This window comes from Mytilus galloprovincialis, chromosome 6 (genome assembly GCF_965363235.1).
Source record: "Mytilus galloprovincialis chromosome 6, xbMytGall1.hap1.1, whole genome shotgun sequence".
Lineage (NCBI taxonomy): Eukaryota > Metazoa > Mollusca > Bivalvia > Mytilida > Mytilidae > Mytilus > Mytilus galloprovincialis.
The window spans coordinates 31,041,125-31,185,303 of NC_134843.1; the positions used below are offsets into that span (position 1 = coordinate 31,041,125).

At 32.2% G+C, this 144,179-nt stretch overlaps 2 protein-coding genes and 1 long non-coding RNA gene across 5 annotated transcripts; 1 reads left to right on the top strand and 2 right to left on the bottom strand.

Moving 5' to 3' along the window:
• Positions 1–11,071: 11,071 nt before the first annotated feature.
• Positions 11,072–13,284, bottom strand: LOC143079359 (uncharacterized). The gene is made up of 2 exons (XR_012979399.1): positions 13,040–13,284; positions 11,072–12,361 (listed from the first exon to the last, which is right to left on the bottom strand). It is a non-coding gene; the product is annotated as an uncharacterized LOC143079359 (long non-coding RNA).
• Positions 13,285–31,185: 17,901 nt separating this feature from the next.
• On the bottom strand, positions 31,186–66,324 carry LOC143079360 (uncharacterized). Its single transcript, XM_076254633.1, has 14 exons — positions 66,283–66,324; positions 59,357–59,441; positions 58,556–58,773; positions 57,161–57,362; positions 53,556–53,705; positions 52,598–52,740; positions 47,242–47,473; positions 40,493–40,639; positions 39,818–39,964; positions 38,341–38,450; positions 34,329–34,524; positions 33,435–33,560; positions 33,100–33,270; positions 31,186–32,764 (listed from the first exon to the last, which is right to left on the bottom strand). The coding sequence occupies exons 1-14, from the start codon at positions 66,301–66,303 to the stop codon at positions 32,505–32,507; spliced, it is 2,208 nt and encodes a 735-aa protein (XP_076110748.1). The 5' UTR covers positions 66,304–66,324; the 3' UTR covers positions 31,186–32,504.
• Positions 66,325–66,499: 175 nt separating this feature from the next.
• LOC143079362 (eukaryotic translation initiation factor 2-alpha kinase 1-like) lies at positions 66,500–93,579 on the top strand. Of its 3 annotated transcripts, none has more exons than XM_076254635.1 (19): positions 66,500–66,648; positions 66,801–66,945; positions 69,763–69,856; positions 70,662–70,838; positions 71,648–71,781; positions 72,154–72,203; positions 73,976–74,099; positions 75,133–75,213; positions 76,753–76,849; positions 77,691–77,748; positions 78,781–79,222; positions 79,437–79,484; positions 84,446–84,539; positions 85,225–85,325; positions 86,349–86,478; positions 87,413–87,504; positions 91,533–91,670; positions 92,430–92,525; positions 93,176–93,579. In XM_076254635.1, the coding sequence occupies exons 2-19, from the start codon at positions 66,943–66,945 to the stop codon at positions 93,341–93,343; spliced, it is 2,127 nt and encodes a 708-aa protein (XP_076110750.1). In that variant the 5' UTR covers positions 66,500–66,648; positions 66,801–66,942; the 3' UTR covers positions 93,344–93,579. The 3 variants fall into 3 exon arrangements, with proteins under 3 accessions (XP_076110750.1, XP_076110752.1, XP_076110751.1); XM_076254637.1 differs by having other exon boundaries at positions 66,801–66,933; XM_076254636.1 differs by lacking the exon at positions 79,437–79,484 and having other exon boundaries at positions 78,781–79,270.
• The last annotated feature ends 50,600 nt before the right edge of the window (positions 93,580–144,179 follow it).

Consider the following 144,179-nt stretch of genomic DNA (forward strand, 5'->3'; position numbering starts at 1 on the left):
GGGTACATAAACCTTAAACATTTCGGAGTTATTGGTTTCTGTTATACTTCTTGTTTTCTCATAATACATTGAGGAGTTACAGAACTTTTAATATTTTGAAAATCCGACGAACGGTATCATGCGCAGACAGATATTTTTTATGATTATCATTATGAACCATGGATTGACAATGCAGACCTTTAGAATTGATTACTTTTAGTCATATTTCGTTGGATAAATAATTTTATGAAGTCAATGAGTTTCTGATTGGTGAAGGACAAAAGCGTATATAATTTGCAGGCATTTTCTAAATTTCGGCATTTTTTAGAATGCTCGAAAACTTAGGCGTTTTCTAAAATGCCTCCAATATTCAGTCATTTTACAAAATCCTGGAAAAATTGAAAGGCATTTTCATAAAATGACTGAATTTATTAATTAGAATGAAATGTAAAAAAGTTAAAGATTTGAACATCGGATCAGATTTATTTATGATAATTACTGAATTAAAGAAAAAAAACTGAAATAATCAAGAATAAATTTTACTGAACTATTTCAAATTTACACAAGCACAGAACTCGATAATCATTTATGATTTCTCAAAATGTTTGGATGACAAAACTGTTTCACAAAATTTGTCCTGAATTTTTGCAAATACAGTGTCTGGCTTAAAATCTGGTTTTAGCACTTCGACCATATTTGGAGAAACCTGAATCATGACAAGTTTAACTATTTTATTACCTATACTGATAAAAACTTAACGTCCCGCAACATTGGATTTCGTGATGAGCACACACGTCACACATGGATGTTTTCTTTTTTATATTTACTTTAAAAAATCAAAGTACATTATCATGATTAGTTTGACTTTTGACTTAAAGCTTTAACGGACTGAAGCAGATATGCCCATGACGGGTGATGCATCTTTAGCAGGTGAAGCTTATCCTGTCAACGCACTGTTATTTGTCTTTTCGTGGTTGATTTTTCAAGATTTAAACCAGTCAACTACTGTCTTATTCATTCATCAGATTGCAGAGACAAAGGAATTCCTGATGTCAGACACGCAAAGCAGTGAGTGTGTTTTTGATTTGATGGATGCTTTTGTGCTTTCTTGTAAAATTGTTTGTTTTTTTTTGGATTGTGGCGCAGTGATGGTTGCTGTACTCGTATTTTGATTGTTTTATTTATTGTGTCATTTATGGGATTGTCGTACGGGTGCGAGGTTTGGCGCTGTGAGACCAGGTTCGGTCCGCCGTTTTCAGCATTTGGAGGTGCATGTGCCGGGTCAGGAGTCTGACAGTTGTTGTCCATTCGTTTGATGTGTTTTGTCATTTGATTTTGCCATGCAATTAGGGACTTTCTGATTGAATTTTCCTCGGAGTTCAGTGTTTTAGTGATTTTACTTTTTAAGACGGCAAAGATTAACATACTCATATCAAAACCAAACACGGTCTTGTATGGCGAAAGTCATGCTATAGAAGGAATTTGTTTGGATGTTGATTTATAAATAATCATTATTTCTGAATTGGAACATTAAATAGATATTGCCACATGTTAGTAAAGTGAAACACTCTCTACACGGTATGAACTCTATGGCTGTTCTGCAGTCGGAATTTTCTGTCCCTATTCAAAATTATACCTTCATTTCAATTACAAGCGGCAGTCGAAATGTCTGTCCTTTTTAAATACATATATAAGTATTGTATGTGGTTGATAAATTTTATTTATCCTGCAAATGGGTGTTCTACTATACAGATACAGTCCTACAGATATCGCTATGCTGTATCTGTATACTATACAGATATCGCTTTAAAGCTCCGCCCACTGCCGGACTGAGTTTTGTATGAACCTGCGTGACCTCAGAATGTGTATTGGAGTCGCATTCCTGCGAATTAACGATTACTTTTATACGTTCTGTTTGTTTTTAAACATTTCTTTAGAGCAATAAGAATCACACCAATTTTCTGATAACATACACACATGAACAGCAGTCTTTTCTACGATGACAACTATCGATTTCATAACTTGAATGTGTATGATTGTGTAACAAAAACAACCATGTCAATTTCAGCATGCACTGGCATGTTTAGTGAATGTCGAGTCTGAAGCGTAGGACAACTCGTACACTCCTGTTTCAAATTGGACAATGTTTTGTTATTTGTTTTTACTGTTGAAATTAGTTGTTATGTTAAAATTGATAATTATTCACCTTGAGCGATTATTGTTGACCATTCGAGATTCTTTTTTTGCGAAACCCGTCTTCAGCTGAATGTGTGAACACTGAAGCGTATGACTACACGGGCCTCAAGGGATTTCAAATCGAAAATAAATGCAAAACATGTGTTTTTGTTTCTTTCAAAACACAAATAATATACAAAATTAATTGCAGGATAAAGACAATAACTGTATAGTGTCTTTAAATATCAGCTGTATTTGTACTCGGCTCGAAACAGGTGTAGTAGCTCGTTAAAAGCTCGCATACACCTTGTTTCCTAGCCTCGTATAAATACAGCTGATATTTAAAGACACTAAACAGTTATTGTCTATATATCCTTTTTTGTGCTTTTTTGTTAAATTTTTGTATGTTTTTGTTCTGATTGAGATTGATTGTGTCACGGTGGTGATTGTTGTATCCCTATTTTGACAATTTTACCTATTATGTCTGTTTTGTTCACCCATCGTTATAAATATAATAAAATTTGATGCGACTGTCAAACAAGTGGGAGGTTTAGCGCTATAAAACCAGGTTCAATCCACCATTTTCTACATTTGAACATGCCTGTACCAAGTCAGTAATATGACAGTTGGTGTGTTTTATCATTTGATTTTGCCATTTGATTAGGGACTTTTCGTTTAGAATTTTCGTCGGAGTTCAGTATTTTTGTGATTTTACTTTTTACACAGGTCAATCCACTGCAGAAAAAAACCATACGAAGTATAAACAAAAATGCATGACATATTTGCGACTAAAAGCAACAAACGGCAATCAGTCATTCTCTGATTCATATGTTTCAATTTACTGTTTCAAATCTAGATTTTCTAAAATTTCATTTTAAAATTTTGTTCTATTGACAGAACTATTTGTCCTTCTACCAATTTGACAAAATAATCACAAATTTACTACTAGCATGTAGAGAAAGTACATTCTTAGTGTAGTTTCACTAAAAATGACATTTCATATTATGACACACAATCCTTCCCAGATGGTTTTTGGAGAATAAAATAACTCTACCAAACGTTTAGTTATTTTCTTGGCAAGATGTTTTGTTTTTGTCCACTTTTGTCAGGTATATGCATCACAATAATCAATCTCCGGCGCATAGTTAATATCCGTTCCATACATCCTCCGCAATACTACCTTACGGTAGCACGGTAGTATTTGCATTTCAGAATTTAGGTTACTCTTTTGTGTCAATGTTTCTGAACAATGTGATTGTACTAAACATACAGTATCAACTGAACATACTTTCCTAAACTGAGAGATGAATAAGGTGTAGAAAAATATGAATAAATTTACATACAGGTGAAAATGATTTTTTGAGAATTTTTGAGAATTTGGTATTCACTGCTTGATAAAAGACATAAAGGTACTAGTGGCCTTAGATTTTTAAAAATAGCAAAAAAAGTAAACGGTCATGATACATATTCCACTTTATTTCTGATTAGTATAATGAAAGTACTTCAGTTAACTGTGTATGTAGAATTTTTCGCAGTGCTAGAAAGAGGTGAAAATCCTAAAAAGGCAATCATTATCCCTTATAGGCCAGGAAATACTACCGTGTCACCTTAATATTGAGTGTAGTGTTACGAACGGATATGATCTCTGCGCCGGAGATTGCTCAATGATATCCTTCTTCAACAATTATTAATTATCTGAAACTGACAAGGCAATTAGCTAAATTTTTGTAGTTTTTAATGCCTCCAGAGAAATTAACCAGTCATTATAACGTTGATAAGGTTTTATTATAACATCAGGTTAGATTACAGGAAAACTCACTTCTAGCAAAGCATAATCAATTATTAAATACAAATGAATGTAGATGTGAAAGTGCTTATATTGGCGTCTGTCACACACAATTTTTCCTGATATCGATAATGAACTTATTAGAGTTTTCATATAATTTATGTTTCAAAACTCTATGAAAAGTAAAACTAAAAGCTCTAAAGAGTTGGTCTATGTGCATATTAAACAAAGGACACACATGGATTCATGACTAAATTGTGTTTTGGTGATGGTGATGTGTTTTTAAATCTTATTTTACTGAACATTCTTGCTGCTTACAATTATCTTGCTGCTTACAATTATATTGTAAAAATTTACAAAAATTTACAAAATTTACGAAAATTTGTTAAAAAATTGACTTTGAAGGTCAATAACTACTTAAGAGATCAATTGATCATTTTGGTCATTTGACTTATTTGAAGATCTTACTTTTCTGTACACTAAACTGTTAACAGTTTATATATATCTAAAATAATAATGAAAATAATAACCAAAAACTGTTAAATTTTCTTAAGCAGGTGAGCTTAAAAGTTGATCGGCGCTGATTGTTTAAATCGTCCGAGACATTGCTGACATTAACCTGTGACATTTTAATACATATCTGGCAAAAATTATACGCTAAAGACCGCTTATAAGCCAGGTACTTTTGATAACTAATTACATCACTTGGTCGATGCCACAGTTGGTGGACGTTTCGTCCCGGCGGGTGTCACCAGACCAGTAGTCGGCACTTCGGTGTTGACATGAATATCCATTATATCGTCATTTTTTTTTAATTTCCTGTTTGTAAAAGTATGGATTATTTGAAATAATGAGGATTTTCTTTACTCAGCCTAAGCTATATTTGGCACAACTTTTTGTGTCATCAATGCTATTCACCTATGTACTTGTTTGGCTTTCTAGCTATTTTGACATGAACGTCACTGATGAGTCTTATATAGACGAAACGCGCGTCTGGAGTATTAAATTATAAACCTGGTACCTTTAATAACTATAATGCACTGTTCATGTTCTTTGCTTTTCAAAGAGACATAACTCCTGGGAAAAAAATCATCAGCGCTGATTTTCGAATTTGTCTTAGAAATCTCAGATATAAACTTTCGATTAAAACTTGAAGATGATTTTTTTAACTTTCTTAAGGAACTTCATCCATTTCTTCATGAATTGAAAAACCGTGATAATGTGTGAAGAAACAATGCCACTCGTATCTTTATTCTGATAAAGCTTTTAGTCTTTACTTAAAAATAGAATAAAATACATATACTCTTTTATTTATTGGTTATTGCTTTTTTATTCCCTACCACCAGACTATCTATTGTCACATAAAATTTATATTATTCAAACTTATTAAAGCTTTAGTTTTACTATGAAATTCAGGAATTTTTTTAAAACATGCAAAATTTCCGTTGCAGTTTTAAAATATGTCTGTTTTCGACAGCTTTTATTTGTCATCTTTCCATGTAAAGAAGCACATGTAGTAAACCCCCGTTATATATCAAAATATATACTTACACCAGTAGGTTCCAGCTTTTCATTCAGGGGTCAAGGAGTTTTAAAATCACATAAAAAGTGAGATTGACCTATAAGACGGTATTGTCCCAAATCGTATTTGCTGCATTTATAAACTCATGAACTGGTAAATCATTAGCACATATTAAATAAATACGATAGGTATAATATTAGTGAGTAAATTTACAAAATATTAAACTTAAATAATGAACTCCGTTTTAAAAACATCTGTGATACAAATGGTCAGCCAAAATAAAAAGTTAATAAACCAAATAAAAGGTTACTTGTGTTTTAAATATGTGCTAAATGGATAGTCTATGAAAAGGTATATACTATGACATTAAGTGTTCGGTGCAAGCTCTACGCTCTTAATTTCATAGTATTTACATTTTTATAGACGTACCTTTACCTTATGTAGAAAATGGTGAATTAAAAAAAAAGATAAAAATGTAAAAAAAATTGGGGTACAGCAGTGAACATTGTTAATAATCCTAATCACTATAAAACAAATAACTATATCAACAAAGAAAATGGCATGTAGACACTCTATATACAAAGCAAACAGGCAAAAATGAAAGACAAGAATACAAAAAGTAGCCATAGTGCAATAACACAATGGCGTGATTGAAATTCTGAGCCAAGCCAAGCCAAAAGAATATTACTAAAATTGGACAAAAAATCAAAGGTTAAGAATATACAAAGTCTATTAAAAAGAACACTATAACACGTAATTAAGATGATAAACAATTCAGTACCTATAATATATTCTTCAAGACTATCATGTATGATTTGTGCAGTTGATACAGAATATTTATCAAAAAGGTTTGCGCACTCGTAATCAATTTTCTGTATGTGTCTGTCCCAAATCATTTTATTTGTATTTATTAGGCAGTTGTCTGTTACAATATAATTAAGCCGCCAAAATTGATCATTTCTATGTCACTTGGTCTCTGTTTGAGAGGTGTATCATTGGCAATCATACCACATTTCTAATGTATGTAAGAAATTATTAAGAAACGTAGGTTATAACTCCTTTTGCAAACTTTACCTTATTTGAGTTTTAAAATGTTTGGTCCCTTTTTTTCATATAGCTCTTCACATGTTTAGATCGTTTCCAGCCTTTGCTTCCAAATGTTTGGGTTCAAGCGTACATGCTGAAGGTAAATCCAGAAAAGCGTTTCGGACACACGAAACTGATAAAGTGTTACATGTTTATTTCACTTATCAAAACTAAAAGAATACCAAGAAGAGACCTACAATGAAGAATTTATACCCTGTCACTGTCCTTTTTCAAAGACACAAGCTCATTATCTGTAAATAAAAATGCAATTTGTGATTTGGGAAAATATTTTCATTCATCATTTCATGTTTACCTGGTGCATTTCGTAAATGGTTGCGAGGAAGCATGGGGTCTTTTCTCGGGGAGGGGGGAGGGACTTACAATGAATGAGGAATGAGCCGCTGGAATAGGTCACTATTTCATGATCCATGATATATGACAAGTGTGAGAAATTCAGATGAAAAATATTTTAGGGTGGAATTATCTCGTGCTTGATTACATCATAGGTATCTGATCAGATGTCCGTATTTATTTTTAATGCGGTAAAATATAACCAGTCGTAAGTGTATCAGCTATTTGTCAAACCCATTAAACTTTATTTATTCCATTGTGGTACATCTACTGATGTTAATTATAGATGCAATAAATCTGATCATTTTGACATTTACAACTAATTAACATTCAAAGGTTTATATATACATAAAACATTCTGTCAATTATTTAAAGAAATGCCATAGTGTCAGCGTCCGGGAACAGCAATGTAACTTTTTGGCAGTTATTTATTTGTATTAAATTAAGTTAAAGTGTAACTCTGTAGGGTGTCACTACACTTATCTGGCCAAACATGTTTTAGTGTCTTTTGAAATTATAAATTTCTACACAATGAAAGATATAAAAGTGGCAAATATAATTATGTAAAAATTTGTTCGAAAATCAAAGTGTGATTATTGCGACTGCGTTGCTTCTAAACAAGAACGTGATAAGGAGCGGTACCCCAAAAAATTATTTATGCTTCTGTACCAGAAGATGAAAAAAATATTAAAATATATCTATAGGTCTGTTTCTTTTGTTAATAGATGTATGACAAGGTATATATTTTTGATAAACAAAATATATGAAAAGGGTGGGGTACTTGAATCCTCAGCTGCTTACCCCTACCAAGTCAAGTTTCAAATCCCCCCTGGTCTATTGGGAAACCCAGTTTTATGTTTAGATTGAAAGAAACAATAGACATTACTATTTGCTTCATAACACAAATGAAAGACAAAAATATTCTCTCCATTAAACATTCAGTTTTCGCAAGTACTAATCGGAATAATCTGACCGTTTGAATATATGCTTCCGTTAAATAATTTCTTTCTTTTTTATTTCATTAAAAACATTCAGAACAACTTTTCAGGATTAGATACTCTTCATCTACATGATCTATAAAATTGGATTTTTTTATGGGTTACAAATAGTTATCAAAGGTACCAGGCTTATAATTTTCTTATGTAGACGAAACGCGCGTCTGGCGTACTAAATTATAATCCTGGTATCTTTGACTATATATATACGCCAGACGCGCGTTTCGTCTACATAAGACTCATCAGTGACTCTCAGATCAAAATAGTTTGAAAGCCAAAACAATTACAAAATTGAAGAGCATTGAGGACCCAAAATTTCAAAAACATTGTGCCTAATACGGCTTAGGTAATCTATGACATGGATAAGAAAATCCTTAGTATTTCGAATAATTTATAGTTTTGCATCCAGTTAATTTATAAAAATGACTAAATAATTGATATTCATGTCAACACCGAAGTGCTGACTACTGGGCTGGTGATACCCTCGCGGACGAAACGTCCACCAGCAGTGAGTTTATTTATAATCACTTGGATGATGGCACTGCTGATGATGGATTTCTCCCGGATGGTATGTTATGGTCAAAAGTGTAAATTAACTGTTTACAAAACTTTGAATTTTTCGAAAAACTAATGATTTTTTACCCCAGAAATTAATAACCCTAGCTGTATATAGCTTCACTGTTGAGTATTTTGTAGATGTTACGCGCGTCTGGCGTACAAAAGTCCAATCCTGATATATATGATGAGTAAATTTGCTATGCTAAATATTTGCTTTTAAATCTTGTAAATGGTTTTATTTTCTTTCTTTCTTTTAAATGAAAAGCTGAGTCACACACAGTCTTTATTTTAATTTTTTTCACATTTGTCGACTTCAGTTTTGGCTGCCCTATTTTGGACAAAAGAAACACATTGATGTTGGATTAATTGACAAACATTATTCAGTGTTTGGTATTGACACAGGTTTTTCTTAAATTTTACAAGCAATCAAAACACAGATTTAATTAGTCAAATAAAACATAATTATTGGGATTTTTTTATGAAACTTCTTTAAAAGCTTTAAGAGGTATTTTCAAGGTAGATACCCTATATTTCTATATGATACAAAATTTTACTAAAAATACATCAAGACTTAAGTTCCAATATATAAAACGAAAACACAAAATATTTCATATTTATTGAGCATTTTATTTCACATCCAATTTACAACTGTATGTATACAAAATTCACATTGACTGCAATAAGGGCTATATAAAGTACAAACTTCTGACAATGTTTATAAATTTAGCATTTATAAATCCTGCCTTTATTGGAACTTGATGTTGACATTGGTTACATCACATAATCAATACAAAACAAAACAAAGATATGCTTAAAAATAGCTCGAATAGAATACCGATGATTACAGCAGTAAAATAATATCAATAGGGAAAACACGCATATAAGTTGGAAGCCTTACAAACTCGTCGTGGTAAACAAGTTATAAATAGCACAATGGGAGTTTTTAGGTCAATGGTTCAAGGTCGAATACCTTCAATGTTGTTTATAAACATTTAAAGTGGGTCATACGATCGATAGACACATTTACTCAGCACATTTAGTTATACGAGCACCTTATATTTCAATATTTCAGTTTTTCTCTTAGTTTTTGCGTTTGTCATATTTGTATTAAGTATTATTTGTTTAGTTTTCTCTTAGATAAAAAAATCTTTTGATCATTGTGTGTATAAAAAAGGAAAGCAAACAAATAACATTAGTGAACTGAAAAAAACTAAGAAAAACACGCATATATTGTAATGAACAAGTGTTCATACATTTTTTTATGTTTTAAACACAATCAAACGGTGATTAGATTGCAGTCTCATATTTCAAGATATATTAACAATTTTGCATCTTCATTCATAACTAATCCAAGATTCCCATTGGTAAACACATATAGCACAGGGGCGGATCCAGCAATTTTCAAAAGGGGGGATTCCCAACCCAGGTTAAAACGGGGATGTTCCAATAATATGTCCTCATTCAAATGCATTGATCAGTTATAACCCCCGGACCCCCTCCTGGATCAGCCACTGTAGCACTAATGAGAGAGCTATCTATAAATTACAGATTTCATCAATTTTTTTGAGAAAAGATGACAAGCGTTTTCCTCTATTGACAGGAGATTTTCAACTTGCATAATCCAGAAGTTCCTTGACAAAAAGGGCATTTTATTATTGTGCAAACCAAAGTAACTTTATTTCTTTGTACAGTAACTAATCTTTCCTGTCTATAAGTTATGTATTCTGGTTGTTTTTTTTCCGCATTGTCCAATTTACAATGCGCATGTGTTTATATATTATTTTCTATGTTTGTTCTGGTAGAATTGCCGTTTTATATCGACTGTTGTTGTTGTTACCAATTATGTAAATCAATTGTATCTGATTTTATGCCCTTTATGGGCCCTGTAATTTGGGAAATAAAAATATTCTATTCTATATTCTATTCTATTCTATACAAAACTTCGAATTGTTCGAAACACAAAAGATTTTCTACCCAATGCATATATTACTTCAGCTGTATTTTGGAAATTCTTTGGGAATCCTGGGTCCACAATGCTCTTAAACTTCATATTTTTTTTTTTGGCCTTTTAATGTTTTTTTAAATTCGAGCATCAATGATGCATCTTTTTAACGACAAAACGCCCGTTTGTCATAATTATAAACCTGGTACACTTGATGAGTATATTAATAACCTTTTATGCTGCCATGACTATCTGTTTTGAACAACGGTTAATATGCAAGAGGTGCACATGATATGGAACATTAGATCATGATGGAAATATCATGTGTCAGTGCTGTGAAATATCATGCTATCTAACATTAAAACAGCTACATATCTGTTTAGACCATTGGTTGATATGCAAGAGATACACATGATATACAATATTAGATGGAAATAGCCTGTGAAATTTTTATAAATCTTACACTCAAAACAAGTGAAGATTTGTTTGTATGAATCGTTATCTTGCATCGTTGATCTCTTTCTAGTTATTTTTTTTTTTTATGTCAAAGTTGTGTATCATTGCTATTGTTGACTAGTAGAGTTAATTTTATTCAATTTAATCATGCATAATTTATTTTATGTCGAGTAAGTTATTATGAATCCACACGAGTAATGGAGAAAGTAAAACATATAACGTTTGAAATGCAGATATGTATTCACAATCATCTAAAAATAATAAAATAACATACATATAAATACATTTTTCGTTTTAACAATAACATCAATTATTTATCTTTCTATTTTTAGTTATTCACAATTATTTATTTTTTTTATTTTTTTTCACAAAATTTATTATATTTTGTCATAAATCATTTAAGAAGTTTACATATTTTACATTGTGCAGATGAACATATATACACTGATTCGGGAAAACATTCATACTGATTCAGTTATGTCAATTGTTCACAATTTATTTTGTTTTTGTTCACGCATAGTTAAATATATTTTGTAACAAGCAATTCAAGTTTTCTTTTTCATGAAGTAACACTTGAATATTTGCCAGAGTACCAATCGTGAATATTCACAATAATTTAGTTTTCACTGACTAGTGGTACTGTTTATTTAGTCACAACTAATTCGATGATTTAAAAAATACTTATAATACTGGAGAATTCACTACAATTTCCGTCGCGAAGATGGATATAGACACTGATAAAGGAAAACGTTTACACCGCAGTTTTGGTTATTTAATATTCAGAATTTCTTTGTTTTGTCGCTGACCTATGACATTGCATATTTTCTCAACTGATTCGGTGATTTAAACACTGGGAAACTGGACAGAGTGTACTCCATGAAGATGAACAAAGACGCGTTTGATTCTGGAAAACATTAACACTGCAGTTTTAGGTTATTAAATTTCACATTTTTGTTGCCTTCTTTGAGTAATAATATTATATTTTTAATCACAACTAGTTCGGTGACTTAAGAGGTAGCAGTGATAACTCGAATACAGTTCGAGTCGGTGAGACGGACATAGAGACTGATTCATGAAAACATTCACACTTGAGAATTGTAAGCACCGTCTAGGAACATGAATCTTTCAAAGTATTTTCCATTATTATATTTCACTGGTTATAATCATTTGAAGTCAAATTCACGGAAAATCTTTTTGGTATCTTGAATGACTTGAGGTGTAGTTCTGGCTTGAAATTGTCCCTGTAGAACTGATGACATGATCGGCGAACCTATAGGTGCGTCCTCGACACTACTAACGCTTGCTCGTCTATCCCGAGTGTCACCGTCGATACTGGCTCGTCGATCATTACCGACACTGTCAACACTCGTCCTACGTCCAATGAACCAAGAACGCTTCTGTTTCTTAGGATCGTCTGGTACTTTGTTCATTTCCGGAGCATAATGCTTTTCTTTTACCAAAAATGAAGATCTCCATTCCTTATTATCCATGGCTTGCAATTGATTCTGGTCCTTTAAAAATAAAAATGTAACTTTACATTACAAGTATATATAGGCTTCCATCAATAACTAAATACAGATTTTTAAAGGGGATCCGACTTTAAATAAAGTTTCAAATATATACATCTACTATGTTTCTTTACAAACGCATGCATTTCATTTCAGTGTGTGGTTATGATCATGAAACCACTAGCTAATTTTTGCACATAGAAACTACTTAGTATAATCACTAACGAAAGTTGCGTATATATAATGGTTCGCCAATAAAACAATTTTTACAATAGTTTTCAGGTTCATTATCAGCTGCTGTAGGAACAAAATTCTGATATATCATGGCTTAAATCATAGCTGTAAAAATGTTTATTAGACAAGAAAACATAATCAAAATATTTCTTAATAGTATAACTTTAAAAATCTAATATACATGAGCATCTTTCGATACATTTCTGAAAATAGTTCGACAATAAAGCAATTTAAAAATAGTTTTCAGGTTATTTATCAACTGTATAATAAACAAAATTCTGTTATTCACAACTTTTAACTATACTTCAAAAATCTTTAAATTAAAGTAAAATTAAATTTAAAAAATAGATCAACTTCAAATAACTGAAATACATGAAGCATTTACAAATACATTAATGCCGAAATATGCAATTAAAAGAAAAATCAAACCAAAACTGACATACTTACAGTTGTAAGATGCTATAGGATCCGCAACAAGATAACTTAGCGGCCAAATCAATAAACATCTCTTTTATATGAATAAACATTGGCTTTTTGCCAGCTACTACGGAGACAACCTTCAGTTTAAAATCGATCATATCTAGATCTCTAGATATAACGGTTCACAAAGTCTACATAATATAAAATCTATTTTTAACATCTGCATATAAAGTAAGTCAATGAGCCAAGTTTAAATTTAACTTCTTAATTCGTTTATCCATATACTGTTTACTGTTATCTATTGGTGTAAGCAAATTAAAAATATATGATGAATAATTTATCAAAATGATTAATCTTGATAACCGCATATAAACAATGACCAATGTACAATCCCTTGTAATTTGTTTAAAAATAACTAAATTTAAATTTAAATGTTTGGCAGACTAAATGTTAAATCAAAACAATGCATTGATATTATTGTAAATTTTGTTCTGATCAAGGCTGTTGGTTTTCTTATTTGCATGACTAGTATTTCCAATTTTGTCATGTCGGGTCTAATTATAGCCAACTATATAAAGTACAATAAAAGTTCAATTAGGAAAACATTGACGCACGTGAAAGTATTAGGAAACTAAGTTTTAAACTCCGTAAAGACACCAAGTGATGGCAATATATCCCATGGGACATGGGACAAGGTGAAATGACGCCAAGTGATGATAATATATCACATGGGACATAGGACAAGGTGAGATGACGCCAAGTGATGATAATATATCACATGGGGCATAGTACAAGATCAGATGACGTCAAGTGATGATAATATATCACATGGGACATAGGACAAGGTCAGATGACGCCAAGTGATGATAATATATCACATGGGACATAGTATAAGGTCAGATGACGTCAAGTGATGATAATATATCACATGGGACATAGGGCAAAGTGAGATGACGCCAAGTGATGATAATTTATCACATGGGACATAGGACCAGGTGAGATGACGCCAAGTGATGATAATATATCACATGAGACATAGGACAAGGTGAGAGGACGCCAAGTGATGATAATATATCGCAAGGGACATAGGACAAAGTGAGATGACGCTAAGTGATGATAATATATCACAGGGTACATAGGGCCAGATAAAATAACGCCAAGTGATGGCCATATATCACACGGGACATAAGGCCAGGTGAGATTAAAAAGTCGAAAATGTTTGACCTCATACAGAGATAAGACAACATGCGTTGTCATATCAAAGACCTTCCCCCGATATCCCGTGTTGACCTTTTGCAGAGTCTTAAATTCAATCTCTTAACTTGAGACTTGCTAGTCAGCTACTAGTATTCTTTTGGGATGATATACACTATATATTTATACAGCCTAGTTTGTCGAGAGGTCTAGGGCGCTGGATATAGTGCAGGCAGTGATGTCACGATGACAGGGAAGCAGCGGTTCGAATCCTGTATTAGGGTTTATGACCCCTTCTGTAGCCATTTTTGTACAATTTTTTCAAACTTTCATTGTATCAGAACTACAGATATAACGAATAATAGGGATAGGCCATTGTGTACATACACCAAGAGGAAACTTGATGCAAGGTGTAATAATTTTCTGCTTTATTTCATTTAATAGAAAAAGAGTACTTTGAGGCAAATAAACTGTTGATATGGAACTCGATGTTGACGTTATTACAGATAACGTAGTAAGATCGCGGTATGAACGTACAATAATAGCAGTAAAAGCGTGGTAAGAACGTACAATAATCGCAGTAAAGGCGTGATAAGAACGTACAATAATCGATGTAAAAGCGTTGCAAGATCGTGTTACAATCGGATAACTCGTGGTATGGTCGTAGTGAGAACGTGATGAGCGTAGAAAGATCTTGATAAGCGTAGAGATCGCAGAATAAGCGCGGTGAGAACGTGGCCTAATCGTAGCGGGATCGTTGTAGAAGCGTATTAATGAGGACGTAGAAGCATCGTGAAAACAACGAAAATTTACATGTTCATGCCGCTCATACCGCGCCCTTACCACGATCTGAATTTATTTTAGATCGCGATGAGCATAGAGCGATCGTGGTCTAGTAGGACTAGGGCTTAAACAATTGTGAACAAACGAAATAAATCTTTGATCCGTTCTCAAGTTTTCATCTGGATACCACCATGAGACAGATGGAAGTATGGAAGGATATCCAACCATCATGCCACGTAAAACTTCTCTACTGCGTGTAGTGGGCTATAATACAGTAGACAAAATTGTGACTGAAATGGCCGGAAAAACAGTATGGCTGACCATGGTCAGCAGTTTATGTTTAATAACAGACATGTGATTTGGGCATTTTATTTCATCAGATCGGTCCGATGACGCCAGCCGATTGTTCATCCCGATCTAGTTCTACCAGTAGGAAGAACGTACAGTTATGGGGGAAGGGGGAAATAGTCTGAGACAGAGAACCAGTAACCGCGCGCCGTTTTGCCGATCTGTCAGATAACCGAAGTGGCGACAAAAGACCACAAAGGAAAACATCGCGCCAAAAATGGCGAGGTCGTTTTTAGTGTGGTGAAATCGGAGGTCGTTTTTTCCAAATTTTACAGGTCGCAGGTCGTTTTTAGAAGGCCCTCAGGTCGGAAGTCGCCTCTAAAAAGCCCGGAGGTCGCAAGTCGTTTTTGACCCTGCGGGGGCCTCAATACTTTTATAGAAAATCCACAGCCTTTAAAACAGAGATTTTTGTTATAGAATTTGAAACATAGATTACTCACTTGATTTTCTATGATTTGCTAGTGTTTATTTTTTACAAAAAGTTCTAACAAACCTGTAAATTCAAAAATAACTCGTGCTGAGTCACTAAAGTCGAGCGCACCCTAAAAGGTGTACTTGATTTGGTCCATATTTTTATTTGTTTTAACTAATAACTACATTAATAAACTTGATTTAAGGAAATCAATGCTAGCACTGCATGTAATAATCCTATATCTGTCAGTCATCATATTGTCAAATATGAGAGTACAAGGATAAATGCTGTGGCTTTTCTTTAAAATTTCCATACGTTTAGCATTGAATCAACACCATGGTACATAATCCTTAATGATCTAATTTGATACGAATTATATTTATAAATTATGGTATATTATGAATAACAACCGGTTATCCGACGGAAAAGTATGTCGGAAAGTTGTTACACATTGAGACGCATATAACAAAAACTTGAAATCTGCAGTGACAGCAAAGTAAGTTAAATGGTAATCCTTTTCGACAGACAAAATGAAGCTGATCTACAAGGTTCACTGCTACTTGCCAATATACAGTATGTACTGTATAAACTACTATTACAACCCTAGATAAAGCCGACGAGGAAAGGTTTAATAGATATAACGAATAATAGGAATAGGCCATTGTGTATATACACCAAGGGGAAACTTGATGCAAGGTGTAATAATTTTCTGCTTTATTTCATTTAATAGAAAAAGAGTACTTTGTGGCAAATAAACCAATATTTTTATAGAAAATCCACAGCCTTTAAAACAGAGATTTTTGTTGATTTGATCCGTATTTTTATTTGTTTTAACCAATAACTACATTAATAAACTTGATTTTTAAGAAATCAATGTTTGCACTGCATGTAATAATCCTATATCTATCAGTCATTAAATTGTCAAATATGAGAGTACAATATGTATTTTATCAATGATAGGTACTTAGCAGCTGTAGTTTTTGGCCAAGGGTCTTGATCCCAGTGAGGTCCCAAGGGAATCAGTCTCTGTATTTTAACAATGATAGGTACTTAGCAGCTGTAGTTTCTGGCCAAGGGTCTTGATCCAGGTGAGGTCCCCGGGGAATCAGTCTATGTATTTTAACAATGATAGGTACTTAGCAGCTGTAGTTTTTGGTCAAGGGTCTTGATCCCAGTGAGGTCCCCAGGGAATCAGTCTCTGTATTTTATCAATGATAGGTACTTAGCAGCTGTAGTTTTTGGCCAAGGGTCTTGATCCCAGTGAGGTCCCCAGGGAATCAGTCTATGTATTTTAACTATGATAGGTACTTAGCAGCTGTAGTTTTTGGCCAAGGGTCTTGATCCCAGTGAGGTCCCCAGGGAATCAGTCTATGTATTTTAACTATGATAGTTACTTAGCAGCTGTAGTTTTCTGCCAAGGGTCTTGATCCAAGTGAGGTCCCCAGTGAAGAGTTGACATCATACGCTGTATTCCAATTTCTCCGAAGTGTTTGTTACCTTTAAATATATTCAAATAAAACTATACAGGTTGATTATATACAGTGTAAATGAAATTTTGCAAGTTCGACAAAACAATAAGTATTCGTCTAAGGAGGTTATTTTTTCTGTGTTGTGTATATCCCAACTTAATTTGGTATTTTAGATAGAAAATTGAGTTTTACACGTCCCATTTTAAACAACAAAGGTAGCACTAGAGGGTTTCAATAATGTAATAAGACTTTATGGTTTGATAGCTACATTTTTAGTATTTGGTCAAAAGCACAATTATGGCTTTCTGGACTTCTGAGAGTTCTTGGTGAACATGAATGCTTAAAGGTCAATTAGGTAGGTTTCACTGATTTTTTCTAACATTACAATTTGGTTAGATTTTTTATCATTCGTGTCAAATAAATGTGTCGCTGTGCAAATAAATATTTTTCATTGCATAATTTTAGTGTTTACTATTTATTATTTTTTGTTTTGATGTATCATGTCTACCAATCATAATATAAGTCAAAGACAAACAACAATAAACAAAAAAAAAAAAAGATGTGGCACGATTGCAAATGAGACAACAATCCATCGGAGTCCAAGCGACATAAGTATGGGCAACCATAGGTCAATGAAACGCCTTCAACGATGTTCAAAATACATACCATATAGTCGCCTAAAACCGATCGTGACATGACACAATGTAAACACCACTGTTATTAGAAAAAAAGTTGGAAAGGCAAGCAACCCTGAACAGTTCTCAACAAAACATACTGCAGAAATCAAAGATTGAACAACATGAATCCCATCCAACTCATATGCACAGAAAGAGTAAACAATTCCTACAAACTCGTTGCATGAGTTGTTGGTGAGGGCACTTCGGATTTGTTGATTGCACGATCGGAGATAATATGTTGTTACTGAGGTTACAATATGTGAAATATACAAGTATCCGCGACAAAGATGTTCCATAACGCTTAACCTCATCACAATGGCGTCAATCACACATTTAAAGGGTTGATTTTAATTGTACCATTTAGAACCATTGGTTCAATAACTTCATTGTAAGCAGCAACTGTCTAACAAAAAAGTCAAGATAGGAAACACAAACCGTGGAATATCGTATAGCTAAATACCAGCTGATCCTCATTGTAAAATATCTAGATGTTAGTCTTGATATGAATCAGAATTAACTATGTCTTAAATCTCAGTTCATTTGTATGAACGCCTTACCCCTGACTCTGACGACCATGTAATGTTGCTTTTCGTTCGTTATATTCTTCTGGAAATCAATGAGGAATATCTACACATATTCAACATGTTCAATTCGAAATAATTACTGATACTCACACCTCGTTTCCACCATATCTTAGACTATTTCACCAGACATTGGCCATCTTCCATAATGCTGTTCTTTTGGCATCAACCAAATAGCTTATATATAAAGATTACTCTATAATAAACTTTTTTAAGTAATATTTAAGCAAAGTCAACGAACTATGATTGCACGAACAAATCCATGAAATATGAATGATAAAACAAAAATGTCATTAGAAAGTCACGGGTGTCATTTGGTTTAACGAGAGAAATGATCGTGAAAGAATTTCTAACGGTGGTCAAGTATTGCGAGACGATCGTGAAAGCTCTGGTACCGGATCGTGATAGAAAATTAATCGAGAAGACATATGAAAGATCACCAAATATTCTTATTTGATTAATTACACAGACAAATTTACAACAAAATACAACTGTCTGTCAAAATGGTTCAACAATATGATCAGTATGTAAGAAAATCCAGTTTCAAAAGTCAATAGTTTTTACAAAACAACAGAAGGCAGATTGCTTCTCGACATTTCAATTGCATAAAAAAATGTAAACAAACATGATTTTTTTCACAAATTCGAATAAAATAAACTACTTTTTTCCGAATAAGGGCATTCTATCAGAATGAATCAAATTGTTCTCATAGTTATTTTGTATAAACATAACCTGAAACTTGGTAAAAAAGGAAATATTTACACAAAATTGATTTTTCGGATCGTGATAGATCACCTACCACTTTTTTTAAGATCGTGAAAAGGATCGTGGAAGATCTAATGCTACGAAGACGTTCAAACTATTTTTTGTATTGTAGTCCTGTATTATTATGTTGTCATTTTAATGTATATTTAACAATGCCATCAAAGTGCGAGGTTTGGCATTCCACAAAACCAGGTCCAACCCACCATTTTTTTCTTTTAAAATGTCCTGTACCAAGTCAGGAAAATGGCCATTGTTATATCATAGTTCGTTTCTGTGTGTGTAACATTTTTACGTTGTGTTTCCGTTGTGTCGTTTGTTTTCTCCTATTTTTGAGTGTGAATTCACATTACTATAAGACGTGTCACGGTATTTTTCTATCCCAAATTCATGTATTTGGTTTTGATGTTATATTGGTTATTCTCATCGGATTTTGTCTAATGCTTAGTCCGTTGCTTTGTGTGTTACATTTTAATGTGGTGTCGTTGTTCTCCTCTAATATTTAATGCGTTTCCTTCAGTTTTAGTTTGTTACCCCGATTTTGTTTTTTGTCCATAGATTTATGAGTTTTGAACAGCGGTATACTACTGTTGCCTTTATTTTTCAAATGTATGATTATTAATATTTCATGGAGGAGAGTTTAGTTCTGATGTCAAGTTCGTATCGCGGATTCTTTAAGCTATATATGATAACTGTCTGTCTTTTTTTTTTAACTTCTGCAAGGTTTCGAATAACATTGACCTCATTATCATGCATCATTTGGCAATGTTCTTTTTATGTTGTTTAGTCTATCGCTTATAGCTGTATATACCTGTATATATGGTATAGCGGCACAGTATTTGATGCATGGTGTACTTGTCTGTCTGCATGTTTCATATATGACGTCAATTGAATTTGATATATTGAATGATAGTTAGATGTCTGTGTCTAGCTGTCGGCCAGGTTTCATATACTGTCGACCTTGCGTTCCGAATTAATTGGCCAACCATAACTTTTACATTTGTCAGTTTCTAAGCCGTACGGGAACACATATATTTGGTGTATGGGATGTTTGTAGAGATATGTATGACATAGTTCATCTGACGATCTCTTTTTATGAACCATTGACAATCTTAAGCGTATTTGACACTTCTAGTAAAACCTTTGATATTACAGACGTTCAGCAAATATACTATCTGGTATTCTTTATTCTGTAGTATATAGTTACCTCATTGGAAATCAATCCACATCTGCTACGTTAACGTTGTATATAAAGATACATAGAACTTTAAGAAAGTACCGGTGCACAACATTTTGGTTACCGTTCGCTCTCTCAAATTGTTCATAAAAGATGCTGTTTCTTTTTGCTATAAGTTTTTGGTTGATGGTTATTAATGTGGTTTAAACGTTGCATACCCATATTATTGACTAAATAGCGGCGGTCTGTCTGACTTGTACTAGACCGATTGTCAGAGCTGAATTTTTCACACTGATTTAGACACGTATTTAGTTGTGTGCTTTTTTAACTTTCGAGGTAAAGTGTTGAATTTGAAAAAAAAAATGATAGCTTTAATGTTCATTCTTATCAAAATAGTTACAGGCTTTTATCAGTTGCAGCTCTATCAAGTGGTAAAAGAAATATTGATTTCTGATTACTAATATTAAGTCTGGTCACGCATTATCTTTCACTATCAAAATAATGCGTTGCCTGATCTTTCACGATCAAATTTGATGAAAATTCAACAAAATTAAAGGTTTCATAAACAAATTAACAGCTTTAAGGGAAGAAAATACTTTTATTTTACTATAATATCAGATACATCAAAGATTAAATTAAAAAAAAATATCATGATATATTGAAATACGACCATTATAGATAAAAAATCATGCAAATAGACATGCATTGCGCCTTTTGTGTTTTTTCATAAAGTACTGTATATTTTCTTTATCTTATTGCACAGTAATGTTACATAAGTTGAACCATTTTGACAGACATATTTTTTTTGTTCGGATTCGTTTCGCGTTTTGAAAATTCAGCGATTTTTTCACAGAATCTGAACTAGAATTTACATTAAATGTCTTTCACGATCCGGTACTAGAGCTTTCACGATCGTCTCGCAATACTTGACCACTGTTAGATATTCTTTCACGATCAATTCTCTCGTTAAACCGAATGACACCCGTGAAAGTTGTTCTAGCAGCTAAAATATTAATTTTCTTGAACCCAATTCTTGTAAGGATTTTAAATAATCGAAACGCATTTAATTTAGTCTTTTTAATAGAATTATGCAATGACCAAGTTGAATGCGTCAGAATGGTTTTGACTGCTGGGCTGACAGACGTTAATTATATTATAACTAGTATCAATTCAAGACCTTCTTACTGCCATTTAGTATCTGATAGATATGTAAAACGTACATTTATTCTTGAATGTATAAAAAGAATACCTATATTTTTTAACGAATTACTAATAGATCGAAATATACATGAGATATTAACAACAAGGATGTGTCCATAGTACACAGATGGCCCACTCACACTATCATTTTCCATGCTCAGTGGACCGTAACATTGGGGCCCAAAACTCAAAATTGGCTTTAAAACCAGAAATTCATATTATTAGGACCACGTGTATGACGTTTTAAGTTGATTGGACTTCAACTTCATCAAAAACTACAAACTTTCACCTGAAGCGGAACAGACGAAAGAACAAACAAACGAACGATTAATCAAACAGACGAATGGACGAACGGACGCACAGACCGAAACATATAATGCCCATAAGTGGGGTATACTAAATGGGGCATACTAAATGGGGCAAACAAATGGAAAAATTACTGAGGATAATGCTATGTTTTTACAAATTGAAAAAGTTGAAAATGTTTTATCTTTACCACATGAAATGTTAAAACATTGATATAACAATAACTGAATCGAAACATGTCAATCTATACATATTTTTTCCTGGCCATATCCAATCTCCGATCGGCCTCTGAGCTACGACTTCAACTTGTCTATATTTGAAACCAACTTTTGATACAACCTTGGAAGACATAATTGGTGGTATCATTGCATCTTTAGAGTTTCTAAGGCACCCATAAAATTCAGATTTGGTGCAATATCCCCACTCTCCTACAATAGAAATGTAATCAAGAAATAAAAGATATGATCATGAAAAGTGTGCAGATTCGTTTACCTTTACAATTTCTATTTACTTTTATTTGGTACCTTATTTTACAGTGTGGGAACGGAACTGTACGGTTTTATAATAGTTAGGTCATTCGGGAGACTGTCAAGCGGGGCTCCAACATTCGAAAAATAACAAGTTCCTTAATGAAAACTTTAATGACCTCTTATGTTACAATATAACGTTTCTGCTTCAAGTTTTGGTAGCTAAAACATTCTTTATGTAAATATAAACCAATGAAATAATAATAAAGATATGCATCCAAACGTTTACCTAAGAATGGTGGAGCTCCGTGTAAAATGATCAAAATTGTCATACAACAGCGATCAAAAATGTCAAATAAACATCGAAAATCAATGGTTACTACCAGAATTTACACATGTACTTTTTCTGATATATAGTCTTACCTGTCTGAAGGTTTCAAAGCCATTGTCCAACTAGAAATCCTATACGCTTTGCACACAGCCATCATATATTCTCTCTCGCAAAATCAATATTGTTAATTAAAGTTATATATTAGCTTATAAAGGGCTTATTTTTGTTTTGTAAAATGTATCACATTTAAAATAATCGAAACATAAAAGCATCAAACGGAAAAGAGATGGGTTTCTACACTATAATTCTTTACCCGGTTTAAGATGAAGTACACCACTTCTTACAAATGTGTTCGTTGGTTCTGGGGAAAAAATTTCCAGTTCTGAAGAGTAATAAAAAACCGACAATTATTTTTACAATGGAAACTGATTATTTTCTTGTATTCTAAACAATACGTCATTTGTTTGTTTTTATAGTGATTAAGATTATTAAACAATGTTGACTGCTGTACCCCTATTTTGACATTTTTACCTATTATGTCTGTTTGTTTTATTCACACATCGTTGTCAATATAATGGAATATGTTGCGACTCTCATACAAGTGATAGGTGTATCTAACTTTAAAACCAGGTTTAATCAACGAAATTCTACATAAAAAAATGCCTGTGCCAAGTCAGGAATATGACAATAGTTATCCATTCATTTGATGTGTATGAGCGTATGATTTTGCATTTGATTAGGGACTTTCCTTTTTGAATTTTCCTCAGAGTTCAGTATTTTTGTGATTTTACTACTATTTTTATTCATACGTTGCAGAATACAATTCTCTTTTGCTGCATTGAAGACCCATTGGTGGCCTTCGGCTGTTGTTTGCTCTATGATCGGGTTGTTGTCTTTTTGACACATTCTCCATTTCCATTCTCAATTTTATCTTTATATACAACAAAAGAAAGTAGTATGCATGTATGTCCAAACCTTACACAATAGTGAATATACTTTTGTAATGACACACGTTTAGATTTGATACCATCTTGACAAGAAAATGTCGAGTCTCGAGCACTCTTTCGGTCTATTGTTCAAACATTTTGCTTTCAAATTTTAAACAAGTGGAATGACCATTGATATATTCAAACAGTTCTGATCAATTTAATTATTTTTATAGTTAGTATTTTTCAAAATATAGTTTTTTTTATCAAATTAAGTATATCAAAATAACAGAATAAGTTATTTTTTTAAACGCATTGTATTGCCAATTGATTGAGGTCCATATGAATAGACAAAACAATATAACAATCACCATACCCCACCACCAAAAGCTGAGATTTCATTCTTCCATTTGTTTTTCTATCTTCAAATATTGGCTGAAGTCCTGTCAGTGGTGACTTGGATGTTAGCCCAACTGAATTTTTTTTTTAAATGTGCATTAGTAGTAGGCTACTTGTGACGTGTTCTGTACTGGAGCTTCCACATTCTACATGTCAAAAGTTGAATTACAGCATTTTCATAATGCTAGCAAAACAAAGGTTTGATTGACTTGCTTGCTTTGTATAATTTGTATACATGTTTGCTCAAGCATTTATATGTCAAAAGGTGAATGAATTGAATTTTCATAAATAAACAAAACAAAATGAAAATAAAAATAACGGGTGGGTCTAAAATGTATATACAATATTGTATTATTTCTATCAACTATGAAATGATTCAAAAGTTAACTCATTTTGGAAAACATGTATGCATTGTGAGGTCACTTAACACTTAAAGCTTAATTCAACAATATTTACCTTGACAAAAGTTACAATACTTCTGACAGTTTTTGTTGATCCATACTCTGTAAGCTGTACATACCTCGGCTCCAAAAACTGCACAGTCTGAGATCTTGTTTTCACATGTTCCTGTTGACTGGGCTAAAGTTGTTGTATGTAGAGTTTCTGTTCAAGAAAAACAAATTGTTTCTTTTTCCATGTGTCGTTATTATGATTGAATGTCTATGTAGTTTAATATCAAAATGGCAAAATTAAAACTTGATTTTTTTTTTAAAACGTACTGTATTTCATTTTGAGTGTGAGGGTTACATGAATTGAAAAAAAATATAACAAACATCATACCCCTCTTCCAAAAGATGAGATTTCATTCGTCCATTTGCTTTTGTCAAAATCATTAGTATCGAAAGTATCTTCAAATATAAGCTGAAGTTCTCCTGTTATTGGTGGCTTGAGTGTTAGCCCGGCTGAATAGAGAAAATTTACAATAGTAATAGTTTGCTTGTTACATGTTCTGTCTACTGGCTTCCCCTTTCTGCATGTCAAAAGTTGAATTGGTGCATTTTAGGTTTGTGTATACGAAAAAACACAAAATTAAAATAATGGGAGGGGCTTCTATATGTTTATGATATTGAGTTATTTCTATCATCTATGAATTTATTCAGATAACTGATTTTAGAAAACTTCTGTGCATTGTGATGTGACTAAACACTTGCTATTAAACATCAATCTTAATCTCTGTACAGTATGAGACCTTGTTTCACATGTTCTGTTGACTGAGCTAAAGTTATATGCAACATTTAGTAGGTGCAATTGTTAAACTTACCCAAAAGGTAGGACTCATCCGTCTTAACTCGTCTAATATCACTATATACACTTGCCCAAATGAAAGGACATATCAGTCTTGACTCATCCCATGCCATTATATAAACTTAAGCAAAAGGTAGGACATACCAGTCTTGACTCATCCCATGCCATTATATAAACTTAAGCAAAAGGTAGGACATATCGGACTTGACTCTTCCCATGCCATTATATAAACTTAAGCAAAATGTAGGACATATCAGACTTGACTCTTCCCATGCCATTATATAAACTTACGCAAAAGGTAGGACATCTCAGACTTGACTCTTTCCATGCCATTTAATAAACTTACCTAAATGGAAGGACACATCAGTTTTGACTCTTCCAATGTCATTTGTTTTGTAATATAACCAGTAGTACACCGTGTCGCCAGAGCAATATTCCAGAAGCACCTGTATACGGGGTATATATCTCCCGATTGATACGATATTCCCGTGCTTGCATTTCCATTCATGATTTTCTTGATAGAGGGTTGCTGCTCACAAGGAAGCTGTTAAACCAAGAGTTCCAAATGGTGAAGTTGAAATCATCCCTTCGTAAATTTTACGGACGCCATCACGAGTTGGTTGACCGTTATGGAATAACCGTTTCACAAATGATATCGGATATGTTCCTTACGTCGTAACTACAATCCCCTTCCATTTCATGAATGTGACCTACCGTATTAGACTATTTACCGGATTTGTTATCACATAAGCAACACGACGGGTGCCACATGTGGAGCAGGACATGCTTACCCTGCCGGAGCACCTGAGATCACCCCTAGTTTTTGGTGGGGTTCGTGTAGTTTATTCCTTAGTTTTCTATATTGTGTCATATGTACTATTGTTTGTCTTTTTCATTTTTAGCCATGGCGTTGTCAGTTTATTTTCGATTTATGAGTTTGACTGTCCCTTTGGTATCTTTCGTCCCTCTTTTACTTGTGCGTTGCTCAATATCATGTATTTGAGCGCATTCTTAAACATGTTGTTTGAAATTTTCTTACAAGTACAACGGTCGATATTAGAGTGTAATAAAGCATGTTATCAAAGTAGCATTTTAAGCAGTATCCACATGTCCCTTTCGGAGCACCTAAGATCACGTCAGATTTGGTTTGGGTTTGTGTTGTTTAGTGTTTCGTTTTCTATGTTGTGTTTTGCAGTGTATTGCAGTTTGTCTTTTTTGTCCTTTCCTTTTCTTTCCATGGCATTATCAGTGTTTGTTTTCAACTAATGAGTTTAGTACTCTCTTTTGTATAGCTTTCGCCACTCTTTTAGAAATTGATATCGTACAGAAGAAAATAGAACCTTAACAGATGGACAAGAGCATCTTTTATATTATTATTCAAAACATCAAATATATTTGACTTTTTGTTTATAGTATCAGAGAAACAGACTTACCTATATTATCATAGAAGCAGAATAGACCACGAAAACTTATCTGTGATCACTGATCAATGAGGTAAAGGTCATATTAACCTTGCCAGGAGAACATGTACAGCTGGCAATCATTCCATACATCATAGTTGACTTACTTCTTATGGTAGAAGCAAAAATAAACCAGGAACTCAATCAACCATGAAAATAACCACAAGGTCAAATGACCTGTACTATAAAAATATGGAGATGTGGTATGATTGTCAAGAAGACTATTATTCAACAGAGTTCAAATAAGAGGATATAGGCAATTAAAAGTCGCTGTCCAGACTTTAACGATGAGAAAAATCCATACTGTAAGTTGGTAGTAACAGTACCAGACTGTCTATATTAAGCATCAAACATACAATTGGTATCGATAGTTCAGTACCGAGTGTAATCAGTGTTATTACAGGTATCCGATTAGCAAGGTCAATATGCTAGGTTGATCTAAACTGATAAACATACATACATGCATCTTGACCTATAATGGTTTACTTTTATAAATTGTGACTTGGATAGAGAGTTGTCGCATTGGCACTCATACCACATCTTCCTATATCTATCTACTATCTGTTCATCAACATTGTCAACAAATATTCTCTGATGTTACAATTTTCTATAACTAGATCAGAGATGTTAATTAATTATGTTAGTCCTGATAATGGTTATTTGCTCGGTAAAGACTGACAAAACAAGGATGAGTTCCAAATTAAAATTCCATATCTTTTTGAAGGTTTGTTGAGTTTGACAAATGTCAATCTTAATTGTATTTTACCACTGATAGCAAGCAAATTGTTGAAACTAGTGACATAGATTACATAATTGAATACTTACAGCTCTTAAGATAAAACCCAATATGTTACACATTTATCATTAGAATAGAAAATAAATAGGGGAATATGTCAAGACAACAAACAGGCCTTAAAGCAGAAGACAGGACGAGGCCACCAATGGGTTTTCAAAGCAGCGAGAAATCTCTGCATTCCGAGTCTATCTTTAGCTGGCCCTTATAAAAAATATATATACTAATTCTGCGAATTGGACATCATACTATTCTCCAGAAACATACAAATGAACCTAAATAAAAAAAAGACCTAACAAAGGCTAGAGGCCAATGTAGAATAAACAAACACACAGCAAAATACACCTGTAATAAAGCTCAGATCAAAAGAATTTGAGTCTGATATTAGAATATGTAACAGAAGATACACGCATTCTGCAAGTTGCTGGACTGATGGATGGACAGACAGAAGGATTGACAGAGTGTAAACAAAAGTACCTTTTACTTCCTTGGTAGGGAACTGATTAAGCAAAATGACAATGATTATCATAATTCACAAAGAACTACTAGCAGTTACTGACATACCATCTACAGACTTTAAACTGATTGAAAGATTATGTCTTCATTATAAGAAATCAACCACTTATTAGGGGTTAAGTATCATGCCATCATAAATTATATGAGAAGAACATAACCTTGTATCATGCCAACATTTGTTTTTTTTAACAACTTGAGATGTATACACACCATAAGATGGTGCCACAAAAGTCAACATCTAAAATCAGATAATTAACAATAGGAAATAAAAAAAAGTACCTCTTTAATTGTTTCTGCATATAGATACATCTATTTAGATTGGTAAATTAGGGTTCATCTTAATTTGTGAATTGATACCATAAGAAATAATTGAAACATTCTATAAAAGATAATTGGAATGTTTCTTTATTCTTTAAATTACTTTTTTCCACAAAAAGAATAAAAAATGATGAACACCTACATTTAGAACCTTAATAAAGATTTGTCATGTTCTGAATACTTTTTAACAATTTTCTGATTTTTATATGGAGCAACAATAAATACTTATTCAGCTTAGCATGTTATTTGACATTACAGGTAGTCACTATCTGAAAGACTAAATAAAATGTTTCCGCAGTCATTTGACTTAATAAACATGATGGATGTTTTTTTTTCTTCCATTTTATCTTTAGTAAAAAAATGATGGTAGAAAAACTGGGTATTAATTTTCCATATTTTTTTTCAGCCTAAATTATTTGTTATGCATTGACTTCTTTACCCAAAAAGACAATAAAAAATATATATTTCCAGATCTGCAGTACAAATATTATAAAGATATTTTTCATCAAGCAAAGATTCATAATTTTTTTAACAATTCAAAGAATCAGGCTCTCACCTCTTATCAGAAGGTAAACTGATAAAAGTCATAATCTTATAAAAATATAAAATAGAATATACATATAAGTGATTTTGCAAATTTTGATTTTTAGCACACATATGCATAGCCTTCAACTTTCAAAAAAGTTTCCATTTCTTATTTCCCTTTTCAAAACTCTAAAATATTCTACATATATCATTTATATACATTTATTTTTGAAATACTTACTTCTTTACAAAAAGTAAAATTATGAATTTCATTATTCATCAGATTTAAAATAACAAATATGGTTAAAAGCTTTCCTACAGTGGGCAACCACCATTGTTAGGTGTATGTGTACTTTTATGATAACATGTGTACTTTAGATGGATACATGTGTACTTTAGATGGATCCACGTGTACTTTAGATGGATCCATGTATACTTAGATAAATACATGTGTACTTTAGATGGATACATGTGTACTTTAGATGGATACATGTGTACTTTATAAAACAGATACATGTACATTAACAACTTTGTTGTTAAAAACAAAAATCATCAAACTTAACTACAAAATAGTGAATAATGAATAATATCTAAGTTAATAAAAAGTCTTTGAAAAAAACAAAATCACAAAAATACTGAACTTAGATGAAAATCAATTCTGAAAGTCCATAATCACATGGCAAAATCAAATAACAAAACGCATCAAAAACAAATGGACAAGAACTGTCATATTCCTGACTTGGTACAGGCATTTTCAAATGTAGAAAATGGTGGATTAAACCTGGTTTTATAGCGCTAACCCTCTCACTTTGATGACAATCTCATCGAATTCCGTTATATTTACATTGATGCGTTAACTAAACAGACACAATAAATAAAATAGTCAAAATATGGGTACATCAGTCATCATCGTATAACAATTTTAAAAGGAGCAATTAAACAGAACACAAAAACGTCTATCTACAAACACATTCATTAAGTACCAATAATCATTACATTAAGTGAAACAAGTTAGCTTTAACTATTCAATAGTGGTGACAGTGGTGTTAAACACCAAATAATCAATCAATCATATTATCATGAGGAAGTACAAAGCACAAAAATAATGTTATGTAATATTTGGAATGTTTAAACATTGAAAACAAATAAACATAAGTTTAAACATATAACTAACATTTGAAAAAATGACATATGGCTTGAACAAGAGTGCACACACTGAAATGTCTCGCCTTCTTTACTAATCATTGATATTATGTTGATAGTCCTAAGTATAAAGCTTTATTACAACTGTCACATAAACGTTACATTAACCAAGATAACTAAACAATGACCAATGAACCATGAAAATGAGGTCAAGGTCAGATGAACCATGCCAGGCTGACATGTACAGCTAACAATGCTTCCATAAAACAAATATAGTTGACCTAATACTTATAGTTTAAGAAAAATAGACCAAAACACAAAAACTTAACACTGAGCAATGAACCGTGAAAATGAGGTCAAGGTCAAATAAAACCTGCGCGGCTAATATATAAATTATAAAATATTTCCATACACTAAATATAGTTGACCTATGGCGTATAGTATCAGATAAAAAGACCAAAACTGAAAAACTTAACTTTGACCACTGAACCATGAAAATGAGGTCAAGGTCAGATGACATCTGTCCGCTAGACATGTTCACCTTACAATCATTCCATACAACAAATATAGTAGACCTATTGCATAAAGTATGAGAAAAACAGACCAAAACACAAAAACTTAACTATAACCACTGAACCATGAAAATGAGGTCAAGGTCAGATGACACCTGCCAGTTGGACATGTACACCTTACAGTCCTTCCATACACCAAATATACTAGCCCTATTGCTTATAGTATCTGAGATATGGACTTGACCACCAAAACTTAACCTTGTTCACTGAGCCATGAAATGAGGTTGAGGTCAAGTGAAAACTGTCTGACGGGCACGAGGACCTTGCAAGGTACGCACATATCAAATATAGTTATCCTATTACTTATAATAAGAGAGAATTCAACATTACAAAAAATCTGAACTTTTTTTTCAAGTGGTCACTGAACCATGAAAATGAGGTCAAGGACATTGGACATGTGACTGACGGAAACTTCGTAACATGAGGCATCTATATACAAAGTATGAAGCATCCAGGTCTTCCACCTTCTAAAATATAAAGCTTTTAAGAAGTGAGCTAACACCGCCGCCGCCGCCTCCGCCGTAGCCGCCACCGCCGGATCACTATGCCCTATGTCGAGCTTTCTGCAACAAAACTTGCAGGCTCGACAAAAATGAAATGCTTAATTCATATTTCAGGTGAGTCAAAATGTAGATGACTTAAAAAATAAACAGGTCAAAGCCAGAGGAGGGGCTCCCCATTGATCCACCACTGATAACATACATAAGTTTTGAAACATTCAAAACAAACATTACATATTCAAACACATACTATAATACATTAATATTTGTACAAACATACTTTTTTATTTGAATAAACAAAAACAAAAATAAACAACAGTACAATTAAAAATCATGTTTATGGATTTCATGGTGTTTGTGAAAAGTGGTAAAAAGAAAATAGAAAATAATGACATGTTTTATTACAAATTTTTAAATATGTATACTGTCTGTAGATGCCATTATTGAGAGATTGTTATCTATGTGTACTGTCTGTAGATGACATTATTGAGAGATTGTTATCTATGTGTACTGTCTGTAGATGACATTATTGAGAGATTGTTATCTATGTATACTGTCTGTAGATGACATTATTGAGAGATTGTTATCTATGTGTACTGTCTGTAGATGACACTGTCTGTAGATGACATTATTGAGAGATTGTTATCTATGTATACTGTCTGTAGATGACATTATTGAGAGATTGTTATCTATGTGTACTGTCTGTAGATGACATTATTGAGAGATTGTTATCTATGTATACTGTCTGTAGATGACATTATTGAGAGATTGTTATCTATGTATACTGTCTGTAGATGACATTATTGAGAGATTGTTATCTATGTATACTGTCTGTAGATGACATTATTGAGAGATTGTTATCTATGTGTACTGTCTGTAAATGACATTATTGAGAGATTGTTATCTATGTGTACTGTCTGTAGATGACATTATTGAGAGATTGTTATCTATGTGTACTGTCTGTAGATGACATTATTGAGAGATTGTTATATATGTTTACTGTCTGTAGATGACATTATTGAGAGATTGTTATCTATGTATACTGTCTGTAGATGACATTATTGAGAGATTGTTATCTATGTATACTGTCTGTAGATGACATTATTGAGAGATTGTTATCTATGTGTACTGTCTGTAAATGACATTATTGAGAGATTGTTATCTATGTGTACTGTCTGTAGATGACATTATTGAGAGATTGTTATATATGTTTACTGTCTGTAGATGACATTATTGAGAGATTGTTATATATGGAAGTCTCAAACTCTCCTTAACAGATCTAGAGATTTACAAATTTAATAAACAGAAAAAATATTATATAGGAATATAAAAAGATGTAAAAAAAACACAGAATTGCTTAAAAAAATAATTTAACAATTAACATCAATCTAGGAAATATTAATTCTAAATCTAAATTTTTGGTCAAGATCTCTCATTTCAAATGGGTACCAGAAGATCCAATTAACATCCCATATATTGTTATACAAGTTAAAGGCCATTCCATTGACCTCCTTTATTGGTTTTAATGGTAGTGGAATAGGACTAACATAATGTTGTGGAGTCAGTACATTTACTAGTGCTACATCATAAGATAAAATCTCTAGTCCTTTACAATTACTGTCTGTGTAGTATACTCCTTTGTCTACAGCTGAAAAAGGAAAATAATATAACATGAAACGCTTAATTTATAGTCTCAGTGTATGTGAAAAATTAAATGACATACAAATGTTACACACACATTTTGAATACTGTAAAATTAAGAAAATTTTTCAATGTTTAGGTTTTATTTGCGTCTGAAAATCTGAGTATAATGGCAAAGGTGTCAGAAAAATAAAAACTTAATTCACAGTTATTAAAATAAATATTTACATTAAAGATTTATATCTTTTGAAGGTAACAATTCATCATTATCTCAACCACAAAATTCATGAAAATAAGTATGTAACTTTCTAAATAAATTCATAGTAAATTTATCAATTTTACCATGCTGCCTTTGACTGCCATTGAGTATAACATTCAAAGGGTCAATCATCTGTCCCAGTTTGTGAAGTTTCCATGACATGTCTGTATTCTGTACTGGTTGGAATACAAAGTAAATGGATTCTGGTAACCTGGTTGGTGCTTTCTTAAACCACTGTAAGGTAACGTCTACGCCTGAAAATTGAATAAGGGGTAATTTTTTTAATATTATTTTTTTTTAGAATTAGTTTATTTCTCAAATCACACTAAATGTACTGCAGTTCTGCAAACTTTTAATGAAGCAAATAAGTAAAAGGACAAGGTACAATAAGGGCTATTTGACCGTTATATATACTCACCACCTAAGCCAATATTTTGATTGATTTCAGCATTATATTCTACAGTTATAGATACAGGACAGCCATACTCAGACATACAGGAATGGTCCACAAACGTTGCCATCATTACAAAGTTACATTTTGAACCTGAAAATAAGTAACTCCATTAGTTATTGCATACAATGCACATAATAAATCTATATTAAACCGACCTGCTATGTGGTCTTGTGGTAGTAGCCTGCCTTGAAAGAGGGAGGTCATGGGTTTAATCCTTGCCCATGTCAAGACAAAGAAAGCTTGACTTTAGTTAGAATAATGTATGATGATAGGATTATACATGCCTTCTTTTTATTTGTTTCCACATGAATTAGCACCTTTTAAATCTGGCTCAGGGTATAAATCTAGTACAAAGCAGGGTTCATAAAAATGTCCCAATAACATATTTCAATCCTAATATGCATGAAATATTTGTCAGTGGATGCTAAACATAAAGGATGCTTTAAACATGTTTAACTTTCATTGTAATAAACTTGAACCAGAGATTGAAAGATAATATTGCTTTTTCAAACTTTACTATACTGTGGATTCATTAATAGTTTTGGACACCAGAGCATGATTTTGTGGGTCAAGGTGAACTATGAAAAGTTCTAAGAAATACAAATTTTCTATAGGATAATATGCAGATTTTGGTAAAATTTCAAAATCAAATATCCACGAAATTACTAGTTTTCCTCAATTCACAAAATTGGAACTCAAAAAATAAATGAATCCACATTAATTTTTATTGTTTTATAAAGCCAAAGTACATGATTGACAAATTCTTATGTAAAATATCAAGTTATTGTCATACTTTATTTAGTATCAAAACAACTTCCATGGGCCTTACTCTGTGTGTTTAATAGAAGAGACTCTTACCTCTGAAGAGATCTGTCATTTTCATCTTCCATATTTTACTCTCTGGTTTTGCATTAGCTGACATATTAGGTTTTCCTATTCCCAATTGGAAATGTTTAGAATATGGATAGCTGCCATTAAAGTAGTCAAAATCTGATTGGTTTAAAGACTGGTATGCAAATCTGCCTATTGGATTTGATGCAGATGCCCAATCTCTCTGTAAAAATAACAGATATATTGATAAAGAATTTTTTTTATCAAAACTGTCAACCTTTTTTAATCTTTAAATTACAAAATACTGTCAATACCTTGAACATCCTTAATGTGCATCCTAAAAATGTATAAGAACTTAAAAATATGAAAATACAAATAGTTTTATCAGAAAATTCTTGTTTATTTTACATTTTGTACAAACATATGGAATTGATTAACTGTTATCAAATTTCTTGTAATCACTTTATTTTGTAAACTGTAGGTTTGCATTAAGAAGGTTGTGACCTCTTTGTGACATTGATTATTAGCAGAATTCTTAATCTGTAAAGGAAAAGGTCCGGTAAGGGCTGATTTTGGCCTCAAATTTCAAGTTCATCTGACGATAGATTTTAGACACTTTTTAAACACTTTATAAGTGTCTTTTTTAGTTGATTCAATAAGTATATGTAAAAGATTTAATCTGATTTACTTATTAGAAACGCCCGATTCTAGCTTAAATATGAAAAATCTATCAAATATGTCAAAAATTGTCACTTTTCAAATGGTTTTTGTCAGAATGAAAGTGGCTGCATCCGTGTTCATCCTCAACCTTTATATATGTTATGTATTATCATCAAATACAACTTACATTTCAATATTAAGAATGAACACGAATGCGGCCTCTTTCATTTCAGACGAAAAACGTCTAAAATGTTACTAAAATGCTAAAATTGTGAAGATTTCAGTAATTAAGCATGACTTAATGATGCTAGTACCTGATATATGTGCATTGTATTGTCAAACACAGTTTATATTTATTTAACAGAAGCATTCTACTGTCCAATAAATAACTAAAAGTATACATTTTAACATTTTGTAAAACTGCTATAATTTGGGGCCAAAAAGGGGTTTTACTGAACCTACTCCTTTTATTGTGATGCAATTATTTTTTTTTTTTGGATAAAAAAGACTAGAGTGCACACACTGAAATGTCTCGCCTTCTTTACTAATCATTGATATTATGTTAATAGTCCTAAATATAAAGCTTTATTACGACTGTCACATAAACTTAACATTAACCAAGAAAACTAAACATTGATCAAAGAACCATGAAAATGAGGTCAAGGTCAGATGAACCATATGCCAGGCAGACATGTACAGCTAACAATGCTTCCATACAACAAATATAGTTGACCTATTGCTTATAGTTTAAGAAAATAGACCAAAACACAAAAACTTAACACTGAGCAATAAACCGTGAAAACCAGGTCAAGGTAAAATAAAACCTGCACGACTGACATATAGATTATAAAATATTTCCATGCACCAAATATAGTTGACCTATGACATATAGTATTAGATAAAAAGACAAAAACTCAAAAAGTTAACTTTGACCACTGAACCATGAAAATGAGGTCAAGGTCAGATGACATCTGCCCACTAGACATGTACACCTTACAATCATTTCATACACCAAATATAGTAAAACTATTGCATAAAGTATGAGAAAAACAGACCAAAACACAAAAACTTAACTATAACCACTGAACCATGAAAATGAGGTCAAGGTCAGATGACACCTGCCAGTTGGATATGTACACCTTACAGTCCTTCCATACACTGAATATACTAGACCTATTGCTTATAGTATCTGAGATATGGACTTGACCACCAAAACTTAACCTTGTTCACTGATCCATGAAATGAGATAGAGGTCAAGTGAAAACTGTCTGACGGGCATGAGGACCTTGCAAGGTACGCACATACTAAATATAGTTATCCTATTACTTATAGTAAGAGAGAATTTAACACTACAAACTAGAGGCTCCAAAGAGCCTGTGTCGCTCACCTTGGTCTATGTGAATATTAAACAAAGGACGCAGATGGATTCATGACAAAATTGTGTTTTGGTGATGGTGATGTGTTTGTAAATCTTACTTTACTGAACATTCTTGCTGCTTACAATTATCTCTATCTATAATGAACTTGGCCCAGTAGTTTCAGAGGAGAAGATTTTTGTAAAAAATAACTAAGATTTACGAAAAATGGTTCAAAATTGACTATAAAGGGCAATAACTCCTAAAGGGGTCAACTGACCATTTCAGTCATGTTGGCTTATTTGTAAATCTTACTTTGCTGAACATTATTGCTGTTTACAGTTTATTTCTATCTATAATAATATTCAAGATAATAACCAAAAACAGCAAAATTTCCTTAAAATTACCAATTCAGGGGCAGCAACCCAACAACAGGTTGTCCGATTCATCTGAAAATTTCAGGGCAGATAGATCTTGATCTGATAATCAATTTTACTTCATGTCAGATTTGCTCTAAATGCTTTGGTTTTTGAGTTATAAGCCAAAAACTGAATTTTGCCCCTATGTTCTATTTTTAGCTGTGGCGGCCATCTTGGTTGGTTGGCCAGGTCACGCCACACATTTTTTAAACTAGATACACCAATGATGATTGTGATTAAGTTTGGTTTAATTTGGCCCAGTGGTTTCAGAGGAGAAGATTTTTGTAATAGATTACTAAGATTTACGAAAAATGGTTAAAAATTGACTATCAAGGGCAATAACTCCTAAAGCGGTCAACTGACCATTTCAGTCATGTTCACTTATTTGTAAATCTTACTTTGCTGAACATTATTGCTGTTTACAGTTTATCTCTATCTATAATAATATTCAAGATAATAACCAAAAACAGCAAAATTTCCTTAAAATTACCAATTCAGGGGCAGCAACCCAACAACAGGTTGTCTGATTCATCTGTAAATTTTAGGGCAGATAGATCTTGACCTGATAATCAATTTTACTTCCTGTCAGATTTGCTCTAAATGCTTTGGTTTTTGAGTTATAAGCCAAAAACTGAATTTTACCCCTATGTTCTATTTTTAGCTGTGGCAGCCATCTTGGTTGGTTGGCCGGGTCACGCCACACATTTTTTAAACTAGATACCCCAATTGTGATTGTGGCCAAGTTTGGTTTAATTTGGCCTAGTGGTTTCAGAGGAGAAGATTTTTGTAAAAAATTACTAAGATTTACGAAAAATGGTTAAAAATTGACTATAAAGGGCAATAACTCCTAAAGGGGTCAACTGACCATTTCGGTCATGTTGACTTATTTGTAAATCTTACTTTGCTGAACATTATTGCTGTTTACAGTTTATCTCTATCTATAATAATATTCAAAATAATAACCAAAAACAGCAAAATTTCCTTAAAATTACCAATTCAGGGGCAGCAACCCAACAACGGGTTGTCCGATTCATCTGAAAATTGCAGGGCAGATAGATCTTGACCTGATAAACAATTTTACTCTGTCAGATTTGCTCTAAATGCTTTAGTTTTTGAGTTATAAGCCAAAAACTGCATTTTACCCCTATGTTCTATTTTTAGCCATGGCGGCCATCTTGGTTGGTTGGCCGGGTCACGCCACACATTTTTTAAACTAGATACCCCAATGATGATTGTGGCCAAGTTTAGTTTAATTTGGCCCAGTAGTTTCAGAGGAGAAGATTTTTGTAAAAGTTAACGACGACGGACGACGGACGCCAAGTGATGAGAAAAGCTCACTTGGCCCTTCGGGCCAGGTGAGCTAAAAATGTGAACTTTTTTTCAAGTGGTCACTGAACCATGAAAATGAGGTCAAGGACAATGGACATCTTCGTAACATGAGGCATCTATATACAAAATATGAAGCGTTCAGGTCTTTCACCTTCTAAAATATATAGCTTTTAAGAAGTGAGCTAACACCGCCGCCGCTGCCGCCGGATCACTATCCCTATGTCGAGCTTTCTGCAACAAAAGTTACAGGCTCGACAAAAGATGAATAAAAAGAACCTTAGTAATTGGGTCCTTCAAACTTATTATAGTTCCTTCATCATCAAACTGTAGGGAAAACCCATTTGTACATTCTTGTGCTGCTAACATGTCCTTAACTTTCACTAATCCTGTTGAAAAAAACAACAGCAATATTCAACAAATGTGGTCTATTTGACGATGTTATTAGAAATCCATCTGCATGAATTGTTTCCCTTATTTATTAATTAGGATTGACATGCATTTTCATTGTAAATGAGCAAGCAGAAAGAGAAAATAAATATCTGTACATAATGTATAAATCTTTAAATTACATTAAATCTATTGTGAACCTAGAAACTTTAAAATGAATAGTTATTTTTAAACAAATATGGGTTAAAAATGCCTTTATATCACATTCAAATTATCATGCTTGGCCTAGGCAGCAGGCCTAGTGTCCAGTTAAGAACCAACCTACAATAGACTATTTTCAAATTACGGACTTTTGACTCAGGTTTATATTATTTTTCGACAGATTATCTACAACATCCTGGTACTCAGTCAATTAAGAGCTTTACTAAAAAGTAAAATAAAACATTTAATCGGTGTAATTTGAGGGGAAATTTTACTATTTTCCAATGAGTTTGTCGTGTAAAGAAAATATGAAGCAGTATATTTTCTCCGAGAATTGTACAGATTCAAAGCTTGATTTTAATTCTTTACGTTGCTCCAACTTTACCTGGTACCAGGATGTCCTAGGTAACCTGTTGAAAAAATATAAACTTCGTAATCAAAAATTGGTAATATGAAAATAGTCAATTGACAAATTTCTTTTATTTTCATTTACTTTCATCACATTGACTCAGATTTCAGTGCCTGAGATAATTATTAACATACCAGGTTCTGTATCACATGGATTTATCAGGGGTAATGACAGATTGATGATTTTATCTAATTTGTATAAACAACAGTTAAAAGAGTGTTAAGCCCACTGCTTTGAAAAGGACAGTTTGTCGCTGGAGTAAAGAGAAAAAAACATGTGTTAGAGTGTGTAATAACAGAATGAAACTGGTAATTGGCAAAAAGACTATGTCGTATTGACAGTGATATGAGGGTTTGAATTATTTTTGATTTATGATATGTAAAATTTGTTTTCTATAAAACAGTCATCAACAGTAAAAAACTTGAACCAAGATCTGTGGATAGCAAATAAGTTTTACACAATCATAAAGCATATTTAGATGAAAAAAAAAAATCCCCCTTTATTTTGTGCATCATAACATTTAATATCACAAAAATGCAAAAGAAAATATCTTTATATATTATATACTGTGAATTTATTCATTTTCATTGGTTCCAATTTTTGTGGATTAAAGAAAATGGGCACACCTATGGATATATAATTTCCAGGATTTGTGAAATCTGCATACAGCCTTTAAGCAACAAATTTCACGAAAATCGGTTTCAAATAAATAATAATGAATTCACATTTAAAGCATTGTGAATACAAGTTACCTACCAGTTATATCTGGTTTCCTGGCATCAATCTGTGATAATTCATACTTCATCTGTGTAGCTAAGGTGTGTGATCCAAGGGCATCTATTGCCATATAACTAAAGTTTCTCTGTTCTTGCCAGGATAATACACCATTTGTTAAATTTATATCTGAAATATAGATGATTAATATTTCTAAGGGGCATAACTCTTTAAGAAATAATTGATTTGGCAAGACTTGTACATATGAAAGCACTAACAATGTATTTTCCACTATTATTAATATTTCTAAGGGGCATAACTATTTTTAAAATAGTTGATCAGGGTTGGTTTTCAAAATTTTTCAGGCCATTGCTGATATAAGTATTTTTTTAATAAATTGCTGGGTCAAGCACAGCTGAATGTGACCGCTGAGGTCCAACCCTGAACAGTTGGGACAAAAATGGACAAAATTTCGTGCTTGATACATGTCTGAATTTGAATTGTAATTAAATATTTGACACATAATAGGTTTCTGACATAGAATTACTGTAGTCAAAGAAGTAAGAACTGGTTATATGATTTGAATTTATATTCAATTTTTTGCTTTTGTGCAATACACCATGCTATTGCTAATTCAACTTAAATATATATGATGATTACGATCACCTGAATAATCCACCACACAATTGTTTGAATCATAGTGCATTTAAATCTTACTTTTCTTCTTATTGTCCAGCATGGCATAAAATTTATCATTAGTCCAATGTACACTGTCAAACACACTACTCAGACCCCAGGTATGTTCTCCTAACTTTAACATCAATACACTGGCATTGTATAATCTGTTATCTGACAAAGAACAACCTATAAAGACAATGCAAATTACATAGCTTAATTAACAGTATGTGTAATTCTTATTTGACTCCTTAGATATAAGACAGGACAGGACAATTAAAGCAGCAAATATTGTCTAATTTCTACCCTATTTTTCACTTTAGTTGGTGTTTGCTTTGGTCTAGTCTAAGAGAGTTTATAAAATAGATTCCTTTTTTTTCCAATTTTAAAGCCAGTCATAATTTCAGGTAACACATAGTTGTTCTAGATTTTTTTTTTTTTTTTTTTTTTTACCACAACAGAAATAACAATTTGAATGTTCCTTAACAATCTAAATAGCTTAAAATTTACTATACTTTAAATAACAAAACATACAGATATATATATATATATATATATATAAAAAAATATGTTTAAAGTAGAAAAAGAAAGAATAAATATACAAAATCATAGTGAATTCTGCATTATAGACCAGATATAATAAAATTTGGAGAGAACTGATAACAAGAGTGCACACACTGAAATGTCTCGCCTTCTTTACTAATCATTGATATTATGTTGATAGTCTTAAGTATAAAGCTTTATTACAACTGCCACATAAACCTAACATTAACCAAGATAGCTAAACAAAGACCAATGAACCATGAAAATGAGGTCAAGGTCAGATGAACCATGCCAGGCAGACATGTACAGCTAACAACGCTTCCATACAACAAATATAGTTGACCTATAACTTATAGTTTAAGAAAAACAGACCAAAACACAACCAGATGCTCCGCAGGGTGCAGCTTTATACGACCGCAGAGGTTGAACCCTGAACGGTTGGGGCAAGTATGGACACAACATTCAAGCTGGATTCAGCTCTAAATTTGGATTGTGATTAAATAGTTGACACAGCATAGGTTTTGGACACAGAATGAATGTGGTCTAATGAACTTAAAATAATTTTTTTGTCTTTGAGCAATCACTATGCTGTTGAATATTAATCCTCTCAAAAAAATGTTTGAAGAAATTTTCTTTTTATTTATGAAATCTGAAATGAGAAAAATTAAACCCCCCCCCCCACCATTTTTTTTTCACATCCCCCTTTCCCTTTTTTCAAAACTGATCTCAATTCAAATTTCTAATGGAGTTTGCAACAATAACTACTCATTTAAATACATCATAAAATATTAAAATGTAACAAAAAGTGCTTGTTATCACTGAATGGTAAAGAGTGTTTTAATTTATCAGTTGGTAGTAAAAGTGAATATACATTGTATATTGTATAAAACAATGATTTAAGTTGATTCAACTACTATTCTGGACAAAGAAAGATAACTCCAATCAATTGAAAATTTCTTGCTATTGCACAATATTGTGCAATTAGATATTTCTTGCTATTGCGCAATACTGTGCAATTGAAAATATTTGCTATTGCACAATACTGTGCAATTGAAGATTTCTTGCTATTGCGCAATACTGTGCAATTGAAAATTTCTTGCTATTGCACAATACTGTGCAATTGAAGATTTCTTGCTATTGCTGAATACTGTGCAATTGAAAATTTCTTGCTATTGCACAATACTTAATATAATAATTTTGGATCCTGATTTGAACCAACTTGAAAACTGGGCCCATAATCAAAAATCTAAGTACATGTTTAGATTCAGCATATCAAAAAAGCTCAAGAATTCAATTTTTGTTAAAATCAAACTTGGTTTAATTTTGGACCCTTTGGACTTTAATGTAGACCAATTTGAAAACGGGACTAAAAATTAAGAATCTACATACACAGTAAGATTTGGCATATCAAAGAACCCCAATTATTCAATTTTTGATGAAATCAAACAAAGTTTAATTTGGATCCGATTTGGACCAACTTGAAAACTGGGCCAATAATAAAAAATCTAAGTACATTTTTAGATTCAGCATATCAAAGAACCCAAAGGATTCAATTTTTGTCAAAATCAAACTAAGTTTAATTTAGGACCCTTTGGACCTTAATGTACACCAATTTGAAAACGGGACCAAAAATTAAGAATCTACATACACAGTTAGATTCGGCATATCAAAGAACCCCAATTATTCAATTTTTGATGAAATCAAACTAAGTTCAATTTTGGACCCTTTGGGCCCCTTATTCCTAAACTGTTGGGACCAAAACTCCCAAAATCAAACCCAACCTTCCTTTAGTGGTCATAAACTTTGTGTTTAAATTTCATAGATTTCTATTTACTTAAACTAAAGTTATGGTGCGAAAACCAAGAATAATGCTTACTTGGGCCCCTTTTTGGCCCTTAATTCCTAAACTGTTCAGACCTCAACTCCCAAAATCAATACCAACCTTCCTTTTGTGGTCATAAACCTTGTGTTTAAATTTCATTGATTTCTATTTACTTAAACTAAAGTTATTGTGCGAAAACCAAGAATAATGCTTATTTGGGCCCTTTTTTGGCGCCTAATTCCTAAACTGTTGGAACCAAATCTCCCAAAAATCAATCCCAACCTTCTTTTTGTGGTCATAAACCTTGTGTCAAAATTTCATAGATTTCTATTTACTTAAACTTAAGTTATTGTGCGAAAACCAAGAAAATGCTTATTTGGGCCCTTTTTGGCCCCTAATTCCTAAAATGTTGGGATCAAAACTCCCAAAATCAATCCCAACCTTTCTTTTGTGGTCATAAACCTTGTGTTAAAATTTCATAGATTTCTATTCACTTTTACCAAAGTTAGAGTGCGAAAACTAAAAGTATTCGGACGACGACGCAGACGACGACGCCAACGTGATAGCAATATACGACGAAAAATTAAAATTTTTGAGGTCGTATAAAAACTTAACACTGTGCAATGAACCGTGAAATTGAGGTCATGATAAAAAAAAAAACCTGCGGGAATTACATATAGATCATAAAATATTTCCATACACCAAATATAGTTGACCTTTGGCATATAATATTAGATAAAAAGACCAAAACTCAAAAACTTAACTTTGACCATTGAACCATGAAAATGAGGTCAAGTTCAGATGACATCTGCCCGCTAGACATGTACACCTTACAATCATTCCATACAACAAATGTAGTAGACTTATTGCATAAAGTATGAGAAAAACAGACCAAAACACAAAAACTTAACTATAACCACTGAACCATGAAAATGAGGACAAGGTCAGATGACACCTGCCAGTTGGACATGTACACCTTACAGTCCTTCCATACACCGAATATACTAGCCCTATTGCTTATAGTATCTGAGATATGGACTTGACCACCAAAACTTAACCTTGTTCACTGATCCATGAAATGAGGTCGAGGTCAAGTGAAAACTGTCTGACGGGCATGAGGACCTTGCAAGGTACGCACATACCAAATATAGTTATCCTATTACTTATAATAAGAGAGAATTCAACATTACAAAAATTCTGAACTTTTTTTTCAAGTGGTCACTGAACCATGAAAATGAGGTCAAGGACATTGGACATGTGACTGACAGAAACTTTGTAACATGAGGCATCTATATACAAAGTATGAAGCATCCAGGTCTTCCACCTTCTAAAATATAAAGCTTTTAAGAAGTTAGCTAACTTGCCGCCGCCGGATCACTATCCCTATGTCGAGCTTTCTGCAACAAAAGTTGCAGGCTCGACAATAATTAGAGAGAAAAAAAATGAAAAATAAAAAAAGTTTTGCCTAGATGAATGTTAATTTAAAAACATCCTATCCTATTTCTGTCAAATTTAAACATAAAGGTTTGCTTCTATATGTTTGTAAATTTATTTATTTACAGTGACTTGACTGTAAGTGTTGCTATCCACCAATTGCAACTTATTCAAAATTCTGACCAAATTGCAATTTGTTTTATAAATCAAATTGTTCAACTGGTCTGAAATTTGAACTAACTGCTGTAGAAAACCACAGTCAAGAAGTGAAAGTGCAAGGTGATAAAATAAAACATACTTACAATCCTATAAGATTTATACTCAATTTTTAATGATCTTGTGACAATATGAGTCTATCAGTTTGTATAGGTATATTATAGTCATTTCCATGCTGAAGGAACTGTTATTATTTTGAATTGCTATAAAAATGTCCAAACTAAGCTTTCATATAGTTTTTCTTTCTAAAAGTATTCGATATGCATAAGAATCAGACATTATGTGAATTAAAACATTTCATATTCAGTAAAATATGTGTAAAATTGCAATATGTTTGTAGGAAGTGTCCATGGGGAGATAATCATTTTTTCTTTCAAAAAGTCTTTATTCAAAAGAATAATATTTTAGGTTATCTCCCCATGGAAACTTATCAAGAGCATATTGTTATTTCACAAATATTTTACTGAATATATGATGTTTTATTTAAAATGATATCTGATTCTTATGAATATAGAATACTTTTAGAAAGAAAAACTATATGAAAGCTTAGTTTGGACATTTTTATAGCAATTCAAAATAATGACAGTTCCTTCATCATGGAAATGACTATAATATATACCTAGACAAACTGATAGACTCACTTTATCACAACAACATTAAAGTGGAGTGAAAGTCTTAAAAGGATTGTAAGTAAGTTTTATTTACTGTGCTTATCCAATAACCTTTGCGGTAGTGAATTACCTATTGCCTGACCAGTTAAAAAAATTGTCAATACAATTTGTCCATTTAAATTGTGCAATAGGTATTGTGAGAGCTATTATCAACAGGTGGTCATTTAACTACCTGTAGATTTACCTGGTTTGTTTTCGACAGAGCTAATTTAAATGAATGATAGCTAGCTTGCTTTCCTCATGTCCAGTGTCCTGAATGGACTATTCTATTTAGGTATGGGACATTTTACATTTGATACACTATTTGTTCTTTCTAATAAAGATATTTATTGTAAATTTATTTATTTTGCTTACAATCACAAATAAATCATTGCTGGTAAATCCCACTTTCATAATGAAGAATAAAGCACTGAAATTTCTATTCACTAAGCCATTTGTACTTTTTTTGATATATTGAAAATAGATTTTTAACAGTAATTCCATTTGAAGTAGATCCTGAATATTAAATGAAACTTAGCATCACTACTATTGAGTCTATTCCATTTCAGGAATTGTAATATAACATGAAAATGTATCCCATTAGAAAACACCAAGCCACACATTATCATCTTGTAGAATTATTCACAATTAGATGGGCTATCCAAAAAAATCCATTTCACAAACACTTTAACTCCATATCAGGCAGGAATCAGAAACTTAAAATACATCCCACATTAAAAACACCATGAAGCAAACATATATCTACTATTTTTATAAACTAAATTCACTGATTGACATTTCCATCTTGACTATTTAGAGACACAAAAAGAAATGGCTTAAAATGTCCCATATCTAAATAGAATATTCTATTCAGGACATTGGTCATGATACATGAGGAAAGCAAGCTAGCTATCAGTCATTTAAATTTTACCTTTAAGGAATAGTGAAGATTTTTTACTGTGTAGTTAAATGACTACCTGTTGATGAGTTCTCACAATACCTATTGTACAATTTAAATGGACAAATTGTGTTGACAATTTTTTATACTGGTCAGGCAATAGGTAATTCACTACCGCAAAGGTGATTGTATAATGACAGTAATCACCTTGCACTTTCACATTTTGGCTGAACAAGTTGTTCAATATTTTGACCAGTTGAACAATTTGGTTTAATAAAACAAATTGCAATTTGGTAAAAATTTTGAATGAGTTGCAATTGCTGAATAGCAACACTAACAGTCAAGTCACTGTAACTGTCAAATAATATAGTGAAAGTATTCCACATTTCATCAAATATTTTCAAGTTTCTTGTTTCTTACAGCAATGTGTTTCTCAATACAGTAAAGATCCTGTATTTTCTTTTGCACTCCAAATAATGTAAGTCTTCTCTTAAAATATTTACAACTAAAAATATAATGTCTGATATGCAGAAAAATCAGGTTGGTCACATTTCTACTAAATGCTTTTGAGATATTTCAAAAAATACAATTTTGAATAGTAAAGGGAATACTTATACCATTTGAAAGAAACCAATGTTTCGTTTCATTTAAAAATATTTGTACAATCTCACAATTCCAAAACAAGTGTTCAATGGTTTCATCTTCGTTTTGACAAAATGTTCAATTTGGGTTATCCATTATTTTTATTTTATACAATGATTTGTTTGTTCCTATAATACGCTGATTGATTCTATACTGTAACCATTGCAATTTGGTATTATTTGTCACTACAAAAGGTAGTCTAAAAATTTCTTTCCATTCCCCTTTTGTTTTAGATTTGGTCTCTGGTGGAAAGTTGTCTCATTAGCAATCATACATCATCCTCTTATGTACATGTAAAAAAAAACAGATCAAAGACTCAATTGACCTAAGTGCAATACTTATTGTTTGCAGTTTGAAATGTAACCTTAAGATAAATGGTTATAAGCTAGTTATATTTGCTATGCTTTAGACGGCGTTTATTTAAATGCTAGCTTTGAATAACAAATTTTCAGCTTCTGAAAAGTCAATAATCTTTTGATGTTAAAATTCTTAAAATACAAATTCAATGTTTCTTCTGATACCTGAAAATGACTATTTGACTGACAAAACTATAGTTAATTATTCCAAAATATGAGTTTTCAATTACCAGTTTCTATTTCTAGACATTTAGATCTAGCTCTCATCAAAGCCCTCATTTCTGCAACTTTCCTGGGATCAGATGCTGTTCCCTCTATCCATGTATCTCCAAATTCTTTATCAATAATAGGAAGCTTATCTTTGATTGGCTGAAGAGCTTCAACAAAGTCTTCAAATGGTGTGGCCTGTACATCAGCTCCAGGAAACTGCGATCTGGCTATTTCATAGTATAATAATACTTCCTGAAACACAATTGATTTTTACTATTTCAAAATTCTAAAAACTGGATTCGTTTAATTATATTCTAAATTTAATCACTGAAGTAACACCATATAATATGTGTAAAGCTTCAGCTGAACAGTTCTAAAATTATTGTATGGAAACAATTTTTACATAGATACCAGTTTTTGTGGATTGATGAAAATTTTTATTTTCGTGGATATTTGATTTCATGGATTACCCTAAGTCTCAATACAGCATGTACAGATCCAACAAAAAAGTTGTACTTGTTTTGAAATATAAAATTTGTGGTGTACTTTTATTCGCAAAATCCATGAAAATTGGTCTCACAAAAAGAATAATCAATCAAAAGTATTTAAAATTATCAAAATGATTTGAAACTAATGCATTTAGGTTTCTTGTTCTTATTTTCCTCTAATTTCATAAATTCATACGAAATCCATTAACTTTTCTAAACTGGTACACACTTTTAATGTGTTAAAACACCAATTAATCTTAATACATATATATGGTGTACTTTTGTACTTAGCATTTATTGGGTGAACTTACTATCACAGATTCAAGAAATTTGGTTAATTTGAAAGCAAAATTTAGGTTCTGAAACAGGTGGGGACAGACAGCAGTATACCCATATTATGTATGTCATGTGTTTGATAGGTTTAGGAATATAAAAAAAAAAATTACTCTGGTAACCAAAACAATTATGTTTATTATTTGTAATTTTTTTTATTTTTACCTCTATTTAAAGTACTTTTAAGCTAGAATAAAATAAAACAACCAGATGCTCCCAAGGGCACAGCTTTATACGACCACAGTGGTCAAACACTGAACAGTTGGGCAAGTATGGACACAACATTTATTGCTTGATACTGTCTGAATTTGGATTGTGATAAAATTTTGGACATAATATAGGTTTATGACACAAAATAAATGTGGTCATAGATCTAACAAATCTATTGCTCATTACTGTCAGTGTGATATTGAAGATTTCATCTTGAAAACTATTTAAAAATTTGAAATTTGAAAAATTTTGAAAAAAAAATATGAATCCTGTTAAAAAATTAATTGTAAACAAAAAATCCCCCCAACTTATTGAAATAACCTAAAACTCAAATCCAGCCTTTCCTTTGTAGTATGGAACCTTGTAGTACAATTTCAGAGAGATCCATACACTTAAACACAAGTTATTGTCTAGAAACTAGAAAAATGCTTCTTTTGGTCCCTAATTCCTACATATGTTTGGAGTAATTAACCACAAACTCAATCCCATCCTTCCCTTTGTTATACGGAACATTGTGGTACAACTTCAGAGAGACCCATATTCTTACACACAAGTTATTGTACGGAAACTAGAACTAGAGGCTCTAAAGAGCCTGTGTCGCTCACCTTAGTCTATGTGCATATTAAACAACAGATACAGATAGTTTCATGGCAAAATTGTGTTTTGGTGATGGTGATGTGTTTGTAGATCTTACTTTTCTTAACATTCTTGCTACTTACAATTATCTCTATCTAAAACAAACTTGGCCAATTAGTTACAGAGGAAAATATTTTGCAAAAATTTACAAAATTTATGAAAATTGTTAAAAATTGACCATAAAGGGCAATAATTCCTTAAGGGGTCAACTGTCCATTTTGGTCATGTTGTTTTATTTGTATATGTAACTTTACTGAACATTATTGCTGTTTACAGTTTATCTCTATCTATAATAATATTCAAGATAATGACCAAAAACTGAACAATTTCCTCAAAATTACCAATTCAGTGGCAGCTACCCAACAACCAGTTGTCCGATTCATCTGAACATTTCAGCGCAGATAGATCTTGACTTTATAAACAATTTAATCCCATGTCAATTTTGCTCTAAATGCTTTGGTTTCAGAGTTATAAGCCAAAATCAACATTTTATTTTATGTTCTATTTTTAGCCATGGTTGCCATCTTGGTTGGTTGGCAGAGTCAACTGACACAACTTTTAAACTAGATACCCCAATGATGATTGTGGCCAAGTTTTATTTAATTTGGCTATAAGTAGTTTCAGAGGAGAAGATTTTTGTAGAAGATTACAAAAATTTACAAAAAAATGGGTAAAAAAATTACTATAAAGGTCAATTACTCCTTAAGCGGTCAACTGACCATTTTGGTCATGTTGACTTATTTGTAGATCTTACTTTGCTGAACATTATTGCTGTTTACAGTTTAACTTTATCTATAATAGTATTCAAGATAATAACCAAAATCAGCAAAATTTCCTCAAATTACCAATTCAGGGGCAGCAACCCAACAACCAGTTGTCCCATTCATCTAAAAATTTCAGGGCAGATAGATCTAGACCTGATAAACAATTTAACCCCAATGTCAAATTTGCTCTAAATGCTTTGATTTCAAAGATATAAGCCAAAATCTTCATTTTACACCCTATGTTCTATTTTTAGCCATGGTGGCCATCTTGGTTAGGTAGCTGGGTCACTGGACACATTTTTTAAACTAGATACCCCAATAATGATTGTGGCCAAGTTTGGTTTAATTTTGCGCAGTGGTTTCAGAGGAGAAGATTTTTGTAAAAGTTAACGACAACAGACGACCACGGATGACGACAGACGCCGGACGCCAAGTGATGCGAAAAGCTCAATTGGCCCTTTGGGCCAGGTGAGCTAAAAATGTTGGTGTTTGGCCCCTTTTTGGCCCTTAATTTCTAAACTGATGGCCCCATAACCCTTAAAATGAATCAGAACCTTCTACTTGTGGTTTTTAACATTGTGGTACAAATTCAGAGCAATTGAAATATTTATACACAAGTTATTATCCTGAAACTAGAACAAGAGGCTCTCAAGAGCCTGAATCGCTCACCTGAATTTTTTTGGTTTAATCTCTCATCAATGATTATTTTGGCTTTTCAATTTATTTAAATGTTCTTTGAATCGTCCTATTTTCTTCAAAAGCAAAAAAAAATCATTTTCTCCTATGTTCTATTTTAGCCATAGGAGCTATGTTTCTTGACATACAAGGAAATGAAATATAAAATTTATACTAGATACTCTGAAACTCTGAAACTCATTTAGCCTAAGTTTGGCTGAAATTGATACAGCAGTTTCATAAGAGAAGATTTTTTAAAGTAAGTCAACATGATGAACAAATTGTGAAAAAAGTCTTTAAAGGGCAATAACTCCTAAAGAGGTCAATTGACAATTTTGGTCAAATTGACTTATTTGTAGATCTTACTTTGCTGATCATATTTGCTGTTTACAGTTTATCTTAATCTATAATAATATTCAAGATAATGACCAAAAACTGCAAAATTTCCTTAAAATTACCAATTAAGTGGCAGCAACCCAACAATTGGATGTTTGATTCATCTGAAAATTTCAGGGCTGATAGATATTGACCTAATGAACATTTTTACTCCATGTCAGATTTGCTCTTAATGCTTTCGTTTTTGAGATATAAGCCAAAAACTGCATTTGACCCCTATGTTCTATTTTAAGTAACGGCGGCCATGTTTTTTGACGGATCAAAAATCAAAGCACACACTTTGTGCAGGATAATCTAAGGAACAACCATGCTAAGTTTTAACCAAATCCATTCAGTAGTTTCAGAGGAGAAGATTTTTTAAAGTTAGCAAATATGATGAACAAATTGTGAAAAATTGTCATTAAAGGACAATAACCCCTTAAGGGGTCAATTGACAATTATGGTCAAATTGACTTATTTGTAGATCTTACTTTGCTGATCTTTTTTGCTGTTTACAGTTTATCTTTATCTATAATAATATTCAAGATAATGACCAAAAACTGCAAAATTTCCTTAAAATTACCAATTAAGTGGCAGCAACCCAACAATTGGATGTTTGATTCATCTGAAAATTTCAGGGCTGATAGATATTGACCTAATGAACTTTTTTACTCCATGTCAGATTTGCTCTTTATGCTTTCGTTTTTGAGATATAAGCCAAAAACTGCATTTGACCCCTATGTTCTATTTTAAGTAACGGCGGCCATGTTTTTTGACGGATCAAAAATCAAAGCACACACTTTGTGCAGGATAATCTAAGGAACAACCATGCTAAGTTTTAACCAAATCCATTCAGTAGTTTCAGAGGAGAAGATTTTTTAAAGTTAGCAAATATGATGAACAAATTGTGAAAAATTGTCATTAAAGGACAATAACCCCTTAAGGGGTCAATTGAAAATTTTGGTCATATTAACTTATTTGTAGATCTTACTTTGCTGATCTTTTTTGCTGTTTACAGTTTATCTTTATCTATAATAATATTCAAGATAATGACCAAAAACTGCAAAATTTCCTTAAAATTACCAATTAAGTGGCAGCAACCCAACAATGGTTTGTTTGATTCATCTGAAAATTTCAGGGCTGATAGATCTTGACCTAATGAACATTTTTACCCCATGTCAGATTTGCTCTAAAGGCTTTCGTTTTTGAGATATAAGCCAAAAACTGCATTTGACCCCTATGTTCTATTTTAAGTAACGGCGGCCATGTTTTTTGACGGATCAAAAATCGAAGCGCACATTTTGTGCAGGATATACTAAGGAACAATCATGTTAAGTTTCATTCAAATCCATTCAGTAGTTTCAGAGGAGAAGATGTTTGAAAAATTGTTAACGACGACGACGACGTCGACGACGACGACGGACGCCAAGTGATGAGAAAAGCTCACATGGCCTTTTAGGCCAGGTGAGCTAAAAATGATTGTTTTATGCCCCTTTTGGGCCCCTTATTCCTTAACAGGTGGGACCATCATCCCCAAAATTAATCCCAGCCTTCCTTTTGTGGTATTAAACCTTCTGAAAAAAAATCATAAAGATCTATTTACTTGAACTATTAAAGTTATTGTTCGCAAACCAATGTGTCTTCTGAGAACGACGACACAGACAACATCATACCATTATATGATCCCAAAATTTTTTTTGCGGTCGTATAAAACACAGTTTTTGGACATAAAATATTTCAATCTGGTAAACACTCCTTTTTCAGCTCGGTACAAATCAATATTCTGAGTCAATGTTCATATATTTTTAAACTTAAGTTTTTTTTTCTTTGAATTATGAAGTAAAAAAAATGTTTCCTTTGAATCAAAAGTTAAAATTTATATGTGATTAACTTACAGAGATGTTCATTGGTGGTCCACTATTATCTGTTCTGAAACCAAAGCAAAGTGCATGGTCAAAGCCAGGGAATGTTGCACAATTATGTCTAGATAACCCTCCAGGTGAAGCAGGGGTTTTTCCAGGGTTATCAGGGTAGCCACCTGTGAAAACAAGGTCAATGATCAATATGAAAAAATACATTTTTTTAACGTACTTATACAATCAGTGATATCTTCTATGATCTCGCTGACACCAAAATATGATGTATGGACATAAACAGTAATGTCGAACAAAAATTGAAGATAAACGTCTTTAAGTGCGAAACTAATTTTCTAAACAGATCTGAATTTGTATTTTTTATTTTTGTGCACATTTTAACATAAAGGTTATGAAAAACTCTAAATACTCTACAGGACAAAAGTGTTATTTTATGATTGTCTAAACTATCCTATGTTGATGGTAGTAATGGGGGTACTTTCATGATGAATAACAGTAAAAATTCTAGCCAAATGACCTTAACAGTAATTTTTTGTACATAACAATAAAATGTAATCTTTTGTTTTGGATATATAAAAAAAATATAAAGAATCATGTTCATTTTTTTCCAATCATAACAGTAAAGCTTTTTTTAGACCTCTGAAGAATCACAATAAGATATTTCAAAGAACCACGATAAGGATTTTTTTACGAATCACTGTAAAATTTAAACATATTGGATGCTAAACAGTAGCAAAAATTTATAATCCTTTCAGACAGCAGTAATTTTACCTAGATCAATTCACCTTTTCAGAATCTAAAGTCCAATGGGTAATCTCATTGTTCGTACACCAAAATGAAAATAACATTATGTCATTGGTTGAATTTCTATTGTTTATCATGTTTTAAACCAATCACAACGTTTTGGTGTATGCTTTTGGAAATATTACCCAGGATGCATTAGACTCTGAAACAGCGAATTCAACCCTATGATACTAACCTGGATGCCATATTCCTATCACAGAGGAGTTTTGGAATTTCCATCTGAAAATTGGAGGGACAGCAGGAGGGGCTGTAACTGTATTGACACCAACACTGATGGCTGCCACACCCTCCTCTTCTAAAATAGGGACAATCCCCTGTGTCATTGCTGAAGAAGAGCAACTTAAATTCAAACAAATACAAAAGCATACTTTGAATATTGTATTTTGAAATACTTGTCAGTTGTGTTAGAAAATATTGAGTAAAATAATCTACAGTTTAAACATGAAATAAGTATATGTACAGATAAATACAATCCTTGTGCAATTCATCCAGTAAAGCAGATTGAAGTATCTTAACAAATGTGAACTACTTAGAAAAAATATAAATTTTAAATGAACCATTAATTTGTAATAGCCATACTTAGCTTAAAAGCTCTTCTAGAAAGTAACAAATACATTTTCCTAACAAAATGTGAATGTGAATCCCTATCATAATCATGACAATAAAAACATATCTACAAAAAAAATAAAAGTCTGATTCCATCTTTATACATCAAAATTGGCTATTTGTAACAAAAATCAAAACTTGAGAAATAAAGAGCTGCGCTATAAGCACATGATATGCCTGTTGTCCTTTAAGCTTGTCTTTATGCTTTAAATGATTTTGTTTTTTTTGTACATTAAGGGAGCTACCATTTAATTTTTATGGGGGGGCTAGGATGAAATTTGAAAAAAATAGGCAGGACAGGAGTTTTGAGTAAAAAAAAAAGGCAGGATGAGACACTTGCAAAAAAAAAAAAGTCAGGACGACAATTTAGGTAAAAAAAAGTCAGGATAAACTAAAAAAAAAAAGGCAGGACAGAACAGAGTGAAAAATAAAAAGGCAGGACAGAGATTACAGCTAAAAAAAAATGCAGGACAAAATTTTTCCTCCTAGCCCCCCCATAAAAATCAAATGGTAGCTCCCTAACTAGGCTGTTTTCTACAATTTTTAAATGAATAAATTTCCTTGGCCGTTTACAACCTTTTTTTTAAAGGGGCACTAGCTACAAGATATATAAAAAATCTAAAGTTTGATTTTTTTTTGTTCAATCAATAATGAAAGTGAAATAAAAATAGTGAAATAACAATTTGCTTTTTGCAGCCAAAAAGGTTCAATTTTGTCAAATTACGCTAAGAAACATTGATAATTAGTTATTCACTTGCAAGTGAATGAGTTGACTTCTTTAAATCCGTATTCATGTGAACTTCAATTTAACCCCTAGCTAGAGATTGACAACGCATGCATTGTATGTGTACTGGTTATTTAAAGAAAAAGAATGTCAACAATGAAAGAGAAACTACAGTAAATCATTTGATTACTAGCTTGATGCACATAAAATCATTCTTATACGGTTAAAAGCAATGAGAAACATTTATTTTAAATCTATAAAATCAAATCAAACAGACCTATAAAAATCCAATTGCGTGTGTTGGTTTAATCTATTTATATCTTTATTTATGTTTACATCGCTTATATGGTCATCTGAGGTCAAATCGATAGTTAATTATATGGTGTCTGGACTAAAATACACACGAAACGAACCTATATATTATCTACCCCATGCTCTGTTAACTGTTTATTTTAAACTTTTGATAGTTTGGATAAATGTTTTACATTGTTATAAATCAAATATGAGAATTTGAGTCAAATCGGTGACCCTTTAAGAAGAAAAATTCAACAACTGTACAACATCAAATCAGAAACTATATAAAAAAAAAAGGGTACTTAGTTCAATAGATATATATATATATAAAAACAAGTCACCCTAGTTTCATCATAAACTGCTGAAAGCAATTTTGATTTATTATCCGAAATACTGGAAAAATAACTCATTTTTTTTAAGAATAAGACTGCATAACACAAAAAATGTAAAATCTGAAAGGAGTAGGAGCAATAAGGCCCTTATTTGGCCCAAAAATTACTGCAAATTTAAAACTTATCATACATATTTTTACATTACTGAAAAGTATCTCAGGTAAAAGGTATTCAGATAAAAAAAAAAATTTGGACATTGAACAAGTTACCATGGCAAAAAATCAGGCCTTAATTTGCATATTTTGTAAAGTTTTGTGATTTTCCTTGTTTTTCATCAAATTTTTAAGTATATTTTCGATTGGAAAAGTATGTGCGCACCCAAGAAACAACTTTATATTTGGTGAGATTTTGTCAATAGTAATAATAAAGCTTCAGTTAAATTATTTTGTTGTTTCTTGGCTGCGCACAATGTTTCCACAACAGAAATAAAGATAGAAAACTGCATAAATTCTGAATTTTCTTCATTTTTGTGAAAACAGTACATATTATGACGTAATTGTGACGTCATCACATAAGAATCTTAATGTTTTTAATTTATATTTCTTGACCCTATGCATTTCTAAAGATTATGTGCTAATTTGAAAAAGTTATCAAACATTTTATTTTCTTGGGCCAAAACCAGGCCTTAATGCCCCTACTCCTTAATACAAATCAAAAGGGATCAGTAAAATCTGAAGTTTATATAAATTGAAAGGTAGCTTAAGTCAACAAATATAAACAATTCACCAAAGTTATATAAAATTTTGTGAAAGTGTTTATGAGTGATTGTCCGAAAACTGAATAATCTCCCCTTTTTTAAGGATAAAACTTCATAACATGGAAACAAAAAATCAGAAATTTATAAAAATCGAAAGGGAACTAACGTCAATAGATATAAACAATTCAACAAAGTTTCATAAATGTTGGTGAAAGCATTTTTTAGTAATTGTCCAAAGTGTGGACGACGGACGGACAACAGTATACCATAATACGTCCCGTCTTAGATGGGAGTATAAGAAGTGTACAAAATATAAATTATTATTATTATAAATATGTAATAATGTGTGTCAAGAAGTAGAAAGTAAGATACTGCCAAATCAGGTATATACATACATCAGATGACCAAAATGTTATTTTAGAATTTGATACATGCCTGCTTTATTGTGAATCATCTATAATAAGCACTAATACAAGATTTATTAATGTGATTCTATTACATCTATCATAGATTTAGAAGTCAAAACTTGCTGTTTATGTTGGATTTTATATTTGAGAATGAATAACACAATTTTAAAATATTGAAATGTTACCCTCTCGCATTGATTTATTTATTTATGTTATTTCAAGTAAAAGTTTCCTTTTCTTAAATGATTACCTGCAGAGTTTCTGATAATTTTGAAGGAATTTAAAAACCTCACCTCAATTGTAATTGGCATAAAAATATTTCAAAAATTTGAAAGAGAGAGAGATAGATTCCTTTGGGATTTGATTACTGGTGATATGATACAGCACTTGACCTGAGAGCAGGTTTATTATGCAGAGGCTCTTGAGGGAGGACAAGCTATTAATAAATCTATATGAGACACAGAAAAGAAAGAAACAACTTATTAAATGATTTCTGTTGATCGCTGAATGTCCATTAAAAAATTTTATACATATCTATTAAGAGAACAAATTTAACAACAAACCATTTGAGTGGGTTGTGCAAAGTGGATCTATCTGATTGAAAAGTAAAATTAATTTTGTATACAAATTTCTATGTATCTAATTGTAAAACGTCTGTACCTGGTACATCTCTTTGACTAAGTGTTCTGAATTTCCTGACAATGTTCATTTTGTCATCCAAATCCTTACTCAACTTGATCCCAAATCTAGCAAGTTCAACATCCATAACCTCAAACTGCATGTTCATTGGTCCAGCATGCCATGTGATGTCTCCTTGCTTCACAGCATTTACAAATGAGTTTAATTCTGTTGCATTTGGACACTATAAAAACAAACAAGACAGTACTATATACAAACGTAATCATAATTGTGAGACTGGTATTTTATTTAAACCAAAGATCCAACAATCTCCCTAATAGTGAAATGTTCAAACTCATGTTTTTTTGTGCATTAATCACAGATTGCAAAATTTTGTGCAATAATAGTTATCATATTTGTTTACTGGTACATGAAATAAAAATAAAAACCTCTTATGTTGCTTTATTCAGTCAGGGGTACTACTTGTACAAGTAATTATACAGTTTTACACATAGTAAATTTTTCTTACAATCCTACAAAAATACCAAAGTTTTGAGATGTAAAATCATGCCTCCAATGAGTTTTCCCAGGTTAGCTCGTAATTTTTTATTAGAGTTCAATATTTCATCTCATTACTGATTGCGCAAAGATCTTAAGTATTTGCGCAAGGCCTTCAAAAATTGCTACTTGGGGCTTGTAAATGAGCAGTGTTCTGAAGATAACAGACAAATGGAATTTTCATTTAGTAAAGACATCTGCAAAGGGCAGACCATTTAAAATTCTATTATAGCAAAGAAAAGAAGATAGGATGACTTTTTAACTTATACAAGTAAAAAAATCTGAATGTCTAAGGGACATAACTAAGCCAATTCTTTTTTTACCTATACAAGTAAATAAAATTCACTTGTACAAGTATCCTACAAATTAACTTATATGTGTATATTTTTTTTTACTTCCTCAAGTAAATAAAAATTACTTGTATAAGTAGTACCCCTGACTGTTATCAGTAATCTCAAAAGGCACTCTTTTTATAATCTTGCTGCATTTTTATGCACCTGTCCCAAGTCAGGAGCCTGTTGTTCAGTGTTTGTATTTGTTGTCATTTTCTTGTTTCTCGTTTTTTTATATCTGTATAGATTAGACCGTTGGTTTTCCAGTCTGAATTGTTCAACACTAGTCATTTAGGGGCCCTGTATAGCTTGCTGTTTGATGTGGGACAAGGCTCTGTGTTGAAGGCCGTACTTTGACCTATAACTGTTATTTTTTTCTACATTGTGACTTTGATGGAGAGTTGTCTCATTGGCATTCATACCACATCTTCCTATTTATACTTACATGTTTTAAATGATACAGTGTTTCTTTTGACAGAAAATTATTTTAAATACAAGCAGTTTTGCAAAAATATGTTAATCCTAAATTGTATTATCTGCTATATACCTTTAATTTTATGCCAGATAAAATAAGATTAGGTGGACAGTTCAAGTAAAGCGACACTAGCCAGGGATGTGTTGTGTATATAAACCTCTCATAATACCCCAGCATCCTTAGCTGTTCTGATAATATGATGGCTCTTGGGAAATACTCAACAAAGTATTTATTGAGGACATTGTTAATAAAGCCCAGTTCTTCTGGCAGCAACCCATCATATCCTACATCTGAAAAATAAAAGTTAGTACTTGTAACTGATAACAACCTAATTTCAGGTTCTTTTCAGTTATGTAAAAATGTTGCCTGGATAAAATTATTACATATGAACAAGTTGATCTGTGAGCTATTACTCACTAAAGATACCCCTTCTTTAAGTTTTCAGAACAGGAAATAGAAAGAAACTGCTTCACATGGTATAGTTAGTTTTGATAACAAATTTTAGGGTACTCTGTACAAGAAAAAAAATATGGAAATTTCAGAAAATGGACAAAAGTGCCCTACTATTTTACTATTTTGTTGGTGGGGTTAATGTTGCTCAATCTTTATATTTTGAATTTTGTGATGTGTTTTTTAGTCTGTTGTTTGTCTTTTTTACCTAATTTCCATGTTTTTGCCACCAAATTGTCCCTTTGGTTTCAACTTATCTTCTTGATCTCTTTTGGACTGAGGGTATAATAAGAGATGATTGAATGAAAATTACCCCCTCTAAATGTGTATACAAGCATATATGTAGAATAGACAATTTTCAATTTTGCTTTAGGTGTGATCTAAATTAATGACTTAAACGATAATAATTTCAATCTTCTCTACCTAAATGATTCATAAATATGATGTGGACCTTTTTGACATCTTCAGCATCTGTTCTATAACTCAATACTACAGCAATTACTTGTATCTGAAAAATAATAAAAGACTTCAGCTAGAAATACTAATCAATTTCATAAATGGTTTACATGTAAAAATAAAATATATAAAAGTCACAGGATGTTGAGATATATAGATTCTACAACTGCAACGAGTGTGCTATGATATTTATCCACTTGAGACCGTTAAATTTAAAAAGTGAGGCTCGCCAAGCATTTTAAATATTTAAAATTTAACTGTCGAGAGTGGATAAATATCATATTGCACGAGATTTGGTGGTGGAATCTGTTAGTTCATAATGAAATGATAGTGACAGTAAAATTGCCCTTAGCCATGGGCGCATCGCTAACCCTATTTAGTTGGGTTAGTTTTCATCATTCATTTCTAATAAATTTTCCCAAAACCCAAAATTATTCCAGATTCAAATAATTCCTTGTTTCAACATTTCAATGATTGCTAAAAAAAATCATGATTAGAAAGACACAGACTGCAGCCATGAAGATCTATCCAAGCATCAACCTACTTTGATTTTTGGAAATGTTGAATTTTTTCTTTATCATTGTTTATGGTTAATTATAAATAAAAGCCTTACTGGTAACACGCTACAGTAGTATTATAGTCAGATCATATAAATTCTCAAGTTCTATCAAATGAAGTATTAATACTTCTGTTGCCATCATTCAAAATTATAGCTGCAGATTTTTAATAGTTAAAACGAATCCATGACAAATCTCGCAAATCGCCCCACACCTAATCGCCCCACTTTTTCACCAACTCGCCCCACTTTTGAAAATGGTAAACTCCCATTGAAAATAGGTTGGTTAACATGGCCCACTTATGAAAAGGGTTAAAATCCCGCTGAAATAAGGTCTGCCAACTCGCCCCGCTCATGACAAATAGATGATAAACCACGATAAATTTAGAAATGCCAACTTGCCCCACTTAAGGAAAAAGATGCTATCCCGTTGTATATCCTGTTGAACACAACAGGTGCCACATGTGGAGCAGGATCTGCCTACCCTTTTGGAGCACCTGAGATAACCCCTAGTTTTAGGTGGGGTTCGTGTTGCTTTATGCTTATTCTTTAGTTTTCTATGTTGTGTCATGTGTACTATTGTTTGTTTGTCTTTTTCATTTATAGCCATGGCGTTGTCAGTTTATTTTCAATTTATGAGTTTGACTGTCCATCTGGTATCTTTCGTCCCTCTTTTTTCCCCCTGCCATTTAATAAAATCAATACCTATGAAAACCTTAGATACACATCTGTTGTAATTTTTTTCTTTTTCTTTTGTGAGTATCAGTATTTCGGTGACGTGAATGTCAACCCGCCCCACTTGTGAAAAATAGAAAAATCCTGATGAATTGAGTTATGCCAACTCGCCCCACTTATGAAAAATAGGAAACTCCTAATATTTAGTCATGCCAACTCTCTACACTTACGAAAAAGTAAGTAATAATGTTGAATTTATGTCTGCTAACATACCCCACTGATAAATAAAAGTATGAATAGAATTAATGGCTACCAACGAGCCCCATTTATGAATTAAATAATTAAACTGTAATGAGTGTAGGCCTTCCAATTCTCCCCACTTATGAAAACGTTAGAAATGCATCTTCTTTTTTGTTCTTTTGTTTTGGTTGAAATAACACAAGAAGAAGGTAGCATCAGCATGCATGTTACATTTTTTCCTGGTAAACATTTTCAATGTTTTATAAGATAAGTCAAGAATTAAAATTTAAGAAAGTGAAACATCATTTAATTTAAATAATAATAATTAAATACATTTTACATTTTTGTGTATTCTGTATAGATTAGTTTTCATTCAAGTGGGGCGAGTTGGCAGACATGAAAGTTATATATTCATCTAAATGATTATGACAGTTTTTCATAAATTGGGGCAAGTTGGCAGGAGTAATATTAACAGGATTTAACTCTTTTCACAACTGGGGCGAATTTTTAATCAAAGAGCAGAATGCTCTGAGGGATACGATTGCCATAGTTTTCATTGACACATGTATAGCAGTTCTGCCAAATTTTCATTAAACAAATGCATGAGATTTGGCCAAAATTGAAAAGATCAAAGAGGACAAAAATAGATCCAAGAATACTGCCGCAAAATAATATGAACATGCGGGAGTCTCAAGCATTTTTGGCCAGTAACCCTGGTACAGCTGGGTAGTATTAATCTCTAAACTAATTCAACTGCACATGCAAAATGTAACAATCTGAATAGTCACTCAACTTATAGAATAGCCAATCCCCGTTACAAGTGTATGAGCCATGTACTTATTGTGTTTTATCGAATTATAGTTATCCTGTACCATTGTAAACTCGTACCACTAAAAAAACTTGTACCAATGCAAACTCGTACCATTGCTAACTCGTACCAACTTATTTAAATGCATTCAAATGGTGTTAAATGATGAATATACATAATATACGTTACTTTCACCCAATACCTCTTAAGTCTGTAAAATGTATATAATTTGAAAGTACAATGACCAATTTGTAGCTAATGTTCCTTGTATATTGGATAGAACATACTGTGGCAGATGTAGATAATTAAAGTATTAACAGTTTCACCCGAAGAAAATTTTTCATGAATAATTAAATCTTAGCAGTTAGTCAAAATGATTGCCAAAATTATTTTTACTGTCTATAAATAACAATGAAATGTAACTGATTCCTGTTAAGGGGGTCCGCATTTTCCCCGCAAAAAAAGCACATGGCTTTCAACAATTGTAAACATAGCATTCAATTTGTGATCATGGATTACAGCTTTAATTAACTTAAATTGGATATATATATATTCAACATGTTCAATTTTAATAAAGTACAGTTAAAGCAATGTTTTAACTTTCCTCTGGATTATGTTCTACAGTGGCGGATCCAGAACTTTTCCTAAGGGGGAGCCCGCTGACTGACCTAAGAGGGGGCTCGCTCCAGTCATGCTTCAATGATTCCCTTTATAATCAACCAATTTTTTTCCACGAAAAAGGGGGGGGGGGCCTGGATCCGCCTATATGTTCTAGTTTGAAAGATCAGTTAAAACATTAATGCTTTAACACATTCTTTATTTTTGTCTAAGTTTTCATTTAACTCCTATGTAAAATTCAAGTAATTCAACTTTATTTCTATTAAGTTTACAAACAGAAACCCATAAAACATATTTTTTAATATATTTTTCTGAATGGTACGACTTCCCAGTAGTACAAGTTAACTTTTTTGGTTCCAATGCCGCGGTACGAGTTAACTTGCTTCCGTATCTTATCACCGTAATTCTAGGAGGAACCCTAAACTGGACCCCTGTTGTGTTCACTTATCGTTACACTGACCTTCGGTGCGAAGCTATATATAGAACGGCGGACCAGTTTAGGAGGAACCCCATTTCTTACTCTTTAGTTATTGAAGTTCCTTTGGGTCAGATGGCATGACTACTTTCCGTACACACTCCTCTGTTTACATTGAGATCGTTCTTAATAAAACGGCATTAACGAGTTAATTCTTCTTGACCAATACTTCGAAAAGGGAGACAACTCGAAACGATAATATGGAAGATTCCATTTCTGCTGAAGGGGTGTTATTGGAAATTTTTACGATGAAACATTTATTTTAATTTAAATTATGCATATGATTTAAAATTGTGCAACAACAACAGCCCTCCATATGCAGACAGACATAGAAAGAATCCCATGAGTTTCAAATTAATCAATGAAGCGGGGAATCACTTAATCTGATACCCCTTGAAATCAGGAAAACTACACGCATGTGGGGTCTCACTAATTAGCGACAAAAATCGTCAAGAAGCGACAAGAAGAAAAAAAATTAGTGACAAAAAGCAACAAGAAGCTATTTAGCGACAAGAATACATTTTGTTATCACATACATCAAAATATTTTTTTAGGATTATATTGAAAGATGAAGAAATAAAAAAAATTCGAGGAAGAGATTGTGTACTTTTTATATGAAGAAATTAAACATGTGTAAGAGCAAAGGAAATGTAAACGCTATAAAATGAAAATAAAAACAAAGATTTGTCACCTTCCTTTTGAAGGATTTAATAAAAAAAAAACATGAAATATTATTTCCTTCCTAACTGTACAATTAATTTTTCCTGATAGGACCAACATTAGCTGTGGCTTCACTCTAAGGTAATACACAATTCAGAGCATCAAATGAGATTAACTAGGTGCGTGTCCTTTGTTTAATTGCTACAATAACATCCATTAACACCTTCACCTTACATGCACCAGAATATACAATTATTTTCTCAAATTTTTGTGCTATTTTCACATTTCCTGACCGGTGTGAGAAAAATATTTCTCCTCACTAGTGAAAAATCTGTTCTCGGCAAATGATTAGTCGAAATTTGATTATGACGTCAAAATGTTTTGTTTTCTTCTCAATTTTCCTATTGTGACGTCATGAAAAAAGGCGACCTTGCCTGATGACGTCGCATATAAAGAGCACAATTTTCTGAAAATCTTTGAAAAAGAAGGATAAAAATCATTAGAGAAACAGATTCCGACACTATAACTCGTGTATTACGATATTTCTCCACTCTCGACAGTTAAATTTTATTATTTAAAGGGCTCAGCAAGCCTCGCGCTTTAAATAGTAAAATTTAACTGTCTCGAGTGGAGAAATATCGTAATACACTTGTTTCAGTGTAGGAATCTATATGTACCGAATAGTGAACACCTGACTGTTGAAAACTCAAGATTGTCATCAGTTTCCTTTAATCTTCAATCTATATGCATAAACATGATAAATATCGTTAAATGAGACAATACACTAAATAAAATGATGAAAAATATTCACGTTTTAGTTATGTTTTCCTCTTGTTTGATTTCAGTTCTTAATTTGTATTTCACAATTTGTGTATGTATTTTCTGGACAATTATGCACAAATAATGCATTTTGCAAGTTAATTATATATTGTACAAAAATAGTTTTAAAAAAAAACAAATAAAAATCAAAATATATTATTGTTCTAAAACACAAGTAAAAGTAATACCATAAAACGACAGGGTAAAGGTAATACTTCCTGTGATACCTTATATAAAATATCATGTAAATAAATGTAGCAACTGAATTAGATTTACAAGTTTAATTTTTTTCCCTATCAAAATTAATTTTCCTGTCGTTGAAATTGTTTTCTTTTGCATATCTTTTTAATATTTATTTCGAATAAGTATAAATATAAATAAAAAAATGTTTTCTTGTCGCTAAATAGTTTCTTGTTGCTAATATTATTCTTCTTGTCGCTTCTTGACGCTTTTTGTCTCTACAATTCTTTTTGTCTCTAATTAGTGAGACCACGCATGGGCATTAATACATAAACAAACTGCGACTTGCGATTTGGAACAAGAACGTTTATTAAATGATATGATGAATGGTTCTCCATTTCTTTATGAGAGTACAGTATCAAATTATATCAGTTTCATAACGGTAAAATATAGAAATACTCCACTTCAGTTCTTGTGACAGAAATAAAATTATCGATCGGCTTTCAGAGAACTCTCGCAAGTTATCAAAATTTAGGAATTCCCTCTGACGTGTTTCTAAATTTATAAAAACACTAAATATAAATACTGTTTAATTCTGATTTTCCGTATTGTTAAAAACACTCAGATAAGTCAAGGAAAATATCACACATGAAGATTATGAGTAAAACATTACAGGAAAGTTGTTTATGTTCAATTGTTTTGCTTGTTTTTACCTTTTAAAGCAAGACAATCATAAGAATTTGAGATGTTGCTGAATGTTTAGAATAAAACGAATGACGTGAGGGAGTGTATCATAGGGTCAATGGTATAAGTCTACAGATTGCTTGACAGCAATCGTATCCCAAAAAGTGGGGCAAGTTGGTTAACCAGTTTGGGGTGATTTTTTTAAAAGTGGGTTCGGGTTGGTGAAAAAGTGGGGCGATTAGGTGTGGGGCGATTTGCCAGTGGGGCGATTTGTCCTGCTTCCGTTATCTATCTATCTCTATCTTTCCGTCAAGGAGTGGACTCATATTTGAGTGTATAAACTCCAGCGTGAGCGAACAGCTAAAAACCTTCAAGTATGTACAGTTAAAAAGAGATCTGTATGTACAGTTAAAAACGGTGCTGTAATTTAGATGTGGAGTAGTGTCGACACGCTGACATCTTTGATGTCGTCTCGAAAGTGTTCCACAGACGGGGAAGCTCTGATATCTGGTGGTATGTTGTTCCAAGATATGATGGTGGCTGGGATGAATGAATATTTAAAGCAGTCCAGTCTGGTCCTTATCTGTCTGATGTTATTTGACACGGAACCACGGGTTCTGGTATCATGATGGCTGAGCAGGTGGTGAACAGGAACTTCTACAATATGGTTTATTATCTTGTAGAACATGATGACTCTGCTCCTGGCTCTCCTATGTTCCAGTGGTTCCCAACCTAGTTGCTGAGTCATTTTAGTCACACAACCTGGTTCCCTCGAGAAAAAGTCACCCATTACGAATCTAGCAGCCTGGCGTTGTACGTTTTCCAGTTGTTGGATTTGTTGTTGCTTGTAGGGATCCAAGACAGCGCTGACGTACTCGAGGACGGGTCTAACTAAAGTAAGTTAAAACAAGATTGATAAACAGGTTAGATGCAGGAAATTTTGTGATCTGTTATACTTTAAATTTGAAAGAAATTTATTTATGTAATTTTTACTAAAAATAGTAAATATATTCTGGGACTGAGCAAGGAAATCCTTGGACTATAAGTGATTTATTTTCCTTCAATTTTAAGCAAATTGATTGATGTCAACATGTCTACATAAAGAAAGAATACTTATATCATATTATGATTGTCATGACTAATACTGTATAGTCCTTGCAATGTTATTTTGTCCTTACTGTTAATATAAGTGCTTTCATCTTGTGACTTGACTCTTGAGGCAAAAGTCGAAAAGAAATAACAAGTAGTTGTTTACACAGGAAGTTACATAAAGGGAAATAACTTATTTCTTTGAGGGAAAATGTCACCACTGGAATTTTCAATTGACAACTCAATCATTTAACTTTAAAAAGTATTGATAATAATTAATTCAATCATCATTATTCAACTCATTAATTTGGTCTTATCTGAAACTTATGGAATTTGATGATGGAGCGGTAATTGCAAGATGATGCAATAATCAATCAAATAACATTTTGAAATGGTCCCTCTTTCAAATGGGAAATAACTCCAGAGAAACTGTTTTGTTTTCTGCAAACTTTACAGTAAGGTCACTGTTGGCTCATCTTTTATGCTTCCTTATTTAACTGATTTGTATTGTGCATTCGTAATTTGTAGTCAGGACAGATGTTTTTTTTTTATATTGATGTGTGGACACTGTTGTGCAATATTTTCCAAATTTCTTTTTTATTTATAGACCATGATATTGTTAGAATGTTCAGGAACATGGAACTGCATGAGGACATGGAGAAAGATCTCAGAGACAGATGGGAATCAAAGAAAGTGACATATAAAACAATTTCTCTGCTCTCACTTATGGTACAAACCTGGTAATATTTATGGTAATTTTGTTTAAAATTTATATTTCTACATGATTTTGTGTGAGCGCGTATGTTTGAAAGTCGGTCAGGACAGGCATCTGGGTCAGTATCTTTAATTGTTTTTACATAGGCTGTAATGGTAACGTGTTTTTCTGTAGCTCAGTCCATATCGTAAACTTGGATATGTATGATAGCTCGTTTCGAAACTGTGACATTTTCACATATGTGGTTAAATTTTCGGGGTACGAAGTGAGATTACTTTTTCCATAAATTAGCATACCCCGAACATCCTTTCGTGATGTGGCTCCTTGTGGTAAAATATCCCCTTTTTAACACAATAAGTTCTTTGAAAATTTAATACTTTGAACACATTTAATAGCTCCATAGTTTTTACACATTTATTCTATGTTCCTCTACTTTCCTAATCACCACAAATGGTTAAGCTCAGTCATTTGTATAAAATAGAAACATGTCCAATATCACTACACAGAGATTTTTTCTTTACACATGACTTTTGAGTTCCTCATTTTGAGGCGCATTAGGGATGTTGTCCTATCTGTCAAATTATGGGGGGGATCTGATCCCAGATCCTGCTTACTCTTTTGTTAGATTCATGTATCCCGCTTACACTATGTACGTAAGCAATTTTCATTTTTTTTGTAATTTCCTGTGTCCCACTAGACTTCACTTCCTGTTTTCACGGCACAATACATGTAATTTGACTTTCAAATGTGAGGCTTACAAAAAATCAGCAAACCTGAGTCACGCTTAGACCCCAATGAGACCCACAATTATGGCAGCCCACCTGCTAGTGCAGTAGCAGTCAGCAGTTAACCAGCATGACGCATTGGCCAATGTTATCAGATGCATGCTAAAAATACGATTAAGTAAAATTGAGAAAGGAAATGGTGAATATGTCAAAGCGACAACCACCCGACCATAGAGCAAACAACAGCCGAAGGCAACCAATGGGTCTTCAATGTAGCGAGAATTCCCGCACCCGTAGGTGTCCTTCAGCTGGCCCCTAAAATATGCATAATAGTACAGTGATAATGGACGTCATACTAAACTCCGAATTATACACAAGAAACTAAAATTTTAAAATTATACAAGACTAACAAAGGCCAGAGGCTCCTGACTTGGGACAGGCGCAAAATTGCGGCGGGGTTAAACATGTTTATGAGATCTCAACCCTCCCTCTATACCTCTAGCCAATGTAGAAAAGTAAAAGAATAACAATACGCACATTAAAATTCAGTTCAAGAGAAGTCCGAGTCTGATGTCAAAAGATGTAACAAAAGAAAATAAATAAAATGACAATAATACATAAATAACAACAGACTACTAGCAGTTAACTGACATGCCAGCTCCAGACCTCAATTAAACTGATTGAAAGATTATGTCTTCATCATATGAATATCAGGTACAATCCCTCCCGTTAGGGGTTTAGTATCATACTATCATAAAATATATGAGAAGAACATAACCCGTGTCATGCCAACAACTGTTTTTTTAGAAATAAATGTGTTTAGTTCCGATGCAAAGACCCTATCAGTGAATCAATGTTAAATCCAAAATATGCAATCTTTAATGAACTGACAACAGTATCGTAACTATATCCCCTTTTAATAAGTCTATTTAAAGGTTTTGTTAGTTTCTGAGGAGAATACTGACATTTTTGTGCTTTATAAAGAATATTTCCATAAAATTTTGGATGTGAAATACCTGAACGTATAAGATGTCTGCATGTTGAGTTATATTTACGAATTATTTCCTTATACCGGTGATAAAATTTAGTAAATGTTTTGACCAGTTTGTGATATCGAAAACCCTGGTGTAATATTTTTTCAGTAATACATAAATTTCTCTCGCTAAAATCTAATACATTGTTACATACACGAGCGAATCGTACAAGTTGAGATATATAAACACCATAAGATGGTGACAAGGGAACGTCACCATCTAAAAATGGATAATTAACAATAGGAAATGAAAAATCATCTCTTTTATCATAAATTTTTGTATTAAGCTTCATTGATCACCAAATTTTGTATTAAGTGCATTGATCACCAAAGAAGGCTTCAAGATTAATTTCTCTTTGTCTCTACTTATAATTGAATTGTCGGTTGCCCACATACTTGTAAATATGATATAAGTCGCAAGCTATATACTGTTCTTGGATACAAGATGTATATTTTATAGATATAAAAGATGTAGTATGAGTGCCAATGAGACATATATTATTATAAATTATATTATTAATAATTATAGGCAGCCGCACACATAATGAGAGGAACATCCCATTTCAATGATTTGATATTCATATTTCTATTCATGACAAAGACCAAGGTCCCCAGTAAATTTGAATACGGTACATAAAAATTGTTGCTATTTCAAAGTTTCCTAAATTAAAAAAGCTTGAAGCTTTTTTACAATGCTTCTCCACACTCCAAATGCAGTGTTTATTGCCATGTCTAAACATATTTATAGAATTTTTTTGGCCTCACTAATCATTAAAATTTTATCCTTGGGTTGGCATGGTCAGGGTGTTTGCTGAAATCCTGCCATGGTTTTTTTTCGAAATTGTTATCATGGTTATGGGAATATTTAAACCAATATTATACAAACAAACTTATGAAGATACATATCATGCATATAAAGATGACAAATGGACAAAAATAGAGTTACTAAAAAAATCTGCATGTACTGATCTTAGTTTCAGTTATCAAAATGAGAGATCTTATTATTGCAATTGTTAGACCATTTTCTGCAATTCTTTGTATAAAAAGAAAATATAAAGCAGTCCTTATAAGTTATAATAAATGTAAAATCTTGTAGAATATTATGGATCAGAATAATGATGAGAGCATGAAATCCAGAATTTCAAAGAGTTTTCAGCGATACAAGCCCACTTCAATTAGAACCTTTGATGGTAAGATATTATTGATTTTAATGTTTTAGAAGATGATAGATTAAACGTCATTTAAAGACAAGAATTTTCGCCTACATGTATAATTCATAAAAAAGGATAGCAGGAATACTGAAAATACACAGTATAATATACGGTACATGTTACATACATGTATTTGAACCATCAAGACCCAACTCCTTGAGAAAACAAGATAAACAAATAAAGGCGAGCAATAAATGGCTCAGATAAAGTACATGTACACAATGTGGTACAGTCAAATCAGTTGAAATTTTTGTGTCGTTTGACGGAGTCAAAAAGCGAAACATAGGTCATGTAGTAATGCTGTTTCCGGCGTCGGCGGGGGTGTCAACAATGTATAAGTGTGTGATAAGGTTTATGTTATGGTGAACCACAAGTGGTAAGTCAAAGTCATTGACTTTGAATATTTACATGTTAAAGTGTTGCTTTTTTTATTTCAACATTTGCATCATCAAAATTACAAAAAAGCAAGACATATCTCTGTGATAACAATTTATGCATAAACCACCCCTTTGCATGTCTAGATCATATATTGTAAAGCCAAATCACAATAAAAAATCTGTATAGAAGTTTGTCATTGCCTTTTACATTTTTGTAGGTTATACAATTAACAAATAGAGATACTAGACTAAAAGTATAATGTTTTGACACTGCCTAAAGTACATGTATTAGTGACTTTGTAGATGTATTCAAAGCAAAGCCAGACAAGTTTTCACTTTCAGAAGTGCCCTGATAGTTCCCTGTGTCAAATCTTTTGTCATATAAGACATTTATTTTATTTTTATAGACTCAGACATAGCCAGTATGACTTCCAGCAAAGAGAGTCGCAAGGAAGTACCTAATGCATGTAACGGAGGACTTGTGCCTAGAACTGTCCCTTCACATCTTTTAATGATATCTATACTGGAACAATTGTGTTTTATGTATGCTCAAGATGAAGAAAAAGGGAAAGAACTGTTCAAAGGTATGGTGAAAAATTAGAAGATTCTAATACACAGATTGAGAATTCTATAAGTGACTACATATTTAACCTATTAAAAGAAACAAGTACACCTGATAGACGAATCAATGTTGATAAACAACTATTGTTATTTTAAATACAGTCAATTACCATATAAAATGAACTTGCATATTTATTGTTACTTCTGTGAATTCAGAAATTATTGTGGTTTTTAGGTAAAGATTGCATGAAATGCAATAAAAACCCTATGGGACTGACTCGATATCTAAATCTTCCAAGACTTATCACTACCTTTTTGATACACAAAATATAGTGCACTGATCAGATCATAAAATTCTATACATCCTATCCATGAACATTTCAAGAAATTTATCGATGTAATTATTATGTTCAGATATTCAAGGCACAAAATGATGTTACACTTGTCAAGAAAATTACATAACTTTTTCAAGGTGCAGGAATCTAATAGCTGCTCTAAAATTACAAATGATATCTGCTCTATGGTCAGGTTGTTGACGCTTTGATACATACCCCATTTCCTTTCTCAATTTTATCATTGTTAAAGTCATCTCAATTTAAAACTTGGAGTTATCTTCCTTTGTCTAGAATTGCTGTTAAATCAAATACAACCAATGCAACATTTAATTTTACTTCCCACTGATAAATTGTAGCAATCTTTACAGATATCACTTACAAGCTCTTTGATTTTTTAATGCATATAAAAACTGTAGGAGTATTGCAACTGAATTTGCATTTTGATATCTGCCTTCAGATACACACACCAATTATAGTTTTCTCAATATATTTTTCAGCTATAAGCAGCCATCTTGCTCGCCTGAATGTAGTTCCAGCATTGACTACTATAGATGAGATGCACAGTGTTAGATCACAATACAGACTTTTTATGGACCATGTTTTACATACAGCTATGTTGAAAATTGACAAGGTTGGTTAATTGTGCAAATATTTGGAAATTTTCTTGAATTTTGGATTGATTAAACTTGATGATTGAGGAAATGAGTATTTGTTGAGCCATAGATGCTCAAAATACAACAATCAAATTAAAAAAATTAATAAAATTAATAAATATAATTTTTTGTGTAATAATTTGTCTTTTAATAATTTTACTGTTATTCAGAAATTTTTCTAATGTTTTTTTATAATTGAGAAATGTGTTACTTTAAAGATTTATTATATGCAGGATTGCCTGAAATTTCTGCAATTAATCTCGCTATTTATTCCAATGCACACAAAAAAGTATGAAATTACAGAATTTATGATCAAATACTAAAATTGATATGTTTTTTACTTTGTTCAGACCAGGAGAGCTCTTCCTTCACCGACATCACCCATGGAACAGATTAAAAGGTTTGTTGCTATTAAGATAAAATATTTATCTACAGATAAGTTGTAATAAAAGAAACAGCATTGTATCAATTAGAACTGATGTATAAGTCTTCAAAGAACATTTAAGGTGGTACCCAGCACCTTCACGAAAAATTAATTTTGCTCAGTTAATTTTCATTAAATTTTCACAAAGTATTTAATTTGACCTTTTGACAAAAATTTCAAAATTTCAAAATTTGAACCAACCATTTTATCAAAAAAATTACACTGGTGATATAGCAGTTTGACAAACACTAAAGGAGTAGGTCCGGTAAGGGCCGATTTTGGTCTCAAATTTCAAGTTCATCTGACGAAAGATTTTAGACACTTTTTAAACACTTTTAGTGTCTATTCTAGTTGATTCAATAAGTATATGTAAAAGATTTTATCTGATTTACTCATTAAAAACGCCCCGATTCTAGTATAAATATGAAAAATCTATCAAATATATGCCAAAAATTGTCACTTTTCAGATGGTTTTTGTCAAAAATGAAAGTGGCCGCATCCGTGTTCATCCTCAACCTTTATATATGTTATGTATTATCATCAAATACAACTTACATTTCAATATTAAGAATGAACACGAATGCGCCCACTTTCATTTAAGACGAAAACCGTCTAAAATATAACTAAAATGCTAAAATTGTGAAGATTTCAGTAATTTAGCATGACTTAATGATGCTAGTACCCAATATATGTGCATTGTATTGTCAAACACAGCCCATATTTATTTAGCAGAAGCATTTTACTGTCCAATAAATAACTAAAAGTATATATTTGAACAATTTTGTAAAACTGCTATATTTTGGGGCCAAAAAGTGGTCTTACTGAACCTACTCTTTTGATCATTGAGAAGCGTAAAATTCCTTTAACAACGCATCGTAATTAAACTTTTAGCTGATTTTACAGAATTATCTCCCTGTAGTGTTAGGTACCACCTTAAGAAAAGATTAGGCAAATATTATGGATACTCAGGTACGGATAATGATCATGAACCTCTGTAGATTCATTATTTTGAAATTGTTAAATACCAATTTTCATGGATTTGGTGGGTATATTTAATACAATACAATATTTTTTATTTTTATTTTCCAAATTAAAGGGCCCATTAAGAGCATAACATTAATTACAACATGACATAAACATTACAGAGTGATTAAAGAAACATGAAATAGGTTAACTATGAATTTCAATGTTAAATAAAGTACAAATGGGCTCGTATTCTGTTTTTGGTTAAACCATGAAATCGCATATCCCCAAAAATACAATAATTCCATAGTCCATGAAAGTAAATGAATTCACAGTTCTCCATTTAAACTCTTAATTCAGAAAAAAAGTCCTTCAAGGAATAAGCAGTATAAATAGGGATTATGATTTAATAGCTCTATAAAGTAATTTTTTTTTGTGGCTAAACTAAAAGTGGCACTTATTACATCTCATTTTGGCACATTAAAAGTTTCCAGCATGGCATTCAACTTCGAAGGAGGTTTTGTCCAGAAAAATAGAGATATGGCTATTCAAAATTGCCATTGATCATTTACAACATATTAATATAAATATGATATAAAAAATACAGTTTACATTCAACTTCAAACATTCCGGATTTGCATTTCAAAATTAATAAAACAACTTCCCCTCAAATTGCGATGAATTAATTTCTGCTAACCTTATATTCTAGTTACTGAATACAGTATAGTTGTTCATCATGTTTTAAAATCTCATTAACAATACTATAATTATATTTATATTAAAAGACTGAGTCCACAGACTTCAATGGTACCTACTGAGGATTTGCTTCAGATCCAAACATCCAGATATAAAACAGAGTTCACAGAAGAAGAAAAGATTGGAAAAGGAGGCTTTGGAGCTGTCTATAAGGTATATTGTAGCTGATTTGTATGAACAATACATTTTACATAATTTGAGAGTGATATCTTAAGTCTTAAAGTTGTCATAACTAACACTGCAAAATGTTAATGAAAATATGAAGTACTGTTGCAATATCTAGTAATAATTCTAAATAATCAGTGATTGGGGGGAAAAGTCTTCCATGAAATAGGCATATACATGTATTCCTAATATTTCTTGCAAAAAAGAGGGAAATTTATAAAGAAATTTATTCAAAAGTGAGATGGTCTATTGAAAAGGCAAATTATGACCTTTTGTTTAAGTTTTCTCTCCTCTCAATCTATAATTTGGATAATTAATAAATAAATTAAGAAATATTTTAACAGATTACAATTGATTTAAGAAATTGGAAAGTTATGTTGATTAATTATTTTTATATATGCTTTAATTTTTTACATATAATACAACTAAGTGCTAATGTTACACATAAGTTTTATTGTGCTTTTTATACGCCCATCAAGATTTTGATGGGATGTATTATTGTGTACAAGTGTCCGGCGTCTGTCTGTCTGTCACACAGTTACTTGAGAACCCCTTATCTAAATTTCATGAAACTTAGTATAGTTGTTTCTTATGATGGTCAAACAATCTATATTTTTTGGTGAAAATAAGATTTACACTTTTTGAGTTACAAGACTTTATAACCTAAACTGTGGTGTGTTTTTTGCACATGTCGCACCATATCTTAAAAACGATTTATGATTATTGCTTAAAACTTTACACACTTCTCCGTTATATTAATCTGAAGATCTGCATACTCTTTGGTGTTTTTTAAAAAATTTATTTAGAGTAATTGAGTTTTTTTGTTAAAAAAAAAGGGGGGGAGTGTCACATGTCGAGCTGTATCTCAGAAACTATTTATGATTATTGCATAAAACTTCACACACAAGAAGACGGGCATATCATGCGCTTGTGGAGCAGCTGCTTATTAATTGTTTAGATGCACAAAGATATTTCTTTATATCCTTTAGATGTATTTCTTAAAATAACTCTTTTTTTACAGGCAAAACATAAATTAGATGGAAGATTATATGCCATTAAAAAGATAAAGTTCAAGCATTCACAACCAGATGTCTGGATGAAGGTAATCTCCAAAAGCTTATCTTTGAGGGTAGTAATGCCCTTTACTGTTAGGTGTCAAACGGTCATTTTTTGCTACAGTAAGCGTCAAATTGGTTAAATTATTACTGTGTTCCCTCAAAATATCCTTATAGTGATTTGTCAGATGTTTTAATTATATAAATAATTATCATTACTGTCATTTTGGGAAAAAAATTACTATTAACGTCATTTAGCAAGATTTTTTTTCGCGATTCATAATGAAGGTACGGGTAATCTCATTACGGCCCTCATCTATTGAAATGTCATGAAACCTCACATCATTTCTGAATGTTCAGAATTCTATACAAACTTTTCCACAGTACAAATGTGGAGGGAAAAAAACACAAATAAACTCATGAATTTAAGGACTAGCTCCCAAGATTACAGAAAGACTTTCCGAGCAGATAAGTAATTGAGGAGCACTACAAATTGTGAAGTCTTTGGTTTGATTTATTTTACACATATTCTTAGGTCAAAATATATATGGGCAACAGCTTTTCCCTAAATTATATTTTACACAGATTAGCATCTTTATCCTAGGCACTGATCCTAGGTACCTCTTCCTTTTAATAGTTGAATAAAATATTAAATTAAGGTTGAATTATCTCCCTTTTGTGGTATTGATAAAATTGCAATACTTTTTAAAAGATTTTATCAACTATGTAACCATTTAATATAATTTTTTTTATAACATACCAATTTTTTAGTATGATTGTATAAGCATGTCTTAATGATTTTAGCATGATAAAATTGCAAAATATATATAATTAAAGAATTACTGCATTTGATGAAATATTTTTTCAGTTAAAAAATTAGAGTATGAAAATTGCTAGTGAGCTGAAGTTCAGACACTGTGGATACGCTCTGCTACCACTGTTAAACTATAAAGAATTTTTTTAATGTGTGATAATGAAATTCACATGTATTTTTCACGGGGTGTCACCAATAAGTTTAATCACTTGTTAATGTCAAATAATATAAGGGCAATCTGTTCGTTCAAGGGCTGTATAGCCAGTCAAGGTCCTTGTAAACTCCCACCATCAGAGCATTTTAACTTACAATGGCAAGAATGATGTATGTATAAAGGTCAGTTATAGATTACGCTTATTTATTTGAATGGAAACATTTTAAATGATTCTAATTAGCACATTATCCCAAATCGTTTCTCCTGTATGTATACTGGAAACTCAAAAATTATTTCGATGTTTTTATTATTGCGAAAATGCGAAAGGTTCAAAATAGCAGTAATTTAAACTCACATTTTGAAATTTTTTATATGAATTAAACAGGATTTTTCTCAATATCGCAAAAATCAAAATTGAATTTTAGTCTGAAATGGCAAAATTGCAATAATAAATGCACGCAATAATTTATGAATTTACAATAAGTAAAAACTTTTGAAACCCTCATCGCAATTATTATTATCGATTATTGCATATAATTTTCCATTAAACTCTATTTTAAATCATGTCATGATATTTGTATTATAAATCTGTATGTTATCTCTGTGAACATTTTATAGGTATTAAGAGAAGTGAAAGCTTTGGCCAATCTACAGCACCCTAACATTGTAGGATATAACGCTGCATGGTTGGAATATTCAACAGACTTCAGACCTGGTAATACAATAGATTAAATAGTAAAAGTGAAAGATTAGAAAATCCTAATGCTTTTTGGAGTAAGATTGCCTCTTGAGTATTTCTCATGTGAAATATTATTAAAACCTAGCCTATTATAAGGATAAGAGTAGGATCATTATTTTCACATAAGAGTAGTCTTGATATACATTTTACTGTACATGTATATGTTATTTTGAAATTTAATAAAACAGAAAATAAGTCAGAGTTTACATGAAAAGTCACCAGCAGTGCAAATGTATATTTGTAGCATTAAAAAACGTGTTACTTTTAATAAAGACTTGGAAGTTGTTGCCATACAAGGGATATATGAAATGATTATATAGGGTGCATGAAAAAAGTTATATTTGACAAGGTACCTGCGAAGTTGCTAGTATTATTAAATTTTCATGAACCTATGTAATCCTATCTTCCCATGGTACACATTCACTTTATAACCAATTAAGTTTACTGTTTTACTTTTTGATACCTATGCCTATGGTAAACTTTAACCAAACTTCTATTTTTTTATTTTTTTTTAGTTATATCCAGTAAATTAATCGTCAAAATGATTAACCATTTTCTCCTAGTTTATCAGTGTATATTACTGTAAATTAAGAAAATAATGTGTAAATTAAATTTTATTATTATTTACCTGTGAACTCTGACCAAATCAGAATTGGAAATACAAAATGTTTTTGAAGGAATATCACTGAAATTATGAATGCTTCTTTTTATTATTGCAAACCTAGTAATGTCTCATTGTTTGCATAAATTAAAACATCACAATCTTTTCTAAATTAACAGTACATTGGTATTATTATATATCATTGCATATTTATAGATATTCCTGGCACTAAAGTTGTATCTTCAGATGAGAGTATTTCCAGTAGAGAGAGCAGGTACTTAGAACATTGTTTTCAGTATGGTGAAATTGTTTATAAACAAAATAAAATTAGGGCTGCAATTAAGTCTGAACGTTGTGGTGAATAGAGTTTTAATGGATTTTGTGATCAGACCATAATTGATTATTTTTTTCTCTTAGGGAATATGTTTTTCAGTATTTTAAAAAAATCCATAACTTTAGTTATTTTTACTTTAAACCAAATTTTTTTTTTTTCATTTTGCAAATATTTCAGATGAGACCATGTTGATTTTGAAGAAGTTGAACTCAAAACATGCTCTAAAGTTTATAACCATAAGTTTCTGATTATTGTGTTATTTGAATTGTTTTAACTGCCAAGATGGGATAGAACACATTCATCATGTTAACTCATTTGAAAATTTTGCTGTTCCTGATTTGTTGTAACCCTAAATGTTTGTTCTTGAAGATCTGAACAACACCAAGATATTCCGATAATTGTTAAAACAGCGGGTTAATTTTCAGTGGTGATATCATGTTTGTCCAAAAATACATCATTGTATGTTTAAATATAAAAAAAAGGAGATGTGGAATGATTACCAATGAGACAATTCTCCACAAAAGACCAAAATGACACATAAATTACCAACTGTAGGTCACGTTTGGCCTTCAACAATGAGCAAAGCCCATAACGCACAGTCAGCTATAAAAGGCTCCGAAATGATAATGTAAAACAATTCAAATGAGAAAACTAATGGCCTAATTTATGTACAAAACACGAACGAAAAACTAATATGCAACACATAAACAAACGACAACCACTGAATTACAGGATTCAAGTCCATTTAATGAACATTTTTATGATATGCAGCTGATGTTCAACCTCTTTATGCAGAAAAACAGATAATCTATGCAATATGAAATTACGTCCATGTTGACTATCCTTATGTATAACATGTATAAGGCTGGAGAAAAATAATACTGTAGATAGGAATTGAGGTTTTGTGTGTCTTGCTTTTAGAGAACCAAAACAAGTATTGAATGATAGTATAACATGTGTTTCTATTTACAGAATAAATCATTCCAAGTCTACAGATTTGGGGGACAGCATTATATTTGATTCTCATGTTAAATTTGACAATGACTATTCAATGGACAACAACCCCAGCAGCCTACCTAAACTGGTTGAATTAACTGACAGTTGGGAACCAGTTGAAATCATGTCACAGTCGGATTACTGTGAAGCATGTGAAATGCTCAGAGGCAAAGAAAGTAAATACACAAACAGTGGAAGTGGTGATAAAGTTATTCATAAAACTGTTCCGAAACATAGCTGTACTTCTAAATTCTTTGAATCTGAGTTTAATGAAAAGACAAGTCATTTTGGACAAGCATGGGACGATGTATCACATATTGATACCTTTTGGGATAGACCCGGTAGAATTAGGAGAAGTATCAGCTGTGATTGCTTAACATGTAGAAACAAGTCACATGACCATTCTCATGATAAACAGGTTTTGTTGGGCTATCATCATTACAGTGAAGATAACATCCATTCCAGAGTAAGTCACATGATTTATATCACTAAAGTAAGTCACATGACCATTCACATGATAAACAGGTTATGTTGGGCTATCATCATTACAGTGAAGATAACATCCATTCCAGAGTAAGTCACATGATTTATATCACTAAAGTAAGTCACATGGCCATTCACATGATAAACAGGTTATGTTGGGCTATCATCATTACAGTGAAGATAACATCCATTCCAGAGTAAGTCGCTTGATTATCAGTCAGGGGACTTACTGAAATAAGTGATTTTTAAATCACTTATTTGAGTAGCAAATTTGAGGTTTTGTCACAAATTGGGATTATGTAGTTTTTTCAAAATTTTAAAAACATAGGTTTAAATAATATCTTTTAATTAGTAAAATTAAAAAAAAAAGAACTTTTTGGTTCTTTTAAGTAGCAAGGTTTATGCCTTTGATGCTATCATTTAGCTGAAAATTCTATTTTAGTTGAAAAAATGCTATAATAATATGGCTTTACATAATGAACTGTTCTTTCTTAAAAGATTTTTCCCAGCAGTGGGAGTATTTTTCCTGTGAAGTTCAAGGTTTCATCTTTCAGATTATGTAATAAAATTCTACTGTTCGCGATAAAAATTTCACTGTTCGGGGGTGTTGAAATTAGTGGGGGTTATTAAAAGAATGATACTTAAAGAAGTGATTTTTGGGAAGGAAATTGAAGTCTGATACTTAAACAAGTGATTTTTATGTCATTATCCTAGATTAAGTACAAGGTCATCACCTGAAATGACCTGGTCATCCTAGACAACACAGATGTTGGTTCTGATAAGTTTAGAAACATAATTAGTCCCTGGATCATTAGTATTCTATCTTTAAAGCTCTAATAAAATTAAATCACTTCTTCTAGTGATTAATTTGTACTACTTAAATAGGTGATTATTAAAGAAAGACAACTCTAACTTCCAACCTTTATGGAAATAATGTTACTTGAATCAGTGATTTAGAAAATCACTTATTTAAGTAAGTCCCCTGACTGATTATATACTTCATATATATTTTTTTTTAATTTTTTTTTAGTGAAAGTGGAGGACTGATTAGGTTTAATCTACATAAACAAATTTATGTTTATTTTAAACATATTTATTTATAGTGGATTGGGGAACAAGTTATTTCAACTATATTAATCATGTTAATCCCTTTACACTTTGCTGACGAAGTGCTGCCTTGTAGCAGCATTATCCTGCTCTTTTTTGAAATCTAACAAGGGTGTTTTTTATTTGCAAGGGATATTGCTCTCTCTTAACATGGGTCAGCCATTTATAACCTCCCTCTGACAGACTACCATTGTTTCTCAAGACCATACTCGCAAATGGTGTCAAGGGAGAGACGAAAATTCAATCCCTGAAATTTTCTCCAAGAACATGGATGAACCAGGAATCTTTGTGTTTGTAGTCCCATGGGCTAACCACTACAGATTTTTCTTTGAATCTAACAACAAAAATACCTGAACCAAGTCTATAAAATAATCACGTTTTTTTTTTTCATTTTTAATTGCTGATGACAAAAAACTAAGATTTTTATTGTTGGTACCTTCATAGTGTAATTCATTCTACATTTTGTTGAAGAGAATCTTTTAAAACATGTATGGTTTAAGTAAAAAGATAAAAAGATAATACTGTGACATAGCCTCTATAACAAATATTCCTAAGTATTTTAAAGGAGTAGGTCCAGTAATACCCCTTTTTGGCCCCAAAATATAGCAGTTTTACAAAGTTGTTAAAATGTAAACTTTTAGTTATTTATTGGACAGCAGAATGCTTAAGTTACATAAATATGGGCTGTTTTTGACATAACAATGCACATATATCGGGTGCTAGCACCATAAAGTCATGCTAAATTACTGAAATCTTCACAATTCTAGCATTTTAGTTAAATTTAAGACGGTTTTCGTGTAAAACGAAAGTGGCCGCATTCGTGTTCATTCTTAGAATTGAAATGTAAGTTGTATTTTATAATAATACATAACATATATAAAGGTTGAGGATGAACACGGATGTGGCCACTTTCATTTTTGACAAAAACCATCTGAAAAGTGACATTTTTTGGCATATTTGGAAGATTTTTGGAAAATGACGCAGTCATTGTTCCATTACTGGCGACCTGAACTTCATTACATTTCTCTGCCTACCGAGCTTGGTTTCGTATTTACTATTTTCTATACAAACTGGAATCTGCTTGTGTTATCATTAATTATGCATGAGAGGTCATTGTGTAGTAATCAGCCAGGAACCACTTTACAAACTAACTGGTTTCTGCTTGTATTCCACTACACTCGGACAAAGTGTTGTAGTTTGACGGGAACCAGTTTAGAATTTGTAAACTACAAAACGTAATCGGTTATTGTTCATTCCGTTTTGGTGTTTCATACCGACTTTTATGGTTTGAATAAGCTTAAGACCCTTCAAACATTAATGTGATAGGTATATTAAAGACTGTTTTACCAAAGGATGGAACTGTTTTGCTTTCAAAGTCATACTATAGTGATATCTGTTATGTACGGATTTCCACTCTCACCGGTTAATTTCTTTTTTTACACGTGCTTTTGAAACTTCCTGTTTAAACATCGCAAGTTTTAAAATTATTTTTTGAGTGAATTTAACTTATTTTAACAATCATGAAGCGTTCCAGAATCATTTTCAAGCAGTTTCTTCTTCTCTTTGATGATGGAAAATAGGTTTTTCTCAAGAAAATACCGCAAACGATCGCAGAGGAATTGAAACGTACAAGTCAAGTCGGCACCTGGTTAAATTGGCATCTAGTCAAATCGGCACCTATTTGACGTCAATTCGGCATCCAATAATATTTGTTATAATATTTTCTATTCAATTAATTAATAACTGTTACCAAGAACATAGTGAATATGTTGTTGTGTATTTAGGTAAACAACGAAACCAAAGTGAAATTATGTTGTTGTGTATAAAGGTAAACAACGAAGCCCTTACCCAAGCTGTTGTTTTAACAATTAGACAATTATTAAAAAAAAATGGAAAACTATGAGTCCCTTTCAATAAATCAAACTTTCATGCCAAATAATAAGCAAATTTAAGGTGTTTTTTTTCAGTAAAGTTTAAAAAGCATTAAACAAACAATCCTGTAAAATGCTCAACTGGTTTAAATAATGCATAAAAATATCCAATATCTCATGTATTAGTCCAAATAATTATGATGTCTGGCAAGGCTATTTTATTTTTTTTCTGTGACGTCTTCTTACGAAGTTCGTAGGAAGGCTTTCTTAGGAAGGCGTCCCAGAAAAAAATTAACATAGCCTTGCGGTCATAGAAAGGTGTCCCAGAATAAAATTAAAAAAGCCTTGCTAGACGTAATAATTATTTTGACTACTCATATATATATCATTAAAAATACACCAAAAATGTCATTTAGTTGAGAAAAATAAATATATACAAAATGTACAATGAACACCCAAAAATGTGAAAGTTAGTATTTAACTCTTTTTGCTTAAATACTGAAAAAAATTCTGGCAACCCCTTACTTATTTTTACTCTTTTTGCTTAAAATACAGTTAAAATATATATTTAACATGGGTGACGAATTGACTATATCAGGTGTCGATTTAACCAGGTGCTGATTTGTCCAGGTGCCAGTTTGACTAGAATTCTTTGACAAATGTTTGAAATTACCTGAGTTTCATTAGACCTTTGATAACAGTAACAAAAAGATTATTTACTTAATATTTTGTGGTATCAGATCTGTTCGCGCCCAATACACTTTCGCACCCAAGGTCCGTTCGCACTCTACTCATTTGCGCTCAATTTTAATTCAAAATCAAGTTGAATAATTGGAAAATCATGATTGTTGTTTAAAATTGCTTTGGTGTAAATACTGAATGTATTTATAGCTTGGTATGAGTAAAACATTGAAGATTTTAAAGGAAAAACACAAAAGATAATTGTTTTTAACAGCTTGGTCCCTTTGATCTGAAACAACGAAACAATAAAATATAGCAACCAAAATATAGCAATCCACTATTATAACCAAAACATGATAAAATCTATTCAACACACAGAAAAAAACATAGTCAGAATCTCACTTCATTTTGAAAGAAGTCAATGAAACAAAGTTATAGCAATACACTAACCAAAACATGATTAACAGTTATTCAACACAAAATAAAACGTTGACAAAATACCACTTTAATTAGAAAGGATTATTATTATTTTTAACAATACACTATCCAAAACATGATTAAGATTTATTCAACACAAATAAAAATGCTGTCTCACTTTATTTTGAGACAATGACAACAATTATACTTATAAGAAAACACTTGCCTACAGAGTTATTAAACACAAAACCAATTAAGATTGGGTGCGAACATTTAGGGTGTGAAAGTGAAAGGGGGCGAACATGAGTGGGCGCGAACGGACCCGGATTCAGACTATGTACCAGTGAGAAATATACAAGCCTTTCTATGGTATTTATTTGTACAATTCAGGTAGTCTTGACCTATTCATTTGTCTTAAAAAAACAGCCAGTTGTCACCTTCACTTCACACACACACATATATATATACGAATATCAATTATATGCTTACGAGACATGTTGCATTGTTAAACTAATTACGGTATGTGAAAATCAAGACTTGCATAAATACTATCCCAATATTAGAGACAGTGGCGTCATTTTTCTTCAGAGCTTTCAACTCTTTGATTCATATTTGAGCTTGAATCGGATCGTTTTTAATGACTGAATCAGTTAAAATCTTTCACATAAACTAATTGATTCAAATGAAATAGACACTTAAGTGTTTAAAAAGTGGTCAAAATCTTTCGTCAGATGAACCTGAAATTTGAGGCCAAAATCGGTCCTTACCGGACCTACTCCTTTCATATACATTTTTTTACACCCTGTGGACTACTGTAGAATAATTATTACTCATGGAATACCAGATTTAGTGGATTTCATAGAAACAGGAGAATGTTTAACCAATGAAAACTTTTCTATAAGCTTGCATGCAGTTTTTGCAAATTCACGAAATCAAATAGCCACACAATTGCAAGTTGTCTGAAACTACTATAAAATAGCACCAACAAAATAAATAAATCCTCATTATGTGTACTGGTAGTCATGTAGTGTGACAAAAATGATATTTATTAATGAAAACATTATTGTATTATTTTCATTCAGATTCATGTAACATTGTTTATACAAATGGAATTATGTAGTCTGACACTCAGGGAATACATGCAGAAAAGAAATACTCAATGTTGTTCTTTTCTTGGTAAGTATTATGTATAACAGAATCAGTCTAATATATATATGTTTTCCAAAAACTTTATGAAGCTCTGGCCTTGAAGGCAGAAAACTTTGCTCAGTGCTCGGAGCACAAAAATCATGCCCGAAACATGAAATCCCGCATTTTGATTGGTTGATTTTCGAGTACGAGTACAAAAAACTGACTCGAAAGTTTTATGACCGCAAGGCCTGGCCTTGTGGTCATGAAAATGTTGAGTATGATATTATTGACTCAAAAATCAAACTATTCAATACTGAATTTGTTTCATTAGAACAAATTTTGAACTTTCAGCACTGAGTAAATTTTTAATTTGAGACAAAAGGCTTTGGATCTAATTTTCTTAATGGTCAATGATAACTGTGGTACATCACTAGAGCCTGTCAAATTTCAATGAATTTAAAACTAATTCCAAATGTATGATAGAAATTGCATGCATGACAATTGATAAAATCAATCTTAGGCATCATAACAAATAGATATTCATGCATACTCTTGTTGGTCAATTAAAGCAGCAACTAACTGAATTTTTTGTTGTTTTATATTGGCATTCATATGTTTGCTTTGGGAAAACATACATGTACATTTCATTGTCAATTTTTTAGTAAAAGTTGTTCAACATTCAGAATAAATGAATATCAAAATGTTATATTTTTTATCTTTTTTATTTCAGAGTTTAAGACAAATGCAGCAGCTAACATGAGGATATTTAAACAGTTAGTAAAAGGAGTAGACTTTATCCATTCCAACGGTCTGATACACAGAGATCTGAAAGTAGGTACAATTGAAGGAGAAGACTTTACTTTACTTCTTCTCCGAAGGTTATGTTCAACATGTCTATTTTACCAAACAAGCCTAATTCCTTAAAATGTGTAATTGGATTTTATTGAAATGTCACCTTACTAGAGAACATTGATCAGATATGTATGATAAAATGATTTATTTATTGTACAAAAAAGAACTAGACTATCAATTTTATTGAATATCTCTTAGAATCAATCACTGCAAACAAAAGTTCCAAGATAAATTTTATTGAATATCTCTTAGAATCAATCACTGCAAACAAAAGTTCCAAGATACATGTCTGATGCTGTAATAAGGTATTAAATTCATGAGAGTACGAATTTACATTTGTATATGCCTAATTATTATACCCTTTCTTGACAATAGAAAAGCATGCTTAGAAATTAGAAAAGGGTACACTGTGGAATTTTTTTTTTTAAATTCATGAATATCAGTTTTTTATCAATCATTGTCAATTGATTGAAAATTGTATTTTCTTGTTTATTTGATATCACCGTTTTGCTGAAGTCAGCATACAAGACAGTTATATATTATAGAACATTTGAAATCATCTTTAATTTATATATAGAAATAATTTAATTTAGAATGTACCGCGTCTTCTGATTGGCTGACGTTATTTTGTTATCATCCCATAGACATAATTTAGTCATGTAACTGTGACCTCATCAACGTTTTTTCATGGTTTTCTACGGTTTAAAATTGAATTTAGAATTAAATTATAAGAAAGGACTGTAGTATTTTTTCTGTCTATTCGAAGTAACATAAAAAATGTGGTGCACACTGTTATTCAGTGTGCGCAAAATTTTTTATGTTATTTCTTCATAGACAGAAAAAATATTACAGTCATTCCTTAAATCAACAAAAAATGGTATCAAATGAATAATAAAAATCCACAGTATACTTTTATTACAGGGTAGATATATATGGATTAACTTTTTTACTCCTTGATATGTGGATTAATCTTATGATATTCAAAGTGTTTTGTAATTTCAGCCCAGAAATATATTTCTTCAAGGTCATCTGCTTCATGTAAAGATAGGTGACTTTGGATTAGCTAAAGATGATTTAAGAAATTCTGGACGAGAAGATGCTTTGTTAACACCATCACCTTTGGAATGTCCAGGTATGTTACATGTATTCCTTGAAATATATTAATTTTAAATCTGCAAAGTTGTAGCAATATCATGGTCAAGGCTGATAAAAAAAAAGACTATATAAATAAAAACATTTATTAGGGCAATTAAAAATATATGTGTGGTTCAAGTAACCCGACCGACCCTAGCCCCGACCCTAGAACTTTTTTTCATTTCTGAAAAATAAATTTCAAACAATCTAATTTTGAGGATTGTGAATTAAAATAATATAAAATTCGTAGATTTCTGTCATTTGAATTTCCATAAGAAGTATCTGTTATTGGTAAAATGCAAGAATTCATAACAATTTGTTGTCAAAATGCAACAAAATTAATGAAAAACGTAAATGACTGTCTTTATTTTGCAACTAAACACTTTTAAAATGGCCGACTTCCGGTAATGACGTGTGTAATACTGGAAACAATTTCGGTAAACACACGATTTTTTTCCGGATTTTGACAATCCTAAATAAAATTTAGAAAAATTAATTAAAATTTGCAGACCTACCAACCCTATTTTTCAAAAGTATGTAACTGGAACCACACATATATTTTTATTTGGCCTTATCATAAATTATTATGGAAAGTAAGGGCAGATAAAGGTATTCTGATTGATAGATTGTTGGTGTTTAATGCCACTTCCAGTACTTTTGAGCAACATCATTGCGGTCAGTTTTTACTGTAGCAGGAAGCAAACTTGCATGCAGAGAGCCCTGACCTTTGGCAGGAAAACTGACAATCCTAGTCAATTAAGATTGGAGTTGAATACACCTACCATGTGCAGGGTTCAAATTCTTAATATCAGTGTTGGTAAGCAAGTAATACAGTTAATAAACTACTAAGACAGCCTGTCACCAAGGTCACAAAGTTATTCTGCTAACATATCATAGAATAATAAGAACCAATTTATCTTTTCTTTCTTCAGATAAATTTTATTGGGATACACATACAACTGGAGTTGGAACATCAACCTATGGGGCTCCTGAACAACTGCAAGGATCGGTTTATACAAATAAGGTAAAATTGTTAATGTACATTAAAATAGACTGAAAAGGGTTCAATGGTTACCTTTTTGATCAATGAGCTATCTATAGATTTATTTTTCATCCTAACAGTGGTTGAAAAAGAAGAATTAAAATCTGTGTCATGTTCAATGTATGCTTTGTAATGTGATATCTTGCGTTTGTAAAATGAATGATCATTTTGATATCTTTAGTTATACTGATAAACGACTTTAATCTGTGATGCCACTCTTAGGTAGCAATACACAGTTAGAAGTTTAGTTTCGCATTATGGCCCCTGTGAATTTTTTAAATATGAAAGTTTTTGTACAATAAAATTGTTTTTTTGATAATTGAAGAATAATATAGCCTTCTTAGTGGGTTTATATGAACATTAAGATTGTTTTTAACATGTTTTATAGGCCATTTATATGATTGACAGTCCGTATTTTCCTATCCGTACCGTTCATAGGTCCATACATTATTGTAGTGTTTATCAACAAAGATTTTGCGCTCGATCTTTTCAATTCAATTTTATGGAAAAACGAGCAGATAAGCATATGATTTTTTTGGGACCACTTGATAGATATAAACCTATGGATTCAGGAAAGGTATCACTGTAATTGATTGAAATTTTCCTTTAGACCAAATTTTGGAGACTTTTGTGACATGTTCACCCCCCTTTTTTGCTATATTTTGTATCTAAGAAATGCAGATTGTTGCCATGGTTACACCCAAGACGGATTATATTTCACCCTTATGACCATTAGAAATCAAATCTATGGAAGATTCTCTTTCTATAAGTATATACATGCATAACACACATATAAAACCTTCTTTGTTAAACAGGAGGGGAAAGAGGGTGTTTAAATATTTTGCGTGTCAATTTTAAGTTTTTTTCCTAACTGTGTATTGCTACCTTATGGCATTTGACAAAGCAAAGAATTGCTTTTTTTTAGACAAATCATACCACAAATCTATTGATAACTAGGTTATAGATACAATTCTGAGGGAGAAACAACCTTTAGAATGACAATATATGTTAGTTTTGTTGTTTATTGTCCTTAGCAACCAATATAGACATTTTGACACAAAGACTTGGTTCCGTCATAAATTGAAACTTTATTGGCTACCCCTTGGAAAAGAAGATTGCGCGTTATGTAGAAACCTTAGAAGAGAACGCTTTATATTTTTTCATGCGACTAAATCAAATTTATTATTTTAGCAAGTATAAAGTCACAATTTAGCATGAATTTAGCCTAAATTTTTTCCCGCTATTATAAATGAATTCAGTATTTACTAAATTTTAACCAAGGCTTTGGTATGGTAATACACAACAAAATTGACATTCTAGAGCTTTAAAATAGCTGTAACTTGTAAAATTTGTCTACTGTTAAGGTTAATTTAAGTTTTTAAACAAGAAAAGACAGGCTTAGAAGGTATAGTTTTAGAAATTTAACAAAAAAAGGAGAAAATGCACTTTGACATGGCATGTTTCATAAAATCACTTTTTTGTTGCATTTCAGTGTCAACTGCTAACCTTCATAAAATATTTATTTCTGAACCGATTTTCAAAACTAGCAGGCCAATTTGCTCGTTTTAGCTAGTAGAAAACAGAAATCCATTTAAAGTGGAATTGGGAAAAAAAATGTTAATCCTTAAGGTAGCAATACACAGTTAGAAGTTTAGTTTCGCATTATGGCCCCTGTGAATTTTTTAAATATGAAAGTTTTTGTACAATAAAATTGTTTTTTTGATAATTGAAGAATAATATAGCCTTCTTAGTGGGTTTATATGAACATTAAGATTGTTTTTAACATGTTTTATAGGCCATTTATATGATTGACAGTCCGTATTTTCCTATCCGTACCGTTCATAGGTCCATACATTATTGTAGTGTTTATCAACAAAGATTTTGCGCTCGATCTTTTCAATTCAATTTTATGGAAAAACGAGCAGATAAGCATATGATTTTTTTGGGACCACTTGATAGATATAAACCTATGGATTCAGGAAAGGTATCACTGTAATTGATTGAAATTTTCCTTTAGACCAAATTTTGGAGACTTTTGTGACATGTTCACCCCCCTTTTTTGCTATATTTTGTATCTAAGAAATGCAGATTGTTGCCATGGTTACACCCAAGACGGATTATATTTCACCCTTATGACCATTAGAAATCAAATCTATGGAAGATTCTCTTTCTATAAGTATATACATGCATAACACACATATAAAACCTTCTTTGTTAAACAGGAGGGGAAAGAGGGTGTTTAAATATTTTGCGTGTCAATTTTAAGTTTTTTTCCTAACTGTGTATTGCTACCTTAGGCTGACTTAGGTATAGAAATATGGTCACCTAGACCTCTAGATCTCCTAGTCTGCATTTAAATCCTTGCTAGATAGGGCTGTCAAAGTTGAGATGTTAAATTTTATGCCTTTTGTTGTTATAGTGATAAGCTCTCTGTATGTGAAAAAAATAACGACTGTCTCAGCTCTTTTTTTTGTCAATAAGTAGCCTGTTTTAAGAGAATATCCTGCTCTGAACCAACCAGGGGAAATACAAAATTCCTACCTGCTGTACCCTTTATCCTGGTCAACCTATCTTGCAAAACAGTCTTAGTGTTTCTTGTTCTATCAGGGATGATTCTAGGTGTTTTCAAATGTGTCCCTTGAACATCAAATTGGGAATTTTTATTCTTATTGGGATTTTTTAAGCATAAAATCTATGACGAAACAACATTATTTTCCTGTAAAAACGGAAAATGTATATTATTAAGTTTAACCTGTACACTGATGTTCATGTAAGTTGTAACATTTTGAATAATTCTGGATGGGCTACTGTTATTACATGAATATCATTGAACATGATGCACTAGTCTATCAACTTAGCTATAGTTACCTAAGCCTATTACAAAAACATATATTTCAGCTAGCATAAACCACTGAATAAAATCATTCATCAGGTATTTTTCAACAGTAGGTCATCTCTATAAATTTACCTTGATTCAAATGGATTTCAAATTGAACTGGTCAATTGTGGAATTCAGAAAAGCAATTACAGAAGTTCATTTACTTAATTGATACGATATTTAAAGCATTGAACCAGTGATCTTTAAAATTATTTGGATCATCTTCAAAACTTTTGAAATAGTTCCATAATGATGACATCGTATTTCATGATCATGATGATTGGTCTATCATCAACATTATTTTCAAAAAACGCTCAAACTTTTGTCTTTTGAGGAAATAATTTCTTTTACAAAACAATTTTCATCATATTATATAACCGGCTCTGCTGGGCGATCTGCTTTTACGAGGTCGGCGCCCATTAAACTTTATCCATCAATGTTATATCAAAATTTGAATTTGTTCTCTGCCGAGGTCTGCTTTGACACCCATTTTTATCAACCTGCTGGGCGATCTGCTTTTACAAGATCGAATACTCCCATAACATATTAATCAATTGAATTCGGCTGCTAAAATTGTTTGCCACATGTTGACATAATTTAATCGTTGTTAATAAAATGCGATCGTAAACAGCATTCTTATCCGGATTTTAAAACGTTTTGACAACAAACTATGAAAAATTATAGTTGCCTTAATCGGTGACAGAAACTTTTCTAGACATATCGATTTTTATTTTATTTTCCTGAATTGGGAATTCATTTTCATGTACATTTTTGGGGGGCCGCTGGCTGATTTAAGGGCCGCTAAGCGGCCCTAAACTATATAGTGGAATCATCCCTGTCTATTTATGCATGAAATAGTTGATATTGATCTAACTCAATTAAACAATCTGTTGAGAAATTTTATAACTAGAACAAATTATATAGTTAGTAAATTTTAAAAAAAATAGCCAGTTGGAATTACAGTTGTATGTATTTAAATGATTAAGAGCATCACACACTCCACTCATGCATGAATAAATGTTAATAAACTCACATGGGCAGACAATTGTAAAATTCTTGTTTTTTAACAATAAATCACAGCAATAATTCATTTCAATGATAACCATAAGTAACTATTTATTTTGTATTTCAGAGTGACATATACAGTTTGGGCGTGATATTATATGAACTGTTTCATTGGTTTAAAACTGACATGGAAAAGTATAAAAGTTTAGAATTGCTGAGACAGGGAGAAATAGATGCACAGATCTTACAACATTGGCCAGAACAAGTATGATCACATTTTCAATATGTATCATAATTATACCTTGCTAAGAAATAAGAGGGTTTACTAGTCAACATCTGTCTGTCCAAGTTTCCATCTATAAATTTTATCTCAAATTTTCTCAGTAACTACAAATCAGAGTTTCCTGAAATTTTGTAGTAAGCTTGATATGAGCATGCTATACTGAGCGATTTGTTTTCACAAACACAATGACTAAACAACTTCCTGTTAACTGAATATTTATATATGCTTCCACATTTTGCACAGTTTTAAAATTTTGTTGCACTTTTTTGGTCACTACAAATCAGTTTTTTTCTGAAATTATGAAACAAACTTAATCTGCTTGTACAGTGAAGTTGTCTTTTGTGAATGAAACTTCATAAAATAAAAGTACTGTGTATTCACTTATTTTTCATGGGTACCAATTTTTGTGGAATAATAAAAACTTACATGTTCCTGGATATTTAATTTCATTGTGTTGCCAAAGTCTGTATACAGGCCTTGAGAAAATTTGTTATTCGTTGAACATTTAATTTTGTGGTTCAGCTGTACACACTAAATCCTTCGAAAAATTGGTATTCATCGAATTATAATGAATACATAGTACATGTATAATGAAAAAAAAACCATTGTCAGTCATGGTAATTGATGTGCTGGTAATAAGTGTTAAATCCTTCAGGTATATACCTTTATTATCCATGTAAACTTTTAACATTGCTTGTATTTAGCTGGTACAGCTGAATGTTTTGAAATATTATCTTTCAGGCAAAAGCTGTGATACAGATGACCAATAGTGTGCACTCAGACAGGCCAACTACAAAGGAATTATTACAAAGTGAATTGTTTTTGACCAAAGATCAGGTACTATATGTAACTTTTACTATTAAACTTCATTAAATGTTTATAAAAAAATTCTGTATGTGTATAAATTTTTTAAAGAAGAAAAATATACAAACATTCTGTAATGACCGTTTCAAAGAAAATATTTTCTTTTAAAATTATATATGTTCTGTAAAAAGAGGTCAGATTAAGACATTGTACAATAGGTCATCAATATTTAAAGCCTACTGGTATTTGGTGTATTGTAAGGTGTACATGTATTTCCAGTTTGGTTTATCTGACCTTTGACCTCATTTTCTTGGATCATGATAAGTTTATGTGAAAGTTGCAGTAATACTTTATATTTAGAACTATATCAACATAATATGAATGGTTAGTAAAGAAGGCAAGACAATTTCAGCATGTGCACTGTTGTTTTTTTGAGTCAGAATTTTTTTCACGCAAAGCAGAAACATTTTTTCTCTCAAAGCTATCAATCAAGTTATTTTTTTTCTTCAAAATTTAACTCTCTAAGGTAGAGAAAATCTGGATTCAGAATATTTTATTTTGTCATCTCCTTTACAACAATATTTGTTTAAATCAAATTGGGGATCATAATTTTTTTAAGTAAAAAAACAAAAGTTGCAGATAAGTTTTTGTTTCCTTATTGATATAAATATTTGTTGTTTCAGATAATACTGGAAATGCAGACTAAGATTGACGATCAGGCATTAGAAATACAGAAGTTAAAAGACATGCTGAAGGGAAGAGATGTACAGGTGGAAATTCTAACATCTTCATTAACATTAGAACAGTCTCGTTTACCACATAAACATAAGACAAAAAAGGATAAAACTTGATGAAGTTAAAAAAAGGACATCATCTTTTGAGAATTGGATGCTTTAATCTGTCAGATTTATGTAGGTAAACCAGTTTTATTCCTGGTTTAAAACTGTCCAATAACCTTGTGTAACAAGGATGACTGATATCATTACTGCAAACAGAAGTTCTTTGAAACTACTGAAAAAGATTGCCACAAGTACACTACATGTATGGATAAATTATGAAATGATAAAACAGAAAGATTTGTTACTTCATACTTGTACTGGTATTGAGCTTGTCCCTTTTCATTTTGTGATATACTGCATCATATATGTTTTTTTTTCTCAGTATAACTTGGGAACTTTGTCTCATCAACATCAGCCTTGTATTTTTTTATTTTGTAAAGAAAACCCTGTTTGATATTCAAATCAGTATTGTAGGTATGTACAGTATAAAGTTATATGTTCAGCATTTTTAATATGTTTCTGAAGAAAAGAAGACAGTGTATAGGGTATGTGTCTGCTGAATGTTGATGGCCTTATGTATATATCACCAAGTACTTCCTGTTCATTTACCTTGGGTGATTTGGTTACTCAGTTAAACTGAATAAAATTGAACATATATTCAAAAGTTTGTCTGAAAGAGATTAATTTATAATATGTCTTGGAATTAGCCATAATGATGATATATGAATTTCATGTTTTATGAAATTGTTGCAATAAATAATTAATTAACATGTGTTAATTTGTTATCATTCTGTTATTAACATTATCTTTCTAATGGTTGTATATAATTTTATAATTTTAAAATTGATTAGTTGGTCTCATAAATCCAATTTATTTTTTTCAACTTCTTTTATAGAGATTCTGAAAATGTATTAGTTTCCATATTCTGGAAATAGATAATATAAATTCTACCACTGCATTGAGTGTGATAACTTTATTTATGTCTACCCCAAAACCATATATGATATTGCTAGCCATGAAAAAAACTTTCTTGTACACTTATACTGTAAATTCACAAATTGCTGTGTGCATTTATTATTGCTATTTTGTCATTTTAGACCAAGTTTTAATTTTTGCAATACTGAGAAAAATCCAGTTTAATTCATATAAAAATAATAAACCCTGTCGCATTTATCGCAATTATAAAAACATTGCAATAATTACTGAATTTACAGAACCATTAATTGTAATAGTAAATTAAAAATGGAAAATGTTTAATGTCAGCTGATGACTCAAGTATGTTTTTTCCAGTAGTAAATTTTTTTTTATAAAAATCTCAATAAAGAAATGCTCTCTTTTTTAATTGTTTTGTTTTGTCAATTCTTGCTGTCACAATGAAATCGAATTTTGTTCATTTGAAAAGAATATTCAAGTTGTATTTGCCTTACAACATCTTCGCTAACCAAGAGTTACGATCCACAGCTATTCTCGTCACAGAACGGGAGTGGATTGAAACCCTTGGCTAGCGAAGATGGCCTTACAATAATCCATTATCATTTAAATCCATATCAGTCCCAAAGTAGGATTTTTAAATTTTATAAAATATAATACCTGGTAATACCTCTCATATATGATAGCATTTAGAACTGTTTTTAACTAGTTTAGAAAGTCAGGATCTAGATAAATCCAGGTTTTATCCCCCAATAAATTTTGCACCTAGGACTGTTCCAGAAAATAACATGTCCCCCCAAGAAGGCTTTTTTTTTTAATTTATGAGGGAGGTTGTATTTGAAATACCAAAAGCAAAGGTAGTTGTGCTAATTTATTTTTATTTCTGTGGGTGGTGGTGGGTAAAAAAAAGTGCTGTCCCTGAGGGGAACATAGTTTTGTCTGGAACAGCCCTTATGTCAAAGAAAAAAGCCAAATATGGAAGTACATGGAAGATACCAAAGCCTTTTTATAGAAACTATTATGAAACACCAACAAATTAAAATTAAATCAATATTATCAATATTCAATAAGGCAATATTTGTACATTGTGTATATAAATATTAATGGCATAAATCAAAACATGTGTTTTAAATATTGTCATGACCATCCTGTAACAATTTTAGCATTTACAAAATGTTTATATTAATTTCTGAATTCAAAATAATCTATAATGAATGATATTTTTCTTTCAATATTGTTTTCATAAATATATATGGCTATGATTGAGATAATTTTCATCAAATATGTTTCTCGCTTTTACAAAGATTAGACCATTGTTTGTTTTTTTTCGTTTGAACGGTTTTACACTTAGTAATTTTTTGGGCCCTTTATAGCCCAAGGCTCCGTGTTGAAGGCCATACCTTGACCTATAATGGTTTACTTTTATAAATTGTTTCTTGAATGGAGAGTTGTCTCATTGACACTCATACCACATCTTCCTATATCTACATATATATAGTATGTATTGTTACTACAACTATTTATTTCATGTAGATATTGTGAATTCAGATTTTGATGTTGGAACTTTTACTTGGAAGTACATGTACTTCCTTTTCAAAAATATTGAATTAACTAATAGCTAACAGTAGATAGGATTGATATTATTATGCATTCACTCCTATTTCCACTAGATGTATTGTTACCCAGTTGTACATATGTAGTGTATATTTTTGTACCAAAAGTGTCACCATTCTTTTTGTCAGGTACAAAATGTCTTGTTAAAAATAGTTTCCTTTTAATACATGTTATTTTTTGTATATATTGTTATTTTTTTGTTGGTTTTATATTATAAATTGAATAATAAATGAAAAATAATATAAAACAGTTGTCTTCCTCTTATATAGAAAAACAAATAGATAATACAACATTTTCAACACTTTTATCTCACCTGGAATCAGGTTTCATTTGGGGTAGGGCCTTTATCGGGACTCTGGGATCGGGTTTTTTTAACCTCAGGATTGATCCTTTTGGGATCCATTAATTCTTTTTTCAAATTTCGGGGTTGTCAGGATCTAAATTTCTTTAAATTCGAGACCTCAGGATTTCATGTTTTTAAGCCCAGGATTTCGGGCTCAGGATCCCTTTAACACGCTTTGTCATTTGGGAATCATAGATTCTGTTGTGATCTTCATCAAATATTATTTACTCATTTGACCACTGGTATTGAATTGTCCTCGACATATGTCATCATCAGTCAAGTTTCATAGGATGTACATTGTATATGGAAACCTTTCCTTTCAAAAACCAACTGTTTAGGGAAGTACCAGTTTGCTAAGACTTCATTTCTGTTATGGTTGTGTTTTCTATTTCTTGCATGAAGAGATATTTCATATATCACACTACCTAGATTGTGATATGAAAACTTTATATGATTTGCTTATCCACCATGATAAGAGGATATTACAACATTTCCATTGTGACTGGATCATGGATGACTTTCAGAGGTAAAGATGATGCATGGCTCTTCATCTTTTATGTAAGCTTTGGATTTCAAATATTTTGGCCACGAGCATCACTGAAGAGACATGTATTGTCGAAATGCGCATCTGGTGCAAGAAAAGTGGTACAGTTAATTTTATTATTTCATCCATGGCAATCGACATATGTGATTTCTTCAATAATATACAAAACACTCGCAATATTTATTACATTCTGAAGCATACAAAACGTTATAAAATGTCTGATGTTAAAGTTTGACTTTGAAATTGGACATATGACCCCATACTAGTATGTGCAAAAGACTTGATAACTATAAATAGAATTTTTCATTAAATTCTATGGTTGACCAAAAGAGAAATATTTTTTAACAACTCATGAGAATTGGATTTCACTTGATTTCAACTAGTTATTTAGTTTTAATATAGTAATGATATAATTCCATTCATATGAAACCTATAAATATCTGATAATACAAATGATATAATTATAAATCTGTTTCTAGTCATAGATTCAGTATTGCTGTCAAGAGAATCCAATTATCCCTTTTCCTTCCATTATCACTGATTTTGTTGAATTGTTTGTAGTGTCTGAGGCCAAATCCTCACTTAAAAAGCTACAAATATTATAAATACATAGATTTCTAACATGTCCCAATCCATGACTTGCTGAATATGGGAGCCCTGGGTCTCCTTATCGAAATCCTAGATTTTCATCTGTATTGCTTCGGTTTTAAAACTATTAAGCTGCTCATATAAATTTCAAACATGGCAAAATGAATCAAATATTTGTCATTGTTGTGATGTACTTACTAGTAAAAGTTCATAGATCAATGCCACCAAATGATCATGGCTCTACAAAAGTTTCATGGTAGAGATTACTTGATTGTTGTTTGTCAGTGGTAAATATTTCATGCATGTTCATGACGATTTATTGTAGAGAATAAATTATCCTGTGTTTACTGCACCAATGCCAATGGTTTGTGTTTCATTGACAATCATTGCTTATATTTATTATGAAACAATAAAATTGAGAAAGGAAATGGGGAATGTGTCAAAGCGACAACAACCCGACCATAGAGCAGACAATAGCCGAAGTCCACCAATGGGTCTTAAATGTAGCGAGAAACTCCCGTACCCGGAGGCGTCCTTCAGCTGGTCCCTTAAAAAATATGTATACTAGTACAGTAATAATGGACGTCAAACTAAACTCCCGAATATAAAACACAAGAAACTAAAATTAAAACTCATACAAGACTAACAAAGGCCAGAAGCTCCTGACTTGGGACAGGCGCCAAATTGCGGCGGGGTTAAACATGTTTGTGAGATCTCAACCCTCCCCCTATACATCTAGCAAACTGTATCGTAATGATTTGATATTCATTTTGAAATGTACATGCGAAAGAAAATATTACTATGTATAAGAACGAACTCTTGACATAAAACTTAATGCAGCATAATATATAAGTAAGAGTTGTCTACTCAGTTCATGGCAGTCTGTTATACATGAACTCTCATAAATGCATCACCTCAGAAAGTGATGATTTGTGTCCAAAAAAAATGAGCTCTGTGATGCAAGTCAATGAAGCATATATTGTAAGTCAGAGCTACCTATTTTTGATGCACACTTGTTTATTTTTCCTAAGACGTATGTTCTTTCTGGCGTAGAACTATTTTTAAGTCAATAAGCAAAATGCATGATACTTCAGTGTGGCCCTTTTTGTGGTATACTAGTATACCCATGGACATCAAGTTGGTTACTTATTCCCTATTCCCTATTCGTTACCTATTCCCTATTCCCTATTCGTTACCTATTCGTTAGCTATTCCCTATTCCTTATTCGTTACCTATTCCCTATTCGTTACCTATTCGTTACCTATTCCCTATTCTCTATTCGTTACCTATTCGTTACCTATTCCCTATTCCCTATTCGTTACCTATTCCCTATTCGTTACCTATTCGTTACTTATTCGTTACTTATTACTTTTATGACCTATTTATATGTGTTTGTGCTTAACCGATCCTGTTGCTCTATGTTAGATACTTATTTGTTTCTTATTTGATTTTTATACGTTCTACCTTTAAATGTTTTATATTCGTATGTTTGAAGATCTGGTTCTTGGTTCGAAGAGGTGAAATCACCTTTTAGCGCTTGTATAAAAATGAAGATGTGGTATGATCGCCAATGAGACAACTCCCCACAATAGACCAAAATGACACAGACATTAACAACTATAGTTCACGATACGGCCTTCAACAATAAGCATAGTCTATACCGCAGGGTCAGCTATAAAACATGTTAGCGGGGTGTACATCGTTTCCGACCTTGACTAATACCTTGTTTATAACACGCGTATTATACGTTGCACCTTTTAGAAAATGATTTTCAATTGTGTTCTTGTCTCTGGCGGTAACTATGTGTTCTTAGAGATGAAATAACACTTTTAGCGCGTATGTACCCGTTCCAGCGCTCGGTTTATACCCTGTTACTTATTCGTTCCTTATTAGCTTTTAATACGCGTGGTATACGTTGCACCTTTTAAAAAAAGGATTTAAATTGTTTTCTTGTTTCTAGGGGTATATTTCGTTTCTAAGAGCTGATATACCCCTATCAGCGCGTATGTAGCAGTTTCAGCGCTCGACTGATACCCTGTTACTTAAGTTATTCGTTTCTTATTCGCGTATAATACGCGTGTTATACGTTGCACATTTAAAAAAATGATTTTTAATTGTTTTTCTTGTCACTGGTGGTAAATTTGGGTTCTAAGGGGTGATTTAACCCTATAAGCGCGTATGTACCCGTTTTAGCGCTCGACTGTTACCCTGTTACTTATTTGTTTCTTATTCGCGTCTCATACGTTTGTTATACGTTGCACCTTTTAGAAAATGATTTTCAATTGTTTTCTTGTCTCTTGTTGTACCTATGTGTTCTAAGAGGGGGAACAACCCTATTAGCGCCTATGTATCTGTTTCAGCGCTACACTGTTATCCTGTTACTTTTCGTTCCTTATTCGCTAATAAAACGTGTGTTATACGTTCCAATTTTAAAAAGAAATATTTTTTGTGTCTCTGGTGGTTACTGCCGGTTCTTAGAGTTAAAATAACCCTAATAGAACATATGTATCCGTTTCAGCGCTAGACTGATACCCTGTTACTTTTTCGTTCCTTATTCGCTTTAAATACACGTGGTATACGTTGCAACTTGGAATAAATCGATTATCGATTGCTTTCATGTCTCTGGCGGTAATTATGTGTTCTCTGAGGTAAAAAAAAAAACCATTAGCGCATATGTACCCGTTTCAGCGCTACACTGTTACCCTGTTACTTATTCGTTCCTTATTCGCTTATAAAACGTGTGTTATGCGTTGCACCTTGAAATAAATCGATTTTCAATTGTGTTCATGTCTCTGGTGGTAACAATGTGTTCTTATAGATGAAATAACCCTATTAGCGCGTATGTACCCGTTCCAGCGCTCGGTTAGTACCCTGTTACTTATTCGCTACTTATTCGCTTATTATTCATGTGTTATACGTTGCACTTTAGAAAAGGATTTTCATTTGTGTTCATAAGTATGGTGGTAACAATGTGTTCTTAGAGATGAAATAACCCTATTAGTGCGTATGTACCTGTTTCAGCGCTCGGATAATATCCTGTTACTTATTCGTTTATAATACATTTGTTATACGTTTCACCTTGAAATAAATCGATTTTCAATTGTGTTGATGTCTCTGGTGGTAATAATGTGTTCTAAGAGATGAAATAACCATATAAGCGCGTATGTACCTGTTCCAGCTCTCGGTTAATACTCTGTTACTTATTCGTTTCTTATTCGCATATAATACGTTTGTTCCATACGTTGCACCTTTTAGAAAAGGATTTTCAATTGTGTTCATGTCTCTGGTGGTAATAATGTGTTCTTAGAGATGGAATAACCCTATTAACGCGCATGTACGTGTTCCAGCGCTCGGATGATACCCTGTTACTTATTCGTTACTTATTCGCTTTAAATACGCGTGGTATACGTTGCACCTTGAAATAAATCGTTTTTTTCAATTGTGTTCATGTCTCTGGTGGTAACAATGTGTTCATGTCTCTGGTGGTAACAATGTGTTCTTAGAGATGAAATAATCCTATTAGCGCGTATGTATCCGTTCCAGCGCTCGGATAATACCCTGTTACTTATTCGTTAGTTATTCGCTTATAAATGTTTGTAATACGTTGCACCTTTTAGAAAAGGATTTTCAATTGTGTTCATGTCTCTGGTGATAACAATGTGTTCTTAGAGATGAAATAACCCTGTTAGCGCGTATGTACCCGTTCCAGCGCTCGGTTATTACCCTGTTACTTATTCGTTCCTTATTCGCTTATAAAACGTGTGTTATGCGTTGCACCCTGAAATAAATCGATTTTCAATTGTGTTCATGTCTCTGGTGGTAACAATGTGTTCTTAGAGATGAAATAACCATATTAGCGCGTATGTAGCAGTTCCAGCGCTCGGTTAATACCCTGTTACTTATTCGTTACTTATTCGCTTATAAAACGTGTGTTATGCGTTGCACCTTGAAATGAATCGATTTTCAATTGTGTTCATGTCTCTGGTGGAAATAATGTGTTCTTAGAGATGAAATAACCCTATTAGCGCGTATAAAACTATTCCGGCGCTCGGTTAGTACCCTGTTACTTCTCGTTACTTATTCGCTTATTATACGTTTGTTATACGTTGCACCTTTAAGAAAAGTATTTTCAATTGTGTTCATGTCTCTGGTGATAACAATGTGTTCTTAGAGATGAAATAACCCTGTTAGCGCGTATGTACCCGTTCCAGCGCTCGGTTAATACCCTGTTACTTATTCGTTCCTTATTCGATTATAAAACGTGTGTTATGCGTTGCACCTTGAAATAAATCGATTTTCAATTGTGTTCATGTCTCTGGTGGTAACAATGTGTTCTTAGAGATGAAATAACCCTATTAGCGCGTGTGAAGCAGTTCCAGCGCTCGGTTAATACCCTGTTACTTATTCGTTACTTATTCGCTTATAATATATACGTTTGTTATCCGTTGCACCTTTTAGAAAATGATTTTCAATTGTGTTCATGTCTCTGGTGGAAATAATGTGTTCTTAAAGATGAAATAACCCTATTAGCGCGTATGAAACTGTTCCGGCGCTCGGTTAGTACCCTGTTACTTTTCGTTACTTATTCGCTTATTATACGTTTGTTATACGTTGCACCTTTAAGAAAAGGATTTTCAATTGTGTGCATGTCACTGGTGGTAACAATGTGTTCTTAGAGATGAAATAATCCTATTAGCGCGTACGTATCCGTTCCAGCGCTCGGATAATACCCTGTTACTTATTCGTTAGTTATTCGCTTATAATACGTTTGTAATACGTTGCACCTTTTAGAAAAGGATTTTCAATTGTGTTCATGTCTCTGGTGATAACAATGTGTTCTTAGAGATGAAATAACCCTGTTAGCGCGTATGTACCCGTTCCAGCGCTCGGTTATTACCCTGTTACTTATTCGCTTATAAAACGTGTGTTATGCGTTGCACCTTGAAATAAATCGATTTTCAATTGTGTTCATGTCTCTGGTGGTAACAATGTGTTCTTAAAGATGAAATAACCCTGTTAGCGCGTATGTAGCAGTTCCAGCGCTCGGTTAATACCCTGTTACTTATTCGTTACTTATTCGCTTATAAAACGTGTGTTATGCGTTGCACCTTGAAATGAATCGATTTTCAATTGTGTTCATGTCTCTGGTGGAAATAATGTGTTCTTAGAGATGAAATAACCCTATTAGCACGTATGAAACTGTTCCGGCGCTCGGTTAGTACCCTGTTACTTCTCGTTACTTATTCGCTTATTATACGTTTGTTATACGTTGCACCTTTAAGAAAAGTATTTTCAATTGTGTTCATGTCTCTGGTGATAACAATGTGTTCTTAGAGATGAAATAACCCTGTTAGCGCGTATGTACCCGTTCCAGCGCTCGGTTAATACCCTGTTACTTATTCGTTCCTTATTCGATTATAAAACGTGGGTTATGCGTTGCACCTTGAAATAAATCGATTTTCAATTGTGTTCATGTCTCTGGTGGTAACAATGTGTTCTTAGAGATGAAATAACCCTATTAGCGCGTATGTAGCAGTTCCAGCGCTCGGTTAATACCCTGTTACTTATTCGTTACTTATTCGCTTATAATATATACGTTTGTTATCTGTTGCACCTTTTAGAAAATGATTTTCAATTGTGTTCATGTCTCTGGTGAAAATAATGTGTTCTTAGAGATGAAATAACCCTATTAGCGCGTATGAGACTGTTCCGGCGCTCGGTTAGTACCCTGTTAGTTCTCGTTACTTATTCGCTTATTATACGTTTGTTATACGTTGCACCTTTAAGAAAAGGATTTTCAATTGTGTGCATGTCTCTGGTGGTAACAATGTGTTCTTAGAGATGAAATAATCCTATTAGCGCGTATGTATCCGTTCCAGCGCTCGGATAATACCCTGTTACTTATTCGTTAGTTATTCGCTTATAATACGTTTGTAATACGTTGCACCTTTTAGAAAAGGATTTTCAATTGTGTTCATGTCTCTGGTGATAACAATGTGTTCTTTAAGATGAAATAATCTTATTAGCGCGTAAGTAAAAGGGTATGTACCAAGCGCTGGAACGGATACATACGCGCTAACAGGGTTATTTAGTCTCTAAGAGCACATTGTTACCACTAGAGACATGAACACAATTGAAAAAAGGATTTATTTCAAGGTGCAACGTATACCCCACGTATTAAAAGCGAATGAGTAACGAATAAGTAACAAGGTATTAGTTTAGCGATGAAACGGGTACATATGCGCTAATAGTTTTTTTTTCACCTCAGAGAACACATAATTTCCGCCACGGACATGAAAACACTCGATAATCAATTTATTTCAAGGTTCAACGTATACCACGCGTATTATAAGCGAATAAGGAACGAATAAGTAACAGGGTATCAGTCGAGCGTTTAAACGGGAACATATGTTCTATTAGGGTTATTTCCCCTCTAAAAGCCAACAGTTACCACCAAAGACACAACAATATTTCTTTTTAATAGTGCAACGCATAACACATTGTATAAGCGAATAAGGAACGAATAAGTAACAGGGTATCAGTGTAGCGCTGAAACGGGTTCATATGCGCAAATAGGGTTTTTTCAACTCAGATAACACATAATTACCACCAGAGACATGAAAACAATCGATAATCGATTTATTTCAAGGTGCAACGTATACCACGCGTATTAATGGCACATAAGGAACGAACAAGTAACAGGGTATCAGTCGAGCGCTGAAACGGGTACATATGTTCTACTAGGGTTATTTCACCTCTAAGAACCGACAGTTACCGCCAGAGACACAAAAATATTTCTTTTTTTAAAGTGCAACGCATAACACACGTTTTATAAGCGAATAAGGAACTAATAAGTAACAGGGTATCAGTGTAGCGCTAAACGAGTACATATGCGCTAATAGGATTTTTTCAACTCAGAGAACACATAATTACCGCCAGAGACATGAACACAATTGATTATCGATTTATTTTAAGGTGCAACGTATACCACGCGTAAAGCGAAAAAGGAACGAATAAGTAACAGGGTATCAGTGTAGCGGTAAAATGGGTACATATGCGCTAATAGGTTTTTTTTCACATCAGAGAACACGTAATTACCGCCAGAGACATGAAAACAATCGATAATCGATTTTTCTCAAGGTGCAACGTATACCACGCGTATTAAAAGCGAAAAGGAACGAATAAGTAACAGGGTATCAGTGTAGCGGTGAAACGGGTTCATATGCGCTAATAGTCTTTTTTCACCTCAGAGAACACGTAATTACCGCCGGAGACATGAAAACAATCGATAATCGATTTTTTTCAAGGTGCAATGTATACCACGCGTATTAAAAGCGAATAAGGAACGAATAAGTAACAGGGTTTCAGTCGAGCGCTGAAACGGGTACAAATGTTCTATTATGGTTATTTCACCGGCAGTAACCACCAGAGACACGAAAATATATATTTTTAAAATTGGAACGTATAACACACGTTTTATAAGCGAGGGAGGAACGAATAAGTAACAGGATAACAGTGTAGCGCTGAAACGGTTACATAGGCGCTAATAGGATTTTTCCCCTCTTAGAACACATAGATACCACCAGAGACAAGAAAACAATTGAAAATCATTTTTTTAAATGTGCAATGTATAACACACGTATTATACGCGAATAAGGAACGAATAAGTAACAGGGTATCAATCGAGCGCTGAAACTGCTACATACGCGCTGATAGGGTTATATCACCTCTTAGAAACGCAACTTACCACTAGAAACAAAAAAACAATTTAAAATCCTTTTTTTTTAAAGGTGCAACGTATACCACGCGTATTAAAAACGATTAAGGAACGAATAAGTAACCGGATATAAACCGAGCGCTGGAACGGGTACATACGTGCTAATATTGTTATTTCATCTCTAAGAACACATAGTTACCGCCAGAGACAAGAACACAATTGAAAATCATTTTCTAAAAGGTGCAACGTATAATACGCGTGTTATAAACAAGGTATTAGTCAATCTCCGAAACGATGTACACCCCGCTAACATGTTTTATAGCTGACCCTGCGGTATGGGCTTTGCTTATTGTTAATGGCCATATCGTGACTTGTAGTTGTTGAATGTCTGTGTCATTTTGGTCTATTGTGGTGAGTTGTCTCATTGGCGATCATACCACATCTTCATTTGTATACAAGCGCTAAAAGGTGATTTCACCTCTTCGAACCAAGAACTAGATCTTCAAACATACGAATATAAAACATTCAAAAGGTAGAACGTATAAAAATCAAATAAGAAACAAATAAGTATCGAACATAAATCAACAGGATCGGTTGAGCACAAACACATATAAATAGGTCATAAAAAGGTCATTTTACCTCAACAAATTTAGAACTATAACCAGAGATAAGAATATAAACAATTAAAAAGGGGAAGGATATCAAAAATCGAATAAGTAACGAATAAGGAATAAGTAATAAGTAACGAATAGGGAATATGGAATAGGTAACGAATAGGTAACGAATAGGGAATAGGGAATAGGTAACGAATAGGTAACGAATAGGGAATAGGGAATAGGTAACAAATAGGGAACAGGGAATTAGTAACGAATAGGTAACGAATAAGGAATAGGGAATTAGTAACGAATAGGGAGTAGGGAGTTGGTAACGAATAGGTAACGAATAGGTAACGAATAGGTAACGAATAGGTAACGAATAGGGAATAGGTAACGAATAGGTAACGAATAGGGAATAGGGAATAGGTAACGAATAGGTAACGAATAGGGAATAGGGAATAGGGAATAAGTAACCAACTTGACGTCCATGTATTTAGACCCTTCTACAACGAAATTTGTTTGACATGCACACGTATAAAAATTGCGGGTTTTATCCAACGCAATCATTGGTTTGAACGTAGTTTTCAATTTAGACTTGTTTATATATATATAACGAATAGGGAATAGGGAATAGGGAATAAGTAACCAACTTGACGTCCATGTATTTAGACCCTTCTACAACGAAATTTGTTTGACATGCACAAGTATAAAAATTGCGGGTTTTATCCAACGCAATCATAGGTTTGAACGTAGTTTTTAATTTAGACTTGTATATATAACTCGTCTAAACATCAACCCAACAATGTTAGATTTGTAAATTTGCTTTCGCAAATTTTTGGTTCTTCCCTCGCCGGGATTCGAACCCATGCTACTGTGATATCGTGACACCAAATCGCCTGCACTGCAGCCGTCCCGCTAGACCACACGACCACCTGGGCTCTCAAAAAAAGAGCTTTCGCTGGCCGTGTGTTACCTTTCCTCGTCAGTTTTAATCTAGCGGCGTACTACAGTACATGATATATAAGGCATGAAGATGTTATTGTTACAGATCAGCTAAATTATCTATAGTAAAGGATCCTACAAATTAATGTAATATACAGTCACAGAAAATAATTATATTTATAAGTACGTCTGAGTCAGTGACAACTCTACAACAGATGTATCCATCGGATCGCACTGACTCAGACGTACTTATAAATATAATTATTTTCTGTGACTGTATATTACATTAATTTGTAGGATCCTTCACTATAGATCTAACATTGTTGGGTTGATGTTTAGACGAGTTGTATATACATTATGTACACAGCCATGTATCACCATCATTGATGGCGATCCGATGGATACATCTGTTGTAGAGTTGTCACTGACTCAGACGTACTTATAAATATAATTATTTTCTGTGACTGTATATTACATTAATTTGTAGGATCCTTTACTATAGATAATTTAGCTGATCTGTAACAATAACATCTTCATGCCTTATATATCATGTACTGTAGTACGCCGCTAGATTAAAACTGACGAGGAAAGGTAACACACGGCCAGCGAAAGCTCTTTTTTTGAGAGCCCAGGTGGTCGTGTGGTCTAGCGAGACGGCTGCAGTGCAGGCGATTTGGTGTCACGATATCACAGTAGCATGGGTTCGAATCCCGGTGAGGGAAGAACCAAAAATTTGCGAAAGCAAATTTACAGATCTAACATTGTTGGGTTGATGTTTAGACGAGTTGTATATATATATATATATATATATAAATGACTGAATAAATAGTCAACGATCAATCTTACAGGGCGATGGATCATGTAATATGATTCCGTACACTACAAAATATAATATATAACAAATCAAAAAGGGTACAACATTACCATTAAATAACTATAAAATATACAAATATTAGATATTTCGGATAACAGATATCCTTCTTCGGTAATTGCACAATGACAAATGAATCATGTCAATTGACAACTCTACAATAGATTTATCCATCGGATCACCAGCAATGATGGTGATACATGGCTGTGTACATAATGTATATACAACTCGTCTAAACATCAACCCAACAATGTTAGATCTGTTAATTTGTTTTTCGCAAATTTTTTGTTCTTCCCTCGCCGGGATTCGAACCCATGCACTACTGAGATATCGTGCCATATATACAAGAACGTCTGAGTCAGTGACAACTTTACAACAGATTTATCCATCGGATCACCAGCAATTATTGTGATATATGGCTGTGTACATTATGTATATACAACTCGTCTAAACATCAACCCAACAAGGTTAGATCTGTAAATTTGCTTTCGCAAACTTTTTGTTCTTCCCTCGCCGGGATTCGAACCCATGCTACTGATATATCGTGACACCAAATCGCCTGCACTGTAGCCGTCCCGCTAGACCACACGGCCACCTGGCCTTCACTATGATAAAGCTTTCGGTGGTCGTGTGTTACCGTTCCTCGTCAGTTTTAATCTAGCGTCGTACTACAGTACATGACATATAAGGCATGGAGATGTTATTGTCACGAATCAGCTCAATTATCTATAGTAAAGGATCCTACAAATTAATGCAAGGTACAGTCACAGAAAATAATTATAATTATAAGTACGCCTGAGTCAGTGACAACTCTACAACAGATTTATCCATCGGATCACAAGCAATGATAGTGATACATGGCTGTATAAATTATGTATATACAACTCGTCTAAACATCAACCCGACAATGGTAGATCTTTAATTTGCTTTCACAAATTTTTTTGTTCTTCCCTCGCCGGGATTCGAACCCATGCAACTGAGATATCGTGACACCAAAACGCCTGCACTGTAACCCTTGGCTTCATAAAAAATGAAACTTTCGATTGCCGGGTGTTAGCTTTCCACGTCAGTTTTAATCTAGCGTCGTATTACAGTACATGATATATAAGGCATGAAAATGGTATTTTTACAGATCATCTAAATTATCTAGCGTCGTAACCCAGACATAAGAAGTTACAATTATAGCTAGTACAATAATTTTTTTTTATTAATTTCATTTCATAAAGATTTTAAATCAAGCAGTGTAAGATTTTTCTTTAACCTATAGTTTAATAGTCAGCATGCATATTACTGTTGTGTGGGTTTTAACAGATCTGATAAATCTTCTTTACAGTTTAAGTCGCGTTTCCCAACAACTCCGTCTGGATTTCTGAAAAAAATACAATAAAGTCATAAAGATCTGTAAAGCAATGTAATGCAGTTTATTGTTATATCATTTCATATATTTTTTATAATAGAAAACATTCATTTTGAATTTGTTAATAATTGTACGGAAAGAGGCTGAAAATACCAAGTTCAACGTAGTGATCAAAATCAAATCAACAAGTTGAGGAAAACAGACATAACCATAGCAAATAAAAATAAAAAAAATCCCACCGTGAAAGTCTGTAGACAGAAGACTACATATAGATTTGAACATCGAACAACATTGCCCCATTATATACTACTATGATATCAGGTTGTGTGGATCTGCTCCACTAATACTAAGTTAACATACTTAGCATTTCTTAAAATTGAAACGTTACTTACCCTTATATTTGTTTTTTTTATATATTTACTCCCATTTTTCGATTTTGTTTTTCGAATTTTGATTTAAAAATACAACATTTTCACTACCAAACACAAGAATTAGTGTAACAAGTTAAAATGCAACATTTAGTATAAAAAAAAATCTTTAGAATATGAAAATTATGAGATGTGGTAGGATTGCCAATAGGACAACTATCCACCACAGTTCAAATGAATGTAAACAGTTATAAGCAATTGCTTGGCCTTTAAAAATGAGAAAAAAATATCCGAATAGTCGGCTTTATAAGGCCCCGACATAAAAATATGAACCGATTCAATCGAGAAAACTAATGGTCTAATTTATAACAAATCAATTGTAGAAAAAAAATATGACAGACATGATTATCTAAGGGATTAGTTATAGACAATGGTGTATCTATGAAGATAGTTGATTCCTACACTTTTTTTCAAGCTAGTACTCTATATTCAAGCAAGTAAGAGGACTGATACATAAAAGTATAATAGACAATTGTCATTATTTACAAACTATTTCATTCAAAGGTGGGAGTATTAATTGGAATCATCTCCACTGTAATGCCTATCTTAATTGACCACAGCTAATTACCGAGTTTCTGTAGCTAAAAAATGGCTGAATCACAGTAAATCAACTATTGTTTAGGTAGACATAGAACAGTTGATCTTAAACATTAACTTTGCTACATACACATGTAACAGTCTTTACTGAATCAATGTATCTTGCATATACATAAACTCATCATAAATACCAGGTTGAAATTTTGTATTTGCGCTAGACGCGCATTTCGTCTACAAATTACTCAGCAGTGACGCTGGAATAAAAAAGGTAACAAATGCAAAATAAAGTACGAAGTTGAAGAGAATTGAGGACCAAAATTTCCTTACAGTTTTGCCAAATACAGCTAAGGTAATATATACCTGAGGTAGAAACACCTTTTTTTTCAATAAATTCAAAAGTTTTGTTAACAGTTAATTTATAATTATGACCATATAAAACATCTGTTGATATATACCTCCAAAAGAGTGTGGCGAATTGATTTCCTGTCAGTGTGGCTTTTTTATCCTTTATCAGTAAGTTGCATCCCTCACACAATCCCTTAAAATAAGTAAAAAATATTATATTTTTAAAATAGACAAGTAAGTAAAGGAGTAGGTCCAGTAAGACCCCTTTTTGGCCCCAAAATATAGCAGTTTTACAAAATTGTTAAAATGTAAACTTTTAGTCATTTATTGGATAGTAGAAAGGTTCTGCTACATAAATATGGGCTCTTTTTGCCAATACAATGCACATATATTGAGAACTACCACCATTAATTCATGCTAAATTACTGAAATCTTCACAATTCCAGCATTTTAGTTAAATTTTAGACAATTTCCGTGTAAAACGAAAGTGGCCGCATTCGTGTTCATCCAAAATATTGAAATGGAAGTTGTATTTAATGATAATACATAACATATATAAAGATTGAGGATGAACACTGATGCGGCCACTTTCGTTTTTGACAAAAAACCATCTGAAAAGTGACATTTTTTCGCATATTTGGTAGATTTCTCATATTTGAGCCAGAATCGGATCGTTTTTAATGACTAAATAAGTTAAAATCTTTCACATAAATTAATTGCATCATATGAAATAGACACTTAAGTGTTTAAAAAGTGGTCAAAATCTTTCGTCAGATGAAACTGAAATTTGAGGCCAAAATCGGTCCTTACCGGACCTACTCCTTTGATATGACATAGCTGGTTTACTAACTTTAAATCATGTATCCATATATATCTAGAGAATTAACAAAAGCTCATAATTGTAGTAGACAAAGGGGTTCATGGAAAGCTATATTGAATTAATACCCTTTTTGCTGTTAATTTGGAATTACATGTAAATTAAACTCTTAAGGGTCTAGGGTAAGAGTGTTTATGCAAATTACAGCAGTGATAAAAATATAAATAGACAATGATATATTTCTGTATTATCCCAAAATCTCCTTTTATTCATCATAGACTCAGTCTGGTTAAAAAAAACCAGTATAGTCATAGTTTTTACACGATATCCACGGGAGAGTTAATCATGGAGATTCGGCGATAATATTCTATGTCAAACAGCGCGTTTTGTTTTTGTAATTGTTATAACAATAACAAAGGTACCGAATACCGAGGAAAATTCTAAACGGGATATTCTTAGGGCATACGTCGCGATACAGTTTCGATCCCATATCGAAATGAATACCATCATAAAATATATGAGAAGAACATAACCCGTGTCATGTCAACAACTTTTTTTTTTTAGAATAAATGTGTTCAATTCTGATGCAAAGACCCTATAAGTGAATCAATACTAAAGCCAAAAACTCCTTCCGTTAGGGCTTTAGTATTATACCATCATAAAATATATGAGAAGAACCTAACCCGTGTCATTTCAACTACTGGATTTAAAATAAATGTGTTTAGTTTTGATGCAAAGACCCTATAAGTAAATTAATATTAAAGCCAAAATATGCAATCTTTAATGACATAAAACAGTGACGTAACTATATTCCTTCTTAAAAAGTGTATTTAAAGGTTTTGTTAGCTTTTGAGGTGAATACTGACATTTTTGTACTATGTAAAGAATATTACCATAAAAGATTGGATGTGAAATATCTGAACGTTTAAGATGTCTGCATGCTGAGTAATATTTACCAATGATGTCCTTATACCGATGATAAAATTAGTAAATGTTTTGACTAGTTTGTGATTTCGAAAAGACTGGTGTAATAGTTTTTCAGTAAAACATAATTTTTTCTCGCTGAAATCTAATGCGTTGTTACATACACGATTGAATCGTACAAGTTGAGATATCTAAACACCATAAGATGGTGACAAGGTAACGTCACCATCTAACAAGGGATAATTAACGATAGGAAATGAAAAATCATCTCTTTTACCATAAATATTTGTATTAAGCTTGCCGTCAATGATATAGATATCAAGACCGAGAAAAGGGCATTGGCCATTCTTAGTATTAGCTTTATTTAAAGTTAGTTCAACAGGATAATTTTCTTTAGTATACATACTGAAGTCGTCATTATTGAGAGCCAATATATCATCCAAATATCTAAAAGTATTGTTAAATGTTTTGATCATATGTTGTTTCGATTGGTCATTGCTGATTTTAGTCATAAATTGGAACTCAAAGCAATACAAAAACAGATCCACAATAAGTGGTGCATAGTTAGTTCCCATTGTAATTTGGATAACTTGACTATATACGGAATCTCCATAGCGAACAAAAATGTTATCTAGTAAAAATTCAAGGGTAGATATAGTATCAAAGCATAGTTCTACTAAAAGAGTTTGAACATTATGTATTTGCATTCTGACTTTTTAAATGCCCATGTAATTAGGCGTGTGAATTTTGTTTTAATAATTAATATGAGGTAAAGTGGTTTATAGGGTAGAGAACTGATTCAAAATCACCGTTACATGCATGGAATTTATCATGTACCCTTAACGAGTTTTTTACAATCCAAAAGTAATTAATTCCACTATTTTCGCAGGCCTTACTTGAACAATTCATTATCAAGTTTTTGATTTTACCGTGTGCACTTGTATTAAGTAGAAAAGACAATTTAGTAGTGGAATAATAAATCTATATTTGTAAGGTGTTTTGTGTAGCTTCGGAAGCCAGTACAAAGTCGGGACTTTCATTGTATTTTTGTCTGCTTGTAAAGAAGAAGCTAAAGGTTTATGTTGTTACAGATGTCGTTTTTCGAAAATGGAGTCAGTTGGAATGTTGGTGAATTCGTGATTTCCTTTTGCAGAATCTCAATGTAAAATTTACGTCAAACAATAATGATATTATTAGCAGCTTTATCAGCCGGGTTTTTTCATTGTTGAATAGCATTGTGTATTATTTCCTTTAGACGATTTTTCAATTTCACATGGTGGTATACAGAGTTGAAAAAAAAGTTTTGATATAGAACTTATTTCAAGAGAAAGATCGAGATTTAAAATTATCTAATAGTTCTTAGGATTTTTTTTTTAAATCCTCATATGGTTAATACCACCATGAGATTAAACAGTATCACAGTATTTCTAAAAATAACACCTTTTACTGCGGAAAGTAGGTGTGTCAATCTAATGGACAATTCGTTCGGAGAACATGTAGATGAGCCGGAAATGTACGGTTTTTTGTATCGATTTATGTGAAGCTTGCATTTAATACAAACAATTTATGTCCTCCGATTTGGTGCTCAATGATATGTTCACTGAAGCAATACAGGACTTACGATTCGCTAAAATATCATTCTTGTCAAATGAAGTTTTTGTATGCGAGATAACATAAGTACCGATTTATTCCTAATTCTTTTTATTTGCAGATAATACCCTTTTTCTTCTTCGGCAGTGTGTAAATTGTGAGACCTCGTTTAATTACAAGCGTTTTAAAACAAACTATCAATTATTGATATAAAACACATACATATTACTTTAGACGAATTTCTATACACGTAATCGAACCATGTCAATCGCTTGACCAAACAATAGCAATTTCGATAGTTAGCCTATTCTGCGTTAATTTCGTGAAAACAACAATTCCAATGTAGCTTGTTTGACTTTCAATACGGATTTAAACATCTTATTTGCTTTTTATTTTGTCGTTTCAATATAACTGAGACACTCGTTCGGGAAAGTAATCAACTTAACTTAACCATATTCGAGTTGACGAAACTATGACATATTTACCCGACCGATATGACAAGGTTACTAGCTGTGGCAAGGAAATCGTCATTAAAGGACAATCACTCCTAGATAGAACCAATTGATCATTAATTTTTTTCCCTGGACTTTTTATAATTTGAGAGATTATAGCCATACAAATGTCAACATTATCAACGAGTAACGATTGATAATTTCGGTCATGATGACTAATTTAAAGATCTCAATTTTCTGATTTTTTTTCTGATTTTTTTATATTCTAGTTTACAAGAAAGTAGCCAAACATTTATCGTTTGCAAAACTTGTAAGTCAAGGGCATTAACTACTAGGACCTTAAGGAGTCGATTGATAATTTTTGTAACTTCACTTATTTGTAGATCAGTGGTTTGTTGCCAATTGTTGGTCATACATGCTGTTTAAAATTACTCTCTATCTTATTATATTTTCAAAGCATATATCAATACGCTATGCGTTTTATTCTGTCTTGACGTAATTTAATTAACCATTAAGATGATCTCCGAATACTACCTACGGTCATAAAACCCTATATTAACATAATTAGAGATATAAACAGTAATAGATCTAGTATAATTGAATTTTTCTATGTCTTCATGACTTCAGATTGTAGGTAAAAAAAGTGTGTTTATCATCGTTTTGACCTGTTTCAGATTGACCGAATCTTGTTTCACTTCATTGACATACCTCCAGCTAAGGAGTTAAATTGAAGGACACATAAATACGGATTCAATAGTTCACTTGCATATGATTAAGTTATCAACGATGTTTCTTGGCTTATTTCGACATATATATTTTTTACAGTATGATAACAGCATTGAATTTAAGTGAAATACATATTGATCAACAGTACGGATCAAAAGTTTAGTTTTTGTCTTTTTTGTTTTAACGTCTGAAATAAATTTGAACACGGTAATGATTTTTGCTATCCCTATTTAAAAAAAAAAGTTCAAAACCTTATGTACATTAACAGTGCGTATCGTCGCACGATGTAGTCCCTACATTTCAGAGGGAAATATGAGACATATGATTCTCAATGGCGGATATGAAGATTTGTTCAATGACACGTGGAATAGTCTCCACCAATTGAATATCGATTAAACTATGGAAAATGAAATAATATAAATATCTATGTTCATATCCGTAGCCTTTTATGGATATTTTAACACACTGAAGTATTCAAGTACATCCGAGGCGGAGACGATATGTAAGTAAATAACGAATTTGTATCCGGTCTTATTTTGAATCTGCATCAAAGTTTATGATAGATATAGGAAGATGTGGTATGAGTGCCAATGAGACAACCCTCCATTCAAATAACAATCTATAAAAGTAAACCATTATAAGTCAAGGTACTGCCTTCAACACGGAGCCTTATCTATTTTCATTATTTTTTTTTTAAATTTAGGACTTTGACATATTTTGAAGGGGGTGTAAGGTACTTTCTGTGGTAGAACCCTACATGTTGTCAAATATAAGACGTTTTTAATCCAGAGACAAAACACTGGAACGAGTAAAAGTTGGGACTCAATATTGTGAAAGGTACGTTATATATGGTGTGACATCAATGTGGGTAATTCACGTGCTAAGTTAGTAGTCTTATTAATGTTTTTACACTTTCGGTATGAGCTGAGTTTTGTAAATGAACTTAGATCAGTCATCCACTCTGAATAATCTTCTGACGCGAGGCCACAATCACCTATTAATTGTGACGTCAAATTGTTGTGATGTTAAAGTTTCTGGAACTTGTGTAATTTTACGTAAAGGCGGCTCGAAAAATTTGCATGTGTACACGTGAAGACACGTCTATTCATTGACAACGTGACAGCCAAGAGATACATTAACTAAAATAAGACCAAAATGAACGGCATAATAGCATACAAGCGTTAGTGTATTTTTAATATCTGATTGGTTTTATAACGTTACTTGGGGACTCTATTGAATCATATTGGTATTACGGCGTCAATGTGGGCGTCAATTCATTGTTTATGCCTGTTTATACAAAATGTGGCAGAGAAATTTAGGTGTGCGATATATTCGTGATGGGGGTTTATAACGGTATTTAACGGATCCATAGAGGGAAAGTAAAATCCATAGGATATTTTGTCTTCGGCCTTACCTCCTCATGGATTTTACTAATGTAAGGCACGTAGGGGAAAAACTAAAACAAATATAAGGACTATTCAGTTCAATTTTGGTTAAAACTGTTCAAGGTGTTTGAGAGAAGATTTAAATAAAAAGTACGATGACGGATGTCAACTGATTGTCCAGTTAGCCTAGTGCACACATTATTTTGAAAATTCATGTTCACCTTACTGGTTATTGCAATAAACTCAGAGCTACCGTACTGGTTATTGCAATAAACTTAGAGCCACCTTGCTGGTTATTGCAATTAATTCAGAGCCATCTTACTGGTTATTGCAATAAACTAAGAGCAGTCAATTTTGAAATAATCTTATGATACTAACAAACTTTTCATTACTGACTCCTAACAAAATAATTACCAAAACTGGAGGAGAATCTTTAAGTGCAAGAAATTCCATTATTCGTGATATTTGATTCTCCTAAAATAAAAAAGAATAGAGGTTACCATTAAAAATTAAGGCGCAGTATCTTTATGTCTTCATCCTATGGAAATAAAGCACAAGCATTGTTAGGGATTTATTATCATACCATCATAAAATATATGAGAAAACATTACCGTTTCTTGCCAACAACTGGTTTCGGAAGAAATGTGTTTTTTTCCGATGCAAAGACAATTTTTGTATTCTTATATATGTTTTACCAGTTGCCACATAGTGGCACTATGGCATCCACAATCTTTGGAGTATAATACGTCTTTTGGTATAAAGTACTTTATTTGCTTTTGAAGTCAACGTTAAAATTTGTGGTTTTTGGATTATTACATCTAATTTCCAAAAAAATTAAAAATGTCCATCAAGGAAGACAATTCTTTCTTTTACTACAAATCATGTTATTATCAGAAAATTAATAGGTTTATACTACACGCACAGAAAACCATTAAACTTATTGCACTACCATTCTTTGTAGTGATTTATAGTCATAATAATAATTTCTAATTCTTGAAAAATCTCATCTAATCCGCGAAAATTGGAAAATTGGAAAGAGATCGGAAAACATCCTAAACTATCCAAGATCTTTCCCGAGCCACCTGTACTGGCTTTCCGTAGGCCCAAAAGCCTTAAAGACTTGCTGGTGAGAGCTGACTTATCCTCTCAAGCAGGCTCTTAATCTGGGGGGCTCTTGCAAGGGTTGCGGAAACAAACGATGTCTGACTTGCAAACAAATACTGGATACCCACTGGTACAAAGTACACCATATTTTGCAATGTTAATTGCAAGACTTCAAATGTTGTGTATCTCTTACAGTGTAAATGTAAACAGTATATTGGCGAGTCAGAACAGCCGTTTTACAAACGAATGAACGGCCATCGTAGCGACTACCAATGCAAGCCAGACCTCCCTCTCAGTCGACATTTGAGATCCCCTGGCCACACTAAGGCAGATCTCAATCGACTGACCATTAAAATCATTGACCACAACTCTGCTTGGTCTACGGAGGATGGAATCGTTCGGGTTAGAATTTTGATAAGAAAATTAACAACTTTGGCATCAAATGGGATAAATGAAAAGATGTAGTTCGACTCCGTGTAGTGCTTCACATTTAGGTTATATTACTAATCATTACAGTTTCTGTTTCTATTTTTTAACCTTTCTCATCTATTAAATAAATTTGTTGAAGATACCAATTTAAATTGTTTGATTTTTTTAGGGATGTATAAGTACCAAGCCACATTCTTCCAGTTAATATACATATTCAAAACTTATTATTACATTTTAACGGCTGTTTGTTCGCGATGTTTAAATACTCAGAGTCTGTTGTAGCTACTTTACTCTGTCAATTCAGATTATTTATAAATTTAGATCGTTCAGTGCTGTCTATTTGGCAATTTTATTGACGTAATCATTCTTGTACCATCATAATTGTCGTTTGTTTTAGAATTGTGCTAGTTCATATCGCACATTATTATTTGTATTCAAAGCATAAATTTGAACTCTCTGTTGTAATAAGCCATATAACCGATGTCATGTTTAATAAATTTAAAGAATGGTGCAAGCGTCTTCACTGATGTTCGGTATGACTTTTTTATTGTATAAATTTCAAGATTGTAACAGTTTAATCTAAGAAGACTTAAAGATGATTCATTTAACATCAGAATCTCACTGAGGAAGGATATCTGTTATCCGAAATATTAATAAATAATTACATTTATAGTTACTTTTTTTGTATTTGGAGTTGTTGTGTACACTTTTTTAGCGGCAATAAGTGAAATTAGGCATTAAGTTTTAATCCTAGGCAATAAGCTAACGCCTAGGCATTAAGTTATTGCCTGAAATTTTCAGGCATTAAGCTTATTTCCTGAAATTTGTTGATGGTTATTCATCCTATTGCCGAACATCATTTTAGGCAATAAGTAAACTCTGGAATTTATGCATATTTAGTGATTTATTCTTGATATAAAGTCGTTTCTCAATTATATTTCTAATATTACATGTATAAATATACATTCATTTGACAGATCTTCAAAGTATGTTTAATTAGTTATTTTAACAGTTTAACAAAATATTAAAAAGATTTGAAATAAAAAAAAAAGCGATTGTATCCATTTAAGGTTGCAGTCTTGTGATTGACTGCTCCATAGGCTTACATGCTAAACAGCTGATCTTTGAAAATAAAAAAAATAAAAAATGCTACATAGAAAAAAAGTTTCAAGTTCATATCATGTATGTACTAATGTGAAATTGTGATTTAATCGAGAAAAAAAGTGGGTCATGCCACGAAGAATAAAAAGTTACGTAACCCTGAAGTCAAAATATTTTTTTTCTACTTTCTGTTTGCTGTTTTTACTAGGCCGCTCAACTTCCAGTAAACATGATATTCTTCCACTTTCCTGGATTGAAATCCCCAAAAAGATGCAAGATTTATTTTAAATCTATATATATGTTTCAATTCAACATAAATCTATAATCAAACAGAAAAAATTGAGTCCAGAAAAAAAATTCAGAACAAAATTGACTATTTTGTTTCCCTCAATGTTTTGACATGCGCCGGAAACTGGAGTTGTAATACAAGACTGGTACCTTAAAAAATTGGGGCGATTCTATAGAATAATTATAATATTTATTTGAAAATTTGCACACTTCACTAGTCGAGCTGGTTTGAACTGCTCAAAAGTAGACAACATTAAGATATGTTTGCTCAAACCTTTTTCCAAAATTTGTTCACAGTTCCACAACTTCTGATAACACAAATTTCTATCAAGTTTTCATACTTTTAAATTATTATTTGATGCGTTTTAATATAAATAACATATTTTATAAGTGAATCTATTTGTGGCCTCTTAAGGACAGTTGTCTCATTGGCAATCATACCACATCTTCTTTTTTTTTTATACATTTAGGATGAAACTGGGCCCTGCAGTTTTGCATTAGTAAAAAAAAAAATTTTCTCATGCAGTAGTAAAATAAAATATTTGAAGTATTCAGTATTTATATGAAAGATGTATGATTATATATTTAATTTTATCTATTTACAATTCAATTCTAATATAAAACGTAGCTATATTTTTTTTTTTACTTTTTTTTTGTTTCAAAGAGTTTAAATATACAATTATAATATCAAAATTATTTATTACCCTTAAATTTAAAATTTTAAATAAGTATTTTCTAACAATTAATCGCTTTTTAAATTAAAGTTGTTGGTTAAATTTGATACAATATTTCAATTTTTTCATTTGCTATCTTCTTTTACGCCAATACTAAGGACAGCGGTTAGAACATCCTAGCTAGGATAATCCTCAAAGATAAAGCTCAGATAGCTTCGATGTGCATGCTGAGGCATGTCGTAAGTCGGTCTTTACTTTATCATAATTTCTGTCCTAAGAATATAATCTTATAGGACCAATCTTAGGACAGTTTAATTTCGATAAACCTAGTTCTCATAATGTTATTATGTAATAAATATATTTTTATTTAAATGAATAAATGTCTTTTATTTACTCGCATTTATATTTTAGGCATTAAGCTTAATGCCTGCATACATTTTTCAGGATTTAAGACTAATGCCGAAAATCATTTAGGCAATAGACTTACTGCCTAGGAGTTAGCTTATTGCCTAGGATTTAAGCTTAATGCCTAATTTCACTTATTGCCGCTAACATATATATGTAGGAAATATTACAAATGGAATTTATAAGATTACACAGACGGACAAGGTCGATGTTCAAATGTTGGCTGAACTGTTACAACACGTTACAGAAGAAATGTATATATTGCAGAAGAAAATGTAATTTGTTTTAGAAGAAATGAAAATGTTACAGGAGAAAATTTAAAAAGTAAAATCACAAAAATATTGAACTCCGAGGAAAACTCAGAACGGAAAGTCCCTAATTAAATGGCAAAACAAAAACCCCAAACACATCAAACGAATGGATAACAACTGTCATGTTTAAATTCTATAGAAGAAGATGAAAATGTTACAGACGAAAATGTAAATGTTACAGGAGAAAATGTAAATGTTACAGGAGAAAATGTAATAAATCTTGAAGAATTGAATACAAATGTTACAGAAGACATGTGAATGTTACAGAAGAAAATGTAAATATTACAGAAGAAAATGTAAATGTTACAAGAGTAAATGTAATAAATCTTAAAAAGAATTAAATATAAATGTTACGAAAGAAATTGTCAATGCTTCAGTTACAAAAGAAGATTGGTACAGGTTCTGTCGAGAGGAAAACAAAGTAGATAAGTTTACCTGGCAACTATTGAATATCGAAAGACTAAAGATATTGTAAAAAAGCTTTAGAACAATCTTTAAATTACATTCATGTCTAAAAATATTAAATATTCCATCAATCTAGGCGCGGATCAGTTAGAAAAATACTACAGTTAATTCTATAAATGCCTAAGTGTAACTTTAACATGCTAATGAATGTTATAAAAATAGTTAATAGTTTTTATATATTCATGCAATATTTCGCTGAAAAAAATAGTGTCATGAAGCACGTGCAGCAATCCAGATGGAATAGGATGATGTTTTAGAATTTTCGTAGAGAGTTCCTAACATATATTGTGAACTCTCTAAGATAAGAACTATTCAGAGTAACTAATCTCAATAATAAACTCACCATAGACACCTGGATAAAATAGCTATACCTATAGATTCATTTTGACTAAACTCAATTCAACTTGAAAATGTTAGTATATAAGCCGTATGTGACAATTTTATTTAACTGATAGTCATATCCAGGTAGTTTCCTACTATGTTATATAAGCCTAGTAGAATACATATGTACCAAGAAAATTGAGAGTCTCGAGTTGAGACATTGAAATAAAGGATCATCTCTAAAGATTGAATTACTCAATACATGGTTTGTATAACAGTGTTTGTAAAAAAATAAGAAATAACTGTTTTATCATATAATTGTTTTTATTGATTATTGTTAATGAGATTTAAATGTTTGAACTCAGTTCCTAACCTGAAATCAGAAAAAGAAGAAATTCATTCAATATTTACCATTTTTCTAGAAAGTGGTTACTTGATTGATATACTGTTTGCATAATATCAATTTACAAGTTCTTTTATCCATGGATTGGTTGGTTGGTCGGTATCTATATTGTGTAAATGTTTTATTGATTGGTGGAATGATTTATTGGGTGATATTAGGACAGTTTGCACAACAAAAAAAGGACTAATATTTCATTTTGCCATGTACCTTAATAGTTTATTAGAGTGTCACATATTAATCGACATAAAAATAAGCAACATTTTATAAATATATGCACATCCAACAATCAATATCCAGCTATATATACACTTACGAGACACTATACATTAAACTTTTAAAACTATAAAAATTTCTCACAAATGTGTCATTCTAAATTACCAATCAATATACCGGTATATTCAAAAATAGGGGCGAAAGATACCAGAGGGACCGTAAAACTCATAGATCGAAAATAAACTGACAATGCCATTGCTAAGAAAGAAAATTCAAATTATCACTATTTACATAATTATAAAATTGTCTTTTTTTTTTATTTAAAGGACCCTTTTTGTAAAAAATATCCAATTTAAAAGGAATTTTTTATTCATGCATGCTCGTAGAAATACATTTGAATACAAATAACATGGACCCTTTATAGCTTGTTGTTCGGTGTGAGCCAAGGCTCCGTGTTGAAGGCCGTTCATTGACCTATAAAGGTTTACTTTTTTTAAAATTGTTATTTGGAAGGAGAGTTGTCTCATTTGCACTCACACCACATCTTCCTATATCTATGTAGCCTTCATCTGAAAGGAAATCCAGGTCTTCTCTTTTCCGCTTGTTCCAAAGAACACTACCCGTGTATTTTCAAAGTTAAAAAAAGTGCATTAAATATTCAAATATTGCCACTGGCCATCACAGTGATAATCAATCAAACCAACAAACAAGCAATCACCAATCACCAATTAATCATGCAATCTAGTATAGTACACATGTTTAAACCAAGGCAATCAGTCAATAAGCGAATGTGTATTGAGGAATGTAAAACATTTGACCAGTATGCGAAATTTCAATCAGTCCATAAAAAGACTTATCAGCAACTATTCAACCCAAGAAATATATATGAATACATTCAGGTCAATTAATGCTATGCAAAAGATTATCAACAAACTAACCAAGCAAGCAATCAATACTCATGAAAGGAAAAATGGAAATTTTATTCACACTATGTTCATACCTATTGGTAGGAATGTTACACAAGCTATCGTGTGCTGAATAAATCAATAGTTTTGAATATATACATTTGAGTCAATTCTTTATATAAATTATATATTAAAACAATAAAACTCAATTGAATATTTGAATCATTTATATCCATCTATTAATCATATTGTTCATGTTGTTGCTATGCTAAAAGATATAATACAATGAACTAGAGGCTCTTAGGAGCCTGTGTCGCTCACCTTGGTCTATGTGCATGCATGTATTAAACAAAGGACACAGATGGATTCATGACAAAATTGTGTTTTGATGATGGTGATGTGTTTGTAGATCTTACTTTACTGAAAATTCTTGCTACTTACAATTTTCTCTATCTATAATAAACTTGGCCTTTTAGTTACACAGAGGAAAATATTTTGTAAAAATTTACAAAAATTTATAAAATTAATGAAAATTGTTAAAAATTGACTATAAAGGGCAATAACTCTTTGAGGGGGTCAACTGACCATTTAGGTCATGTTGACTTATTTGTGTAGATCTTACTTTGCTGAACATTATTGCTCTTGACAGTTTATCTCTATCTATACTAATATTCAAGATAATAAGCAAAAACAGCAAAATTTCTTTAAAAATTACCAATTGTGGGGCAGCAACCCAACAACCCATTGTCCAATTCCTCTGAAAATTTCAGAGCAGATAAATATTGACTACATAAACAATTTAACCCCTTTTCAGATTCGCTCTAAATGCTAAATGGTTTCAGAGTTATAAGCCAAAATCTACATTTTACCCCTACGTTCTATTTTTAGCCATGGCGGCCATCTTGGTTGGTTGGCCGGGTCACCGGACACATTTTTAAACTAAATACTTCAATGATGATTATGGCTAAGTTTGGTAAAATTTGGCCTAGTAGTTTCAGAGGAGAAGATTTTTGTAAAAGACTACAAAATTTACGAAAAATTGGTAAAAAATTACTATAAAGGGCAATAACTCCTAAAGGGTTCACTGACCATTTTGATCATGTTGACTTTTTTGTAGATCTTACTTTGCTTAACATTATTGCTGTTTACAGTTTATTTCTATCTATAATAGTATTCAAGATTATAACCAAACACGACAAAATTTCCTTAAAATTATCAATTCATGGGCAGCAACCCAACAACGGGATGTCCGATTCATCTAAAAATTTCAGGGCAGATAGATCTTGACCTGATAAACAATGTTACTCATTTTCAGATTTGCTCTAAATGCTTTGGTTTTTGAGTTATAAGCCAAAACTGCATTTTACCCCTATGTTCTATTTTTAGCCATGATGGCCATGTTGGTTGGATGGCCGGGTCACCAGACACATTTTTTATACTAGATACCCAAAAGATGATTGTGGCCAAGTTTGGATTAATTTGGCCAAGTAGTTTCAGAGGAGAAGATTTTTGTAAAAGATTACTAAGATTTACGAAAAATGGTTAAAAATTTACTCTAAATGGCAATAACTCCTAAAGGGGTCAACTGACTATTTCGGTCATGTTGACTTATTTTTAAATCTTACTTTGCTGAACATTATTGCTGTTTACAGTTTATCTCTATCTATAATCATATTCAAGATAATAACCAAAAACAGTAAAATTTCCTTAAAATTACCAATTTAGGTGCAGCAACCCAACAACCGGTTGTCCGATTCATCTGCAAATTGTAGGGCAGATAGATTTTGACCTGACAAACAATTTCATACCTGTCAAATTTGCTCTTAGTGCTTTGGTTTTTGAGTTATAAGCCAAAAACTGCATTTTACCCCTATGTTCTATTTTTAGCCATGGCGGCCATCTTGGATGGTTGGCTGGGTCACCGGACACATTTTTTTAAACTAGATACCCCAATGATGATTATGGCCAAGTTTGGTTTAATTTGGCCCAGTAGTTTCAGAGGAGAAGATTTTTGTAAAAGTTAACAGACGACGCCGGACGACGACGGACGGCGGACGCAAAGTGATGAGAAAAGCTCACTTGGCCCTTCGGCCCAGGTGAGCTAAAAATATGAAAAATGTAAAAACAGAATGAGGTTTTATTCGGTCTTTATCTACGTTAACTCTTGATTACAGACCCGATAAAGTCATTTTAAGCCAGTTAGTTAAACAAATAATAATTTGCTATTACATAATTCTAGTACAAGGGAGCTGTCAATGCTATATGTTATATTTTTTCGTATCGAATTTATATAAGGGTTCAATGAGTCATCAAGAACCAGATGAAATTTTTGATAAGTACATTTTTGCTCAAATTAGGCTTAAGTGTCAATATCCTTAAAGTTCAACAAATAAAACGCCATGTTGAACGTACAATGATTGTAATCATAATGTTGAAGATGGATATGGATACCGTTTTGTAAGTCATTGTCAAAAATGCAAATACAAGAAAATTATTTGAATCAAACTATCTAGATTTAATTAATTTTTCAAGGTAACTGAAGTCAACAAATTTTATTTTTAAAAGTAAATGTGAGCATTACTGATGATGTGGTCTGCATTTCTCTCAAATTTAGTTTTGATTAAGTGTACATAATTGCATCCTATCAAATTCGTTTGTTTGCTACTAATATAACTATGCTGATGTATCCGTCTTGTATTATTAGGTATTTCCCAATTTTTGTTATTTCGCCTCTGCCAAAAGCAAGCATAATGTTTGTCGTCTAGTGTTTACTATATAGTCATTAATAGCAATACACATACTACGTCTTTACAAGACGAAAATAAATTGATTATTAATACTAGAAATACTAACGTATTAGAGCATAAACTCTAATTCCCCCACAACCAAAAATTAATAGATATTCATGAAAACTTACTTTTACTTTGTTTGTGTCCTGTTTCCATCTGTACATCTTGAAGTGTGGATTAATGTTAAAGGGTACCAGTTTGAGGGCATCAAATGATTCTGGATACACTATTGGCATATCATTTGTTGTCTTGATGCTCACTGTGGCTACATTAGTTCCAGCACTCAATCCGATATATGGCATTCCCTTCTACAATTATATAGTATACAGGTATAACTAGTTTGAGAATTAATCTTAATGTATAGCTCATCATAAAGAAATGATGCCCATTTTCATTTTGATAAATCAGTTCTATTGGTATCATTTTAGTTTTAAATGAGTCTCTCTCTTCTAATAGCATGAGTTAGAATACCGGCTAGTGAATAACAAACATGTTTCTATAAATGTGCAGATGTCACATTGTTTTGCTGATATTAAGAGTAATTATATATCTTTTTTTTGCTGATATTTAGAGTAATTATATATCTATTTTTTGCTGATATTTAGAGTAATTATATACTATTGTGATAAAAATCACAATAGTTGGTATAGCAGTGTCAGACACTTAAGTAAAATTATTGACCTGCCTAGTAACTTCATTAATTTTAGTAAATACAAATTCAGAAAATGTTTACTTAATTGTTTAAAAGTATCCTATGTCAAATCTTGGGAAAATGCTTATAGCCAAAATAGCCAAGGAAAACTAAGAACATATTGTCAGTTTAAAACATCATTTTGTAAAGAAAATTATTTAAATATCTTGAAAAATTTTGATTTGAGAAAAGCTATCACAAAATTCAGGATTTCATCTCATAGACTTAAAATTGAAACTGGGAGATATTCCAAATTAGAAGTTCATCAAAGAATTTGTGATAAATGCGATTTGAATAAAGTGGAAGATGAACTTCATTTCCTTATAGAATGTCCTGTATACTCTAAGGATAGAGACATGTTATTTGATCTGATATTTAAAGAATGTAAACATTTTTACTCCTTGGATATGGTCAATAAATTTATTTGGCTATTAAACTGTGAGTCTATTAATATTTTAAAACAACTTGGCTATTTCTTATCAAAACACCTGCCTTGAGTAAACATTTATAATATAACACTGGGATACTGTAAGTAATATTTAAAATGTCTAACTTTTTAAAGCATACTGTTTTGTTGTTTTGCTTTATTGTATTTGTAATTGTTTGTAACTATATATTGTCATGAATGTATATGCACTATGCCCCTTGAGGGTACCTCTTATGGAAATAAAAGATATTCTATTCTATTCTATTCTATTCTATTCTATTCTATATATCTATTTTTTGCTGATATTTAGAGTTATTATATATCTATTTTTTGCTGATATTTAGAGTAATTATATATCTATTTTTTGCTGATATTTAGAGTAATTATATATCTATTTTTTGCTGATATTTAGAGTAATTATATATCTATTTTTTGCTGATATTTAGAGTAATTATATATCTATTTTTTGCTGATATTTAGAGTAATTATATATCTATTTTTTGCTGATATTTAGAGTTATTATATATCTATTTTTTGCTGATATTTAGAGTAATTATATATCTATGTTTTGCTGATCAATATAATAACTGTGTTATCGGGCCCTTTGTTGTAATTTCTCTACCGTTGTCAAATTTGAAAAATTATACTATCTTAGATCGTACATTGCTGTTTATTGGGAATTATATCCACGCAATCAGTGTTGTAAAAACGTGACTATCGCCACCATATTCATTTAAGAATTGTACCTGTTCGTATTGCACTTTACTTTTTTATTTGAAGCATATCTTGACAGTCTCTGTTGTAATTAGCTTTATAACCCACGTCATGATTAACATATTAGATTGCAGCAGCTTCTACAATATGATGTTCGGTTTTTACTGCTGTGTTGCATAAATTTCGAAATTGTTATAGTTTAATCAAAGTAGATTGATATAAATCATTAATATCTGTTCTCCGAAATATTTAAAGATAATTACATTTTATGTTTCTTTTTTTTTGTAATTGGTGTTGTTTTATACACTTTCTATGCGTTTATATAAGGTGACGATAGCTACGTTGTTACAAGAACGATTGCATGAATATATATTCCCAATAAAAAAAGCAGTGACCGATCTATTATCTAAGCTTTTATTATATCTCAATATTGAAAACGGTAGAGTATTGAGAAAACGGTAGAGTAATTACAAAAGTGTATAATAAAGGCAACAGTAGTATACCGCTGTTCAAACTCATAAATCCATGGACAAAAAACAAAATCGGTGTAACAAACTAAAACTGAGGGAAACGTATAAATATAAGAGGAGAACAATGACACAACACTACAAAGTAACTAACACACACAGAAACGGACCAAGCATCAGACAAAATCCCACGAGAATAACAAATATAACATCAAAACCAAACACATGAATTTGGGATAGACAAGTACCGTGACACGTCTTATCGTAATGTCAATTTACACTCAAAAATAAGAGAAAACAAACGACGCAACGTTAAATTGTAACACACACAGAAACGAACTATAATATAACAATGGCCATATTCCTGACTTGGTACAGGACATTTTTAAAGGAAAAAATGGTGGGTTGAACCTGGTTTTGTGGCATGCCAAACCTCGCACTTTAATAGCACTGTTAAATATAACATAGAAATGACAACATAATATTACAGGACTACAATACAAATAAATAGGAAAACGTATTAGACAAAGAAACACATGATTAATGAATAACAAAAAGCATCAGGTTTGAAATTTAATACGCCAAAAACGCGCCTCGTCCACACAAGACTCACCAGTGACGCCCAGATATAAAAGATCGAAAGCGAAAAAAAGTACAAAGTTGTACAGCACTGAAGATCGAAAGTTGAAAAAGGTTGTGTCAAATACGGCTAAGTTTTTATGCTTGGGATAAGAAGATCCTTATTATTTAGAACAATTAATGCTATTGCAAACAGTAAATTTTATCAAATGAATATAACAGATATACATAATAAAACTGAAGTATTAACTCATTACATAAAACAAACACGAATACATAATGAATGACCAACACAGAATAGACACACCCGACTCAGTCCAGGCCTCAACGCAGTAAATTATGAAAAGTACGTCACATACGATGGTGAAAAGGCATTACAAATTACGTCACATACGATGGTGAAAAGGCATTAAAAATTACGTCACATATGAAAAACTATATCTCAAAAGTAAGATAGAATTAGGATTGATTAAAGATTAAAATAGAACTAAATACTGATATTGCATTTAAACACAATGCATATTGCAATACTTATTAATAGCAATTAACTATAATATATATATATATGTGCAGTTTGTTATGAATCCAACTTCAAACGTAAATTACATGTATCGTACAGATTATGTTGACCAAAATTAAATCTAATAAATGACGGCGGTTGTTTCCATAACACATAAATATAATAGAAAAGACGTCAACACATTTGACAAAATCCGATGAGAATTACAAATATAGCATTAAACATTTAAACTAAATACATGAATTTGGGATAGACAAGTACCGTAACACGTCTTATAGAAATGCGAATTCACACTCAGCAAAACAGTCACGATCGGGAATAAGTCACGTTTGGTAATTAAAAGATTAGACGACATAATGACAAACCACAATCTACCATGTGGTAAAAATGTCCTTAGCTAGTTTGGTTAAACACACATCGTATGGATCCACCAATTCGTGATGGTGTCCATCAAATTTACGGAGTGTCAATTTTAATCTGTCCTCCTCATAACTTTGTTGGAGAAGTTTCTGCGTAAGTAGCACACTCCTGTATATGAAGTCCGTATAGTGTGAACAAGCACGTGAATAACGTATCAATTGTGATATGTAAACACCATACGAAGGGGCAGATGGTATGTTACTGCTGAGAAATGGGAAATTGATAATTGGGAAGTTGAAATCGTCCCGTTTGTCATAGATTTTCGTGTTAAGTCGTTCATCTACGTCAATATTGAGGAAAATATCAAGGTATGAAGCAGTCCTTCTAGTATCAGTAGTATCTTTAATTTCAAGTTCACTGGGATATATGAGATGTAAGTATTGGCTGAAGTATGGGTTATTCAATGATAGAACATCATCAATATATCGGAAAGTAAAATTAAAGAATTTCGCAAGGTGCTTTTTCTTTTTGTCTTTTAGAAGGTTTTGAATGAATTCTGCTTCATACGAGTACAAAAACAAATCAGCCAGCAGGGGTGAACAATTAGTACCCATTGGAATACCGATTGTATGTTGAAATATAAATCCTCCAAACTCAACAAATATATTGTCGAGTCCAGCATTTTGATAATATCATCTTCAGTATATTTTCTGGAAGATTCAGTGTGATTCTTCACAAAATATGAATTATTGTAACCCAAAACAAGAAATTTGTATCTACGATTCCCATTTTTATAGAAAAAGCTCTGTTTTATGAGATGGTGAAGTCGATCTTTCAACTGAGCATGGGGAATAGTAGTATATAGCGAAGAAAAATCAAAAGTTTTTATGTTGCTGCAAAATTGCAAAGATTGTGATCGAAGGTTAAGCAGTAGATCTTTGGAATTTTTGAGAATCCACATCTGGTTAACACCACTGGTAGAATATATCTCCTCACAATATTTTTGAAGCCCATCTTTAACTGTAGAAAGAATAGTAGTCAGTACTTTAGAAAGATGTTTAGTCGAACATTTTGAAGAACCAGCTATGTATCGTTCTTTATATGGAGTTTTGTGTAATTTAGGTATCCAGTATAATAAAGGTAGGTTTTCTTCATTTTCTTTGATGTTGATACCAAAAGAAAGAAGGACAGATTTATGATTTTGTAAAATTTCGTCCTTGGTAAATGATGTTAAAGAATATGTAGGATTACCAGTAGTTTTATCAATTCCAAGCTCTGTAGTGAGACAATGCAAATAATGTTTTTTTACATATGAAGACAATATTATTGGAGGCTTTATCTGCTGGAACAACGACATATTTGTCATGCAAAGAGGATAAAGCATCCACAACCTCCGGATTCTTGAAAGGGTTAGAAACTCTAGTACTCATATTACATCGTAGTTTATGTACGCGCCTCTGAATGCATGATCGAATAGCTTTGATCCATTCAGACAAAGTGTCCAGTTCTGGTTCGTCTGGTTCGCGCTTTATCCATTTTCTTGCATAGTCCTCAACTGCATCCATCAGTAACTTGAAATTCTTTTTCCAGTTGATGGGCTGGGGAATTCTATATTTTGGTCCCTTGGCTAACAACTCTCTTAGTTTTTCATTGGTAACGATGCCAAGGTCACCAGTAATGATATGACCAGCTGGACTGTAATTGTATTGTGACGATGCACATGAGCAATCCGGAGGCTTGGATTTTGTATCTTTGAGATTCAAAGCCTCTAAAACTCTCTTGTGGTTGAAAATCTTGGATGCAATAGACTTGGTGTAAGTATAAGAAATAACAGGTGTAGCTTTATTTTTGAAGTAATCAGGTATAGTTTTTTGTACAGATTTTTGATGGAAAATATTGCTAATATTTACTGCATAAATAAACATTCCAATTGCAAGCAATAGGTGTTTGATAATGATAAGAAAAAAATAATAACAAAAGTTGACTAAGGTTACAGAGTTAAACCTAACTGCGTAATTGTACATCCGTCCAAAATCAATAGAACCAAGCAATTTAAACTGGTAAATTTACAAACAAAAATAGAGTTGACAAAGTAAAACAATAGAAACAGAGACTAAGTAGTTATAATTAATATAACCCTTATGAAAAGCACTGCGCGAATTCGAACTACATCTGTTCATTTATCCTTTGTGCCATAGACCTAAACCAACAAGTAAAGTGGTCTATGATTGTAATGGTCAGTCGATTGAGATGGCCATATAGGATCTCAAGTGTCGACTGATAGGAAGGTCTGTCTTGCATTCATAGTTGTTACGAAGGCCTTGCGGTCGTTTGTGAAATGGCTGTTCTGACTCGTCAACATATTGTTTACCACATTTACACTGTAGAACATAAACAACATTTGTAGTCTTGCAATATTAATGCTGAATATGAGTCTTTTGTAGACGAAACGCGAGTCTGGCGTAAATATTAAATTTAAATCCTGGTATCTATGATGAGTTTATTCTGTACCAGTGGAGGGACTGTTAAAAATCTGGATACTCAGTATTTGTTTGCAAGTCAGACATCGTTTGTTTCCGCAATTCTTGCAAGAGCCCAAAAACGAAGAGCATGCCTTATATGATAAATCAGCTCTCATCAGCAAGTGTTTAATGTTTTGGGTCTACGGAAAGCCAGTAGAGGTGTCTCGGGAAAGATCTTGGATAGTTAAGATGTTTTTCGATTTCTATCTAATTTTCGCAGATTAAGTTTGATAAGTTGTCAAATTTGGGATGGTAAGTCAACAAAAAAGTCACCCTTTTGTTGACCTTTTTGTTTGTATATTGTAAAAGTTCATCTCCGCTGATGTTGTTAGCACGAGAGAAACCTTTATCATTGTCTTTTCGTTTGTAGCCCAAATTGTGTAGGTGACCTCGAAGTTCTTGGAGTCGCCTTTTTGCAGTATCGTTGATGGAGTAAATCCGTTTTATTCGTGTGGTGATGCTGTAGAAGATGCTCTTGGTGCAATGTTTAGGATGAAAACTCAAAGGAGAAAGATATTGATATGTGTCCGTTGGCTTGAGATACAGATCTGTTAATATGGTTCCATCCTTTACTTGAGTTGCAGTGTTAAGAAATATGATCTTAAAGTCAGAGATTTTATAAGTGAATTTTATTGAGAGATGAGCATCGTTGGCATGTTTCATGTCAATATCGTCGATGAATCGGAACCAAGAAAGAGGTTGATAAAGAGAAGAATTGAGAAATCGCTGTTCTAATTTCCCCATTAAAATATTGCAAAAATAATAGTGTTTTGCAGTTATTTAGACGAACTATATGTACAGAACGTATTGTCCGCCTTGTATCACCAGCTCTGGTGATCCGATGGCTGAAATCTGTTGTACAGTTGTCACTGAATCATAACTCAACATGCAGACATCTTATACGTTCAGGTATTTCACATCCAATCTTTTATGGTAAGCTTACAAAACCTTTAAACAGACTTATTAAGAAGGGATATAGTTACGATACTGGTGTCAGGTCATTAAAGATTGCATATGTTGGCTTTAATATTGATTCACTTATAGGGTCTTTGCATCGGAACTAAACACATTTCTTTAAAAAAAACAGTTGTTGGCATGACACGGGTTATATTTTTCCCATATATTTTATGATAGTATGATACTAAACCCCTAACGGGAGGGATTGTATCTGATATTCATATGATGAAATCATAATCTTTCAATCATGTAGTTTAATTGAGGTCTGGAGCTGGCAATGTCAGTTAACTGCTAGTAGTCTGTTGTTATTTATGTATGATGGTCATTTTACTTTGTTTCTTTTGTTTCATCTTCTGACATCGGACTCGGACTTCTCTTAACTGAATTTTAATGTGCGTATTGTTATGCGTTACCTTTCTACATTGGTTAGAGGTATAGGGAGAGGGTTGAGATCTCATAAACATGTTTAACCCCGCCGCAATTTTGCGCCTATCCCAAGTTAGGAGCCTCTGGCCTTTGTTAGTCTTGTATGATTTTTAAATTCTAGTTTTTTGTGTATAATTCGGAGTTTATTATGACGTCCATTATCACTGTACTAGTATAAATATTTTTTAAGGGGCCAGATGAAGGACGCTTATGGGTACGGGAGTTTCTCGCTAAATTGAGGACCCATTGGTGGCCTTCGGCTGTTGTCAGCTCTATGGTCGGGTTGTTGTCGCTTTGACACATTCCCAATTTCCTTTCTCAATTTTATTTCCTATAGTATAAACCTTTTTCTGGGGCTGCATCCTACATTAATCTGTAAGTAGCACGAGCTCAAATCCCGGTCAGGGAAGAACAAAACAAAATCCACAATAACCAGCACTAACCGATCTCCCTTTCAACTTGTATAATATTTTAAATTTGACAGCGATAGAGTAATCACAAAAGAGGCTGCGTAATTAAACATCACGAACAAATTGTAGTATGATAATTATTAAAAAACAATAATAATAAATGTTGACTGAGGTTAAATAGTTTAACATGACTGCGTACTTGTACATCCGTCCAAAATGAATAGAACCAAGCAATTTAAACTGGTAAATTCACTACAAAATATTTAGAGTTGACAATGTTATACAATAGAAACAGAGACTGTGTAGTAATAAGTAATATAACCCAAATGTAAAGCACTGCGCGAATTCGAACTACATCTTTTCATTTATTCCATTAGGTGCCGAAGTTTTAATTTTCTTTACAAAATCTTTCCCGAGTGAGTCTATTCTCCCCGAAACAAGCAATGTTGTGGTCTATGATTGTAATGGTCAGTCGATTGAGATCTGCCTTAGTATGACCAGGGGGTCTCAAATGTCGACTGAGAGGGAGGTCTAGCTTGCATTCGTGGTCGCTACGTAGGCCATTCATGCGTTTGTGAAATGGCTGTTCTGACTCGCCAACATATTGTTTACAACATTTACATTGTGGAACATACACATCATTAGTAGTCTCGCATTGAACATTGAAAAATATGGTGTATTATGAACCAGTGGGATGACTGTAACAGGTCTGGTTATTCAGTATTCGATTGCGAGTCAGACATCGTTTGTTTCTGCAACCATTGAATGAGCACACAGACGAGGAGCTACCTAAAAGGATAAATCAGTTCTCACCAGCAGGTCTTTAAGGCGTTCGGGTCTACGGAAAGCTAGTACAGGTGGCTCGGGAAATTATTGGCTAGTTAAGATGTTTTTTTCGATTTCTTTCCAATTTTTGCGGATTATGTGTAACAAGTTGTCAAATTTGGGTTGGTCAACACAAAAGGCACCCTATTGTTAGCCACCTTTTTGTCTTTATATTGTAAAAGTTCATCTCCGCTGATGTTGTAAGCACGAGAGAAACCTTTATCAATGTCTTTTCTTTTGTAGCCCCGATTGTTTAGATGACTTTAAAGTTCTTGGAGTCGCCTTTTTGCAGTATCGTTGGTGGAGCAAATACGCTTTAATTCGTGTGGCCTGGATGTAATGAATGCTATTGATGCAATGTTAAGGATGACAACTCAAATGAAAAAGATATTGATGTGTGTCCGTGGGCTTGCAATACAAAAATGTCAATATGGTTCCATCCTTCACTTGCGTTGCAGTGTCAAGAAATATGATCTTAGAGTCAGAGATTTTATATTTGAATTTTAATAAGGGATGTGAATCGGCTGTTTTTTTAGAAGAATTACATATACAGCCTTGTATCACCATCAATAGTGATCCGATAGATAGAATATGTCGTACAGTTCTCACTGGTGTAGACATACTTATAATATAATTATTCCTGTCCCTGCATCCTATATTAATCTATTGAAGGTGATTAAAACAATTATGATAAATGATAAATTTTGGCAAAGGTTAAATAATTGACTGCGTACTTGTTCATCCCTCCCAAAATGTTTAGAACTCTGCAATTTAAACTGGTATAATTACAGAAAAATAGAATAGACAAATGTATGGAAACAGAGACTGTGCAGTAATAAGTAATATACAAGTACCCCAAATGAAGAGCACTGCGCGAATTCGAACTTCATAAATCCTATATGTAATTACTCTATATATTAGCACAACGAGGTTATATCTGCAAATTCGCGGAAGCAAATTTTTTTTTATTCCCTCATCTGGATAGTATTCATGCTATTGAAACATTGAGACAACACCGCCTGCACTGTGTCAGTGCTCTTGATAACTCTGCCACCGAGACAGATATGCTAATAATTCTTCCATACGACAAATCTAGTTGACCTATTGCTATAGTTGAAGAAAAACAGACTAAAACACAACAACTTAACACTGAGCTGTGAACCGTGAAAATGAGATCAAGGTCAAATAAACCCTGCGATACTGCAATGATCATCATAGAATATTTACATACACCAAATATAGTTGACCTATTGCATATAGTATAAAAAAAAAAGCCATACTCAAAAACTTGACTTTTTGTCCACTGAATCATGAAAATGAGTCCAAGGTTAGATGACACCTACCAGTTGTTCATGTACACTTTACAATCCTTCCATACACCAAATATACTAGACCTATTGCTTATAGTATCTGAGATATGGACTTGACCATCGAACTTAACCTTGTTCGCTCATCCATGAAATGAGGTTGAGTGAAAACTGTATGACGGTCATGAAGACCTTGCAAAGTACGTACATACCAAATATAGTTATCCTTTTACTTGACTTTTTTTTAAGTAGTCACTGAACCATGAAAATGAGATCATAGACAATGGACATGAGACAGACGGAACCTTCGTACCATAAGGCATCTATATACAAAATATGAAGCATCAAGGACTTGCACCTTCTCAAATATAAAGCTTTTAAGAAGTTAGTTAACGCTGCCGCCACCGCCGAATCACTATTAAACTAAACTAAAATTTAAAAAAACATTCAAGATAATCAAAGGCCGGAGGCTCCTTACTTAAGACAGGAGCTCAAATTCACCGCGAATAACATGTGTTGTAAGATCTCAACCCTCGCTTATACCTCTAATAAAGTTTAGAATAAACATACGCATAGCACAGTTAAACTCAGTTTAAAAGACCTTTGATAACTGGTTAACAGAAGACCGATCAGATGTCAGATTAGGTATAAAAAAAACTAAGCAAAATGACAATGGTCCATACATTAACAAAGGAATACTGGCAGTTCATGACATGCCAGCTCCACATCCAAATTAAACTAATTAAAAATGTTGATTTATATTTTCAGATGGTGCCCTTGTACCGATGATGAAATTAAATAAATGTTTTGATTAGTTTGTGATATCAAAAGCCCTTTTGTAATAATTTTTCATTAATACAGAGATTTCTTTCGTTAAAAGTTTAGATATATAAACACCATAAGAGGGTGGCAAGGGAACTTTACTATCTAAAAATGGATAATTAGCAATACTAAATATTGTTTTTAATTTCTTTTAACATAACTTTCTCGTAAAAGATATAGATATCTTGATCCAGGAAAAAACAGTTTCCATTATCAGTATTAAAGTCGGTTCAGCAGGAGTAATCTCTTAAATATATACACATGGAAAAAAGTATTGCAACACCTTGATTTTTTAAAACTTGAAAAATCAGCCTCTTTTTTTGGATGAAATATAATAAAATATGTGTATAATATTATTGAAACATAGTTTATGATAACATTGACATTGAAACGAACAAAAAATGTTTGAAAAAAAAAATGATTTATATAACCACAATTTTAATACCAAAATGGAGTGTTTTTTGTACAAAGAAATGCATTTTACAACTTTTACTGTAGTCGAACATTACAATGTCAGACATTTCAAAATTAATCCTTAGATGACTGTTCACATCATGGTTGATGGTTATACGCCAAAGAATTAGTACTTTGTGCGCAGCCTCTATCCAAACGGATAACCGCATCTAAACGTCTTCTGATTCCTGCCATAAATCGACTAATTTGTTGCTAAGGTAGCAGCAACCATTTCTGATGACGGGCATTGTTTATTTCATGATGGGTTTGAACTGGGGTGTCCTTTCGCGCACTTTCCGCCCAATAGTGTCCCAAATATGCTCGATATGGTTGAAATCCGGGCTACGATCGTGCCAAGGAAGATGAACCGAATTACATTTGAACATTGGATCTTCCTCCACGATGCTAATTTTCAACTTTGGCGAACTCTGCACAACATTGGATACGGAAAACTGTGTGTCTGTTCGTTAGCAAAGGTCTCCGAAATGGTCTTATCGCACGATAACCAGTAGCGATGAGTCGATCTCGAACAGTTCTTGTTAAAAGGCTCCTGTATGGCCACCACTCTCTTTTTAGGATTGTCTTGTATGCAATGGGTTTCCTTCTGATCAACCTTCATTATGCTTGATTTTTCTTAGCAAATGGTATAGGGGGTCTTCATTATCTCGGAATGTCTTTTACAGCATTTATTGCCTGATTTATTCTCAAAACGACTTATAGAGAAATGGTGATGACCAACAAAACGTGCAGTTTTTACAGCGACATCCCTGCTTCCCTTATGCTGATAATCTGCCATCTTGCTGCAGTTAAGAGTTGTCCAGGACCCATTATAAGATGTCAATTACCTAACTTTAAAAATTTGGTTATTTAAAGGGTTGAAAACAATGAGGATAAAAACAACTGTTTTGCTGTTTATGGGTAGAGTAGCTGCATGTGCAGATAAAAAATTATCGAGTCGATATTTTTTTATTAAACTCAAGTGATACTTAAATAATGTTTAACTACTTCTATTTTACCAAATTATATCCCAAAAAAATGAAGTGTTTTTTTAATTGCAATTTCAATTTGGTGTTGCAATACTTTTTTCCATGTGTATCCATACTGAAGTTATCATTATCGAGAGCCAATATATCATCAAAATATCTAAAAGTGTTATTACATTCTTATATCAGATATTGTTGCGATGGGTTTTTCCTAATTTCAATCATAAATTGTAACTCGTATCAATACAGAAACAGGTTCGCAATAAGTGGTGCATAGTTAATCCCCATTGGAAATACAATAACCTAGCGTTATAGGGAATCTCAATAGCGTTAAAAAAAACCTATTTAGTAAATATCCAAGTGCAGTTATCGTATCAAAGCTGGTCTAATTGACATAGTTCTGTTGTTTACTGTTAATAAAAAATGACATAAAAGAGTTTGAACATATAAATTCGCATTCTTACTTCCAATCTAATTGAGTATGTGTTTTTTCTTTCTTACTGCAATTATGACACTATAACATGTATGAGGAAATGTGAGTTCATGGTATAAACATGATATTTATCAATGACTTCAATTGATGTGATGTAAACTTTTATTTGAAAACGTCTTCTTATCTTTATAAGATGTTGACTGTGAGTTTCAGAAAATTACCTCTACTTTATCTTTGATTGTGTCCATAATTTTTTCCTCTTGAAGTTTCTTCAAAAGTAGGAATGTATTCCCACCACCTGTTAACAAATGAACTTGACAAATTGATTCATTCAAATGCATTGTTGTTTTACAAAAAGGGAAATATTTTCTACGAAGTTTTTATACTTCATTTTTTATCTTCTTTTTTTTCAATAGTCAGGATTTTACTATACCCCTACAATCACCAGTTGACTATGGGTTCTGGGGGTAAACATTGAAAGTTATATACAAGACTATCCACTTTAGTTTTTTTAATTTATATTCATAATACAAAAATATAGTTATTAAAGAAGAGAAAAGGAAAGAAAAAAAAATAGCTGCTCATACTCACACTTTCTCTCACTCCTAACACACCACTGTCACTTCAATCTTTATTGTATGTTTTGTTCTGATTTTATTCTTTAGTGTTTACTAAGTCATAGAAATGAATAAATGCAATACTGAAAGGTAATCTAAAAAGCATTGTTTTGTGAAAACTTACTTTATTAGGTAAAAAGAAATAACATTGGAGATTTTTTGTATTCTAAGGGGCATTCATTTCAAATAAAAATTCGGAAATATTGAAAACTATTCTTGAAAAATACTGATGAATTTTATTTGTAACATTTTTTTCATCATTTACTAGAAACTAATATGTTTATCTAAACTAGAGGCTCTTAAGAGCATGTGTCGCTCACCTTGGTCTATGTGCATATTAAATAAATTACACAGATGGCTTGATGACAAAATTGTGTTTTGGTGATGGTGATGTGTTTGTAGATCTTAATTTACTGAACATTCTTGCTACTTACAATTTTCTCTTTCTATAATAAACTTGGCCCTTTCGTTACAGAGAAAATTTACAAAAATTTACCAAATTAATGAAAATTGTTCAAAATTTACTGTAAAGGGCAATAACTCCTTAAAGGTCAACTGACCATTTTGGTCATTCTGACTTATTTGTAGATCTTACTTTGCTAAACATTATTGCTGTTAACAGTTTACCTCTATCTATAATAGTATTCAAGATAATAGCCACAAACGGCAAAATTTCTTTAAAAATTACCAATTGGGGACAGCAACCCAACAACTAGTTATCCAATTTATCTGAAAAATTTAGGTCAGTTAGATATTGACTTGATAAACAATGTAACCACTTGTCAGATTTGCTCAAAATTTTTTGTTAATAGAGTTATAAGCCAAAATCTACATTTTACCCCTATGTTCTATTTTTAGCCATGGCGGCAATCTTGGTTGGTTAGCCAGGTCATCGCACACATTTTTAAACTAGATACCCTAATGATGATTGTGGCTAAGTTTAGTTTAATTTGGCCCAGTAGTTTTAGAGGAGAAGATTTTTGTAAAAGTTAACAGACGACAACGGACGACGGACGACGGACGCCAAGTGATGAGAAAAGCTCACTTGGTCCTTTGTGCTAGGTTAACTAAAAAGAAGATTTGGTATGATTGCCAATAAAACAACACAAAAGACCAAATGACACAGAAATTAACACTAATAGATCACCGTACGGCCTTTAAAAATGAGAAAAGCCCATTCCGTAAAGGCCCCGAATAGACAAAGTAAAACAATTCAACCGAGAAAACTAACGGCGTTATTTGTGTACAAAAAATGAACGAAAAACAAATATGTAACACATATACAAACGACAACCACTGAATTACAGGCTCTTTACATGGGACAAGCATATACATACAAAATGTGGCAGGTTAAAAATGTGAGCGGTCCCAACACTCCCCTAACCTGGGACAGTGATGTATCAATACAACATATACTAGAACGAACTATAAAACTCAGTTGAATAAGGCTTAACCTAACAGATGAATAAAAATACAAATGCAACTAATACAAGTGGATTGTTGATTTATATAACCGATTAATTTGTCAAAATCTTTTTTGAGATGGTGTATTATTATTAGCAGTAATGCCTCCATAAATCAATTAAGTTCGAATATATAAAACATTTATGTCTTGCTTTTCAGGAGAATAAATCCTCAAAAAAACAAGATGTGTTGCTTAATATCCGATAAGAACTGTTATTTGGTTTGTTGTTGGAATTTTTAAGACATCAGGTATGGTTTTTATTTCAAAAGTCATTTAAGGATAAGATAATATTTTACTTACCAATGAATAATGCTTCAGCTTTTTCCACTTCTTCTTTTGCAAATTTTTCGGGAATAATTTTTAAACTTATCGTGTTACTATCTCCATGCTTTTTATCTTTGACTACAGGGAGAAATAACAATATGTAAATGTAAATAAAAAAGATCCTTGATATGCATCAATTTGTAATACTAAAACAAAAGCATAAATCAAAAAGGAATTGCTGACTGAGGACAACTTGCAAACTGAAATAACAGTCAATAGTAATATAGAAGTCATGAATTATTCAAGCGGATTCCTTAAAACTACAAAAGTTTAAAGTCTATACTTTGTTCTTATACATTTGTATGGTGATTTTGTGAAGAGGATTTGAAAAGCATGTAAGTATTCTTTACATTTTCAAGTGATTTTCGTCAAACGCAAATTAACAAACACTTAAGATAGGCAAACAGTATAGCCAGTACATTGTCATAAAAGCAGGTTTTGGCTAGCCACAAAACCAGGTTCAAGCCACCATTGTTTTCCTAAAATATACTGTATCAAGTCAGGAAAATGACAATTGTTATCTTATAGTTCGTTTCTGTGTGTGTTGCATGTCGTTTGGTTTTTTGTTGCACTTTAGTTTTTCTGTTGTCTCTTTATTTTCCTCTTATAGTTGATCTGTTTCCCTCAGTTCTAGTTTGTAACCCGGTTTTGTTTTTTCTCAATCGATTTATGACTTTCGAACAGCGGTATACTACGGTTGCCTTTGCTTATGGGAGCGAATTATCCTATACATTGTTTGAGATGAAAATGAACAATTTGAATTTGAAAAATTTCATCAAAACGACGTTGATGATAATCCTAAAAACTAAAGAAACAAAGATATGTCCATATCTCAATTGCATGAAAATGATATGAATTGCATGTATCAATCAGAAATATGACAGTCGTTGTCCATTCGTTTGATGTGTTTGAGCTTTTAATTTTGCCATTTGATGATTGACTTTTCATTTTAAATTATACTCAAAATTTAGTATTTTTGTGATATAACTTTTTTTTCGTCCATACTATACATTTACGAATTTGAAAACATAAATCTTAAAGCATCGTATATATTTATGTATGATCTCCTTACAAACTTTAAATAAAACGCCAGTTATAAAATATGCTCACTATCATCAAGGAGAGTAATCATTTTATTTCAAAGACGTTGTATATGCTAATTTCTTGTTATTGTTTATTGTTTATTGTTTATTGTTATTGTTTTACCCATACTTTTTATATATTTCTAATATATGAAATTACATAGGTAAGCATTAACTAAACAATCTATATATGTTTGTCAACTATAAAGGAATGTGGAAGTTTACTAATAACCTTACACAAAAAAAATACACAATGATTGCTTATTCTTAAGTCTTCATAAACCTAAAATTTTAAATATGTGATAATGGGAAGTCCATTAACTGTAGTTTCTTAGCAATATAGAAAAAATAATTGACGTACAAAACTGTGATTTATTGAGATTAGCACCAATAAGATAGTTTATTCAAAAGAATATGTTTTGTTCTATAGAATTTTTACAAAAATAAATTAAGATTTACCATACATCTAATTTGTCTTAAGAACTTCTGTATGATTGCATACTCTATCTATTGACATTTGAACGGTACAAACCGAATATTGAAACATTGAAATATGATGTTTTGTAATTTTAAAAGTGTTTAAAACTGCTGTATTACGTGATGAACTGATTCTTTCAGTGAAGACATTCAAACAGGGTATTACAAGCAGTTAACGACCAAATGACCTTACATTAGCTTTGTTCATATGTCCGTGTTGCGTATCTAAGAGAGATTTTCTTTTGTTTATCATTTATTGCCTCAAACCTTTCAATATTGATTTTCTTACCATATTGGTCGAAAGCATCCTTGGTAGCATTAGCATATTTCTCTGTCAGAATACGTGCATATGGAACAAATAGCACATTTTTTACTCTGTTTAAAGAGAGAGAGAAAAGAAAACATACTCATTAATATGATTGATACTTGAATTGTTCTATTTGCAACTGACCATGAATACCTCGACTAAGTAGATTACGCTGTATACCCTATTCTAGGCTTCTCAAAAACTGAAAACTCACTATGATCGATATTGGGAAATGATTGCACATTGTTAAACTGATGTTTACTCAAAGTAAGTAAGTAAGTAATTAGTAAGAAAGTAAGTAAGTGAGCAAGTAAATAAGTAAGTAAGTAAGTAAGTAAATAGATATGTAAGTAAGTAAGGAAGGAAGGAAGGAAGTATGTAAGTAAGTAAGGAAGTAAGTAAGTAAGGAAGGAAGGAAGTAAGGAAGGAAGTAAGTAAGTAAGTAAGCAAGTAACTAAGTAAGTAAGTAAGTAAGTAAGTAAGTAAGTAAGTAAGTAAGTAAGTAAGTAAGTAAGTAAGTAAGTAAGTAGGTAAGAAATTACTGTATTCAAAGAGGGTGACTCAATTAGCAATCCCTAATCTACCTTAAGGCTCTCACAAAGAACTAACAGTTCAAATATTACAAAGCTTACACATTTGAACATATTATGTAGATGCAATGTTCATGCTAACTATGCATTATCTGTAGAACAAAAGAAAATTAAATTCATATAATACATAAAGAGCAAAATTATTTTAATATATCAGTGAGTTGTTATAGATCAATTACAGTCATGAAATCTATACTTTGTTTTTGTTTAAAAGCGTCAAGGCTTTTTACAACTTTTATTTTATTTGGTAGTTTATTCCAAAGTACCGAGGAGCTATATGAGAAAGATTTCTTTATTCGATTTGTGTTCGGTCGCACAACAGCTAAATATTTTTTTTCAGATGACCTAAGATTTCTACTATGTAGCTTAACAATTGGATAAAAGAGTTCCTTTAAGTAATCAGGTGCTTTATCGTTGAGAATTTTATGAACAAGAATAAGTTAATGATATGAAATTTTAGATTTGAAATTTAACAATTTTAGCTCTTTAAATAAATTTATAGTAGGCGTTAGTATTGGTGCATCAAGAATAATCCTTGTAGCTTTTTTCTGCATTTTAAGATTTTTTTTTACATCCATCTTTATAACAGTTTCCCCATACTTCAAATATGGGCAGAATATAAGCATTATTAAATAGCTATCAACTACTTATATTAAAAAAAATCTTAATTTTAGATAGCAATGCGATACAAGAACTTAAGTTTTAACATACATAGTCAAGTTGAAATTTCCAGCCCTAATTTTTATCAATATATACACCCAAAAAAGCTTTGATTTCAATCGATGTGATTCAGATATCTTGTATTAATGTAATCATATCATTTCCTAGCAAAGTCCGTTTCTTATTGTTTCAATCAAGATAGAAGTAGTTTTTAAAGGATTTATAACAGTTCTATTGTTCAAACACCAATTATTTATACTGTTGACATCGTAATTTAATTTTCTTTCTATCTATTCTTTATTTGTTCCATATGTATGAAGAGTTGTTTCATCAGCATACTTATCAATGGCTGTGTGAGTGGCCTATAAAGTCATGT

What these genes read in the sequence shown, in the direction of transcription:
- LOC143079360 (XM_076254633.1), bottom strand. Translation starts at nt 66,303, where the DNA reads ATGAAAGCACTTATATTAACA. An exon ending in GCTGGACAATAAGAAGAAAA is followed by an intron (nt 39,965 to 40,492) that starts GTAAGATTTAAA and finishes TCTATATTTCAG; the next exon opens with ATATAAATTTAACAAATGGT. An exon ending in TGAAGGACCCAATTACTAAG is followed by an intron (nt 34,525 to 38,340) that starts GTTCTTTTTATT and finishes TTATTTTTACAG; the next exon opens with AGAGATTGGGCATCTGCATC.
- LOC143079362 (XM_076254636.1), top strand. An exon ending in TTCAATTAGAACCTTTGATG is followed by an intron (nt 69,857 to 70,661) that starts GTAAGATATTAT and finishes TTATTTTTATAG; the next exon opens with ACTCAGACATAGCCAGTATG. An exon ending in ATCACCTTTGGAATGTCCAG is followed by an intron (nt 86,479 to 87,412) that starts GTATGTTACATG and finishes TTCTTTCTTCAG; the next exon opens with ATAAATTTTATTGGGATACA.